The sequence below is a fragment of the Podarcis erhardii genome (assembly GCF_964252035.2).
Source record: "Podarcis erhardii genome assembly, chromosome: 7".
Taxonomy (NCBI): Eukaryota; Metazoa; Chordata; class Lepidosauria; order Squamata; family Lacertidae; genus Podarcis; species Podarcis erhardii.
In genome coordinates this window covers 5,727,393-5,871,571 of record NC_138511.1, presented here as the reverse complement: position 1 = coordinate 5,871,571, position 144,179 = coordinate 5,727,393, and the positions used below count along the sequence as shown (strand labels likewise).

General features: G+C 45.0%; 2 protein-coding genes across 6 annotated transcripts in view; both read right to left on the bottom strand.

The window, feature by feature from the left end:
• SLC4A5 (solute carrier family 4 member 5) overlaps positions 1-28,051 on the bottom strand; it is an 88,154-nt gene extending 60,103 nt beyond the window's left edge. The window contains exons 1-4 of one of the 3 annotated variants that reach the window (XM_081868427.1): positions 27,981-28,051; positions 24,672-24,760; positions 22,548-22,742; positions 2,201-2,330 (exon numbers count right to left, since the gene is read on the bottom strand). In XM_081868427.1, the coding sequence (XP_081724553.1) occupies positions 2,201-2,330; positions 22,548-22,742; positions 24,672-24,744 (398 nt within the window). In that variant the 5' untranslated portion in view covers positions 24,745-24,760; positions 27,981-28,051. Of the gene's footprint in view, positions 1-2,200; positions 2,331-16,842; positions 16,991-17,079; positions 17,115-22,547; positions 22,743-24,671; positions 24,761-27,980 lie in introns of those variants that run through there. The other 2 variants (XM_081868429.1, XM_081868428.1) reach the window with 2 other exon arrangements.
• Positions 28,052-51,672: 23,621 nt separating this feature from the next.
• Positions 51,673-141,221, bottom strand: LOC309345454 (tetraspanin-15-like). 3 transcript variants are annotated; one of them, XM_081868532.1, is made up of 8 exons: positions 141,027-141,219; positions 118,574-118,759; positions 101,500-101,574; positions 96,702-96,797; positions 85,229-85,342; positions 68,762-68,815; positions 66,821-66,937; positions 51,673-52,203 (listed from the first exon to the last, which is right to left on the bottom strand). In XM_081868532.1, the coding sequence occupies exons 1-8, from the start codon at positions 141,108-141,110 to the stop codon at positions 51,973-51,975; spliced, it is 957 nt and encodes a 318-aa protein (XP_081724658.1). In that variant the 5' UTR covers positions 141,111-141,219; the 3' UTR covers positions 51,673-51,972. The 3 variants fall into 3 exon arrangements, with proteins under 3 accessions (XP_081724658.1, XP_081724660.1, XP_081724659.1); XM_081868534.1 differs by lacking the exon at positions 85,229-85,342 and having other exon boundaries at positions 141,027-141,221; XM_081868533.1 differs by lacking the exon at positions 101,500-101,574 and having other exon boundaries at positions 141,027-141,221.
• Between the last annotated feature and the right edge of the window lie 2,958 nt (positions 141,222-144,179).

Here is a 144,179-nt window from a genome sequence, read left to right as displayed (position 1 = left end):
AAGAGCCCATCTGGTCCAGCACTCTGTTCTCAAAGCGGCCACCCAAGTGTCTATATAGGAAAGCCCACAAGAAGCACAACAATGTTCTCTTGCCTTTTGCCTAACTCAGCGAATTTTCTTGGACGGGCTCTGCTTAGAAACCAGGGATTAAGACGTTTCTGTTATGTAGGGCTCACTCAAGCTGTGCTTATCGAGAGCATGGCTGTTGCCTTTTCTGGGGGCTTTTCAGTATTGCCCAGCAGAGTCTCTACATTGTTAACCCATGTGCTAGGAAGAAAACTCCATGCTTTTGAAAATCTCCTCCTCCTCCTCCTTGATAACCATACAAGACATTCTTCTTAAACAATCATTATCACAGCTACCTAGAATGCGGATGGTCACCCATCCTAGAATGTGGACGGTCAGGGACCACCCCTCTTCTTGGTTCTCTGGAGCAGCCTTTTCCCCCTCCAATATTTTGAATTATTGGCTGCATTCATATGGCAGTTTGTTCTGTTTTCCTGACATTTCCCTAGTTTTAATTTCTGCATTATATTTGTGCTTTCACACAACAGGAAAATGGCTTTTGGCAGCTACAGGAGCTATTCTGAATACAAAACCCAAGTATGAAGGTTCTGCCTGCCCCGTCCCTCCTGGCACTGAGGGAGCACATTAGACAAGGTCATTATGTGGTGCAAGCTTGGAGCCACTGCGGGGCATGTGGGGCAGAGGGAGACAGAGTTAATCAAAATCTATCTTATTAACTGCCTGACCTCACGGCATTGATCCCATTTAAACATGGCATAAACACCCACAAATCCCTTTGTTCTTCACCATTGAGAGGCTCAGCTAGGCTCAAACCTGCTATTCGAGTCCCAGACTCTTCCCCTCCCTGCTGTTCAAACTCAGGATGTGAAATTTAGTAAATAATAATAATAATAATGAAAAAACGACTGGTTATAAAGCCTCAGCTGGAAAGGAAATTCCATGTGGATTTCGTTTGTGTGAAAAACGTTAGTAAGCTGGTAATTCAATAAAGTAAGGACATCTTGCATTCTCTCTAATACTTTGATAAAAGTTATGGGGCTTTTAAAAGGTTTACTTTATTGGTTTGCAATAAAAGAGCAAAGTTAACTCTTTAACTGCTGGCTGCAAATAGGGCTCACAGCAAGGTGGCTTTTTCTTGTGACTTATTCACATAGTTCAGATTTATGCTACCAGTTCAGCATGGGGCTGGCCTAAGGGAAGTGACTTGCACACTACCAAGATAATGTTTAATTCAGACTCAACAGCCTATTTCCTTGAAAGCAAACCCCACTGTGGCTTACTTCTTAGTAAATGTGCTTAGGATCTCACTCTGAGAGCTCTAAGTTTGCGGGAGATGTCCAGAGGAGATTGGGTGCCAACTGGGGAAACTGGAGGAAACAGTGTGTGTGTGTAGTGGCAGGGGAAAGTCACTGAAGTTGGCTGCAGCCTCCATGCAGGAAGGAAATGGTAAAGGAAACTCTTAAATGGGGTTGGCCAATTTGCAGCCCTCAAAATCAGCTCCAAGCCTGAGCCCAGTAGCAGCAGAATGGATTTCAGAACATAAGAAGAGCCTTCTAGATCAGGCCAATGGCCCATCGAGTTCAGTAGCATGATCTTACAGGGGATGACCAGATGCCTTTGGGAAACCAGCAAGCAGGACCGCCCCCCTTCCTTTGGTCTCCAGCAGTTGGTCTTCAGAAGCATTGCTGCCTCCAACTGTGAAGGCAGAGCAGGACCGCCCTGGCTGGTAGCCTTCAATAGCCCTCCCCTCCATGAAGGATCCATGCTGGTCCAACAAAATCTGACCATGGTTTCCTGTTATGTGTGAACCAGCTTTCGGGGTATTAATTTCTGTTCTGGTTGCAAAACAGAAAGCAATGAGCATATGAAACAGGCTAGGACTGAAGGCTTTCAATAGCTTTCTCCACACACCCACACTTTGGATCACTGGACAAGGTAATAATCCTTTTACCCCGATAAATAATATTTTGCAGCTTTTAGTTTGCCCAGAAGTGACAGCGTGGCAAAGAAGACTGTGAATCAAGGCATCTCGAAAACCAGGTTCTACTCTCTTAAAAATTATGGCCTGCCTCCAGCAAAGGCCTTCTTCCTTCAAGAGCGCATACCTCAGGAGGAAAATGTGTGAGTCACCCAAAAGAAGCAGCTGCGTACAGCCCTCCAGCTTTCTCCATACCTGGCTGATTCCTTCCACTCCATTTCTTCTCCATCATGCTGGAGCGTGTCCATCTCAGTGAACAGGGTGGGGTTGGGGGGATCGTCATCTTCACCCAGGATATATCGGAGGCGTTCAGCAGCTGGAGACACTGAGCCAAGATTGGAAAAGATAATCAGTGACAGGCAGGTGCTATTCACATGTTCCAAATTTTCCGTTCAATTGCTCTAGAAAGCCATCTAGAAGAGATGATGATGATATTTTATTTATACCCTGCCCATCTGGCTGGGTTGCCCCAGTCACTCTGGACAGCTTCCAACACACATAAAAATAATAAAAATAAAACAAAACATTAATAGTAACAATCTGATCCAATATAAAAAGTCACAATAACTTTAAAATAAACAACTTATATGAAATAAAGCAATATTCAGTATTATTATTATTATTATTATTATTATTATTATTATTATTATTATTTCAACTTATACACTGCCCTATACCCAGAGGTCTCAGGGCGGTTCCAACAAGACTACAACATATAATGTTGCATATGAAAACAAATTTTTAACAATTAAAAACACTAGCAGGATTGACATAAACATGAACAATAAGAAATAACTTAAAGGGAGCAAAAATGTTACATTTGTAAATAGATTTCAATTGGTTATGCAATAAGATTACAATATAAAATGAGGAACCACACAGAGGGGAGGAGGGAAGTAAAAGAAAAAGCAGGTTGAATTTGTTTATATTTATGGTTTGTTGTTAAAATATTGTAAAATGAAAAAATAAAATATTATAAAAAAGCAATATTCAATAATCCATTGGAATCCAATAGAAAACAGTAAAATTAAACATAAGCAAATAATAATTAAAGGGTTTACACTTATCAATTACAATAAATAATTACTAATCAATAAAACAACAGCAAATCACAATGCATAAAATACCACAAAACATATAAAACCATTTAAAATGATCAAAATGAGAAACAAGGACACAAAACTTATAATTTCTTTATTTTCAACTATCCCTGAGCCACTCTCTTTCCAGCTGCTTCTGCTATTCTCAAAGTCATGGTCTGGGAAAGGCTCCTAGGGCTGAAGGGTGGGACAAGGCAGGGGCCTGATGACCAGCAGAAAGTCTGTCTCCCTTCAGTTCTTCACTTAAAGATCAAGTAAAAGAGTAGGGTTTGTTGCAAGGAATGTAGCTATGGTGAAATGCTAATATACTCTTCAGAGGTCCCACCTTGAACCTTGTCAGTGGGGCTGAGCTAACACAAACCTAATCTGCTTTTGGTGGTAGTGAGAGCCTTTCCTAGCTTGGTGCCTCCAGCTGTTTTTTACTACAACTCCCATCAGTATATTTAAGGCACGATTGACTGCAATACCTTTCCTCCAATTACAGTACAGTCATACCTTGGGTTACAGACGCTTCGGTTTGTGCAGTTTGGGGTTGTGCACCGTGCCAAACCTGAAAGTACTGGAATGGGTTACTTCTGGGTTTCGGCACTTGCGCAGAAGTGCTGAATCGCAACCTGTGCGTGCACAGATGCGGCGCTGCAGGTTGCGGATGCTGTGGGTTGCAAACGTACTTCCCGCACAGATCACGTTCGCAACCCGAGCGTCCATTGTAATCTTTGGAAATTGTGGTGTAGGTTTAACTGTTATACTGTCCTTCCAACAATAGGTGGCACTGTATCCAGCCGAGACCATGAGCCATGCTGTTGTTCTGGACCAGAGCTTTCCAAACTGTGTGTCACAATACATTAGTGTGTCGGCTGCGGTGTGTAGGTGTGCCACACAAATGCTCTCCATGCCCCGCCCAGGGCTGGAAAGGGAGTGGGCAGCCTGCTGGTTTACTAGTAAAACTGAATTAGTGTGTCACAAAATGATGCATAAAAGGTGTGTCACCAACATGAAAAGTTTGGAAAGTTCTGTTCTAGACTGTTCTTTCTGCAATAAGGCTGTTCCTTAGCTACATGACCAACAAAGTGCATCACATAATCCCATACATCCTGGAAGACGAAATGAAACAATGGGTGCACATGAAGATAGATAAAACCGGAAACACCCACCCTCTACAGTGAATCCATTCCTCCAAAACAAACTAAGGAAATTCCCACAACACTAAACAGATCCACACAATGCCTTCTTAAAGCATGGGAGGAAAAAGCAAGAAAACTGGTCCCATTCCCATCGCCACTAATTCCCCTGGCCCAACACCCGCTATTCCACCAAGAATCCCAAAGCACCCAAATAAAAACCTGGCAAACTAAAGGCTATACCGCCTACCGACTTTTACAAAAATTACAACCCCATATCAACATGGGAAATATAAGATAAACTAGGGGACACTTGAATACTCTGGCTGACCCTAGCACCAACTACAAGCCTTCCTAAACAACCCAGCTACAAAAACAGCAGCCACCAGGCCACTGATGAGCTTTGAGAAACTCCTCCTAACAACAGAGGGACAGAATAAAGGGGTGGCCTCTACAATATATAAAATCCAAGACTCTACAAACCCTCTTACCACAATTAAAAACCAAGGAAGCATGACATAGGATATGAATTAAACCCTACCCAATGGTCTAGACTATAGACCACCATTTAAATCCATCTCAGCCAATAATAGTAGTAGTAGTAGAATAGAATCATAGAATCATAGAGTTGGAAGAGACCACAAGGGCCATCGAGTCCAACCCCCTACTATTAGTAGTAATAGTAATAATAATAATAATAATAATAATAATAATTTATTACTTATATTACTTAGGGAGAGAACTCACCCTAAAACTTATACATAGATGGTACATAGCAACATGGAAGCTGGCACTCATACACACAGGAATCTCATCTAAATGTCGGAGAGACTGCACTTCCATAGACACACACGTCTACATGTAGTGGAAATGCCCCAAAGTTCAATCTTTCTGGATATCAGGGCTGCAGGTAATGGAAGCAACTCCAGTACAGCACACACACACACACACGACAAGGAATTCATAAGTTATTTGCAGCAGCTAGAAATATCATAACTAGACACTGGAAGGAGCTATGAGGAGTGAACATAGACCACTGGTACCAAAATGTATGGAAAACAGCCCTATTAGAGAAGTTAACCAACAAACTCAAAATACCATGAGGATAAGCAAAGGAGGACACCTTCATCTCAGTATGGCTTCCCTTTATCACATACACCGCACAAAAAGACAGCACAACCTCTCCTCCCCAACAGCATATGAATCAGTATGGCTAACTTCATCCAACAACCCCCCCCCCCCGCACACACAAACAAGCCACACTGCAATCAACAGAGCACAACCAAACAAATCTGGGACTTCCAACCTCTTGCAGTATCAATAAAAAGAAATAAAGACAGCCATACCTCAGGTTGCGAATGTGATCCTTGCGGGAGGCATGTTTGCAACCTGCAGTGCCGTGCATGCGCGTGACATCATTTTGCACTTCTGCACATGTGAGAGCACCAAAACCCGGAAGTAACCCGTTCCAGTACTTCTGGGTTTGGCGCGGTCCGCAACCCAAAGACGCGCAACCCACAGCATTCTCAACCCAAGGTATGACTGGACATAAACAAAGGACTACCCGTGTGATGCTGACACAAACCCCTACACTAGCAACAGACAATAGAACAATACTCTCTCTTTCCTCCTCCCTTTTCCCTCATGCAAGATGTAGATGACAAAATAGATAAATGTAAATCACTAAATGCAATCAAACTCTGAAAAAGCATACAAACTGAAAGTAGAGACAACAAATGTATCTTTCCATGTTTATCTATTTTTATTGTAACAAAACAAAACTTTAATAAAAACTAAAAAAAAGAAGCTGTTCCTTGGCTAAGCAATCAATTTAGCCTGGCATCGTCTCTGAAATAACCTGACAGAGCCTTGTGTGACTGCTGAAAGGCAGGTTCCCAGCACCCCAGATTTCCTTGAGAGTTTGGTGGATTAAACCACTTGTAAACTGCCCTGAGATCTTTTTATGAAGGGCGGTATATAAATTTTAACAACAACAACTTGCTTTAATATTTTACTGTTGATGGGCCCTCAGTTTTTCCCCTCCTCGCCCCCCCCCCAATCTCCCTCCGCTTTCTCTGACAAAGGGAAATGAGTACCTGACAAGTTTTTAATACTTGGGCTGTTTGTACACCATGCCTTTAAAGCTCATTCAAAACACATTCCTTTCCCTCCAAGAATTTCTCTGGCATGATAGTTTAGCCCACATATAGTTACAGTTCCCCCAAACCCTTAACAAACCATCGGGCTCAGAACTCTCTGAGGGAAAGAATGTGCTTTAAAGGTATATTGCAGGTGTGGAGAAACTTTGGCCCTCTGGATGTTGCTAAATTACAATTTCAAACTAGAATCACAGAATTGCAGAGTTGGAAGGGACCCCAAGAGTCACCTAGTCCAACCCCCAGCCTCCATTCCAGCTTGTCAATATCCTTCTTAAACTGTGGCACCTAGAACTGGACACAGTATTCCAGGTGGGCTCTGATGAAGGCGGAAGAGAGCAGGACTATTATTTCCATTGATCAGAACACTACTTCTGTTGATGCAACCTAGAATTGCATTAGCCTTTTTTGCTGCTGTCTCATGTTGTAGACTCACATTAAGTCATAGCATATCCCGCAACATTTTGGAAGAACAAATGAGGGTACACACCCACCACCAACCCGCTGTCCCCGTTGCTCACCCCCTCATCACCCCCCTCCCTCCCGGCTCATAGCTTTTTCCACAGCCTCCACCTCCTCCTTCTTCGCAGCCTGAGCCTGCGCAAGCCAGTGCAGCCTCGGGAGAAGCTGCACCGAGCAATACAGCCTTGCAAGAAGCCATGTCAATCAGCCCATTTTTTGGTCCTGCGCTCTGGTGTGAGCCAACTGACTTGCAGCACAGGGCAGGATGGGAAAATGCTTGCCTTTTGGTCCTGCATTCTGGCGCAGTCAGAGCATGGGAGGCAAAACGGAACATGCAGGATTGGGATCAGAAGTCGGACCGGCTTCTATGAATCCAAATGTCCCATTTTAAATGAGACAGTTGGGTGGTATGTCTTAGTTCAGCAACATCTGGAGGGACAATGGTTCCCCACATCATGTATAGTCCAAGCAGCAAACAGAGCCAAGCACTGGGGGTGGTTTAAAGGCCTTCCAGCCCAGCCCCTCTCCTCCATGCTCTGGTGCAAGGCAGACTATCAGCCCCCACAGATCACCGTACTGCAATCCAGGCCAGAGGCTGCCACAAGCAGGGAGCAAACTTGAAGTCCCTTGGGCAGATTCCCTGCAGAGAGCCAAGTAAATCATACGGCAAAAAGAAGCCTGGAACCAGAGGCGCCAGCTTGTGAGGGCGACATTGTGCGCAGGACATTAGGAGGTGCCACGGCAGAACCAAATGCAGCAGCAGCGCGGCTTCAATGGCCGGTGGCTCCTCCTGCTGCTGCATTTTGGCCAAAAGGGCTGGGCCCCTGCCCTGAACTGCACACAGTTACAGTGGTACCTCAGGTTACAATCGCTTTGGGTTACAAACGCTTCAGGTTACAGACTCCGCTAAACCAGAAGTAGTACCTCAGGTTAAGAACTTTACCTCAGGATGAGAACAGAAATCGTGCGCCAGTATCACTGTCCTAACTAATGTGGAGATTGGCCGGATGTAGGCAGAAACCACCTGCCAAAGCACTTGTACTTAAGTGAATCTCCCCACTCATTAATGGCAGAAAAAGTGACTTCGGAATCTTCAAATATCAAACGGCTGTCAAATGGAAGATGGAGGCAGTTTGTTTTCTGCTGCTCTGGAGGGTAGGATTCACATAACAAGAAAAGACATTCTGACTAAACATTAGGAAGAACTTTCTGACAGTAAGAACTGTTTGACAGCAGAATGGACTCCCTCAGAAGGTTGTGGACTCTCCTTCATTGGAGTTTTTTTTTTTAAAAAAACAGGTTGGATGACCATCTGCCATGGATTCTTTAGTTTTGTCCTGGATCTTAGACAAGTCAACCAAAGAACTGCAACCCTAGACTAGATAATTATTCTATGAAGCCAGAAAACCCTTTGGCACAACAAAATCTTTGCGCATTTTTCAGTGGCCCAGGCCCGTCAGATTCACAATTTCAGAATGTGGCAAATAGCCGCCAGTTGTCCCAGCACCTCAGATGAAAAGACCCTTTGAATAATAATAATAAGCTGTTTGAGGTAACAACTCATTAAAAAACAATATGCCCATTCAGGACCCATCAGTATGAAGATAATTAGCAATTCATGCCTAACTCCTTTCACAAAGAGGGCTTGAAATATGGAACGACTGGCAAAATAGAAAATAATGGCGAAAGGGATTACTGTTGGCTTGCAGAGACTGTTTTTATTTGGAGCTTGATGAGATTGGGACCTGATAGTCCAAGCAAACTGTGAAGCTGAGTTGGCTCTTGGGGTTCTGTGCTGCCGTCCTAAACGTTGGGATGGGAGAGGGGTTTGTTTGGTCTGTGCTTAAAACTGAATTGACCCCGGGTTGTCTCCAACTAAGCTCTACTCAGAGTAGACCCAACTGAAATTAATGAACCTTAGTCATGTCCATTAACTTCAGTGGGTCTACTCTGAGTAGGGCTATGCATTGGCTACAAGCATTTATTAACACTTATCGGATTAATAAAATGATTGGAAAGTAATAACCTTTCAGATTTCACACTTCTCCAAATTATTCAATATGATTCTTAATTTAGAAACTGTACCAAAATGCATAAAAATTATATATTTAAGGGTAAAGTAAAATTCCACACATTATGATAAAATACATATGTAAACACATAATTATGATGAAAAGTGTTTTAAAGTATATATCTAAGTATGAATATTTTGTACAGATATTCTAAAATTGAAGACAAAAATGCAAAAATGGGACAGAAAAGACATATATTTACATTATATTTCCCATTAATTGATATGTTTCAATGTTTAGTTTGTTTTACAATGACTTTAAAATGTTATAAAGTTCACATATTCTAACTGATCTATTTCTCTTGTGACTGGGCAGTAGTTGTTACAAACCCCAGGGTCCGGGGGGGGGGGGTTGGGGCTTTTTCAGGAGTGGATGTGTTACTGCCTTTTTTAAGGGAAGGAGATGCTGTTCCATTGCAGTGGGTGCCGATCACCACGCCCTGGACCCACCGGGTCAACCTGCTCAGACTGGGTTTCACCAGGCAGGATGGACAAGGATCAAGTGAGAAAGCTGGTTACATCATTGCAGGTGTCTTCTTGGCACCATCAGGCTATATATACTGAAACAGACCCCATAAAATATGGGAAGGCACAGTACTGGAACCTTGACTGAATTTGCAAGATTTGCACAGCACTATGGAGCCAAGCAACTTTTTAATCCACTGAGTGCCATGCAAACTGGTGCTGAGTGCTCCAGAAGGTCACCCATCACTTCTGCCTTTGGACCACCTGGGACAACTCTACTGGATTGCTCATCAAGGATGCAAGACAGGTGGACTCTCAGGAGAGAGTGGGTCAATAGTTCTCCTCCCCTCCCCTCCCCTCCCGTCCCCTCCCCTCCCCACAGCGAAACAGAGTCTCAACAGGATCACTGGCTTCATTCTCTGGTCTCCAGGGGCAGACCAACTGACTCAGTTCCCCATCACAGCAAGGTGGGTCTGCTGCACACAGTCCAAACTTCACCAGGAAGTGGCCTGATCATGCCTCAATGCCGTGGTGCCATGTGGTGGATCTCAGCTGAGCACTATCTGCTTAAAATAAAGTTAGCTTTAACGTGTTAGAAGTTAATCTGATTATAAAAATGTCTGTGCTCAAAATCCTCCAGCTTGTTCTTTCACACTGGGTACAAGCAGTGAGCATTTTTGTGTTTCAATGTGTATATATGTATATATATGTGTGTGTGGTCATAAGATGAAATCCTTATGCGGCAAATGTGTGCTAAGTGCCACTTGCTTTCCCTCCTGGAGAATGTTCCTGTTTTCTGCCAAAAGAATCACAATGGCCCCAAAAGAATAGGATGTTCGCTATTACTCTAGATTAGCCTGATTTACTTGCTAAGAACCTTGAAGCCAAACTACTGGAATGAAGGTGATATCGTCAGGTGCTTAGTGGACTTCAAAGCCTTGGCAAATTTATTTCTGGTTTAGGGTTTCCATCACAAAAGCACCCAAGGTGGGACAAAGGGTCTTTGGGGTTAAGATGTTGGTGTTAACAAAACAACCCAAAGCTCAGTGTTAGGAGAAGAGTTGCTTGTGGCACCCGCCTGGCATGCAAAGGTCGCAGGTTCAGTCAGCAGTGTCTCTCAGTAGAGCTGGGAGAGGTCATTAGAAGCAATGTTGATAAAGCCAAGCTAGGTGAATCCAAGGTTTGCCTTATAAGGCAGCTTCCTTCCTATGGAGCAAGAATTCTGGGTCTGAGATTGCTCAGCTCACAGCTTGCCAATGATCTGGAAGTGTCACTACAAATGTTATCACTGTAAGAACATGAAAAGGTCCCACATAGTTTTTAAAGTTGGAGAGCCTGTCTGCTTCACATGGGCGGTGGTGCCCACGGCAGTCTCAAGTGGCTGCCCCAGATTATGCAAGCAATTCTGCAATAATGCAGAGTCTGGTGGGGCAAAACTCTGGGAGTGCAAGCAGTTGAGGAGTTATACCTTGGCATCTCCAGCGATATGGCAAGGGGTCCTGAATGGAAACCTCTTGCGATGTGCACTTTCCCAATAGTACCTGATATTGCCTGTGGAACTCACTCCCACAGGAGGCAGTGATGGCCACTAACTTGGATGGCTATAGAAGAAGATTAGCCAAATACATGGAGAAGAGGGGTATTGATAGCTACTAGCCATAAGAGTTATGCTGTGCCTCCACAGTCGGAGGCATCAATTGCTGGAAACCACAGGAAGGGAGAATGCATTTGAGCACAGATCCTGTTTACTGGCTCCCCATAAGAGGCATCTGGTTGGCCACATCTGGTTAGTCCAGAAAAGGATGCTGGACAAGATGGGCCATGGGCCTGATCCAGGAGGCTCTTCTTATGCTCTTACGAGCTATGAGCAGGGTTGCCAATCCGGGGGGGGGGGGGAGAGACTATAGTCATTAATCATAAATGTTTTGATAAATTAAACCTGTATAATATAAGTGTGAATATGAATCAAACCATAGTTTGGGAGAAAAACACTGGCATCCGATTCTGTATGCCAGTATTACACTGCAAGAAAAGGGAATGTCTGCAACTTTTTTTAGCTTTTGTGAGTTCTTGTAGTAGAACTGACGACTTAAAAAAAAAAGAAGTGCTGGAAATATATTTAAGGAAAAAGCAATTGATTCATCAAACTGATTATCATAGAATCACAGAGCCGGAAGCAACTTCAAAGTTCATCTGGTTCAGGGGTTTACAAACTCGGGGCCCTAATTTTTTTTGCGACCACCGATTTTGATGAAGGTGGCAAAACAGGGGTGGGGGGATCGTTTGAAGAAGACACATGTTGCTGTGGGTAACAAATCATCTCCTAGTCACTCATCAGATTGAACATGTGATGAGCGGAAAGAGGGGGTGATACAGAAGCAATGTTAATAAAGCCAAGCTAGGTGAATCCTCATTCAATCTGCATGGATCATCAGAGGAGGGGGTGCCTGGGTGTGTGGTAGTGTTTGGGGGGGACTGTGGGGTGACCACACCCACTTGTTACCTCTGTACAGTCGACTAGTTTGCACACACACTTGCAAGTGCTTCTTTATTCAGGAAACAAAGAGGCATTATTAGAGTTCTAGCCAGGCAAAAACACTCAAGAAGGATGTGAAGCAGGGCAGGTGAGGGGCGTGGCCTGAGGAGCGGGGATAAGGTTGTGGAGGGCGAATGGTTTGGGGATAGTCCAATGAGCTGGACAGAGAGGCTTGGAAGGCTGCATTTGGCTCCTGGACCCCCCGGCCTATAGCAGCATCACAGGGCTTGCCCACACTTCCACTTGTACTGCTGCTTTCCCACTTCATCCTCAAATCGGAGCAAATGTCCATTGTGTTTTCCACAGACTGATGTTTGCTCCAAGTCAGCAGTAAAGAGCAGGTTTTCCCGGGGAAAGGAGTGGAGCAAACAGAAAACCATTCAAATCCATGACTAGAAAGCATGAGACAAGTGAAAAACCTCTCTAGGCATGGGAAAGCAGAAATGTGGATGAGCCCACAGTGAATAAAAACAGTGAAAAAATTACCTTCTGTTCCACAGGCATGCTGGCAAGAGGTTTTGGTGAAGGACTTAAAGTTCCCAATAGCAGAAAATGTGTGGAACGCTATATGGAGTGAAGCTCCTTTAAGAAACATATATTCCCAAACTAGAGAAGTTGTGCTGAAATTAACCTACCAATGGCACTTTAACCAACTAAGGGCTCACCCACAATTCCGTTTGTCTTATGTCTAGAAAGCACGGGGCTGAGTCGTTTTCCCTTGATGCTGCCCCTTTCGCAGGGAAAACCTGCTCTTTCTCTCTAAATCAGAGCAAACACCAGTCCTGCCCAAACTCGAATGGCTGTTTGTTCTGACTGAGCGCTAAAGAGCAGTTTCCCCTGGGAGAAAGGAGTGGGACTACCAGGGCACCGTCATAGAGGAGCCCCATCCCACATGAGAAGGATCTCTCCTGCAGAATGTGAGGCCCAAGCCGGCATATATAGGTGGAGGGGCTCCTTCAAGAATCTGGCTCCTAAACTGTTCAGGGCTTTCAATGGGGGAAAAAACCCATTGAATTGACTTCAGTATTGAATTGGCAGCCAGAACAGTTCATACCAGATACGGATTATATGATCTGTCTATAGTATACTGTTCCCCTCAAATCTCTTGCAGCTGCATTCTGCACAATTTTAAAAAGTGTATCCCTTTTTAGAGTATGTGATGATAATCACTTATGGAGAATTGCAATTCTGATTCTTTGCTTCCAAGACTTCCTCCAAACCTTCCTGTGCAGAATTTTACTCATCAGATTCCCTTCCAAAGGGGCCACATGACTGGCTCATGGAGAACAGCCATGCAAATGTTCACATTCATTTGGAGGCACATTCATTTTTGATTAAGGTGTTCTGATTTAAAGTGATGCTTTCTTGAGGTGAGAGAAAGAGAAAAAGGAAGAGAGAGAAAAGGCTGGATATAAAAGTGATCAGTCAATCAATCTGAATGTTTCTGGTACAGCACAAGCAAATTTTAAAAAAAGAAGTTTTCCCTTTTTAATGGTTCATTACGATATCCCAGGAGACCAGCAGATCTTTCCTGGGAATGAGAGATTCTTGGATTTGCATTTATTCATTTCCTTATTCATTATTTATTCACTTTCCTTATTCATTTATTTAAAATTTAGAAATCATGTTTCCATGGTGCCAAAGGGTGCACAATAAGCAGCCATTATTAAATACTAAAACAACGAGGCTGTGGGGACGGGGGGTGGGGATTAAGATCCTAAGGACAACTCTGTTCCCCCATCTGGCTTTCCACAGCGGCCCCTGGGTGCCACAGAGCAGGTGCGCATGAGGGCAGCAGCAATTTCCTCCTAATGTCCTCCAGCAAATGGCATTCAAAGGGTTACTGTTTCTGACTCTGGAGGAAGCACAGAGTCACCAGGACTCTACAATTCTATGTGTCTGCTTTAAAAAAAGTAAAAAAGTAAGGGTCCCCCCCCCCACTTTGCATCCGCTCCAGAAGCTTAACCAGTTAACTGGCATATTAGCTGCTTGTTCATTTCAACTGTGTGCTACTGCATTAGAAAAACAAAACCCAAAATAATAATTAAAAAACATCACAGCAAAACTACCAGTCACTGAAACAAACAGAAAACAAAGGAGGACATTTAAATAGAAAATAAGGGTTTTTTTTCTTTCCTTTCCCATTTCCCCAGCTTAAGGCCTAAGCCGATCTGTCTATGGGCAACACGTAACCTCGGCTGCATTCAGCTTTTAGCTGGGAAACTTCATAATTCAATATTGTGTGAATGGATGATCTTAGGGTCGTTTTACAGGTCTTTCCTCTCTCTAAACCTGCTTGTGTTGGGTTTCTGATTGGGGTCACTGGTGCAGACAAAGAGTCATTTGCGAAAGCGGAGAGAGCGGCTGTGGAGGGCAGGAAACAGAACAGCCAGGGCAAATTCTTAGTGCTCATTCACCTACGAGACCTTTCTTTCTTTGCAGTCAAACCAACAAAGGCACTGAAGCCTAGCTGTGTTTGCCAAGTATAAAACACACCTGGAAGGTGGTGGTGGTGGTGGGGGGGAGCTTTAAACTCTATCACTGAAGGAACCAGAAGGTCTGCAAAACGCAATCCATTTTTGATTGCTCCTGTTGGGCGATGGGGGTATCTTCCATCTTACAAAGAGGATTCCGAAAGAAGCAGGTTAAATCTTTTGGAGCTCTGATTCAATAGAACAACTATGGATTGGTGGGTTGAAAAAAAACTTAAACATTGATTATGTTTATATCTAAAGACATTATATTTCAAAAGTGCCTCAGATGCTCACGTATTTAAGGCAACGGGGGCTAGTATTTTGGGGCCTAAGGGCCACATTCTTTTCTGGGGGCCACAGTCTCTCATGTGCACTCTCACGTGTACATGGGACATGTATGCACAGAGGCAGATACCCACACACAGACCCCCTCTCACTCCTCTGCTGGAGGTCCCCCCTTTCTGCTCATCAGGTGCTCAATCTGAGGAATGAGGAGGGGGTGATTTGCCCACCTCAGCACTGTGGTGTCTTTAAATATTTCTCCTCATATTGCCATTGCCAGAAAAATTGGTGGGGGCTCTGTGGGCCAGTGAAATGGGCCCAGAGGGCTAGGAGCTAGTAGTCACCCCTGCTTTACAGCTACAGTGGTACCTCGGGTTACATACGATTCAGGTTAAATACGCTTCAGGTTACAGACTCCGCTAAGCCAGAAATATTACCGGGACCTTGGGTTAAGAACTTTGCTTCAGGATGAGAACAGAAATCGTGCAGCGGCGGTGCAGCGGCAGCGCGGCGGCAGCAGGAAGCCCCATTAGCTAAAGTGGTGCTTCAGGTTAAGAACAGTTTCAGGTTAAGAACGGACCCCCAGAACGAATCAGTTTCTTAACCCGAGGTACCACTGTACTCTCTTGCAGAGAGAGATGATTAAGAAGATATATTTGTTGGAGTGGCACATGGGTACTCACGCCCCGAGACTGCCTGTCACTGGTATGAGCAGCAAGCAGTACCTCAGTCTCAGATACAGACCCCACAGTGATTTGGATGCATATTTTGGGGAGGATGGAAGTTATAGGAAGGTTGTATATTTGCTTCTGCAAATGGAGATCTTGTAACTGCTATGTTTATTTAGACTTTATGTTGGGGAAGGCTGGTTGAAACAGAGAGCATACAGAAAGCAGTCTGGTCTACTGGGATACTCTGAGGGCCTTTGATACTTCAACACAAAAGATGCAAGGGGAATTTGGGAAGGAGATGCTTTGGTCCTGGAATTCAGTAACACTGTATTTCATGGTGCAAATGTACAAGGCTCACACTACAACCCCCCCCCCCCAGTTGTCCTTCATTTGATGTTATCAGAACTGCTTCTTAGGTACTTTGAAGTTCCACCACACATGCATGGCTTACATGTCTCATACCTGCAGTATCAGATCACAGTTTATTTATTTTTTACTTGCTTTTCCTTACCCTGTATCTCAGCTCATGCATTTATATAGCCACTACCTTTTCTGCCAGCTTCATGCATCTGATAAAACAGGCTTCTGCCTACTAAATCTCAGACCCAAATGTATTAGCTACCCCTCAGGACTAGCTAATTATATCACATAAATATTTGCATAGGAAGAAATAGATATGTATGGCAGATGAAGGCTGCACAGCAAATTGTACCATAGAATCAAAAATTTTCAGCACTAGCTAATCCACAGAGAGGATGTAGACACAAAATACCTCAATCTCCCTCTTCATTAACAGCTGATGACATGTTCTAGCGGCATAACTGCTTTCCATCACTCATAAAGACAGACATCTGGTTTCCTTTGCTTCAAATCAAACTAGACACGGAATTTTTGCACTTCTTTTTTTTAAAAAAGATTCCTAGACTCTTTTGAAGAAGAACATATGGGGGCTATCAGATAGAGAGGAAGAAAAGACAGCAGCAAATCCCAATGCCAAAGGCAAGAGATGCATACCTGAAATTACAGTATGAATAGAAATGCGGATTTAAAACCCCAGTCCTTTTACCTCTGACCTTTATGCACAACACTTGCTTAGGCATCCATGTAGCTTTACATGGAGCAGTTGTCTATCACATTCTTTTCGGTGCCTCTCATCTGAGTGGAAAGTGCACCATTTCAGCCACCACAGTTTCCAAAATGCTCTTTCGTCTTACATTTAGACACCTGTCTAAGGGGAAAGAATTTGGTTGCGCCACAGCCCCTGGGGGTTGCCATCCGCAGTCCAAATTTGTTCCTTTGGGAGTGTCAGATACAGTACCCATCCTCCCCTTGGGCTGTAAAGAGATGAAAAGGCAAATCAAGACTCCTAAGCAGGTGTCCCTTAGATCGTAACAAAACCTTCAACAAGACCACAAGGCAGACTACAAAAAACTCTCAGGTGAAAGCCAAAGGGCTTTCCAGACCCCAAGATATTGAAAATATGTGAAATGATTTCCTACCTGGAAATGTTTGGAATCTGTCCCCCATTTTTTTCCTGGCTGAAGAAATATTCACAGCACTACACACACATACACCCCACCCAAAAAAAACCCAACCAAAATGCAGCAGCAGCAAAAAACAAGACCCTCAGACTTATTTTATCCACCCTGTGTAGTTAAACTCCACAGCTTACTGAGCAGATTATAGGGCATATGAAGCCCTTTCCTTTGCCCTCAGCTCTCATGACGTGAACTTACCAAATAAACGCGATGCCTCAGAAGAGGTGGGCCTGTTGGTGACCGGGGGGGGGGGGCGGGTAGTGAGAGGAGTGAGGTAGACAGAGAAGATGGAAAACAACAGGACCTTTTAAAAGTATATGTAATCCCTTCACAGCCAGAAATGTTAAACATGACAACGCCTGCTGCAAACTATTCTGAGGAAGTGCCTTTGACAATGCCACAAGAAAAACAGGTGCTTTGATAAAATAATTTTATTCTGATATGCCCGTCAATCTGGGAAATTTAAAATTGGCTGGATCAACTAGCCTGTTTGTTTCACATATGTGAGAAAATGCTTCAGTTCAGCATGGCTTGTGCCAGCCTTCACTAACTTGGTGTCCTCCCAGCCAACAAGCTGATGGGAGCTGTAGTCTATAGCATCTGGGGGGCACCAGGTTGGGGAAGGAGGGATTGGTTACTACCTTACCAGAGGCAGAGAGGGTGGAAAGCTCCAATGCCTTGTGCTTCTCCATCTCTGTGCTGCTCTGCAACATCTTCAGTGAGATGTGCAAGCTCTCTCTGTGCTCCACTTCAGGCATTGTGGAGAAAACAGGAAGAACACAAGAAGAGAGGCAAAGGGGGGCCATCTAGTCCAGCATCCTATTCTCAATGGCCAACCAGGTGACTCAGCGGGAAGCCTAAAAGTAGGGTTTGAGCACAACAGCACTCCCCCCCCCCCGTGGTTTCCAGCCGGTTGTATTCAAAGGTGTTAGGGGACACATCATGCTCCTTCTAGGGTTGTTTGTCCACCTTTGGTCCCCACCGTGCACTCAGTTTTCACCTGTGGCTCTAGAAGCTGTCTGCATGCGACAGCAGCCACACCCGGGAACAGCCTCGACTGGCCAGCTAACCAGGTGAGGGGAGCAGATTGGTCTGAAACCCAGCGGTGTAGTGTGGGTCCGGGGCAAGGCAAGTAATTTGCGCCCCCTAACCCGGGGCAAGGCAAGTAATTTGCGCTCCTACCCCCTAACCTGCCGCCGCTGCCAGCTTCTTCTTGCTGCTGCCTGGGCTGGGGTATTTACGGTAAGGTAGCCACGGCAGCGGCAGTGGGTCCATGTCAGGTGATCTGAGGCGAGTTGCCGCTGGCGCTGGCGCCCAAACGACGCCGCTTGCCCGGAGGAGGAGGGCAGAGAGGCGAGGAAAATGCAACATGGCCCAGCAGCTGCAGCAGCAGCGGCGGCGGCGGGGCTGTGAGGAGGGGCTGCCTGGCGCGCCCTCCGCGGCCCTGACGCGCGGGGACCGTGGCGAGCGCTGAGAGCCGCTGCCTGCCGGACGCCTTCAGCCCGGACGCGCGCACAGCTCGTCGGTTCCGCGAGACATGGGGCTCTGCTACAGCCTGCGCCCGAGGCTCTTCGGCGACTCCGGAGGCGGCGAGCGCCCCCCCCCGATGTTGTGCCAGGTGCGGCCGCCCCCCCTGCACCCCCCACGCTACACCACTGCTGAAACCCTCAGTGAGTTAGGGACTTGCCCTGCATGTGGAGACAGACTCCGGCGGACTGACTGGACGAGACCAAGAGTGGGTCCAACAGTCAAGAAGGCAGTTTCTGCATGTGCTGCAGAGGGAAGGGAGGGGCAAATGGGGCTCATCCACCTGGGAAGGGAGCCCATCTAAGGAAAAGGAAAACTCTGGATATCTTCAGGAAAAGAAAAGGGTAAGGAGTAAACTCTACACAAATGTGGAATGGAGTCACAAAGGCCTTCTTCTGGCAACTCCTGCAGCCAAGCTGGTGCCAAATGTACTGCTCTGCTTTCCTTTGGACCATATTAGTGAGACTGAGAAGGGGTCCTGTCATTTGGGCAGCCCAGGACCTCTATCTATACACACCGCCCAGGTTTGTGGTCACTTTGATGCGGCTAACACAGCCGTTTTTCACCCCTGGAAGTGTACTCCATTGTCTCTTGAGACCAGGGGTGCCAACTTGGATAAAATATTGTGGGGGCCCAGGCAAACCCAGCCCTGCATAACTGATCGCAAGACGCAGTGCACACGCACCATTTGAATGGCAATGCCCATCAACTTTGTGCGGGGCCGGTCCCCTCAAATATTTTATTGTGGGGGCCAAAGCCCCCATGGCCCCTAGGAGTTGGCTGCTATGCTTGAGACAGACGGATGCCAACAAGAACTTTCTCCAACAGTGCAGGGAAACACAGCCATCAATACCCCTCTCCTGCATGAATTTGTCTAATCCTCTATTACAGCCATCTCTGTTGGTGGCCATCCCACTGAGCCTAGAAGGAGCCATTTCCACAGTTTAACTATGTGTTGTGTCAAGAAACACTTCCTTTTATCAGTCCTGAATCTTCCGGCATTCATTTTCACTGGATACCCACAAATTCTAATATAATTGTAGAGGAAGAAAAATACCTCTCTGTCCACTTTCCACATGGAATCCATATCTTAATGCCCTTCTATTGTGTCCCCTTATTCTCTCCTCCCTCAATCAAACACCCCAAATACTGTAATGTTGCTCCTTCCTCTTGATCATTTTGACTGGACTTTTCTGAACCTATTCCAGCTCCACCATGTTCTTTTGAGGTGAGGCAACCAGAAATGTACACAGTATTCCAAGTGTGATCACACCATAGATTATGATATCAACAATTTCAATCCAATTCTAACCACTATGGAGGGAGCTGTACCCGAAATTACAGGAACTTAAGATTTGGATCTCAATCCTTAGTAGAAACAAATAGCTTGTCCTTTCGTTAATTCCGACAAACAAAATAGGTAAAGCATCAGTCTCAGGGAATCAGAAGCTGCTGGATGAGGCCAATTGTCCATCTAGTCCAACACTCTGTTCTCACAGTGGCCAACCAGAAAACCCAAAGGAAAACCCACAAACAGTATCGAAGGTCAAGAGCGCTCTTCCCTCCTGTGGGTTCCAGTAACTGGTATACAGAAGCATCGCCGCCTCCAATTGTGGATATTGGATTTACAACAGTAAAAAGCAGTTGTCTAACACAAGAGGACAACAAGAGCAGATGACTGGTTTAACCTTTGCCTCTTAATGAATATCCATCATTACTTCACTCCTATGAAAACATCATGCAGTGTTCTATTGGGGATTTCACAGTGCGAGATGGGGGCAAATATTGGCCTTTGCCCCAAACACTGAGTGGCTGAGCTAGCCATGGAGAAGGGCCTCACCAGAGAGTTGAGATGGGTAGTGCCGTGTGTCTCTGTGTGCAGAACAAAGAGGCACACTGCTCTCCCCCTCCCAGGATCCTTGCAACTTCTTGGCCTCTGGCCGCCCCTGCCCACCCTAATGACGGACATTGTGCTAATGATTTTGTAAAACCCAAGCAAAGTTCCTTACTGAGTGCACCATGGAAAGCAGACAACTATTTTGGTATGCAAAATGCTAAGCTTTCCTAAGGAGCTTACAGACTAGGCTGCATGGAATAGACGGGAGTGAACAATTCCATGTTGGCCTCCAAAGCAAAGTCTGCAGACTCTGCCATTCGCAATGGAGGATATTAAAATGGTAAACCGTGTGTGTGTTCTCTTCACTTCTGGGTTTCCTACAGCAAACAGATACTTTATCCCAAACATCTCTCTCTCCGTTTTAATTTTAAGCTTTCAAGCAACAATGGAGTTCTGGCTCCCAGGGCCATAGCGAGAGGGTGGCCAGGTGGGCCCCTGCCAGGGGCACAGGTGAGAGGGGGGCACAAAATTGGCTTAAAATATGTCCGTATAAAAATATGTCCCAATTAGGGATGCGGGTGGCACTGTGGGTAAAACCTCAGTGCCTAGGACTTGCTGATCGTATGGTCGGTGGTTCGAATCCCCGCGGCAGGGTGAGCTCCTGTCTTTCGGTCCCAGCTCCTGCCCACCTAGCAGTTCGAAAGCACCCTTAAGTGCAAGTAGATAAATAGGTACTGCTTTATAGTGGGAAGGTAAACGGCGTTTCCGTGTGCTGCGCTGGTGCTGGCTCGCCAGAGCAGCTTCGTCATGCTGGCCATGTGACCTGGAAGTGTCTCCGGACAGCGCTGGCCCCCGGCCTCTTAAGTGAAATGGGCGCACAACCCTAGAGTCGGACACGACTGGCCCATACGGGGAGGGGTACCTTTACCTTTACCTTTATGTCCGTAAATAAAAATATTGATTATTGCCTCATAAGAAAAAGTTTTAAACAGAGGGTGAATTGAGGCGGAAAGAAGAGCTACCTTAATTTGTCAGTGGCCAGGGGGCGCAATCTGGACAGTTCTGCTAGGGGCACAAGATCACGTAGCTATGGTTCTGCTGGCTCCTTAGTTAAAGAGAGAGCATGCAACCTTCCTTTTTTTGGTAGCATAATGTGATCTGTCTTGCAAAAAACAATTAATCTGCAAAAAACAAACCAACCCCACCCTCAAGTGCAGGTAGGGAGTGGGACTGGATGATCTTGGCAAGAGAGATCTGATTGCATATGCAGAGCCACCAACTTATTTCTTGTAGAGATGTGTTTTCAACTTCTTCCTGATTCTGCAGCGTCTACCTCACTCCCCAAATAATGCATGATGAGCTGTGTGGAAATCAGGTGTTGTTCCTTTTTCCTTTTTCATGCAGACTGCAAGGAATTGTGATCACTTGCCCTCCCTCTCCGCTGTCAAAATTTAGCTTGTGGGCTCCCCGAGGCAGCGACTTGTCTTTCACTTAGGCAGGGTTTGTGGGATGTAAACACAGGAGCAGTCAATGACAACATTCCTAGAGTGTACATGTTAGAACATGGGGAGGGATGTCTGTCTAGCAAGCAGGTAAACTTCCTGGGGACAGACTTCCTCCGCATGTGACCAGAGGTGGGTGTGGCCTCACCTGTGCAGGTAAATGATAAAAGCACAGGGCAGGCAGCCATATCTCTCTCTCATCTTCATCTTCTGAAGGAGCAACATGCCCTCTTGGCTCTCAGCCAAGAGAGGACAGTACTATCTTCCTATAAGATAGATTCTAAGTGTATGTAACCTTTTTTAAGCTGTCTGCCTTCTGGGATCATATTGTGAACAGAACGTGAGTAAACTCTTTTATACTTTTATGAAGACTGTGTCGTGTCTTGTATTTTAAGAGGGAACAAAGGGGAAATTACCAGAGTAATTATTATAGAGGTTCTAGCGAACCTGTGCAGACGTTACCGTTGCGAACTTAAAAGGGGAATGTCATAAACTCTGCTGATATTTTGGGAACTTCTTAGCACAAGTTGGATAAGGATATAATTAGTCAATATATCCTCTCCTGCACCCCAGAACATTCCCACAGGGTTGGCAGCAAGGGTTGGCATGGTTGGGCATTTGCTAGGGACCCAGTGACAAGAGCCCCCGGGACCTGCTGCAGGACAGGCGCACCTCCTCCGAAACCTGGAGCCAATACTGTGTTTACATGGGTTTCATGTATACTGATAGCAGTGATGCAGAGATAATCATGATGATCCTAAGGAATTCTGAGCCTTATGTCTCCCCCTTTTCCTACTCACTAGTCCTGCTGGCATTGTCGTTTCCATTCTCATAGCTGATCCTGCCCCCGTCGTCTGTGTCTGAGCGGTCCTGGCGCTCATAATGCCTCTCACTGTCGCCGTTCTTGTCCCGACTGGACGACGATCTCCTCCTGCGCCTCTTTCTCCTGTAGCCCCGTGGCACTGGCACCCCAATGTAGATGGAATGGTAATCTGCTAGGAAGAGGAAGAAGACAGAGGCGAAGAGAGAGTGCAAGGGAGGGAGGATGAGAGGGGGAAGAAAGAGAAAAGCCCACAAGGCAAAGCTCCAAAATCATTCCCAACAAATCTCTTGGGCTCTCTTTCATTCTGTCCCTGGCTCTGTTGGAGGGTATGGAGTTATGTGACCCCCGAAATGCCACCATTAGAAAAAATCTGAAGGCAGCCCTGTTTTTTTTTAAAAAAAATGTTTAAAGTTTTATTACAGTGGTACCTTGGTTTTAGAACAGTTTAGTTTATGAACAACTTGGAAATAGAATGCTGCAAACCCAGAAGTGGGTGTTCCGGTTTGTGAACTTTGCCTTGGAAGATGAACATGTTCCGCGACCTGTTGTGTTCCATTTGTCGTTTGTTTTTTGTTTTTAAAAAAGAGCCTTCCTGTTGAGTCTGTTGGCTGTTGAGTCCTGAGAACCCACGCAACGCAGAGGTGATATTTGGAGCTTTTGTTTTTGCTAATTTTTTTGCATTTTTGTTTGTGTGGCTTTTTCATTTTTCTGACTGTGACTTGTTCTTTGTTTTATGGGACTGAATTGTGACTGTGGCTTGTGACTTTATTTTTTGTGACTTGTTTTTGTGACTGTGTGGAACCCAGTTCAGCTACTGATTGATTGATTGTGTGATTGCAGAAATGGATACAAGCCCCCCCATCCAAACAATGACTATCATCAGTGCACCTAAGAAAAAACAATAATTTTAATTTTTATCATCTACAATACTGTCTTATTTATTTTATAGTACAATACATTGATTATTGCTTTCAGTGGTCTCATTTGATAGTAAAATTCATTTTAAATTGCTGTTTTAGGGGTTGTTTTTAAAAGTCTGGAATGGATTAATCCGTTTTGCATTACTTTCTATGGGAAAGCGTGCCTTGGTTTTAGAACGCTTTGGTTTTGGAACAGACTTCCGGAACGGATTAAGTTTGGGAACCAAGGTACTACTGTATGTCATTTCAACAAGTTAATTAATTAATTAATTAATAATTAATAATAATAATAATAATAGAAGCTGAACAGGGAAAGCATGCAAGGGCGATATTTTCTTCATGCTGATGTTCAGATGCCCCATAAAATGGGATGCTTGGAAGGTCTGCAATTGTACCCTGCCCATCTGGCTAGGTTGCCCCAGCCACTCTGATGGTTCTGCTTTGCCTCTGCAGTTAGAGGAAGCAACGTTTCTGAATCCCACTTGCGGGAAACCATTGGAGGGGAGAGTGCTGTTGTACTTCAGTCCTGCTTGTAGGTTTCCCACAGGTGTATTGTTGGCCAATTTGAGAACAGGATGCTGGACTGGTTATGCCAATGACCCTGCAGGCTCTTCTGATGCTCAGATTTTCCGAGTTTTGTGGCCATAAAGGTTTTTGTTGATTGTGTTTATTACGATTAGTTTAGTATTTCTGGTGTGTTTGTAAGTCACTTTGGGTCATTTTAACAAGCGAAATAATAATAATAATAATAATAATAATAATAATAATAATAATAATAATAATAATAATAATAGAAGCTGAACAGGGAAAACATGTGAGGACAATACAGTTGTACCTTGGTTTTTGAACATCTTAATTCTCGAACATTTTGGCTCCTGAATGCCATAAACGTGGAAGTGAGTGTTCTGGTGTGTGAACAATTTTTGGAATCCAAACAGGGCTTCTGCGACTTCTGATTGGCTGCAGGAGCTTCCTGAAGCTAATCAAAAGCCGTGCTTTGGTTTTGGAAGTCAAAGGGATTTCCAGAATGGATTCTGTTTGACTTCCAAGGTATGACTGTCTTTTCTTCATGCTGATGTTCAGTTGCCCCATAAAAAGGGAGTGTACAAGGGTGCATGCCTTCGCTAGTGGCCACAATGGAAGGCAGACAGATCAAACTGTGACACATGGAGTCAACTTACCATCTTCATCATCATATCGCATCCTGGAGGTGCTGAGGCCTCTCTCGCTCAGGGCATCTTCATCATCCATCATGGCCAATCAGGGGATGCTTAGAGTACAAAGAGTAGGAGGAACAATTAAAGTCTTCTGGGTTTGGTTTTGTAAGAAAATCATTTTTATTGTTATTTCTCATCAGGACCTACACAACATAAGAGAGAGCTCCTCCACACCCCTGTCTTAGCCATCTATGAAAACAATGGCAGTGTCATCAACACAATGTAGTCAAGCTGGCACATTTTCACCCCATCCTTCTTCCTCTCTCTCCTGTAAGGAACTTCCCAACAGAGCAATCCTGTCTCTTTAAAAAATTGGACGTCCTTTTATCCAGATCTCTAGATCAGATTTTGGTAAGCCTCAATGCAGTAGGCAAATTAGAGTCTTGTATGACATTAGCGCCATCATACACTACCACCTCCATTTTATTTGTATGCTTCCTTTCTACAAAAAAAATGATGCCCAAAGTGGCTTACAATAACAATGAGAACAATAAATCACAAAACAAGGGTTGCCATGTTTCAAAAAGTGAAAATCCAGATACAAAAGTTGTTGCAAAATTGCTAAGCTGCTGGGGGGGGGGGCAATATATATATAAAAAAGAGTTTTTTACCTATTTTTTTAAGGACATTCTCCAAAAAATCAACACTTCCAATATGCCAATATGGGCTGCCATACACCTGGGTTTCCCCGGACATTTTAACCGAGTTCCAAAAAATTCCACCCAAAAATTCCACAATTTTTGACAGACGAATCCCAGCTATGTCCAGGAAATTCCAGATGTATGGCAGCCCAAATAAAATCCACTGTCTCAATAGCAATTCAGCAATAACAAAACTGGAACGTATATCAATATCAACATAATTTTATAACACAAAGCTTATAAACTATGGTGTTATGGGCAGCAGAAGTTGTTGAAATAAATAAATCAAAAATATTATTTGTTGGGGAGGGGCGACAGGGACAAAGCCACCCCGCTTACAGCAATTCTGGATTCTGGGACTACTCAACTAGTTCTCCATAGTTGTTGCAGGGTGAGTTGGTAAGGTTGCTTCGCAGTTAAGTTTTCCACAATAGTTTAACTGTTTAAATTGTTATGCTTTTTAACTAGCTTTTGGGGGGGTTTTTTTGTATATTTTAATTACAATTTTTAAAAATTGTCTTATTGTGTGTGCCTTTTAATAACTGATGGATTTTGTAATTGATTTTACACTTTCAAACCGCTCAGAAGCCATTTGGGCATGTGAGCAGTAAATAGTAGTAAATAGCAGTAAATTCATAAATAGTAAATAGGTAATCAAATCTCCTCCATGTAGCATTAGCTGTTAACCTTTTACCTGTGAATCCCAGCGGGGGAGAAGAAAACAGAAATTTCCGATTCAGCGGGTAACTGGCCAAGAAATCAGAGAAGATGGCAAATTGAGTGATTGCTGATGTGCTAGTCTCTGTGATGGTGTTTTGCACTTCTAAAAATGGCATCAGCCTGATCATGCAAGCCAGTGATTAGTCACAACCAGTGTAAGTGTCAGCAAGGGGCTTTTCCTCACCATCATTTTAAGGCTTACCCTAACAGCTTCTTCATGCTAGTGAACTCCATTTTGCCAGGGAAGGCGAACTAAGCAGAGGCTTAGGGAACTGGCACAAGAGCATCCTTTACCCATTAGCATTTGTCACGTATAGGAAGCTGCCTTTTACTGCCCCAGACCACCTAGCTTAGCATTGTCTACAATGGTCATAGGCACCAGCTCTCCAAGGTTTCAGGTAGCAGTCTCTCCCAGCCCTACCTGGAGATGCCATGGCTTGGGACCAGGATAACCAGAAAGATCACCTCGCTCCTTATATACCCAGCTGAGGTGAGGGCCTCTGGCAGGTGCTTTCTTATCAGGAGGCCTGTTCCACACAGTGTAGGAACCGGGCCTTTTGTGTAGCGGCCCCTGCCCTTTCAAATTTGCTCTCCTGGAATGTTAGGCAGGCACAACCTCCTAGGCTGCCTTTTAATTGCCTGCTGAAGACCTTCCTTCAACACGTTTCAAAGTTGAGGTCTGCTTCTGTACTGGAATTGTTTTAAAGATGTTTTTATAGTGTTTTTGCTTGTTGTTTGCCACCCTGGGCTCCTTTTGGAGGAAGGGCAAGATATAAATAAAATGATTAAATAATCGAACAAGGAGGCAAATAGAGGTGGGGACTCATGTGACTGAATGACACTCCCCCCATACTTCTTTTTTGAATGCCCTGAACCTAGAAAACATGAATGGCACTGGGAAATCTAAGCTAGCACCCTTCCCCTTTGTGTCTAGTTTTACCGGGGGGGGGGGAGTTATGGAGGATCATTCAACCAGCTGCCACCTGCAATCTAAAGTGGCCCAGGCACACACAAGTTTATCACCTCATCTGCTGCTTGTGAGATGTAGGTCACACAGTCTACTTATTAAGGCAGAATTATTGAACAGCAGCATATTCATTCACAAAGAGTGTTTCTTCCAAGGCTCAGCTTAAGCCATAGGGTCAAATTTCTATTCTGTGGCATCTTTCCCTGTATAGCACCTGCAGAGTATCTGAGTCTTTTTTATAAAAAAAAAATCAAAAAAAATCACGAATGCATATTAGTTTGCTAATTATTTCATGTGCCCTGATTGCCCTTCATGGGTGTCTGAAAATGAAAGGGTGATTGCTCATGGCAGGAAAATCAATCCCCTCCAAAGTCACTTTGAGACTGAACCAGCAGCCAACACCCGTTCAGGGCTTCCACCCGCTGCAAATTAAGAGCTGGAATCCATTCATTTCATTACTGCAACACCCTGACCAATAATTAAGAGAAAATATTGTTGCATTGCAGCTGATTAAGGAATATAAATACTAATTTAAATATTTATTATGACTGCTGCCAGCCAACTGGCAAAATTTTAGTTGATTAATCATCTGAGTTTTTTAATCAGCCTATTACAGTGACTTTACAAGTGGCCCCACCACACTGCAAGACTTAAAAGATAAGTTGCAATACCCCAAATAGGCTTACTATGGAGTAAGTATCACTGAAGTCAATAGGCCTTTTCTTTGGTTAAACACGCACAAGGTCAAGCTGTTAGTTGATTAAAGCACCCAGGAGAGCTTTTTGCCTCTTTGATATCCCACTGTCCTTTTTTGTCGAATGAAAATCCTAAGCTAGGAGAAACCACCGTGCTCAGTGTTAATACAGGCTGCCCACCTCTCCCTTTTCTGAACAGTTCCAGCACCTGACAGGACTACAAAAGTTGAATAAGTATTGCACTACTCACGCTTGAAACGTCCCAGGAAATACTCCAAACTGAGTTCAGGGGATCTGCAGCCAGTCTGGGGCTCTATCAGGTCTCGGGTGGCTGAAGAATGAGCATAGAAGTCACGGACGCAAGGGCACTATTGACTCCCAGTGCCCAAGGCTGGACAGCCTCCCAAATGAGGCCACCAGGATTGATTCTTTCAGAGCACAGTGACATCACATCATGGGACACAGATAGATCCCCACAGACGCTGCACCAACAAATACTGCTTCGCTCAGATAAACGCAATCAGCTTAAAGTAGCCAGTCTTCAGGTGGTCCACAAGCCAAGATCGATTTTCGTTTAGGGCTCTGATCTGTTGGAACTCACAGGTGGAGGGACTGAAAGGTCACAGTGGATAAAGTTTAGGTGAATTGTTTGGATGGTGCAAAAGTGATGGAGTTTCTGAATGATACAGAGGGCATGGACTCTGCCACTGAGTAGCAGATAGGAACAGCAACATATCCTATTGGGAGGGGCAAATCTGCCAATTTCACTTTCTCTCTTAAAATCAGTTCTCTCCTTTTTAGCACCAATGTCTCTTTTTAAAAAAACAAAACAACAAAACAATAAAACAAAACAAAACAAAAAGTCCTCATGAAAATTCATCAGCATTTTAAATGCAATTTTGTCTTAATGCATTCTTGCCTAATATACACCTTTTTGCAAAGCAATTCTCCCTAATATAATACATTTTTATGCTAGTGAATACATTTTTGTATGCATTTCTAAGCACACCTAACCCCACTGTATGGCATTTTGTAGACATTACTTGGCAGGAGAAGAAACGACTTTCCAAATTCAGAGAGCAGTAAATTTTGGAGGCTTTGGGGTTTTTCCGCTTGCTTATTGTTCTTGAAGGTGCAGAAGGAGGTAGCTTCACTTTTAAATGTGTGCTGAATCAAATTTATGCCCCATGCCTCCTACCAGCTATGATAAAAGCATCTGGAAAGGCCGGTTCTCAAAATTTGAGCCTCAAATGCAAGTTGCACCATTTCAGTAACCTCTCACATTTGCTTTAACCCACTATGCTGATTGCCATAACCTACATTGCAAAAAATAAAAGGTACACTTATTTGAATAACCCTAGAAATTGTTCTTTGTTTGACAAGTGTTGTTCTATGACATCCCATATAAGAAGTTCAAGGGATCAGAGGCAACCTGTACCCTGAGCTGATGCAGAAGTCATGCACTGAATTCTTTAATAAAAGCTCTGGGATTTCCTGAGAGGAGGGAGAAAGGTTGTTTTCTGCTGCTCCAGAGAAGCGGACACGGAGCAATGGATCCAAACTACAAGAAAGAAGATTCCACCTAAACCTTAGGAAGAACTTCCTGACAGTAAGAGCTGTTTGACAGTGGAATTTGCTGCCAAGGAGTGTGGTGGAGTCTCCTTCTTTGGAGGTCTTTAAGCAGAGGCTTGACAACCATATGTCAGGAGTGCTCTGATGGTGTTTCCTGCTTGGCAGGGGGTTGGACTCGATGGCCCTTGTGGTCTCTTCCAACTCTATGATTCTATGATTCTATGATTCTATGAGTTTGAGGCTTTCATCCAAGGGTGGGAATGAGGATAGCTGTATGCGTCATGTATGTATCATGTGCTCTGACCTGTGCCCCCTGTGCTAGCTTAACCATCTCAGAGATGCCTCACTGGAGCCTCTAGAGACCCCATCCTGAGCCCTGCCTTGATCCCCAATTCTCCCCCATCACCCCCTGCACCTCAGGTACAATGGCAACGGTGGACCAGGCAGAAAGCCCAACATCATTAGGCTGGCATACAGTTTTAGTAGCAGGGTTCTTCAGGGCAGAAGGATCAACTTGTGTGGAGCAAGCAGGCCCAGCTGATGCCATTGCTCATCAGAGGACCAGGAAGAAACAGGGACTATTTCAGTCTGTCTCCTCTGAACCTCTACTGGATTAGCAGCAGCTCCCTTTGGAGCACAGTAACCCCCCAGCACCTGCTATGACTAGGTTGCTGAATTTGGCAAATGCAAGCCCATAGTGCTCCCGGCCCCAAGGATTAGGCTGTCGATGGCTACTAGCCACATGGCTATGCTCTGCCTCCATAGTTCGAGGCAGCAATGTTTTTAAATACCAGTTGCTGAAAACCACAGGAGGAGAGAGTGATCTTGTCCTTGAGTCCCACTTGCTAGTTTCCCACAAACATCTGGTCAGCCACTGTGAGAACAGGATGCTGGACTAGATGGGTCATTGGCCTGATCCAGCAGGCTCTTCCTATGTTCTTAAGTTCTCATTGTGCAAGGGAGAAAAGGGCACCAGGAACAGATACGTGCCATGATTAGCTCCAGATCTCTCTTCTGAGAGGAGTGTGACCCCTCTGGCAGCTCATACAAGAACGGCAGCAAGAACTGCAGACAAGGCTCTATTTGCCAGGCAAACAAACAGGACCAGACACAAAAGGCCTGCCATTCCTATCACACCTGGCAACTCACTCCCGGTTGTGTAGCCATTGATAGGATGACCCAAAAACTGGGTTTAAGTCTCTACCGGACATATGCTAATCAGAATCCAATATAGTTATGGTTTGAAATGGACAATTGATTCAAATTGTGGGACGCAGGTGGTGCTGTGGGTTAAACCACAGAGCCTAGGACTTGCCAATTGGAAGGTCGGCGGTTCGAATCCCCGCGACGGGGTGAGCTCCCGTTGCTCGGTCCCTGCTCCTGCCAACCTAGCAGTTCGAAAGCACGTCAAAGTGCAAGTAGATAAATAGGTAACGCTCCAGCGGGAAGGTTAACGGCGTTTCCGTGTGCTGCTCTGGTTTGCCAGAAGTGGCTTAGTCATGCTGGCCACATGACCCGGAAGCTGTACGCCGGCTCCCTTGGCCTGTAAAGCGAGATGAGCGCCGCAACCCCAGAGTCAGTCACGAAATGGACAATTGATTCAAATTACAATTAGCGGTGAATTAGGTGAGGTGCATACATCTCCAACTGCGATTAACAACCAGTTCCTAAAATTCTATTCAAACCTGTATAGTAAACCAGAAGAGGTACCGGAAGAGGTTATGGAATTTTTAATTTTTTTTTAACTACCGGTGCTAGAAAACACATGAAAACAACTAATGATGTCTCCAATATCAGAAGTTGAGATTAGGGAAACAATCTGAAATATGGCAGTTGGTAAAGCACCTGGGCTAGACGGTTTTCCAGTGCAATGGTATAAAAAATATATTGATCTCCTGTCACCTAGATTATATCAGATATTTAGAGAAGGAATCGGCTTAACACTATTCAACCAGGCTTATATTACTGTTATTCCAAAGCCCAGCAAGGACCTCAGACAATCTGCTAACTAGCGCCCAATTCGTTTGATAAACATTGATGCAAAAATATTAACAGTGATACTGACAAATAGACTCCAAGGAGTAATACCAACCAATATTAAAAATTACCAAACAGGGTTTATAAAAATGAGACAAGCTGCAGATAACATCAGGCTGGTAGTGGATTTGATAAATTTAAACAAAAATAGTGAAGATTTAGCTATACTGTCTCTAGATGTGGAAAAAGCTTTTGATAAGGTCCACAGACAATATATGGAAAAAGTACTACAAAAATTTGGTTTTCTATTTGACTTTATAAAATGGATAAACATATTATATTGCTCCCCTGGACTTAGAGTTAAGACAAACATCATAATGTCTGCACCTTTCACATTATCTGGAGGTACTAGGCAAGGCTGCCCACTTTTGCCTTTGCTTGGAGCCCCTGGCATGTATTATTATTAGACGGCATAAGGAAATCTTTGGTGTAATTCCTCTTAAGATGTAAACTAGTCTAGGTATTATGTTCATTTTAAGAGCGTTGACTTTTCTTCACACGGTCAGGTTCAATGACTCTCATCTGTCGATGTCTATTGATACCTCATGATATATTCTGTTGATGTTTAATGATGCTAATTTAGATAAGTCTTGTTGTATTAATATGCCTAGATATGCCAATATGAAATTGGTATTGTTTAAACAGTTGAAGCAAAAAGTTATTTCCTATTAACATCAACTCTGATTTGGACCAGTTTATAGTATATCCATAGATATTGCCAAAACATCTATATTTTGCATTGATATTGGAACAGTACTGTGAGATTTCGTGATAAACAGAAGAATATCATCTTCAAACATTACCAATTTGTACTCAAGTGAGTTTTGAATTACACCAAAGATTTCCTTATGCTGTCTAATAATAATACATGCTAGGGGCTCCGAGACAGGAGTGCCTGGTGTGCTCTGGTCCCGGGGGGTCACGAAGAGTCGGACACGACTAAACGACTAAACAACAACATATTGAAAGATTTTTGGCAGGAGGTAACTGAAACTATCAACAGAACTGTACGGAACAACCTTACATTTACAGAGCAAAATATCCTTTTGAATTATATGCCCAGCACATGGAACCTTAGAAAAGGGCAATACAAATGGACTCTCCGTGCCCTTACCATGGCAAAAAGACTGATACTGATAAATTGGAAAAATAAAAATGTGGCTCCCTTCTATGACTGGATCGAAGCCTTATACAAACTTGCAACATGTGAACAACTTGCATATAAATGCAGACTTGCCATGGACAAATTCAATGATATTTGGAATCCATTCTTACAAATACTGTGATAGTTTAAGATCTGGTGAAGTACAATAACAGCTTTGTAAAGTATACAATTTTGGGTTTTTCTCCCTCCTCCCTTTACTTTCCCTTCTACATGGGTGCTGTTTCTCTGTTTCTATTTCTTTTATTTATGTCTCACCATGTTTAGTGCACATATAATGTGCTTTTTAACTTTCAATAAAGATGTCTGGTAAAAAATAAAATAAGTTACAAGAAAGGAGATTTGAAGTAAACATCAGGAAGAACTTTCTTGTACAAAACTGGGTCAAATATATGTTGGAAATGTAAAGAAGGGACTTTTTATCATATGTGGTGGGAATGCAAAGAAGTTAAAAAAAATTGGGAAATGATATATAATAAGTTGAAGAAAATGTTTTTGTTAGGGATTGTAGGACAAGACCTGCCAAGGAAAATAAAGAATTTATTTATGTATGCAACAACAGCGGCAAGAGTATTGATAGCACAAGGTGGAAGAATGAGGAAATCCCAACAAAAGAACAGTGGCAAGAGAAATTGATGAATTATGCAGAACAGACTAAATTGACATACAAACTGCGAGATAAAGACAACTGTGACTTTAAAGAAGAATGGGAACATTTCACAAATTATTTTAAAGACAACAAAATGAACTGGACTCCTTGGCAGGTTTTGGATAAACATACACAAATTTACTGATTGATAACATGGTAGACAGATAATGTAAGGATTCGTTTAATTTTATAACATGCAGAGAATAATATGTGTTGAGAAATCAGAGAGAGCAGCTGAGGGAAGCCTTTGAGGGAGGAGAGGGTGGGTTTGGGGGGGGGGAGAAAAAAAGGGGGAAATAATGAAAATGATATGTTTTGATATGCTGTTGTGTGGAAATTGTTAATAATTTATTGTTTTTAAAAGAAGAACTTTCTGATGGGGGAGGCTGTGGACACTCCTTCCTTGGAGGTTTTTAAGCAGAGCATGGATTGCCATCCGCCATGGATGCTTTAGCTGGGATTCCTGCATTGGAGGGGGTTGGACTAGATGACCCTTGAAGCCCCTTCCAACTCCACAATGATTATATGATTCTACACGACCCCAAAGGGAAGCATGCAAACAGGATCTGAGCACAGGAGCCTTCTGGTTTACAGCAACTGGTGTTGCTGCCTCTGACAGTGGAGGGAGAGCAGAGCCAGATTGAGAGGTTTTGCTGCTATAGGCCAACCCCCCAATGCCCCACCTGCCCCTGTGATGATGCCCCACTGAAGATCTGTGCCCTTGCCCCTCCCCCACTGCCACCCGCACCACCACTGTCCCCGCACTGCCACCCGCACCACCACTGTCCCCGCACTGCCACCCGCACCACCACTGTCCCCTTGCCAGGGGCTGTGGTGAGGGTACAGCGGCAGCAGTGATAGTAACAGCATTGTGGTGGGGCTGGCAATGGAGCAACGGCAGGGGCGGGAGTCAGATCTGCTGCCTGAGGCAAGTGGCTTCACCTTGCCTCATTGACAGACCACCCCTGAGGCAGAGCAAAGCCTTCTCCTTCTCCATGAATTTGTCCAATCCTCTTTTAAAACCATCCAAGCTGGTCATTCTGCTCTCTCCCTTCTCCAACAGCTACATGTGTGGCAGTAGATGAGCTGGACTGGTATCCAGCTTCAGTAATGGACTGGATGGGAGCAAATAAACTGAAGCTCAGTCCAGATGATTGATTGAAGCAGCTGAGTAGAGACAAAAAGGTCAGGCCATCCAGTGATAGTCTGAATCCATTTTACAGTCCTGGCAAAGTTGTCAGCCACCTTTCTATGGCTACCAAAACCATGAAACATGTATTCCAAGAAAGTCTCTGGCACATGGCTGGGAGAAATCTAATGATCAGCTGGAAGTCCCAACCACACCCCCTCAATGGACACTGAAGAAATAGTCTCTTGGGACTCGCAGAAGGGACTTGGAAAAGAGTTAAGAGCATCGGACAGAAGATCACCAGGTTGATGGACTATAGGGAATTGGCGGAGTTGACTGGCAGAATCCGGGACCAGGGAGAAGAGTCGGTGGAAGAAGATTGGAAAAAGTTTAAAGACTATTTATAAAAATATTGTAAAATTAATGAGTGTTAGAAAAATGTTGGAAAGGAGTTATATGGCTTTAGTAGAAATGTTACAAGGAATTAAGTACAAATAGATTATTAGAGTATTAAAGGGAAAATAAGGTTAAAATATGTTAAGACAATTATATATTAAAGGGAAAAATAAGGTTAGAATATGTTAAGATAAATTACAGGACAGAAAACAGAGGAAGATGGAAAAGAATTGCTGAAACAGTTAATTAAAGTGGAATACAAAAAGGGAGGTGTGAGGAGGTCGTTGAAACAAGTAAATGAAAGTTAAGATACTGAACTTATTAGATGTGTTTTAAATTGTGTTTGTTTTTGTTAATTTAATGTTTTGGGGTTGGTGTTGTGTGGTGTTTTTTGTTTAATTCTTTTTCTTTCTTTTGTAGTCTTCAAAATGTTAATAAATATTATTTTTTTAAAAAAGAGAGAAATAGTCTCTTGGCAGGAAATAAATGGCACTACAGCAACCTCAGTTCAAGAGAGAGACAAATAGATCCATCTGGGCTTCTATCAGCCTCTCATTTTCCAATCTTAATTTCAGTTTGCCTCATTTCTGGCACACCCCAGGGATGTGTGCTAAGTCCCTACCTGTATTCATTGTACACATACGATTGTGTATCATCTGACCCATCTACTGCAATTATTAAGTTTGCACATGACACACCATAATGGGTTTAATAACAGGTGGAGAAGAATCAGCGTATAGAGGGGAGGTCCCAAAAATATCTACATGGTGCCTAGGGAACAACTTGCATCTTAATATCAGCAAGACAAAGGAGATGGTGTTGGACTTTCGGAGGAAGAGAGGAGAACTAGCCCCGCTGTACATCGGGGAGGGCTGTGTGGAGAGAGTCTCTTCCTTTAAATTCCTAGGAGTTTATCTCAGCGAAGACCTTACTTGGAAAATCAATGCAACACAGGTGGTTAAGAAGGCCCAACAGAGACTCCATCTCCTCAGAGCATTGCGGAAGAACAATCAACATTTGATGATCTCCTTCTACCAGCCCACAATAGAAAGTGTCCTTTCATACTGCATCACGGTGTGGTACGCTGGTTTGACATCAACTGATAGGAAGTGCCTACAGAGGGTGGTGAATACAGCACAAGATATTATGAGCTGTCCCGTGAATCCGCTAGATGAACGGTGCCTCAGGAGAGTGAGGAAAATTCTCAGGGATGATTCACACCCTGGCCGGCACTTTCTTGATCTCCTGCCCTCGGGCAGAAGATATAGAAGCATGATTAGTTGCACCAACAGGGTAAAGAACAGCTTCTCTCTGTGGGCTGTTAGGCTGCTGAATGAAAAGAGAACAACAGGGCAACTGACTTTCGGGTTTCGTGGGTGTGCGTTAGTAAACGAGGGGAATTAAGACTAAGAGAGCTGAGCAGGGGGTGCTCATGTAATCTCACTGTATACAAGTTGTACAATAAAGTATTTCAATATTTCAATATTTCCACTCCAGAGTGGATTTTTTAAAATTTAAATAAAATCTGAGTGAACATTTGTATGCATTTTCCTGCACATTCCCCTAACAGACATATTTTTCTCTGATACTCGGCCCAATATACTCTTTTTTTGCAAGGAGATGTCCCCAGTACAATGCATTTTTCTTTGTATGTTTACTATATAACTATATATAACTTGGAGCACACTTTCCCCTTTTGGTTTTTCTTTTTTGGTATGCATTTTTTTGTCGAGGAACCACACTGCAATGTTTGAGGAAGTGTGAATCTTGAAAGACAGCTGTGTCTTAGTCTTTGTACTGGCTCCATCAGGACAAATCAGAAAATGCAGAATCTGAACAAATTACTCCCTTGTGAATTTCAAAGCACACACACACACAGACGCCAAACAACGAAAAAGAAGCCCAATCAACTCTTTCCCAAACCTATAATAGTGCCTTTTGGTCCACAAGGTGGTGCTGCACAACCACACTCTTTACTCTGCCGGAGGCAAGTGGGCAAAGGGAGAGTCAAGCCATTTCTTACTGCTGGATTTTTAGGCATTTTATTTGTCAACACCTAAAATGCCTGATGTGGAGGGAAAGCCAAGAACCTTCTCTGTTGTTATCCAGGCCTATCCATGCAGCCTCCCTCCCTCCTCAAGTGTGCTCCAAAGGGGCTGAGCAAAACAAAAGTGAAATACAGAACAAGGCAGAAGTGTTGATGGCTGGCAGTCCATTCATTATGGAGGGGGGAGCATCACTTTTTCAACATGGGATCATACCCTTCCCAGACTAATCCTGAACCCTGTGTTGGGGAAGGGACATAGCTCAGTGGCAGGACACCTGCTTTGCATGTAGAAGGCCCCAGGTTCAATCCCCAGTACAGTGGTGCCCCGCAAGACGAACGCCTCGCAAGACGGAAAACCCGCTAGACGAAAGGGTTTTCCGTTTTGGAGGCGCTTCGCAAAACGAATTTCCCTATGGGCTTGCTTCGCAAGATGAAAATGTCTTGCGAGTTCCTGCGGGTTTTTCCCCCCTTTCCCCCCCTTTTTCTAAGCCGCTAAGCCGCTTATCAGCTGATCCGCTAAAAGCCACTAAACCGCTAATAGCGCTAATCCGCTAAGCTGTCAGTGGGCTTGCTTCGCAAGACAAAAAAACCGCTACACGAAGAGCCTCACGGAACGGATTAATTTCGTCTTGCGAGGCACCACTGTACTTCCAGGTGGGGCTGGGAGAGCCCCTTGCCTGAGACCCCAGAGAGCCACTGCCAGTCAGTGTAGACGACTGTGAGATAGATGGGCCAGTGGTCCGAGTCAGAAAAAGGCAGCTTCCTGTGTTCCTCCATGGATGCAAGTGCAAAATCAGCTGCATCTGACCCACTGAGTGACAGGAAGTTGCCCATTGTCGTACAATTATGGTTTAGCTCTACCCTGAATGACTGTAATGGACTTTGCATGGATCTGTCCTTGATGGTGGTGTGGAACGTTCAGCTTGATGGCTGGGTGTGATGGACATTTTCCGCTGCTAAGTCACATCAAAAAAAGATAAGAGGGGAGGGTTTCTAGGTCAGAGGGGGTCTTCCCAGAGAAAACTGAGCCATGGCATCTGTTTCTAGAACTCCCGCTCTGGGGTTGCCCCACATTCTCCCAGAATCCCATTTGGCTGGGGAAGCTCTGATCTGGGTTTAATGCACTTCTCAGAGCAGGGTTCCTTCATGAGTGAGTTGACCAGCACCATCTTTTGATTCAGTCCTTGAAAGAGAAATTATCAAGCCAAAGAATGCAGGAAGAAAAGCTGAAGAATGAAGAGGCAGCACCAGCAGCAACGGAAACAAAAGCTTGCATGGAATGGAATGTTCTCCATTGTTGGTAGGACACAAATATAGAGGAATGCCATTCATTCATTCATTTCCCACCCTTCGCCCTAAGGTCCCAGGGCAGCTTGTAACATTAAAATAGATTAAGAACCATTTAAAACAACTTACATACATAAAATGAAGCCAAGTCCTAAACACAGGCATCTCAAGTGTCAAAAAGCCAAAATGAAGAGATGTACCACCACATCATAATTATTATTATTTAAATTTGCATACTGCCCGATATTCGCAGGTCTCAGGGAAGTTCACAAGATAAAACCACAGTATAAAAATACAAAATACTTAATCAAAATAGAAACAAAACCAACCCAATAACCCCCCAGCAGTACATTTTCAAAGGGCATTGGATGTGAATGAGCCAAATGCCTGGTTAAAGAGGAACGTTTTTTCCTGGCACCTAAAGGTGTAAATGAAGGCACCAGCTGAATCTCCTATTCCAAATGGATGGCTGAAAACTTTTTATTCAGACAAGCATTTGTTGTTTGTGTTTATTGTGTTTACTGAGATTGTGTGTTCTTCACTGCTATTACTTGTTGTTCTTACCAAGATTTGGCATTATTACATGGTTTGTATCACTGCAAACACAACAGCAGCTTTTCCTGCACAGTCCCAAGGGCAACACTAGAGATTCAGCAGGCACTTTCTGCGCCAACTTTTAAGTGCTTTCTGAAAACTATGCTATTCCATCAGTCTTATGCTGGCGATTAACAAGAAATCATTCCACAGTAGTTCTCCAGTTTCCAATTTTAACTTTTGCATATGGTTTTCATTGTTTGGTTTTACATACAGTTGTTGTGAACCACTTTGGATGGTTTCTTTATGAATTTATGGTATTTAAATACTCTTATTATGCATTTATTGGAGTTATATCCCACCTTTTCCTTCAGTGAGTTCTAGGCGGCATACAAAGTAATCCCACAGCAGCCCTGAGAGGTAGGTTAGGCTGGGAGCAAGTGGCTGGCCCAAGGTCACCCAGTAAGCTTTGTGGCTGCGTAGGGATTTTTAAAATTAATAGCAAACAAACAAAACTATCCACCAAATAGAGGGAAGAGGAGCTTTCATTAGGGTGCATTTACCTGGTTGTGGCAGTTCCAAATACCCAACAAAAAGTAAAGAGTCCAAACCAGCCCCCGCTTAGAAACTGTGCACTACTCAAAAGCAATGCATCTAACCCTTCCTGTTTAAGGAGTTCATTCCCTCTGCAGCGCTAGACCTGCTCCTTGACCTCCTTGCTGCCCCAGCCAGGCTAAATGCAGCAGAAAGAAGCCACACCAAGAGGAGTGCAGTGGGGGATCTTGCAGTCTGCGGCGCACTGCACAACACCAAAATCCAGTGCCCCTCTGCCTCTAGCGCTCCACTATAAATCATAGTTGCAGTGTTCCCAGCAACATCCCCAAGGCTCTGCGCCCAGTGCTACTGAACCGGTTGGGCTCCCTGAAATCCGCCTCTCTGCACAAGCAGCACTCCTGGCCAGCTCACTTCATTTTGGTGACTGGAGTTACAGTTATTTTGGGTACTTATTTCTCTGTTAGAAGCGGGCTCTCCAGAAATCCACTGCCTTTATTAGTCATCATTCAGCTGTCATGCCCAGTCCACAGTGGGCTAATTTGTGAAAGGCCCAGTGATGTATAATCTAACCTTTTACGAACTTTTCCAACCAAAATTCTATTATTATTTCCCCAAGGCACTTTCATGCTTGCTGGGGTGCATTTGTGTTTACTGTTTTTCCTTCTTCATTCACTCTCCCTGTTTCTGAAGCTATTTCTTATTGTGGCGATTGTGTAAGGACATCTTGACCATCATGTAGGCAAATCAGCATCTTATACCCATTCCTGCCCATGTTCCAACCCCAAATCCTGTCTTAAAGACCTGATTCATGCAAGAACATAAGAAGATCCTGCTGGATCAGGCCCATGACTTGCCTAGTCCAGCATCCTGTTCTCACAGTGGCCAGTGAGATGCCCCCATGGGAAACCTGCAAGCAGGAACTGAGCACAAGGAATGCTTTCCGTCACACTTGGGGGGCATTTCCAAGTGTGCAGAGTCTTGACTTGCCATCAGGATGGGTTATGCAAATGAAGTTCAGTCTGCCCCCCAGGTGGAAATTAGTCTCCTGGCATGCCCCCTCCACGCACCACCATAGTCCTATGCATGTCCACAAATTCCAAACTACAGCGTTTGTACAGTTAAACCTGGGTGGGTGGGTGGGCCTGTTTCAGCATTTGGCCTCATTTCATGTGGCCCTAAGCACCACCCAGCTTTCTGGGCCCACTTCTGCTCCTCTGGGCATCGCTTCCCCTGTGTGGGGTGCTTGGAATGCTGTAGACGTCGACCCAACATGGGCTCTACTGTCCCTCAGCTCTGGACTCTGCCCCATCTATTATGCTACCACCACTTGATTGTGGGTCAATGGCTCTTCATAGGGAAAACATTCCCCACTCCTGAATTAAATAAAGATCTGACTTCTAATCGGGTAATCAGCTACAGAAAGAAAACACTAGAGACTGAGAATCTATTAACCCTGATTATAGAACAACCTTAGGTTGCAGTCCTATATCGGCTGGGTGAGGACTGCAGGGCCTGCTCCCTTCCAGGGCCTTTTCCAACTGGCCCAGGGGGCGTGGCCCAGGCCCTCTCTCCTGGCTATGGGGGGACTCCTGCTGCAGTGAGGCCTCGGACCATCGGCTGGGTGAGAACTGCAGGGCCTGCTCCCTCCCAGGGCCTTTTCCAACTGGCCCAGGGGGCGAGGCCCAGGCCCTCTCTCCTGGCTATAAAGGGACTCCTGCTGCAGTGAGGCCTCGGACCATCGGCTGGGTGAGAACTGCAGGGCCTGCTCCCTCCCAGGGCCTTTTCCAACTGGCCCAGGGGGCGAGGCCCAGGCCCTCTCTCCTGGCTATAAAGGGACTCCTGCTGCAGTGAGGCCTCGGACCATCGGCTGGGTGAGGACTGCAGGGCCTGCTCCCTTCCAGGGCCTTTCCAACTGGCCCAGGGGGCGTGGCCCAGGCCCTCTCTCCTGGCGATAAAGGGACTCCTGCTGCAGTGAGGCCTCGGACCATCGGCTGGGTGAGGACTGCAGGGCCTGCTCCCTTCCAGGGCCTTTTCCAACTGGCCCAGGGGGCGTGGCCCAGGCCCTCTCTCCTGGCTATGGGGGGACTCCTGCTGCAGTGAGGCCTCGGACCATCGGCTGGGTGGGGACTGCAGGGCCTGCTCCCTCCCAGGGCCTTTTCCAACTGGCCCAGGGGGCGTGGCCCAGGCCCTCTCTCCTGGCTATGGGGGGACTCCTGCTGCAGTGAGGCCTCGGACCATCGGCTGGGTGAGGACTGCAGGGCCTGCTCCCTTCCAGGGCCTTTTCCAACTGGCCCAGGGGGCGTGGCCCAGGAACAAACTTTTGGAACAAACTCTTAGGAAGGGTGGGAAGTGTTCTGCCATTGCTTCCCGTTCCAGGGGCTTAATGTGCTTTAAAATGTCCTCAAGCAGTCGGTGGCAATTTAAATTTTTATTTCTTTTTTTCTATTGCTGGGGGTGGGTGGGATGGATATTTGGTTGGGGATTAATTTTATTATAATTGTTCTGTTCTTTTTTGTTGTTGTTGTTGTTTTATTGGTTCTGTATAGTTTATGTTTTGTTTTGAAGGGGCTAGATCAGGGCTGCCTGGGAGTGGGGCCCCAGTCATCACGATGGCTTGGACAAGTTCCACAGGGGGGGAAGCACTGGGACATCCGATCTCGGTGATCATGGGCAGGAGGCGGAGTTACGCTAAGACCAGACCATGTCATTACCGAGGAGGCAGGTTTAGTCGTTGTTTGAAGACTATCCCTGCCTCCGGGTCTGGCCTTGACCGGATGGATACTGGAATCAACAGGGGAAACCTACATGACCTGAAGGTGTTGCTGTGTAATGCCAGGTCAATGAGGAATAAAACCACTGCCATCCACGACCTGATTGTGGATGGAGGACTTGACCTGGCATGTGTGACAGAGACCTGGTTGGAGGAAGCAGATGGGCCTGTCCTTGCCGCTGCTTGCCCACCAGGTTTCTCTTACGCACAGCAACCCAGGTCATGTGGGCGGGGAGGGGGGGTTGCAGTGATTTTTAGGAAGTCACTAGCTTGCACCAGGCGTCCTACTGGGAAGATCTAGTTTTCTGAGTGCATGTTCTGGAAGTTGGGCAATAGGGGCAGTACAGGATTCCTTTTGGTGTACCGACCTCCCCGCTGCACCAAGGATTCCCTGTCTGAGCTGCTTCAGGTCGTGGCGGATTTTCTCCTGGAGACACCTAGTTTGGTTGTCCTAGGGGATTTTAACATCCATGCCGACACGACCTTACAAGGGGCTGCTCTGGACTTCGTGGAAAGCATGGCCTCCATGGGGCTGTCCCTGAATAAGTTTGGCCCAACTCATAGTCATGGACATGCCTTAGACCTGGTGTTCACCTCTAGTGACGTGGGTGATCTGACACTAAGTAAAAGTGAAACAAAAGAAGTGCCATGGTCAGATCACTTCCTGGTGCAACTGGACTTCTCCGCGACCCTTCCCCTCTGCAGGGAGGTGGGACCAATTCGGATGGTCCGCCCCCGCCACTTAATGGATCCAAATGGTTTCCAGAGAGTGGTAGGGGATGCCTTATCCCATGTTGATGGCCTTTCAGCTGATTCCCTGGTGGCCCGCTGGAATGCGGAGTTAACCAGGGCTATCGACTGTCTGGCTCCGAAGCGCCCTCTCCGATTGCATGGAGCCCGGACAGCTCCGTGGTTTTCTTCGGAGCTGAGGGCGATGAAACAATCGCTGAGACGGCTAGAGCGTCGGTGGCAAAAAACTCACTCCGAATCTGACCGGACACAGGTTAGAGCTCAACGTCGAGCCTACCAAGTGGCGATAGCGACGGCGAAGAAGACTTTCTTCACCGCCTCTATTGCATCTGCAGAAAATAGTAGCAGGAGACTTTTTCAGGTGGTTCGTAATTTAACGGAACCACCTTTACCACCGGGGCTTTGTAAAGACCCCAAGATCTCCTGCAACGATTTTGCAAAGTTTTTTGCAGATAAAATCACTCATATTCGGAAGGAGCTAGACACCACCGTGGGAGCAGGGCTGGGGCGGGAGAGTGCTAGAGCTCTGTCTGGTCAAGTTGCATGGAATCGATTTCAATCCATTACCCCCGAGGATGTGGACAGGCTGCTTGGACGCGTGAAACCAACCACCTGTCTCCTGGATCCTTGCCCATCCTGGCTAATAAAAGCAAGCCGGGAAGGGCTGGGCGATGGGCTCTGCGGGGTGGTGAATGCTTCCCTCTGTGAGGGAGCATTCCCAGATCCGCTGAAAGAGGCGGTCATCAAACCGCTTCTTAAAAAACCATCTTTAGACCCGGCCAGTATGGCCAACTATCGCCCAGTCTCAAATCTTCCATTCTTGGGCAAGGTGATTGAGCGCGTGGTTGCTGAACAACTCCGGGCACGCCTGGAGGATGCGGACCATTTGGATCCCTTCCAATCGGGATTCAGGCCTCATCATGGGACTGAAACTGCCTTGGTCGCGCTGGTTGATGATCTCCGGCGAGCTAGGGACAAAGGTGAGAGCTGTTTCCTAGTTCTGCTGGATCTCTCAGCGGCCTTTGATACAATCGACCATAACATCCTTCTGGACCGTCTAGAGGGGCTGGGAGCTGGGGGCACTGTTATACAGTGGTTTCGCTCCTTCCTCCTGGGCCGTGTTCAGAAAGTGGTGGTGGGGGATGAGTGTTCAGACCCCTGGGCCCTCACTTGTGGGGTGCCTCAGGGTTCCGTCCTCTCCCCCATGCTTTTTAACATCTATATGAAGCCGCTGGGAGAGATCATCAGGGGGTTTGGACTGGGTGTCCATCAATATGCAGATGATACCCAGCTCTACCTCTCTTTCAAATCAGAACCAGTGAAGGCGGTGAAGGTCCTGTGTGAGTGCCTGGAGGCGGTTGGAGGATGGATGGCGGCTAATGGATTGAGGTTGAATCCTGACAAGACAGAAGTACTGTTTTTGGGGGACAGGGGGCGGGCTGGTGTGGAGGACTCCCTGGTCCTGAATGGGGTAACTGTGCCCCTGAAGGACCAGGTGCGCAGCCTGGGAGTCATTTTGGACTCACAGCTGTCCATGGAGGCGCAGGTCAATTCTGTATCCAGGGCAGCTGTCTACCAACTCCACCTGGTACGCAGGCTGAGATCCTACCTGCCCGCGGACTGTCTCGCCAGAGTGGTGCATGCTCTAGTTATCTCCCGCTTGGACTACTGCAATGCGCTCTACGTGGGGCTACCTTTGAAGGTGACTCGGAAACTACAACTAATCCAGAATGCGGCAGCTAGACTGGTGACTGGGGGCAGCCGCCGAGACCACATAACACCGGTCTTGAAAGACCTACATTGGCTCCCAGTACGTTTCCGAGCACAATTCAAAGTGCTGGTGTTGACCTTTAAAGCCCTAAACGGCCTCGGCCCAGTATACCTGAAGGAGCGTCTCCACCCCCATCGTTCTGCCCGGACGCTGAGGTCCAGCGCCGAGGGCCTTCTGGCGGTTCCCTCATTACGAGAAGCAAAGCTACAGGGAACCAGGCAGAGGGCCTTCTCGGTAGTGGCACCCGCCTTGTGGAACGCCCTCCCATCAGATGTCAAAGCGATAAATAACTACCTGACATTCAGAAGACATCTTAAGGCAGCCCTGTTCAGGGAAGTTTTTAATCTGTGATATTTTAGTGTATTTCTGGTTTTTATGGAAGCCGCCCAGAGTGGCTGGGGAAACCCAGCCAGATGGGCGGGGTACAAATAATAAATTATTATTATTATTATTATTATATATAGTTACTCATGAAAGTCTGCCCCACTGAATTCCTTGGGGCTTACTTCTGATTATTTGGACATGCAAGGTATTTTATTCCATGTAACTGGATCGGAGTCAGGAGCTGTTTAGTCTCTAGTCAACCACCATCTGCCACCCCACCATCTCTTCATCCAACCAGTCCTTGAAAATACCTCAAGGGCTGCCTCACCCCATAGGAACTGACCCAGACCCTATGACAAGCATCTGAGGCCCTTCTTCGTGGGTTTCCTCTGCCAGAGGCCCAGAGGGTGGCAAGACAAGAATGGGCCTTTTCTGCAGTGCCTCCCCACTTGTGGAATGCTCTCCTCAGGGAGACCTGCCTGGCTCCTTCATTACATATCTTTAGGCACCAGGAAAACACATTTCTCTTCTCCCAGGCCTTTGGCTAATTAAGCAACCTATCTGTTATGAACTGGCAGGACTTTGGCGAGGAGGAAGAGGATCCTGGTGAGGGGTGCAGCTGGGAGTGGGTCACACGGGAGCCAGCTGGGGATGGGGAAGGAGAGGTTGTTGTAGACAATACTCTCGGGGTGACAGAGGATGACGAGGAGCCAGGGGCCAGTGCACAGGGAGCCGAGTAGCGGGACCCTTTGCCAGAGCCAGAGAGGCCCCCACCCCCACAAACACGGCAGGTGGGGCACTCTGGGAAGCAGAGGCAGGGCCTGCAGCCTAGTTCACTAGCTGGCCAGGTGGGGAAGAAGGCATGTGATTCCCTTAGCTGGGGCAAGCTGAGAGCAGGTGAGGGTCAGAGACCTCATCAAGCCCAGATGCTGCAATCAGCAGGCACAGGGTCAGAAGGCAGCAGAGCTGAGGTGCTGTGTCTGCTCAACTGCCCATGTCGAGGGACCTGGTCTTGGATACTCCTGGACCTCCACGGGTTTCTACTTCAGGCCTGATGCTGGACTGCATCCTGACTTCGGACTTGGATTGACCCTGAACCTTCAGCTTTGGATCTTGGACTGTGGAATTTGCAGGTGCCGATTGAGTCTTGGCTTTCGGACTTGGTCTTGGCCCACTGTCTGTCTGGCCACAGGATCAGCAGACTATGGCCTTCGAAACCGTGTGTGTGTTGAGGGGGATTGCTGTTTTTGATTGTTACTATCAGTGCTCTCTCTCTCTTTTTTTATAGAAAAAAAGGTGCCGGTACTCACCATAAAGTTGTTACAGTAAGTGCCACACTATTAACATTTGAAAATAGGTGCCAGTACTGCGTACCCTTGAGTAAACCCAGAAAAAAGCACTGGTTACTATTATATGTATTTTTGGGTTTTTATATTGTAAACTCCCCGGTGATCCTTGAAGGGTATTACAGAAATTTAATAACCTAATTTGATTCTCAATCAAAGGTTCCCCCCCCACCCTTGCACCTTATCTGGAGCTGTTTTTTTACTCTTACAGTCTGCATTAGGCATCTCCTAAACTGTTTCTTACCAGTTTTTGGTTAGGCTGCACCCTTGCAAAGTGAAACGGGTCTTACTGATAATAGGTTTTGCAGAATTCTGCCTTATCTGCCATTGGCTCTGATTTGAAGTATTATTGGCCTCCTAATTTTCTGCCCTTCCAGTCCCAGTGGACCCCAGCCAAGACGCTCAGAGGGAATATGCAACTGTGTTCCACCCTGCTGTTCTTGTGCATTGACTGGTGTTGCATGTGTATGGCTAACATGGTAGCAATACCAGGGCTGTCATGATTGGCAGCTGCAAGAGAGAGTTGCTGGGGAGATTGTGGGCATGTCATCTGTTGCCCTGTTGCTTCTGCTAGTATTCTGCTGTTCTGCCTGGTCGTGGTGATGGCCACCTTAGCTGGTCCCTAGCCTTGTCCCTCCCACTGCTTCAGCACAGCATTTACCGTAGATGAATGGCTCCAGCCTCACGTGTCAGAATCACTCCTGACAAGCTACCAGCATTGTATTGCAGCAAGCAAAAGGGTGCCTTTATGCAGTTTGTCCTTGGATCATTGCTGAAATTCTGCCCTTTGCATTAATGGTTAGACATTTCCATGCTTAGTATTAACCCAGAAATGGAAATACTCATTCAGCCATCTGCCTTCATCTCTCTAGCATTAGTGAAACCTGGCAGCTTAGCGGACAAAATACAAAACACTGTACTATAATTATCCTGTGCCATTTACAGAGTGGTATTTTTGCCTGGGGATGACAAATGCCTGCCATTTCTCAGCCAAACATGACACACAAATTAAAAGTGAAGGAGCAGTTTCCAACCCCAAAGACTGTAGAGTTTTCTCCTTGTGAAAAGAAGCCCACTTGTTCCGGAATGCAGAGGTTTGTGGAAGACAAAAGGGATTTTATTTCAGAGCCATCTGAATTTCTAGTCCCAGATCATAGCTCGTTTGCAAATGCAGTTTGTCCACCCTTGCTCATTGCTATTATTTTAAAGATAAGGCAAGGGTTGTTAAGGACAAACTGGTGAATCCACACAGGAACTAAGAAGAGTAGGATTCAGTTCCACGGTCTAAGAACAGACCTGGGTTGAATGTGCTATTTGGGAATTAATATTTTCTCTGAAGATATTCCAGAGGAGTAGCTGTGCTAGGCTATGTTGCAGAAGAAGAAAAAACCCCAAAGAATTTTGTTGAATTGACTGGTGAATTTATTATGGCATGATCTGCAAAAGCTGATGCCATACTAAATTTGTTAAATATTTAAAGTGCCACAAGACTTTTTTTGTTTTCTCTGAAAAGCTTCACCTTGGGATCCTACAAGCTGAATTCATTCCTGAGCAGATTCATGTCCAGCTAGGTATGAAACGAGTGCTAAATGATTTATGCTGCTCTGCAGCCATGCATTATACATCAAGGGGCCTGGCAATGGAGGAAATCAAAGCTCCATGAACGCTGCTGTTTCAGCCTGACAAGGCAAAGCACCCACAGATGAGCCTTCATGCAAAACAAGGCGGAAACGACCAGTGGGAAATGGCCTCTGGAAATATCAGATGGAGGCAGGATCGTGAATAAAAACGAGGGCATTTTAAGAGCCCCATTTATTTATTTATTTATTTATTTAAAAAATAAAGTCTACTAAGGTGGAAGGAAGAGGATAGGACTTAATAATTTACATGTAAGTCCATACACACCTCTGCTTTAACATGTCGTCTGCTTTACAGCCTTGTATATTACATCTCAGAAAACCTGCAATGCAGCTTAGTGGCTTGGTCCAAGACCCAGGACTGTAGCTCAGTTGTAATATGAAAAAAAAGTAAAAAACATGGGATGCGGGTGGCGCTGTGGTCTAAACCAATGAGCCTCTTGGGCTTGCTGATTGGAAGGTCAGGGGTTCGAATCCCCACGCCGGGTGAGCTCCCGTTGCTCTGTCCCAGCTTCTGCCAACCTAGCAGTTCGAATCCATACCAACACAAGTAGATAAATGGGTACCGCTGTGGCAGGGAGGTGAACGGCATTTCTGTACCGTCTTGTTTTCTGTCACGGTGTTCTGTTGCGCCAGAAGCGGTTTATTCATGCTGGCCACATGAACTGGAAAGCTGTCTGTGGACAAACGCCAGTTCCCTCAGCCTGAAGTGAGATGAGCACCACACCCCATAGTCACCTTTGACTGGACTTAACTGTCCAGGGGTCCTTTACCTTTTTTTACTACTACTATTATTAATAATACGTTGTTTTTGTTTTTGTTTGTTTGTTTCCCACCCATCTGGCTCATATAATTACACCCATTACAGCACATATAAAAGCATAGTAAAATGACAAACATTAAAAAATTCCTGATACAGGACTGCTTTCAGATGTCTGTTGTTGTTGTTTGAATTTATATACTGTCCTATACCCAGAGGTCTCAGGGTGATTCACAGAACAAAATCAAAATATAAAAGAAGATATATAATCAAAATAAAAACAACCCAATAAGACTCCCCCTTATATCCTTGGCATCTGATGGTGGGTGGGTGCCACTGCCAAGAAGGCCCTCTGCCTGGTTCTCTGGAACCTCACATCTTTCAGTGAGGGAACCACCAGGAGGCCCTTGGAGCTGGACCTCAGTGTCTGGGCTGAATGATGGGGCTGGAAACACTCCTTCAGGTATACTGGGCCTCTGTTGTAGAGCATCTGTTGTACATGCACAGGATCCCATGTTTAGTTGCTGGCACCTGTAGGTTAAGGGGTGGCCTTACCCCTCTGAAACAATGGAGAGCTGTTGCCAGTCTTAATATAATAATAATTTATTATTTATAACCAACCCATCTGGCTGGGTTTCCCCAGTCACTCTGGGCTGCTCCCAACAGAATATTAAAAATGTGATAAAACATCAAACATTAAAAAATACCCTAAGCAGGGCTGCCTTCAGATGTCTTCTAAAAGTCAGACAGTTGTTTATTTCCTTGACATCTGATGGGAGGGCATTCCACAGGGAGGGCACCACTACCAATAAGGCCCTCTGCCTGGTTCCCTGTAACCTCACTTCTCGCAGTAAGTGAACTGCCAGAAGGCCCTCAGTGCTGGACCTCAGTGTGTAGACTATGCTGAGCTAAATGGACCAATGGCCTGATTTAATATGACCAGTGAGTGCCACTGCAGAGGTAGGATGAATCCAGAATTCCCCAGTCTGTGTTCAACTACTTACTCACTTGACCAGCATATAGCATCTGTTTAAAAGGGCCTATTTGCTTTATTGGGCGCTGATCAAATAACACCAGAGTGTTTGTTTAGCAGTGCTATGTATGTTAGAACGTACCAGATGTTTTCCATAACTACAATAATTTGTTACTACAACTCACTGGGAAAGCCCAAGGCAAAGCACTTAGATCTGGGCAGGGATCCAAGATCTGGATCAAAGTGCAATTTAAATTAGCATTCCTGGTCTATTTAGACCCAGGGTTGTACCAGCCACCACTGCCCAGCCACTCAGGGACCTCCTGCTGCAACAAGCGAAGCTCCTTTCTGTTCAGTCCCATAGCCTGGTGGTGCTGAGGACTTCTAAGAATGTCAGGAGAACCCTGCTAGATTAGACCAAAGGTCTAATCCTCCAGCCATTTCCACAGGTAATGGCCAACTAGACGCCTCAATGGGGAGCCCACAGGCAGGGTGTGAGTGCAACTCTTGTGATTTCTTGGTATTCAGAGGCATACAGTTTCAAAATATGGCTGTAGAACATAGACCTATTTTCCAGGGTTACTCCCAGATTTATATAAGCCATCCCATTTCTGATTTGATCCCAGAATGTCCCACTTGTCTTTAGGATGTCCCTATTTTCATCAGAGAAATGTTGGAGGGTGTGGAATTATGCGAACCCTGAACTAAGGAGATAAGTAACTATACAACCAGGGCTTTTTCAGCTGGAACTCACTGGTACTCAGTTCTGACATCTCTCAGGTGGGCTCCATTGTCATTATAAGAGGATGAAGGAAGTGTTCATGGTGAGTTCCGGTACCTCTTTTTCTAGAAAAATAGCACTGAAGGTGGTCCTGTAAAGGGAGGTGTTTTGTTTTGTTAATGTTTAGTGTTTTTATATATGTTGGAAGCCAGAATGGCTGGGGCAACATTTTATCAGATAAATATTGTAGGGTGTGCTGGTAGTCATTGCAGACCTGATCCTCTTGTAAAGCCATCAAAGTCTGTGACCATCACTACACCTTATGGGAGCAAACTCCATCATTTAACTATGTGCTATGTGAAGAAGTAGCTCCTTTATGTCTGTTCTGAAGGTCCAACCATGAAGGCAAACTCTTCCATTGCCTCCCAAGACAGATGGATGCCAACCAATGTGAATGTTCCAATAGTCAGCATCATTAGATAGCTCCGAATTCTAGTAATATGAGAGAATGAGAAAAACTGATTTCTACCCACTCCCCCCAGACCATGCATATATTATGTGTCAAAGATGTTACAGTTAGAGCTCCACAGCAGCCCACATCAATGCTAAGCACAGATACACATTTGCTAACAACATTGCTGGTGGATGGCGATATCCCTAGAAGGTGTACATCAGTGGTGGACTGGTTGTGGGTGAACAAATTTCAACTTGGTGCAGATGAGATGGAGCTGCTGGTGCAAGGGGTCTCCCCACTCCACCGGTAAGCTGGAGAAATTCCTGCTCTGAATGAGGTCACAGTCTCCTGTAAGGATGAGGTTTATAGTTCTGTTAGGTCTTGCCTTATATTATTATCAGGATATCTCTCTCTCTCATAAAATGGTAGAGTTGGAAGAGACCCCAAGGATCACCATGTCCAACCCCTTCTGAGGTAGCTCATTCCACTGTCAAACAGCTCCTATCCTTGGAAAGTTCTTGTAATTTGAACCCATTGGTTTGGGTCCTGCCTATATATATAATATTCAATACACACAAAGACCAGGTCAGATCTGTGCTTAATAGATAACTACTTTGCACCTATTTGGTGGTTTGGGAGTGTGCAGCGTGTGATTATTGCTGAGCTGAAACAGGGTCTTCGTTGCCAAGGCAGACACCCACTTTTTGCAACACTTTGGTGTAGTAAACTTGCCAGAGTGCCAAGAGGAAATCCCCTCGATGTTTTTTGGCAGCACAGTGACACCAGTCTACATGAAGACATGCTTGTTCCTCAGTGATGCCCACAAAGGCAGATCTGATGACTATACAGCTATGACACCATCATTATCCCTGGTTGACTGGGTTTATGTAGCCTTTAAAATGGTGTGAAGTCAGAGCTGCAGATAAATATAGTGGATTTCAGGGGACCAGATGCATCTGGGTGAGAAAAGAGGAGCATTTTGGAATTTTACACGGGATGCAAACATGTGCGACTTTCATGTTGTACCTGCTCCTACATTCCAGGATGCTTTCAGTGGAAGATATTGGATAAAGGCAAGAACATATTTTATTTCCAAAAAAGACATACAAAAAAAGTGTGGAATCATAAAATAATAAAAAATGCTATCTCAGGACACTCACCAAACCCAAATTAACCCACATTAACACCAACCAACCACACCCTTCTTGAAGACTGTGTGGGATTTTAAAGACATAGCACCCTTTGTCATACCTACTTCTCGCTTTGCTAAATGAAACAAATCACAATGCTACCCTGCATCTACGGATTCACTAAGCCTTGACCAGACTCTCTCAGAAAGCCGGTCTTGCAGACAGTCCCAAAATACAATCAAACTTTACTCTGGAAGATGTCATCATTTACTGTGTCATCCTCTTTGTCAAGGACTGGTAAGTAGCCACCTTCACGGGGCAAACACCAGCACCAACCAGCACCAGTGAGGTCCAGAGAGGCAAAGTCGAAGTCAGCCATGTCTAGTGCCTTGAAATCCACAGTGTCCAGCCTGTAATGAATCTCGTTGAGCTTTTGCCAGTATAACCAGGCCATCACCAAACCTACTGCCTGCAAGAAAAGATGGAGACAAAATTACTTGTTAACATGTGTGCTTTAAAATGCAATTATGACAGGGTATGTATGTGTACAGCCAGGGTTTCCCTAATACAACAGTGTGAGTATGCGTAACCCAAGCAAAGCTGCTTTAATAGAAGAACCTGCAGGGAAAGTTCACAGCAAGTAAGAACAGCTGTGTTTACCTTCCATGGTGCAGCACAGCAGCCACCGTGCAAAAGGCAATGGGTCCATTTGGGCACTCTTGGAAGCTAACCTTATTAGCAGCAGAGGTACCTTTAGTTGGTCCTTGCAAAAAAGCTAATGCAATTCTAAGGCTGCATCAGCAGAAGTCAAGTGTCCAGGTCAAGGGAAGTCATAAAGGTAAAGGTAAAGGGCCCCTGACAGTTAAGTCTAGTCGCGAACAACTCTGGGGTTGTGGCACTCATCTTGCTTTATTGGCTGAGGGAGCCAACGTTTGTCCACAGACAGTTTTTCCGGGTCACATGGCCAGCATGATTACACTGCTTCATGTGAAACCAGAGCAGCGCACAGAAATACCGTTTACCTTCCTGCCAGAGCAGTACCTATTTATCTACTTGCACTTTGACGTGCTTTCGAACTGCTAGGTTGGCAGGAGCAGGGACCGAGCAACAGGAGCTCACCCCGTCGCGGGGATTCGAACTGCTGATCTTCCGATCAGCAAGCCCTAGGCTCAGTGGTTTAGACCACAGCGCCACCCGTGTCCCAAGGGAAGTCACAGTCCCACTCTTTTCTGCCTTGGTCAGACCACACCTGGAATTCTGTGTCCAATTCTGGGCACCACAATCTAAGAAGGATGTTGACAAGCAGAGGAGGGCAACCAAGATGAGGAGAAACAGTTAAGGACTTTAAAAGTACAAACTTGAAGGCCTGATACAAGGAGTGTGGTGTGTTGAAACTTGAAGGCCTGATACAAGGAGTGTGGTGTGTTGCCCTTACAGAAAAAACGACTCCCAAATTAAGAATGGCAAGAAGAACAAAGCATGAAGATACCTTTGTGGGAGAATTGTGGATCTTCATTTCGTTCACAAATTCTCCAGAAAACCAGAGATCAGTTTTGTTTATACTAGCTTGTAGATCCCTTAATACCATGTTTTATAGATGCATAGTTTTATTAGTTGTGATGTATGTGTGGGAATGTAGGTTTTCATAATGTATTTTTTGGGGGGTATTTGTTTTATTTTATTTAAATAAGGATCCTGCGCAGTGGAAGCTCATTTTCAAAAAGATTGCTCATATTGCTTAATCACTCTAAAACTTACAGAAGCCCAATATATAATATTAGATTGAAAAAGAACTCCCTTTATTGCCTCTGCCAAGAACAGCCCCGTTTATGATTCAGTCTGTTAACCGTCCCTCTGACGTGGTAGCGCACACATCCCAGCTCCCTGAGCAGTGAGAGGTCCAAAGGCAGCGCCATGAAGGCTGTGCAGCACAAGCCTGCTTATATTTACTCAGCAGTAAGTCCCAATGCATTTAATGTAAAACTAGGGGTTTAGCAACTAGCACAAGCTGGAATGAGCCTGGTGGGTGGGATTCTGGCTCACACGTCAACTTTAAACCATTGGGTTATGAAGCTGGTTTGTTCAACTAACTGCAGCTTGTAATAAATGACAATCTCTGGTTTGTATGAAGTAACAAGCCCGATTCCATGAAAGCAAAACTAACCTCTGTCTTTTTTTTTGCTTTGGGTGATGTTTGCCTTTTTCTTTGGTATGTGTGGGCTATTTTTTGTTTTTATTTTCCCTTTATGTTGTTGTTTGATTACAGAAAATGAATAAAAAGAAGTTAAAAAAAAGAGAAACTTGCTTGGGTTTGTAACAGCTAACGGACGTAGTAATTAACCATGGTTTACTATTACAGTGGTACCTCGGGATGTGAACAGGATCCGTTCCGGAGCCCCGTTCGCATCCTGAAGCGAACGCAACCCGCATCCGCATGTCGCCGTTTCCGCGTGATGTCATTTTGACTGTATGCGCATGCGCGCACAGCGAAACCCGGAAGTAACGCTCTCCATTACTTCTGGGTCTCTGTAGAGCACAACCTGAAAATACTTAACTTGAAGCACATTTATCCCGAGGTATGACTGTACATGCGAATGCAACTACTTGCTTCACTGGGATTTATTTCTATGACATCACATGAATGGACTGCTGAAATCCCGTTGATGGACAGTTCTGCGGGCACAGTGGATCCCTGCACTCAGCAGAATTCAACACCCGCGCTTCCCACCAGCTAATGAGCAGGGAGAGCACAAGTTCTACTTGCTTCAGATGTGCACAGAGTCAATCCTGTGGGGAACTGGTGCATGCAGTCTGTTCCTGCAGAAAGCTGTTCAAATCTGCTTGGTTTGGCTGTGTGCATCTGGCTGGACTGATCCCAGCCGCCCATCCGCTGATCGACGAGGAGTTCAATCCTGCTTGGTCACTAGCTCCCTTCACCCCCGCTAGCCAACTTTGACAGGTAGGTGGACTCGCCCACCTCTCAAATCTTGCCCGCCTGTCAAAGTTGGCCTAGGTGCAGGGGGCAGGTAATTAAATATCTGGCCCATGGGGCCAAGAAGGTTTCCCATCCCTGTACTCCAGTATACTGTCAGGATAACTGTAATAACTACACAAGGTATAATCCTGCCCACCCTTCACCATGTGATCCCAGGTTGAGTTGCAACAATTTAAATATAAAATATTAAAATTAGGTAAAACTAAATGAGTAATGGGACGCAGGTGGCGCTGTGGGTAAAACCGCAGCGCCTAGGACTTGCCGATTGTATGGTTGGCGGTTCGAATCCCCGCGGCGGGGTGAGCTCCCATCGTTCGGTCCCAGCTCCTGCCCACCTAGCAGTTCGAAAGCACCCTTAAGTGCAAGTAGATAAATAGGTACTGCTTTATAGCGGGAAGGTAAACAGCGTTTCCGTGTGTTGCGCTGGTGCTGGCTCGCCAGAGCAGCGTCATCACACTGGCCACGTGACCCGGAAGTGTCCTCGGATGGTGCCGGCTCCCGGCCTCTAGAGTGAGATGAGCACGCAACCCTAGAGTTGGACACGACTGGCCTTTGGGCAGGGGTACCTTTACCTTTACCTTTACCTTTAAATAAGTAATAGTGCATAGGAGCCAACTCCTAGAGGCCCAGGAGTCTTGCTCTCTCCCCAATAAAATATTTGAGGGGGTCACTCCCCCCCCCCAAGTTGATGGGCATTGCCATTCAAATGGTGTGCATGCACTGCGTCATGTGATTGATTACACAGGGCGGGGCTTACTCCTTATGCTATGCATGTATACTCTGAAGTAAACCTCCTTGTGTTCAGCAGGGCTTACTCACTGGTGTGCTTAGGACTGCAGTCTGTGGTGTAATGCTTGGGGTTGGATCATGGCCTGCTCAGCCATGAAGCTCACTTCACAGGGTTGTTGTGAGGATAAAATGGGGAGGAGAACCATGTGACCACCTTGAGGAAAAGGTGGTATATAAACGTAATATTTATTTTTTAAGAATGTAACAAAAGCTCTGCTTCAGTGTATAATATGCCAAACATAAAGAGCTGAGGCAATGTTGGGTACCAGCACCTAACTTATGACAGTAAAGAAGGATTAGACAGATTCATGGAGGATATATTATATATATTTGTGTGTATACACATGAAAGCTCATACTTAGCTTATACTTAGTTGGTCTTTAAGGTGCTACTGGAAACACCCACACACACCCACACACTCACAGTGGTACCTTGGGTTAAGTACTTAATTTGTTCTGGAGGTCCGTTCTTAACCTGAAACTGTTCTTAACCTGAAGAACTACTTTAGCTAATGGGGCCTACTGCTGCCACCACGCCACCAGAGCATGATTTCTGTTCTCATCCTGAAGCAAAGTTCTTAACCGAAGGTAGTTTCTGGGTTAGCAGAGTCTGTAACCTGAAGCGTATGTAACCTGAAGCGTATGTAACCTGAGGTACCACTGTATGTATATGGAAAGATTCTTCTAAAGACTGTCTTAAGACAAAAAGACTTGATTCTTTTAAGGGAGTTCTTTTTGGATCATCTTTTAATATAATTTTTTTTAAGAAACCTTTCTTCTTGTTATTTATTACAGTGGTACCTCGGGTTAAGTACTTAATTGTTCCGGAGGTCCGTTCTTAACCTGAAACTGTTCTTAACCTGAAGCACTACTTTAGCTAATGGGGCCTCCCGCTGCCGCTGCGCTGCCAGAGCACGATTTCTGTTCTCATCCTGAAGCAAAGTTCTTAACCTGAAGCACTATTTCTGGGTTAGCGGAGTCTGTAACCTGAAGCGTATGTAACCTGAAGTGTATGTAACCCGAGGTACTACTGTATTACTATGACAAACCAACACGGCTACCTACCTGAATCATGGAGGATAAGTTTGCTAGCAACTACTAGCCATGATAGCTATGCTCCAGTTCTACTGCTGGAGGCATTACATCTTCAAAGACAGTATCTGTTTCTAGGGATTACAAGTGGGGAAAGCACGGTTGCAGGCAGGTCTTGCCGGTGGGCTTCCCATGGGCATGTGAGCACAGGATGTTGCGTGAAATGGACCTTTGCCCAGATCCATCAGCCAGTCTCTTCTCGTGTTCCTGCGTTCCAAGCATAATAGGAGGACACAGACTCCTGAAAACAGGTAGCTTCCTATTATGTGGGCCACTATTCATAACGTAGACAACCATCTGGAGAAGTGCTGACAGAGGCTGAGATTCCAGCAACTGCCAGATCAGCCTAAAAATCTATAAACTGGGCCTTTGTTATTTCAGATCAAGAGAGAGAGCTCAATATGGTATATTGTGAGCAGGAAAATGTATTCATTAGTGACAAGCGCTATTTCTTCATTCGCAAAGTGGGCTTATTTATAACTTTCCACCTGATATCTCCCTTGATAACGGTCCCAATGCAGCAATTGCAAGCAATATACTATAACAGAGAATGTGTTCTGTTCTTCAAAAAATAATCAGGTAGAAGCTGTTAGCTAGGAAACAGATGCTGATGATAAATAATGATTGTAAGAGCATTAATCAGCACCATCCTGTGTGCACTAGGAACAGCAGGCATTCAGGAAAAATCAGAGAAGTTGCTTGATTTGCATTAACTTCTTGATCACTCTAATGACAGCTTATTTGCAGGAAAACAGCTTGAACCAAATTCAATGAAACTATGGCCTACAGCAGACACGTCTCTTCTCCCTCCCCCAGATATATTGTTTAAGAGTCACTGCCACCCATTATATGTGCACTCATAATTTTAGCCCATAAAATTTTAGCTCATAATTTTATGGTTCTGAGATCAGACAGGTTGTGTGCATGTCTGCATGTGTGTGCTTTAAAAATCTGCAGTGCCTCTTTGATTAGACAATCTTAGCCAGGGAAAAAATCAGTAAGTGTTCGCATCAGTCTATCATACTGCGCTCAAGTCTCTTAAAAGTCTCCTGTATCTCCAGGTAATGATGTTTTTTTGATGCCACCAGCTGTGATGAAGTTGTTTGGCTCAACTTCATTCAGCTTTTCAACCTAGTGAGGTTGACATAAAAGGCACCAACTATTTCTACTTACAAAGGGTAGTTGGGGATTTTCTGGTAATTGTCCCTGGAAAATCACCCTGCCTGGTTTTCTTTTTCTTTTTGCCTTAAAAACCTTTGAAAATTGCACTAAGTTGCACTGCTGCCATAATAAACACACCCCAAACTAAAACCAATCCCTGCAGCCTCTCATTCTTATAAAATACTGCTATACTTATAAGCTATTCCAACTCTAAACCTCCGTGGGTAGCACCAGCAATCTGGATATTATGGTTGGTTGTGCTCTCTGTATGTTGCCTTGGCAGGATCTTTGTTTTGAAAGATGGGATATAAAGAAACAAGCATCTGCATGAAAACCTCTACTTGCAACATAATTTTGCAGTCATAGATGATGACATTGTATTGCTAGCACGTCTATTTGCATGCCTGCTGTTCTCCTAAGAAATTATTTCTGGTGTGGTAGGTCTTTGGAATCAGTAAGTTTGGTGCTGTGCTGAATTATCCAACAGGCAGACCACACATATACTTAGGGATCCAGCAAAGCAAAAAAAATGAGAAAATTTTGAAAGAATTTGACATATTACAAATAAAGCAGCTAAGTATGTTACGATATGGATGCAATGCAGCTGCAAAGTGCTAGCTTGAAAAGTAAACATGATGGGAATGTTGGGACTGCCCGTGGGAATCAGAGGGACAGTCAATTCACAGTGCGAAACACCGGAATTAGCTCAGAGTGTAATATGAGCTCTTCCGTTTGTTCCTGTCCAGGAAGTGTTTGTCACTAGACTGCTGGAGTTTGAAGAGAGCAGTCATGTTTTTTGTAATGCTGCAAAGACAGAAATAAAGGCATGTAAATACGTTTCTGTCTAACTCTTTCCCCTGCCAGGGGGCAGGAAAGAGGGGTGTGTTCTTCTCACGCTGAGAAGGATCGCCTATCAAGACCTAGCCTGGATCTTGCTGGGGAATGCAGCCAGGGAGGTCAACAGGGAATCATGCCGGGTGCCTGGGAGAGTTGCCAGTTTCTCCTGATAAAGGCTTGATTTCCGACAGTAATCACCATGGGGAAAATCAGAACTCTGATTTCCTTATACTCCACACTCCTCCCACATTTTTGGTCCTCTTTTTATTACTAATATCCACCTAAACCAGGGAGACATTAACAAAATAATGCAAGAAAAATGGATCCCGGCATGTGCTGCACATGACATACATGCATGCACATTTCAGCACACATGCAAACTTTGTCATTTCAAAAAATATTTTTTTTTTGGTTTAGTATTGGTTTTATTTTGAATTACATACAGGGGTTGGGCACCACAATCTTTTCTGTGCTTAGGACCTCTAAAGGTCTTTATAGAGATTCAGGGCAGATAAAACAAAGTCTTCATGAAGTGCATAGCTAAATGATGGAACTTGTTCCCACAGAGGGCCGTGATGGCCACCAACCTCGATGTCTTTAAAAGATGATTAGGCAAATTCATGGAGGAGGAGAGAATGCTCTCGATGGCTAATGGCAATGATGGCTATGCTCTGCCTTCATAGCTGGAGGCAGCAATGCTTCTGAATATCAGCTGATTGAAACCACAGGTGGGGAGAAAGAGAGAGTGCTCTTGCCTTCCAATCCTCCTTGCAGGTTTCTCACTGGGGCATCTGGTTGGCTACTCTTGAGAACAGGATGTTGGGCTAGGTGGGCCTGATCCAGCAGGCCCTTCTTAAGTTCTTATTTCTCAATTTGGCCCTGGCTTGGTAAGATGCTTTCACGCAACAGTCAGTTTTCAGATTAATACCAGAGACGGCTCCCAGACAGGATGGTCACTGGTGAAGATAGATTTGTGCAATGCATACAAGTTCAATTTGCTAGCTCAGAAGTACAGTGGTAGTTTGAGTTACAGACGCTTCAGGTTACAGACTCCGCTAACCCAGAAATAGTACCTTGGGTTAAGAACTTTGCTTCAGGATGAGAACAGAAATCACGTGGCCGCAGCGAGAGGCCCCATTAGCTAAAGTGGTACTTCAGGCTAAGAACAGTTTCAGGTTAAGAACGGACCTCCAGAATGAATTAAGTTCTTAACCCAAGTTCTTAACCCACTCTATCTGCGTGTAACAGTGTTGGTTGTGGTTTTTTTTAGCATAGCAATTCTCAAGGGTTTGAGTTGCCTAACTTTAGATTGAATAAAATAATTTGAATTAAATTGAATGAAGCTGTGACTGATGGACACACACCGACTGCTACGGTAATTTGCTCCAGGTACTGTAAGTACAGCTAGAAATTAGCATTTGACTAAAAAACACAACTGTGCCTATAATGTGACCACCCATCTACGTGGAGATGTCACAGCAGAGAAGAAACACCCACAGGTCTAAACAGGTGCATGCAAAATTGTAGTTTCTGCTTGAGGCATGTTATGTGCTCTCCATGAACAGCGAGAAAATGCAGTTTCCCTACTCAGGCTCTTCTTAAGTCTTAATCTGGCCCTGGGCTGGTGGGATACTTTCAAGCAACAGCCTGTTGGCAGATTAATGCCATTGACTCTCATGGCTCAGTTTAGCTACATTTGATTTCTAAAGGGCTCTCACAGCTGTTTCTTCAGAGCTTCTGAACTGTCACTTTCTTGAAAATTAGATTTATACCAATGGCGATTAGTGTCAATATGAAGAGAACTAAGTGACAAGAGCAATATTTATTAAGTTAAGCTGAACAATTTCTGTTTCGTGTTGGCTTTGTTGTGTATAAACAATACTAATGACTTTCTTTAGTGCTAATCGATCTGGTAAACAGCCTTGTAAACTGAAATGGGTGAAGAGAAGAGTTTATATGAAGTGCTCTATCAATTAGACAACACTGTCTCTGTTAATTGCAAGGGAACATACAGAAGTCAGGAGATGGGCTGAACAATTAGCTGCTGACAGCCATATCCACTTAACTATGAATTAACAGGTGAATGTTTTCACTGACAAATCCATTTACACCCGGGAGAAGCTGGGACGCACTCTTAGGATAGTCACTGAATTCTCTGTGATGTTTGTTTGTTTGTTTAGTCGTGTCCGACTCTTCGTGACCCCATGGACCAGAGCACACCAGGCACTCCTGTCTTCCACTGCCTCCCGCAGTTTGGTCAGACTCATGTTTGTAGCTTCGAGAACACTGTCCAACCATCTCGTCCTCTGCCGTCCCCTTCTCCTTGTGCCCTCCATCTTTCCCAACATCAGGGTCTTTTCCAGGGAGTCTTCTCTTCTCATGAGGTGGCCAAAGTATTGGAGCCTCAGCTTCACGATCTGTCCTTCCAGTGAGCACTCAGGGCTGATTTCCTTAAGAATGGATACGTTTGATCTTCTTGCAGTCCATGGGACTCTCAAGAGTCTCCTCCAGCACCATAATTCAAAAGCATCAATTCTTCGGCGATCAGCCTTCTTTATGGTCCAGCTCTCACTTCCATACATCACTACAGGGAAAACCATGGCTTTAACTATACGGACCTTTGTTGGCAAGGTGATGTCTCTGCTTTTTAAGACGCTGTCTAGGTTTGCCATCGCCCTTCTCCCAAGGAGCAGGCGTCTTTTAATTTCGTGACTGCTGTCACCACCTGCAGTGATCATGGAGCCCAAGAAAGTAAAATCTCTCACTGCCTCCATTTCTTCCCCTTCTACTTGCCAGGAGGTGATGGGCCGAGTTTGAACTCTCTGTGATAGTTCAAGTAAAAAAAATGGCATCTGGTTTTACATTACCCAGTTAAAAATAAACAATGGTGTGTCGAGATGAGAGCTCTTAAAGGTACCATGTGCTCCTCTGGTCTCATTTTGTAAAGTATATGTGTGAGACAACTGCAGCAGTGCTGTGAACTGGGCTTGTGTATTGCAGGACATAGCCATAAGGACAGAAGAGCCTGCAGGATCAGGCCAAGGGCCCATCTAGTCCAGCATCCTGTTCTCACAGGGGCCAACCAGATGCCTGTGAAAGACCAGGGAGCAGAACATGAGCAGAAGACCACTCTCCTCTCCTGCGGTTTCCAGCCACTGGCATTTGGAATCATTGCTGCCTCCAACTGTGAAGGCAGAGCAGAGCCATTGTGGCTGAATTTAAGCCATCCAAGTTGGTGGCCATCCCTGTGTCCTTGGGGAGCAAGTTTCATAGTTTGACTATGTGCTGCATGAAGAAGTCCTTTTTTTATATGTCCCAAATCTTCCAATTGTCCTAAATCTTCCAACATTCAGCTACACTGAATGTCCATGAGTTCGAGTGTTATGAGAGGGAGAAACAACTTTTCTCTGTCTACTTTCTCCATGCCAGGCACCATTTTTTAAACTTCTAGCCTGTTGTATCCCTTCTATCAAAGTGATACAAGGGAGCCATTATTGCCTGTGGTGTGCAATACACCACACTGCTGTCTCAGGTCAAACACTGGTGACAATGGTGAGAAAAAAGGTGGTTTGGTGGGTCTAATCCAGCCCATTGGCTGTAGGTTCACCACCACTATTTTAAGCTGTATGTAGTTGTGGTGTAGTGGTTAAGAGCGGTAGTCTCGTAATCTGGTGAACCGGGTTCGCGACTCCGCTCCTCCACCTGCAGCTGCTGGGTGACCTTGGGCCAGTCACACTTCTCTGAAGTCTCTCAGCCCCACTCACCTCACAGAGTGTTTGTTGTGGGGGAGGAAGAGAAAGGAGATTGTGAGCCACTTTGAGACTCCTGAATAAGAGTGAAAGCTGGGATATCAAATCCAAACTCTTCTTCTTCTTCTTCTTGTGCACAGCATTTACCAAAGACATAAAACTGAAAATAAGGCAAGTTGCTGGGTTTGTTTGTTTGTTTGTTTTTAATATAACTACCTCCCCTTCATCCCTCTGCCCTACTGGTGGTAGCACCATGGGAAGTGCAGGGACTGGGGAAGGTTAGGGGGAAACTCGTAGGCAAGTTGTTTCTCTTCTCTTCTCTCTCCTACACTGTCCCCCACGATGGGGAAGCTCCAGGGGCCATCATAAGGCTCAAATACTGGCTTGTAGCTGTGGATTCTTACCAAAAGAGAACCATCTCCCTTGCAAAAAATTATGAAGGATGCCAGCATAATGGATGGGATCAGTTTGAGAGCAACCAATAGAGTAACACTTGCAATTCAACAGACCGCTGTGGGGAACAGACACTGTCCCCCTGGTTTTCACCTCCCTAACCACCTACCCAGTCTGCCCAGTTTGCATGAGTGTTACCCAGCAAGACGAACACTCTCCTTCACTTCCTCTAATTTTAGGATGGATATTGATGACTTGGAGAGAACACAGAGAAAAGCTTTTAAAACATTTTCTTCTTTTTTTTTGGTTTTGTTAACAGTTATACAGTCAAAGTGCACCGAGTCTTGTGATGTGTGAAGACCAAAAGGCCAGAAATTGTTTTTACTGTTCTACAATATTAATAAAGCATCCAGAATATGCTTTTCTCTAAAGCCATGCAGATTCTGGCTAATACAGTGCAAGTTATTATTACTGCATCTGAATCATCTACTTAACAAAACTATATTGACATTTGAAAGAAGAGAGCTCAAGTTTGTTTATCTTGGCAAAACCATCACTAACAATTTTTTTGCTTAATGTGAATAATGTGTTTATTGAAGCAATGGACAGTTTTCGGTTTTATGGGGTGCTAAAGAGCATTTATTTCCTTCTTTTAAAACACTTTGTTTTTGTAAATGATATGCTAAATGCCTTCCTGTCACTTAGCAACCTTCCCTGATTTTCAGAAAGTCTTCTTTGAGGATTATAAATGGATGTTAATCAGCTGGGGGGTTGGAGGGTTGCTATGGCTGGAGAGGACTTTGTGTGCTTTGAGGAAGAGAGACATTTCACCTGCTTACTTTAAAGGGAACAGAAGCAGTGAATGGGAGGAGGATAGCATTCCCTTGCTTGATCACAGCAGGCATTGCAAAGGGAGAGGGCAGCGCCACAGGGGCTCCCTGCCAGCTCTGCCGAAAGACCCCCAACTCCTCCTCTCATTGAAACCTTTCTGCTCCAGCTGGTCTTCGAAAGAATTCTGTTACTATGAATCAGTGCCTGGGTTTTCTTTTTTCCTCTGCTCGCGCAGTCCCTTTTCCTTTCGTGGAATTCCGAGCAGGGACTGTCCAGCACTGGAATATATGTACCCTGTCCTGGAGACTCTTTCTGGCTGAAGAGTGGGATAGAAATAATTCAAAAAGTTGTGATTAAGGGGCTTGTGTGGTACTGCCATGCACTCCACCAACTAGGTTATGCGATCCAATGCGGCCAGGGAGTGGCCTCACTGATTAGCTTCCAGAAAAATGCCAGCTAGCATTATGGCTTCCGTTTCAAACCAGAGCTCAACGTCAGTGCAGTCCATGGCTCTGTTCCTGAACTGCTCAGTGCTTGGAGTTCCCCAGCTAGGCTGGAGTCCTGGCTTCCCTCAGCACTCTAGTTAGCCAACCTGCAAGCGCCAATCCTGGTGCACCCAGCTGTGCCTTTTACCAGCTGCAACTGGTTTGACAGCTATGGCCATTCCTGGACTGGGAAAGTCTGGCCACAGTAGTTCACTGGTTATTTCAAGCTTGGATTACTGCAATGCACTCTGTGGGGCTTCCCTTGTGCTTGGTTCGGAAGTTGCAGTTAGTGCAAAATGCTACAGCATGATTGCAGCCCTGTTTAGGGAAGCTTTTAATGTTTAATAGGTTAATGTTTAATAGGAAGCCACCCAGAGTGGCTGGAGAAACCCAGCCAGTTGGGCAGAGTATAAACAATAAATTATTATTATTATTATTAGTATTATTATTATTATTATTATTATTATTATTACTACTACTACTACTACTACTGACAGGAGTGAGGACTTGTCAGCATAGAACAACTGTGCTCAGAAATCTCGGCTGGTTTCTGATTTGCTACTGGGTCAAGTTCAGGTTGTTACTATTAGTATAGGGCCTTTAACAACTTGGGACCAGTTTACCTGCAAGATCGCCTTACTTCATATGCACCCATTCACTGCTTTGATCAGCATAAATGGCTCTGTTTCTGGTGTCAGTTTGTAAGAACTCCCTTCCTGCTTATGTCAGCCAGGCACTTCACTGTAGTGCCAAAAATATTTTTGCTTAGACAAGCCTACCCAGAAGCTTAGAAAGTTCATGCGAGTGTTAGTCAGTAATTTTAACTTTTTGAAAAATTTTAAATTATTTTTGTTAATTTTTCTTATTGATAATTTTATTGTTTTGGCGTTTTTTGTCAACAGCTTTGTGGTTGTGGTTGTTTTTAGTCATCAAGCGGCGTATAAATGGAGACCACTCCCCATGCTTGCTCTTCAACTTTTGCATGTGGAAACAGCCTAAGCTTCCACTCCCCTCTAATCCAACGATCTGCCTTGGATCCTGATCGCTGCCTGGCTTGGATTGTGCATCCCTGATGTGAGCTTCTGAATCTTCTCTCCTGCTTTTGGCTCTGTTAGCATGAGGTTGACTCTGGCTATTCAGCCTAAGTCTCCAACCAGACTACCTGAAGACAAGGCTGGCATCCAATGAATTCACAACTGTAGATGCTCAAAAACAGCCTGCCACAAGATGGTGCCCTCCAGATTAGGCTGCATCTCCCATCAGATCTACTCAGCATGGCGTGGACTGATGAGAGTTGCCATCCAAGACAACTGAAGAGGTTGGAGAAAGCTGCTCAACAAACTTGTGGAGTATTTGCAACCCTCCGAAACACAATACAAACCTCTGCTCAACTGGCTTAATATTTATTCATCACACTTATACCCCACTTTTCCCATCAAGGAGCTCAAGATGGTGCACACACTTCCCCCCTTTCAATTTTATCCTCATAACAACCCTGTGAGGTAGGTCAGGCTGAGAGACAGTGACTAGCACAAGGTCATCCGGTGAGCTTCATGGCTGAGCAGGGATTTGAACCCTGGTCTCCCAGGCTCTATTCTGACACTCTAACCACTATGCCACAACTGGCTCTTTAGGATAGCTAACGACACACATGATGTGCGTGCTTGTCACCAACACCATCTTTCTTCATCAGTGTGAAGAGCCTGCAGCCTCTGACTCTCGTGTCCCAGTCCCTGTTGGATACAAAGGTCATGGCACTAGCTGACTGGAAGGAGTCTGTGGACACATTTAAAAAGGCTGTTGGGCTCCAACCACATACAGGATTTCCCAAGGCAGAATAAAGCAATATTATGACTTCCCTTGTGTTAGTTTCCTAGAGATGAAGAGACAGAGCGGTTTTCTGATATGTGTAACAGATTGGAAACACAACTGAAAGCTAATGAAATATGATTAATTCTCCATTTGTAACAGCCATGGAATAAGTGGCTGTTAAACAGTAACAAGAGCATTTTTGGGTACATGACTGAATAATGTTATGATATATGAACCGGAAGTATGATAAATTATCTGCACTGATCAATTATCTATGTATCTGAATATGCATTTAAAAGAGGTTTTACAGGACATGAAGGTTAGAATCTAGGAAACTTGAGGTCCATGAGCAATGAAACAGAAAGCAACAGCAGGAAGCTTTTGATAAAAGGTACAGGAGACCTGCAAAACTTCAGCTGTGTTTTGCCTACCCACTCTGGATAGATTGGAGTGTAATTGGGGTTTATTGCAACCCATTTTCAGTGCCACAAATCAAGTTGAAAAAACATGGAAGGAAACTCTGGCAATTTTTCCATGTTGCTATCTGGAGTCTCTGAAAAAACGAGGTAAGGATCAGAATTCCAGAGGAAGAAACCAGGGGCTGTCAGTTAATGCAAATAGCCATACTGAATAATTTGGTGAGGGGCTGAGAGATTAGATATAGTTATAATGATTTTTTAAAAATAAAATAAAATCAGAAGTGGTTGTCCTGCATTTAATAATAATAATAATAATAATAATAATAATAATAATAATAATAATAATTATTTTATCAATACCCCAACCATCTGGCTTAATTAATGCAGAATTCTGTCTCTAAAAAAAGTATTTGGAATGTAGTTTCATGGTGATATATAGTAAATAAGTAATGTCTTCACCTCTGTTTTGGGGGAAAACACACACCTCTGAATAGCCATCCAGGAGCAACACATTGTTTACATACCTGTGGAAACAGTAGAGAGCAAACAATTCCAAAAGTGGCTTCAAAATTGTCTTTAAGCCACAAGCCGACCGCATGGATGCAGCCGCGTACGTGAATAGTGGCCACCAGCTCCAGGCGCTACAAAGAGAACAAATCACATTAAAGGCAATATTTTGAGTCTGAGTAAGTCCCTCAGCTCTCCTTGTAAATTACATGAAACTAACAGGGATCTCATGGGTCTACCAAAAACCAACTGGAATTATAAGATTTGATTCCAACATAGCGAGTCAAAAACAGCGTGCCTTGGAATCCCAGTTGCTGGGAATTGCAGGATGAGAGAGAGCTGCGGTTGAGCTCCGTTCCTGTTTGTGGGCTTCCCCTGGGGGCACCTGGTTGGTCACCATGAGAAGAAGAGGCTAGACCAGAAGGGACTTGGGCCTGTCAGATATTAGAACACCCGACTGATCGACAGGATATAATGGTGCAAGGACTGTCATTATCCGAAACCAGGAAGAAGGGAAGTTGGATAAAATCAGAATGAGAACTTTTCTTTTATAAATTATTTTATTTCTGGAATTAGTGTAATACTAATGAAACACTAAAATGTGCTGGAAAGAAATTAATTGGCTTTAGCAGAAAGGTTTGAAAGAGTTAAGTTTAAATATGGTCAAAATTTTGAAATTTTAATGTTTTGAAGGTAAGATAAGGTCAACGAAATTAAGGGTAAAATGAACTGTAAAATTTTTTTTTAAATGTTAATGATGTTGAAATGAAATGAAATGAAGCGGTTCTAATAATAAGGTAAAATAAGAATTTGTAAGAATGGATTGATATTAGATGAAAATTTGAAGTTATAATATATGAGGATAAATAACCAAGGGTAAATTAAGAGGGTATGAATTTGCTGAACTAAATTTTTAAATGGAATACAAAAAAGGAAGGTGAGAGGAAGTCAGGAAAATAAGTAAATGAATGGCAAGAAATGGAAAAAATGGATTTTTAATTTTTCTTTCTATTTTTTCTTTGTTTTATATTAAATTTTGGTTTTTGTATTTTTCTGGTGTTTTTTTTCTTTTTGTTCTTCTTAATTGTTCTATAACTTTTTTCTTGTTAAAATCTAATAAAATATTATTTAAAAAAAAACACAGAAGGGACTTTGGCCTGATCCAGCAGGGCTCTTGTGACATTTTATTTTATTATAATTTTTAAACAATCCAACAACATTTCAAATTTAGCAATCAATCATTCTACCTACGACTTCCCCTCCCTCCATCCATGGTTCCCTAAAAATTTCAATTTATGCTGCATATTATAGTTACTCTATACCTTCACCTTATCTCACAATAAAAACAAAAAGTTCGCTCCCACTGCTCTTCTTACTCAAATCCTATTTGTGTTCTACCTTTTTTTACACTGAGTTTTTAAGTATTCTGCAAACATTTTCCACGGCTCTTCTTACACTCTTATTCCAGAAGCCAGCCAGATGCCGCAATGGGAAGCTCACAAGTGAGACATGAGTTTCAGCTTATGATCCCTGGCACCTGGTACTCAGGACCTCCCACTGGAGGTAGCCCACAGGTGTTGGCAGCCTTGTTCCCCATGAATTTGTTTAGCTTGCATTTAATGCCAACCAAGATAGCTGCCCATCTTGTGGAACCAAATTCCATACCTGAACTATGTGCTGTGTGAGGAAGCCTTGCCTGTCACCTGTCCTTAAGCTCTCACTATTCGGCTTCATTGGGTGAGGACCTCAGTTGGTTTTACTATTACACAAGCAAGGAACAAAATGCCTCTTTATCTGCTTTGCTCCATGTGTATGTTTATAGCCTCCATGATGTCCCCTTCCCTTACTATCCCTTACTCCCCCCTCGTCTGCCTCACAAAGCACAACCTCCTCCCTCCACAAATGTCTGCTACCTAATGCCTGGCTCAGCCCTCAGGTACCTTAAAAATGTTTGTTACCTCTTTATTTAGTGTCTTGTATCCACACAGTGTGTTAATGACTTCTCCTGGGGCCTATTAAGAGAGGAAGAAGAAGATCCAAGCTCAATAACAGTGCAGGTGGATGGTGGGAATTTGTTGTTTTTAAAAGTCACAAGAAAGGTAAAAGAGGGTAGGGTTCTCTCTCTTTCTCTTAAGACTTTTCACCAGACCACAAAAACTGTTGACAAACCAAGCCACAAAGGAGTTTAATAAAGGCCACTCTCTGACCTTTTGAACACTTGCATTTGGAGAGTCAAAACTTTGCACTGAAAGCATCTCAGACTCTGCAGCAGCTTTTAAGATGGCTGGAAGTCTCCTTTAGATACTGTATTTTTCACTCTATATGACGCACCAGACCACAAGACGCACCTAGTTTTTGGAGGAGGAAAACAAGGAAAAAAATATTCTGAATCTCAGAAGCCAGAACAACAAGAGGGATTGCTGCGCAGCGAAAGCAGTGATCCCTCTTGCTGTTCTGGCTTCTGGGATAGCTGCGCAGCCTGCATTCGCTCCATAAGACGCACACACATTTCCCCTTACTTTTTAGGAGGGAAAAAGTGAGTCTTATACAGCAAAAAATACGGTATATTTGGGTCTTCCCTCTGGCACGTCAATCCTCTGACCCCCAGTTGTCACAGCGGTGGGGAAATAGGTATAATGCCAAACATTTTGCAAAATTCCAAGCAGTGATGAGGGTGATGGAAGGGGGGGGGGACAGCCTCAAGGCACATCAAGAGTACATGTGGAAAGGTGTCTTTTTTCAGCCTTTGCTCCATTTGCTAAGATAGATATATTCACTTCCTGTATGCCACCTCCATTCACAGAATCATCAAACTCCATCTACTCCAAACTCCTCCTATTCATTCAAGGAGAAGGCTGTCCTATGGCCCCGTCTGCATTAGAAATTTGAACTATTATAACATAGAATCCTGGGAGCTGTAGTTTGTTAAGAGGGCTAGGAGCAGTTATTAGAGGTCTCCTAACAACTAATGGACACGGGTGGTGCTGTGGGTTAAACCACAGAGCCTAGGACTTGCTGATCAGAAGGTCAGCAGTTCAAATCCCTGTGACGGGGTGAGCTCCCGTTGCTCAGTCCCTGCTCCTGCCAACCTAGCAGTTCAAAAGCACATCAAAGTGCAAGTAGATAAATAGGTACCACTCTGGCGGGAAGGTAAACGGTGTTTCCGTGCGCTGTTCTGGTTCGCCAGAGCGGCTTAGTCATGCTGGCCACATGACCCGGAAGCTGTCTGCGGACAAACGCCGGCTCCCTCGGCCAATAAAGCGAGATGAGCGCCGCAACCCCAGAGTCGGTCACGACTGGACCTTTACTTTTACTTTTACCAACTATTAGCATCCTTGACAAACAACAGCTCCCAGGATTCTCTGGGGGATGCCCTTTAAATGTGTAGTGTGGGCCTAAGTAGCTGGGTAGGTGGTGAGTTGTGATTATCTCTTTTTTATTTAAACAATTTATATACCACTTAACTACAATAGTATCTAAGCAGGTTGCAAAGATACTATACAAAAATATAAAGATCAGTTAAAAATACAAATTCCAACTGCAATTAAAATGCCTGCTGGAATAAAAACAGTCTCCAGCAGGTGTCAGAACTTCTGTAGGGAGGGTCCTGCTCAACCTCAGCTCAAAAGGAGAGCCATAAAATAGGGCCCACAATGCTAAACACACAGCTACTAGCGGATATGAGCCACACATCTGATCATCTAATTCCTTATATCCCAGCCCAAAGAAATGCAAATTGCATCTTTTGATCATTTTCTTTCTCCTCCATGCCTTCAAGGCAGACTTAATTTTCATTTTCAGACATTGTCTTTCTGACAGAAAAGGTTTTCCATAAATAATGATGTGTGACGTCTTTGCATAATCCTGTATTCCTTTTGACTCTTGCGGAACACAAGGTCCAGGAACTGAACATGCAAGTCAAGACAGGGCCTCCAGAAAGCCAAGGAATCCCTTTCCATTGATTTCCTTTGTCAGCCAAACACATTTGTAGTAGAGCCAAACAGAGAAGTAATATCAGTCCTCCTCATAGTAAAACCGAGGAGTTCTGAAGAACAAAGAAATCTAGAAGTGATTTTTTCCCTTTTCCTTTTTACTAACCACCATAGAACATGATTGAAATGCTCTTGGGCCTAATGCATAAACGTGAAGTGACTGCGAATTCCTATCTGGGTTACATTTCAGGCAGTTGTCCCTTGTCAATGGCATTTAAGCTAGAGGCAAAGAAGGGAGGTTTGGATCCCAAGGCCAAAATGAAAGCAATTCCATTAAGGTTGTATCCTAGCAGGGGAAAGTTCAGGCATTGGTTCAGGGTAATTGTTACCCTGGCAGTTGCAGTAACTGAAATGCTTTATTTACCACAGGCCACGGGTGATATTAAATATGAAAGGTAGCAATTGGTTGACTAAGAAGGTGGGAGACAGCAACACAACAGAGGTTTATAAAATTATGAAATGTGTGGAGAGATAAATAAATTATTTCCTCATGCTACAATTTGCCACAGATGAGAAGTGAGCGATGGGGGGCAGCCAGAGGGGCATAAGGAGGAGCTGAGCAAGCATTTAGGGCAGCCTTTCTCAACCTGTGGGTCCCCAGATGTTGTTGGACTACAACTCCCATCATCCCTGAGCTCTGGCCTTGCTAGCTAGGGGTGATGGGAGTTGTAGTTCAACAACATCTGGGGACCCACAGGTTGAGAAAGGCTGATTTTGGGTTTAAGAGCTGTATAATGAGTATGGTGTCCCACACAGCTGGCTGTGCTGTCATGATGTTGCCCTCGTGGCAAGATGGTGAGGGAGGCACTCAAAACCAATGACTCGTCTGGTGGGAAGCTTGGAGAAGCAGACTGAAACCTTACAAACCACAATGGCTTCTCCTCTGCAACCCCCGAGTCTACGTCGGTGCCATACGAGATACCCTGTGAGAAAACAACTCTGGGTTCATCACCATCCAGAGTTAATGCTGACCAGCTCAGACTCCCTCACTCATAATCAAATTGTGGATGACTTGATTTCTGAGGCAAAGGACAAAATTCTCCACCCCCATTCAATGTACAAAAGCTGAGTAGACAGGCAAATGAACCTTGGTGACAGGCACAAGGCAGGGCCTCCAAAACAGGCCACATGCAGCTCTCTTCTCCAACATCTTGCTGTTCTCCACACACCCTGCCAGCATCTGGCAACTGAGGTTTCCCCCGACTAGTGGTAGGTCCTGAAAACTGATGCCTTGGTATATACTGACCAGCACCAAGTATGGTGTAGTGGTTAGAGTGTTGGGCCAGGACCAGGGAGCCTGACGGTCAAATTCCTACTTGGCCAGTCTAAGATACCCTGCAGGGATGTTGTGAGGATAAAATGGAGGGGGAGGAGAACCATACACTCCACTGTATGTTCCTTGGAGGAAAGGTGGGATATAAATGTAAAACAATATTAATATAGCACCTTAAGACCTGAGGGTAGGTTGGCGTGACTGTGGTTGAGCAAGGGACTGGAAGGTGGCACAGGCCACCACATCCAGATGCTTATAGCCACTATAGGGGTGGCCCTCCATGCTCCCTGCTGCATTTTCCACATAGGATCTCAGGCACATAGTGCAAAACTAATCAAGCAGTTTAATTATTTTACACAGAGAGAAATATATAATCAATGTGGTCTCCTCCCTAGGTCTCATATGTCAACATGGTGACTTGCTGTCTCCTTCGGCCTCCACACTCCACTCTCAAATATGTTGCAGTGCATGCAATGAATTGTTCAGAAAGTGCTCTAAGGAGCTGGTTTCTTGTCTGACATGACCAGCACATATACTTCTCCAACAATACACCCGCCCCAGGCTTTTCTGGTTTCATGCCAGATGACAGACCTTCCAACTCCATTATTTTAAGTATAGTCAAGATGGAGTGACAATCAAACTTGCTTTTCAATTCTATAGAAACCAGATGTCGCACCTCAACCCAGCTCAGAATAGCATGAATGGACCAAATGGTCTTTCTGCCAGACTTTTAACCACTGCTGTTTTTCTAGAAAAAGAAGTGCTGGAACTCACAATGAACACCTTCCTCATTCTCTTAGAATGGCAATGGTGTCCAAATGAAAGATGTCAGAACTGAGTTTTGGCAAGTTCCAGCTGAAAAAAAGCTCTGATTTGAACAATAGAGTCCTTGGGCCTTAGCACTGCCAGGTAGCAATAGGGAGACCAGCAAGCCTGTACTGTTCCCTCATAATGCATATCACCAGATATCATTTCCTTGGACACCAGATGCATAGGAAACTAAGATTAGTTCCATTCTATCAGCAGAAATGATGCTTCTTTGTTCTTTGGATTCCAAATGAGCATGTCCTTTTTCTTAATGAATCTCATTGCTCCAGAAAATTCAATAGTTCCAAACCTTTAGGCGAGCCAGTTATAACCTCTGAAAACAAAAACCAAATAAAACTGCTTGTATATGCATCACATAAGGAGTTGTATACCAAATTTGCATATCATGTTTTCTTTTGCAGAAGCCAACCACCATCAGTCATGTATATGCATGAATGCAGGCTGTGCTTAATGGTTATTGGATCAGTAATCTTCTAAATTGCATCTTCTAATGATGCTTTGCTCACCTGGTGAAACACTTGGACTGGAACAAAGCTAGGCAACTAACTCATAAGCCACAATTTATTTGATCTCTGTGTGGGCATTCATTGCTAGTGATCACTGCCAAGTTCTGGAACAGATCTTGGACAACATGTACTTCCTTGCCATCAATTTTCACTGCTTTCTCTGATCTCAGAGTCACAGCTCTATTCTTCTTTAAAAAGACACAAATATAGGCTAATTTCCCAGTCATGTTCCTCAGTATCCTAGCTATATTCACACCCATGCCACCCAGCACTTACTCTCACTCAAGTTACAACGTTGTTCTGGTTTTAGCATTGCAAGGATGGTCTGATACATCTTTGTCCATGCACAAACATGAGGTCTCAACCTGCAGTTCCCTTGTGGAAGCAATTTCATCTACAAGGGGGCTTGCCAGGAGCCACACCACACCCAAAGCAGGGCTGGCCCAAGATCAGAGTCCAAGCAAGTGGAGCACATAATAATAATAATAATAATAATAATAATAATAATAATAATAATAATTTATTTGTACCCAGCCCATCTGGCTGGGTTTCCCCAGCCACTCTGGGCGGCTTCCATAAAAACCAAAAATACACTAAAATATCACAGATTAAAAACTTCCCTGAACAGGGCTGCCTTAAGATGTCTTCTGAATGTCAGGTAGTTATTTATCGCTTTGACATCTGATGGGAGGGCGTTCCACAGGGCAGGCGCCACTACCGAGAAGGCCCTCTGCCTGGTTCCCTGTAGCTTTGCTTCTCGCAATGAGGGAACCGCCAGAAGGCCCTCAGCGCTGGACCTCAAAGAGTCAGGTGAGAGGCAAAGTCAGGGCAGTTCCGTGGTCATTTTTTACACAGGCAGGAGATTCAAAAGCAGGCAGAAGCACAGAGCCGGTAAATATACATTGTTCCAGAAGTTCTTCAAGCTCAGCACTGGGGGTTTTTAAGCTGGAGCTGGTGGACTGAGTCATGACAGTAGGGGAGGCCACTAAGATTTTGCATGGACTCACTTAGGCACTGTCAATGACTAGATCAACCATAGAACCTTCTTCATACCACATCCTTATGCTAAGGCCCAGCTGTTCATCTCATGTTCCTCATGAAAGCCTGTTCTGGACTCCCAAGATTCTTCCCAAAGTGATAATTCATTCTGTCTACAAAGGGCCCTCCTGAAACATTGAGTAGAGTTCAGGTTTCCTTTTTGGAGGTCAGTCATATTCCGGAGATGAACACATAACTGCTTTGGTGAATAGAGTTTCATTTGCTACTGCTGTGTGTAAATATAGTTTAAGACCTTTAGGTGTGTTTTTCTGCCCTGGAATGCAGAATTTGCAAAATTCAGCACTGTAAAGGACATCTTTCTCTTTCTCTTAGCCTCTTTCCTATCCAGGGGATCCACTGGTCACCAATGGAGGTGGAGGCCAGACCAAAGTTGGGGAGCAGCTGCAGTTGCATATATCACCACATGGGGCAACAGTCAGCAATTTCTGATATCTGCTTCTTAATGGTACCACTTGCAAAGCAGTAAATTGATGCAGTGGTACCTCTAGTTACAAACTTCATTCGTTCTGGAGGTCCATTCTTGTATATGATACACTTCAGTTAATAACTGAATTATTTGCATCCCCCATTTTAAAATGGAACAACAAAAACCAAATTAACCAGAAGTGTACTTTTAGATTTTATTCCCCCCCCCAAACATAGTTGTAGTCATATTCCAAAACTAGCACCTTGGTATAATAATAATAATAATAATAATAATAATAATAATAATAATAATAATATTTACACCCTGCCCATCTGGCTGGGTTTCCCCAGCCACTCTGGGCGGCTTCCAACAAAAGATTAAAAATACATTAAAACACCAGTCATCAGTATTAAAAAATAAAACCACAATATTATTTTAAAAATATATATAAACCGAGGTTAGAATTTCTCATTTGATATTACCCAAGTATCTATATTTCAGAAAACAAATGAGGCATAACATGCAGGAATAACAAATTAACCCCCAAAGCCTCATTTGAACCCATAACTTGGCGTTCAGGAGGTCAATGTTGAACAGCTTATTTTTCTGAACATTTTTGTATAGACACATTTGCACTGTCATTTTGTCTTTTCTGCCCTGGACTATTGTGTTAAGGGCTAGTTCTGCTGTTGGGGTCTGATCTAGAGACAACACACTTCCCAGCCAGCTGTTACTGCAAGCCCATCAATTTGTTGGAGATCTCAGAAGACAAACGCAAAAATGTTTGAATGCACTACTGGTCTCAGGTGTTCTGTTTCCTCCAAAAAGATATTGCCTCTTATCGGCATTGTTAGAATGATGCCTTTAGGTGTGAGAGTCACATTAAGCAATGAAGTCCTTTACCAATAATTCTCCCTCCCTAAGTGCTTAGAGAAGAACAAGACTGAGCAGAACTAACACGGTTACAAATTCCCTCAGTGGTACTCTGCTGTCATTCAGAACATCAATGGGCACAGCTGAAAAACTCAGATTTCCCTTCCATGAACAGTTCCAATGCCTTTAAATATATAATGTATCAATGAGTTTTAGATGTTTTAATCTATGTGTTTAATTAATTAATACGAATACTATTAATGTGCAATGCAAAAAATTCTTAAAGGCCTGGCAGCAAGGTGGCAGGCAGAATATTTTTATTCACTGATTTTCCAAGCGTGTGTTTCCAGACAGCTAGCCTTGGAGAAAGGCATATTTCATGTCAGGGGGTGGGGGTTGGTAGAAAGAATACTGGATTGTCAAACTGATTGTATTGGATACCTAAGACTTGTGGACAAATTATTCATTTAAAAAACCCCAGTTAGTTGAGGTCCTCCAGATTACAGTGGTGCCCCACAAGACGAATGCCTCGCAAGACGGAAAACTCGCTAAACAAAAGAGTTTTCCGTTTTGGAGGGCTTCGCAAAACGAATTTCCTTTGCAAGACGAAAATGTCTTGCGAGTTCCTGCAGGTTCCCCCCCTTCCCCCCTTTTTCTAAGCCGCTAAGCCGCTTATCCGCTAAGCCGCTAAAAGCCGCTAAAAGCGCTAATCCGCTAAGCCGCCAATGGGCTTGCTTCGCAAGACGAAAAAACCGCTAGACGAAGAGACTCGCGGAACGGATTAATTTTGTCTTGCGAGGCACCACTGTATATATTTCCCATGTGACCAATGGCTTTGAACGTAATCCATCCCAGATCTCGTGAATACATTTCTGTTCCTAGGAAGTGACTATTGAATGTCCTTGAAATATATCATACTTCCTCACCTGACTAAAGCCAGATATCATAATTGTCTCCTCATTCTTTTGGGTGATTATTTATTCATGCATACCTCTGATGTTTTATGCACATTGATCTGCATGCAAAGGAGTTAGAAGGACTTGAATTCTAGCACCTCCATTAAGAAATACTCAAGGATGGTTTGGAGCGGAGGGGGTGGGGAGCCTTCCGCCATGTAAGCAACATTTACTTGTATGCCAAACACAGGCTGAACATCATTTCAGGGAGAGAGAACTAGGGCAGGCAGTCCGTTGATGGAGGAGCACACTCTGTGCCAACACGGAATGCTTAAACTCTCTCCCCCCCGCCCTCTGCAAAGAGGAATCTGGGTACCTTCTGGCTGCAAAGTAGATAGTGGCACACACACACACACACACACACACACACGCACCCAAGAGAAATCCCAGCTGTTTTGTGATTACTTCTGAGGCAAGAGAATGGGATCGAGCCGCCGTAAACAATCCAGCAGAAGCAAGGCACTTCTAGAACTGGAGAACTGAAGCAAATCATGCTGGCATTATTCTCCTCACTTGCTCTTCCTTGGTGGAGAAGGGATCCATGTTGTCGCACAGAAAACAATTCAGGTGTCCCAGGATTTTAGTGCACTGTGACTATGGATTAGTGGGACATCCCAGGAACAAGAAAACTAGCTGCAAAGACTGGCGTTTATGAACTCTATAGATGAAGTTACAGATAGGTAGCCGTGTTGGTCTGCCATGGTCAAAATGCCAAAATGCCAACAGTGTCCTTCAGCTCTCTATATTGGACAAACAGGCCAAACCTTACGCCAAAGAATAAACGGACATAAATCCGACATCAGGAACCACAAGACAGAGAAACCAGTAGGAGAACACTTCAATCTCCCAGGACATTCTATACAAGATCTCAAAGTAGCTGTTCTATTACAAAGGAATTTCAGAAATAGACTGGAAAGAGAAGCTGCTGAATTGCAACTTATCACCAAACTTAAAACTATGGAGAGACCTGGTTTGAACAAAGACATTGGATTCTTATCTCATTATACATGACAAAGCCATTTTTCACCTTCTCACCCCTTGCTTTTTCCTGTTAGACCTATTGCAGTCGTTAAGAGTCGTCAACAGGCTCATCGCAGCTATCTGCCAATCACCCATTCCCACCACCCTTCTGAGTAATACCCCTCCCCACCTTCTCACTATATAGAAGGGTCCGGTGACTTCTGTTTCAGTGTATCTGAAGAAGTGTGCATGCACACGAAAGCTCATACCTAGAACTAACTCTATAGATGAAGTCATGTTTTAGCTAAAAAATGTGACCTCCCCTTTATTAGTTTGGAAGCTTCCTGAAATTTGTTCTGCCTGTGCCATTGCAGATATAGGTAATAATTACCATACCCCTATTTCAGGGAGCAGGGCGGGTGTTTGTTTTATTTCTTTATTAGATTTATATACCACCTTTACCTTCCAGGTTGCTCACTGTGGAGCATGTAGTCCTCCTCCTCCTCCCAATTTCACCCTCACAACTGTTCTGTGAGTTAGGTCAGGCTAAGAGATCACACTGACTGGCCCAAGGTCACCCAGTGAGTGCCATGGCTAAGTGGGCATTCAAACCCTGGTCTCTCAGATCATGGTCCAACACCCTAACCATTATGCAACACTGTGTCTCTGGATTTGAGAGGGTGTGGGTAATGCCAGCCTCCCTAATGTAGCCCAGTGCTGTTACACCAGATGGATGAGAACTTAGAGTAGAATGGGAGGGGGGGGGCAAAGACTGTGAAGCTGAGTTGTCCTCCATATTCTGCCCCCTTCCAATATTGGGATAGACTAAATCACTGCACAAAACACAGAGAACACCAGAGGCAGTTAAAGATGGTACTGAATCCTGCATTGCAGGGGCTTGGGCTAAAACTCTCAGCGTCCCTCCCAACTTTAGTTCTATGATTCTGTTTTTCTTTTTTAAAATGGCTATATTTATCTGGAAGCATTGGAAAGAAAACCATCCAGGCCAGGTGAAGAATGTAGCTTCAGAAATCAATTTCTAGCCCAATTCGCAAGCCATTTAAACTAACGTGATTCAGTTTAAGTGCTATTTTTTGAATCAAATAAAAATAAGCACTCATTGCGCTTGCCATCTTGCAAGTTTCCAAGAATGAGGAGGCAGAAGCTCTGCCCCTGGTGATAATGACATGTTAAATATGACCCTGGTGGGATGCAATGCTTGTCATAACGAAAAAGCTTGTTCAATTCTTTCTGGCACATCTAGTGGATCTCAGTGTGGAAATTAGTTCACTCACCTTTGCAGTAAAGGCCAAGGCAGGTTGCAGTGTAAAAGGTCATAGAATCATAGAATCATAGAGTTGGAAAAGACCACAAGGGCCATCGAGTCCAACCCCCTGCCAAGCAGGAAACACCATCAGAGCACTCCTGACATATGGTTGTCAAGCCTCTGCTTAAAGACCTCCAAAGAAGGAGACTCCACCACACTCCTTGGCAGCAAATTCCACTGTCAAACAGCTCTTACTGTCAGGAAGTTCTTCCTAATGTTTAGGTGGAATCTTCTTTCTTGTAGTTTGGAACCATTGCTCCGTGTCCGCTTCTCTGGAGCAGCAGAAAACAACCTTTCTCCCTCCTCTATGTGACATCCTTTTATATATTTGAACATGGCTATCATATCACCCCTTAACCTCCTCTTCTCCAGGCTAAACATGCCCAGCTCCCTTAGCCGTTCCTCATAAGGCATCGTTTCCAGGCCTTTGACCATTTTGGTTGCCCTCCTCTGGACACGTTCCAGTTTGTGTCCTTCTTGAACTGTGGTGCCCAGAACTGGACACAGTACTCCAGGTGAGGTCTGACCAGAGCAGAATACAGTGGCACTATTACTTCCCTTGATCTAGATGCAATACTCCTATTGATGCAGCCCAGAATTGCATTGGCTTTTTTAGCTGCCGCGTCACACTGTTGGCTCATGTCAACTCTCCTCTCCTGCTCTGACAAGCCGCTGGCTTTGAAAAGTCGTGTTCTGAGAACGGTCGCACAAATTATCTTTGGGATGTGAATTAATTGCTTCTATTTCAAGGGAGATAGAATCCCATGCAGAATTTAGTTCACAGTGTCAATGGAGCATGTTATTTTGATTGCCCCATTTCTTTTATGGATGCCATGAAGCTTGGCCATCAGTCCTGAGCTGAATCGGGAGCCGCTCTTAAATCTGTAAGAAAACTGCAAGTCTGGCTCAGCTGCCCCTTCCTGAAACACAGAATGGAGTGAAAATGCAACATAGGAATGCTAGGTGTTCCAGGAAGGGGCAGCTTTTGCAATTTCCCATCTAGCACAATACAGTGGTTACAGATGGTTCAGGTTACATACGCTTCAGGTTACAGACTCTGCTAACCCAGAAATACCATTTTTTTGCTCTATAAGACTGACTTTTTCCCTCCTAAAAAGTAAGGGGAAATGTGTGTGCGTCTTATGGAGTGAATGCAGGCTGTGCAGCTATCCCAGAAGCCAGAACAGCAAGAGAGATTGCTGCTTTCACTGCGCAGCAATCCCTCTTGCTGTTCTGGCTTCTGAGATTCAGAATATTTTTTTCTTGTTTTCCTCCTCCAAAAACTAGGTGCGTCTTGTGGTTTGGTGTGTCTTATAGAGCGAAAAATACGGTAGTACCTCGGGTTAAGAACTTTGCTTCAGGATGAGAACAGAAATCGTGCTCCGGCAGCATGGCAGCAGCGTGAGGCCCCATTAGCTAAAGTGGTGCTTCAGGTTAAGAACAGTTTCAGGTTATGAACGGACCTCTGGAACGAATTAAATACTTAACCTGAGATACCACTGTATGGTAGTATTGTCAACACTGGCTGGCAATAGCTTCCCAGGATTTCAGACCCAAAAATCTTTTCCCAGCCCTACCTTGAGATGCCAGGGATTGAATCCAATATCTTCTGCAAGCAAAGCGCTTGGTCTATTTTATTCATTTTTTATATTTATTCTTGCATATACACCCCACCTTTTCCTTCAAGGATCTCAAGGTGACATCATCATCAGTTATTATTATTGGTACCCCATCCATCTCATTGGGCTGCACCAGCCACTCTGGGCAGCTTTCAGCATATGTAAAAACATAGTAAAACATTAAATCTTAAAAAGATTCCCTGCCTTCAGATGCCTCCTAAATGTGATATAATTACTTTTCTCCTTGACATTTGATGGGACATCATTCTACAAGGTGGGTGCCACTACTGAGAAGGTCCTCTGTCTGGTTCCCTGTAGCTTCACATCTCGCCAGGTGGGAACCACCAAAAAGCCCTCAGTGCTGGTTCTCAGTGTCCAGGCTGGAGACATGGTTTGCCCCCTCTTCCGTTAATCCCCAGAACAACCCTATGAGGTAGGCTGAGGCTAGGCTGAGAGGCAGCAACAGTCCCAAGGTCACCCAGGGAGCTTCATGGCTGAGTGGGAGATATGAACCCTGGTCTCCCAGGTCTGGGTTTGACACTCTAACCATCACAGCAGGCAGGCTCTTGGAAGGGAGCTTCCAAGTTCTTCTGAGGCACATCTAAAAAAATCCACTCCCCACCCGGATGAATGGAGAAAGCGGCCTTTGCTCTACCTTAGTATTGCCTGCACTGACTGGCAGCAGCTCTCCAGGGTATCAGACAGGGAATCTCTTCCAGGCATATCTGAAGGTGCCAGGGATTGAACTTGAGGCCTTCTGTGTGCAAAGCAGATGGCTTGCCACTGAGCTACAGTCCCTCTTCTTTAATGAACGGGAACAAGAGTGCCATTCACTGCCCACAAGGGTGGTCCAGTCCTGCAACTGTGATGAAGCTCAGTTTGGAAGCAGGATCCCACCCCCCCAAACCGAGAAGGAAGAGGCTCCCTCTGTCTTCCACTCTGTTACACCTCTCCCACCACTAGACTGCCTAATGTTTGCAAAGCACGTGGATCCTTGGACAAAAGGTCTCACTGAACGGTACACAGCAATTGTGTAGCAGGGATCACGTGCAGCCAGAGAACTGCACATGGAGGGGACTGACAATGGGATTTAAAACCCCAGGAATACCTCCCCTCGTGTGCCTTTCATGTACCAGCTTGGCACCCTGCAGCACTCTGAATCACAGAAGCTAAAACCCAAGGAAACTCAAAAGCAATGGCAGAGCTGTGCCGGCTCCCACAGAGAGGTGACAAACACAGCACTTTTTCAGTCAGCCACATACTCAGAGCTCTTGCTACTGCTAACCTCCATGGGACTTGATCTTCATTAATGTTGTTAGCCGCTCTGAGCCCGGCTTTGGCTGGGGAGGGCGGGATATAAATAATAATAATAATAATAATAATAATAATAATAATACCCATGGCGTTCTAGCCTGTACCAAAAATAACTTTATCTTGGAGGCAGAGTGACCAAGTGATTTACCTCACTTCAACTAGGCTGCACTGGGTCACAGAATCATAGGCTTGGAGGATACCCCAAAGGTCATCTAGTCCAACCCCCTGCAATGCTCAAGAATCCCTGACAGGTGGCCATCCAACCTCTGGTTAAAATCTTCCAATGAAGGGGAGTCCACCACCTTCCCAGATAATCCATTCCACCGTCTAACAGCTCTTGCCCTCAAAAAGTTCTTCCTAATGCTTAGGTGGAATCTCCTTTCTTGTCATTTAAATCCATTGTTTCACTTCAAGCTTGCTCCATCTTTCATGTGGCAGCCTTCCAGTATTTGAAGATGGCTCTCAGTCTTCTCTTCTCTGGGTTAAACATACCCAACTCTCTCCAGCACTCCATGTAAGACATGGTTCTCAGACCCTTTATCATCTTGGTTGCCCACCTCTGAACACATTGCAGCTCATCATTGGACGCAATGAAGTTTACGTATTTTGGAGCATGGGGGTGGGGGGGGGCATATTTGCAGCCACATAGAAGTGCCAAAAATAAATAAGCAGTTTTCCTAATATGTACAAAGAATTAAGGAATAGAAAAAAACCCACCAATAGAACATTATAGGGAGGGAAGTACAATGGTCCTGTGCTTTGAAAAACAACTTAAATCTATTTATGATGGGACTATAAACAGTCATTGACAAGTTTCCCCCGTGTAGTTCTGGGCTGCTTCATCACCATTCTCCTGGTCATTGCAACTCCACAAGATGAGATCTTGCATGGAGCCCCAGACTGAGGGAGGTTGACAGTTATTTTGTGTTTCCTCCATTTGCGAATTATTGCACCAACTGTTGTCACCTTCTCACCAAGCTGCTTGGCAATAGTCTTGTAACCCAGTCCAGCCTTGGGCAGGTCTACAATCTTGTCCCTGACATCCTTGGACAGCTCTTTGGTCTTGGTCATGGTGGCTACTTTGGTGAACTGATCTGCTGGATTGATTGCTTCTGTCGACAGGTGTCTTTTGTACAGGTACTGTAACGAGCTGGGATTACAGGTAAGGCCTCTCCCTTACAGCAGGCGCTTCTAATCTCAGCTCCTTACATACAGTGAAGATACCAGGTAGCCTGACATCTGGCTGGTTGACAGGGGATCAAATACTTATTTCACTCATTATAATGCACATCACTATGTGACGTTTGTCTTCTGGGTTTCTGGGGGTTTTCCTGTTGTTATTCTGTCTCTCAGAGCTATAATAAACCTACCATTAAAATTACGGACTGGTCATTTCTTCGTCAGAGGGCAAACGGGCAAATTTAACAGGGGATCAAATACTCCCCCCCCCTCACTGTACAATACTGAGTGGATTTCAGAAAGTCAGTGGGGACCGAGTACCACATGGTCCAGAGGGCGCAATCTTAACTGATTAATTTTGAAGGCATTTCTTGAAACAAAAACAAACCACTGAACTCTCTGTGGCTGGAAGTTTTGTTTTGTTTTGTTTTTTAAGACCCAACCATTTCATGAAAGGTAACGATATCTGCAGATATCTGGCAGGGTGGTCTGAACTCCAATAACCCCTTTGGTAGTAACTGCAGCAACCCTCCCCTCCTCCAAGTATATCTTGCCTTGCCCTCAGGCGCCTAAGATCAATCATTATATTAAAAGCACAGTCTTATAAACAGCAGATAAAAGCAGCCAAGAATCAATAGTCATTCAAGGGGAAAGACTAAAACTATTAAAACAATGAAATGTCATTAAAAGCTTATGTGGATCACATCAAGTTCATATATATCAGCTTAATGTGCTTTGTCCCCGCTTTGTCCCCAAAAGCCATCAGATGAAGGATTTGGAATTGTTTTCAGGAGGGTTTGGTGGCATGGTGTGACACAGAAGAAGGAAGCAATTTTGAATACTGGATATAAAGGGACAAAGTGGCAGGAATCAGGCGGCTGCAGAGGAAGGGAAATGCCTCAGACAATGTGAGCTAGGCTGAGAATGTGGGGATCTTGGAGTTACTGGTTTCAGCATTCAGAGCTGGGCAATACTAGGAACAGCAGGACCCATCCCTTGTAAAAAACTATTTCATTCTGGAAGATCGATGTCACAGTTCATGGGGACAAATAAGTTATAAATACAGGTGAAGAGGGAAGAGAGGGGGAAGAAAATACACCTGAACTGTAAAAATCTATCTAGATGCTAGTCTTTTGGGGACAACTCACATTCACCAAACATGCTAAAACTTGACAAAGTTGAAGCATGTGATAATCACAGTCACTATGCCTGTTTAACTTCTCTCTCTCATGCATATATATTCTATGTACTGTATATGCATTCTATATACATAGAAATAAGGCTATTGTCATGCTGCAGTTCACATGGCTGCCAACAGGTGGCCACACCAACTGCAGCATGACAAATGGCAAGCAGACAAGCAAGGAAGCAGCATGGGGGGGGGGCAGGAGGCTCAGGTGAGCTGTTTAACGGAGGAGGGGGTGCCCTTTGCACAGTGGTTTAGCAAGCTGCTATGTGAAGCCCATCTTCCCTCCATTAAATGCAGGTGCAGCAAGGTTTAATGAAGAAGGTGGAGGCACCACATAAGGGCTAAGCAATTATGTGAAATGCCTCCTCTCTCCTTTAAAAGAATTGGGGTGAGCTGTGAGGAGAGGAGCAGGGAATAGGCAAGAAGGTGGCTGGGGTGTAAAGGGAAAAGGGTTCGGCCGGTTGTGTGGGAAGGGCAAATGCCAAAGCTGCAGGCAGAGTTGGACACTGTAGTGCATCTGTAGTACAATAATATACAGGCAACTCCCCATCTGTGTGCGATCAACATGTGTGCACCATTTTTGGCACTGCAAGGGGGTGGAACAGGTTGGCACACATGGTGCCTTGGAATGCAACCTCTGAAAATGGGGAGTTGCCTGTATTTATTAATCAACTGCCTCTCTCTTCACCCCTATCAGATTGGTGATGCTTCAGGGGGCCCTGTGGTTAGATGTGTATTGCTGGGGCTGTAACAGTACCTAGGGCTTCTGCCTGAAGTGAAGCAATGCAAGAAAGCCACCAGGAGTCTTCAGCAGGAGTGCTGGGTGCTTGCCAGAGACCCACAAAAAACTGTACCACTGCAGGAAGCCCATGACGTTGGAGAGAGGCCCACCTAACAACTTCCTTTTTCTTTTAGAAACTCAGTTTGCACTTCTTTCATCTCACCTTCTTGATACAGCATGTGTAGGGCACCCCACAGGAGAGAGGACCGCTGCTGTTGCAGGAATGGTATGGATTCACATGCCAGTCTCTGAATTCATCGCCTCCGCAGCAGGAAAACTGGGGGGGGGGGAGAAAGGAGATAATTGATAAGTACATGTGAAGAGCTCTGGGTGGATCAGACCAAAGGCCCATCCTGCCCTTACAGTGGCCAACCAGGTGCCCACTTTCAGAAGCCCACAAGCAGGGTATGAACACAATGCTCTCCTGACTCACAGAATTTTAGAAATGTGGAGTTGGAAGGGACACCAAGGGTCATCTAGTCCAACCCCCTGCAATGCAGGAACAAAAGCTAAAGAATCCCTGACAGGTCGCTATCCAACCTTTGTTTAAAAACCTCCAATGAAGGAGAGCCCACCACCTCCTGAGCCAGCCTGTTCCACTGTCAAACAGCTCATGCTGTTAGAAAGTTATTTCTAATGTTTAATTGGAACTCCCTTCTTGCAATTTGAATCCATTGGTTTGGGTCCTACCCTCCAGAGCAGCAGAAAACTAGCTGGCTCTCCCCCCCCCCAAGTAACAGCCCTTTAGATATTTGAAGAAGGCTATCAAATATTACCTCTCAGCCTCCTCTTTTCCTCAAATCCCTCAACCTTGTAAGGTCTGGTTTGTTTGTGTGCTTGTTTTACATCTCAGGAACAAGAGGACCCAACAAGAAGCTTGGAGCCAGTGCTATTCCCTTGTATTCTGCACCCATGTTCAGAGGCAGCTGGGGATTATGAGAGCTTTGTTGCCCTCACCCCTTGTTTGTGGGCTTCCCACCTGCATCTGGTGAGCAACTGTGGGAATCAGGATGGTGCACTAGGTAAGCCTTTTCATCCTCAAGCATCCCATCTCAGCTAACCTTTGCCACTGCTTATTTTATCATCATGGAGACCATAGTGGAACGGAGGCGGCTTTCTTTCTCTTTAGCAAATAGCTGCAGAAATGTGCAGAACTGAATTTAAAATGGGGGGAAATGAGTAACAGAGAGAACTAAAACTACAAAATTCTTCTATCCTTGGTCTCCAGTGAGCTCTTCTCCAAAAGAAGTCTTCTCACCTGCCAAAAGAAGTGGGGAGCACGTAACAGTATAATATATTTCAAGTACCATGGGCATGAATGGTGTTCCCAAGAAGAAATCCACAGCAATTACTTGGCTTGGCACTTTATCTGCGCTTCAGTGAGCATGGTTTAGATCAATTATATTCTGTACTGATTGTTTTTCCCTCCCTCCAGTCTTCATATGGCCTATCCCTTGACCTGGTACCCAGTTAATGCCATTATGTCCTTGCCATATTCAAAAACTTTGCAATGAGGTACAAGGGATCCAGAACGAGGGTTGCCACCCTTGTTCTGGCAAAATATAGGGCTGGGCAGGACGGGGGTTGGGGGCGATTTTTTAAAAAAATCTGATGCTGAAATTACTTCAAAGCAATCTGTTACAATCTATTGCTGCCTAACAGGATGGCCTCTCTAGAATTTGTCACATGAACACACAAATTTTTAAATCTCTTTGTGCTTCGCCACCCAGAGCTTAAATGCACAATCTTTCACACACATACAGTGGTACCTCTGGTTACGAACGCTTCAGGTTACAAGCTCCACTAACCCAGAAGTAGCTGTTCCTGGTTGCAAACTTTGCCCCAGGATGCAAATGGTAATCGCACAGCGGGAGACCCCATTAGCGAAAGCGCGCCTCATGTTAAGAACGGTTTCAGCTTAAAAACAGACCTCCGGAACGAATTAAGTTCGTAACCAGAGGTACCACTGTACATTTGGAGAAGATCCCTAACTTGGCCTAGAAAGTGGTGTGTGTGTGTGTGTGTGTGTGTGAGAGAGAGAGAGAGAGAGAGAGAGAGAAGAAGAAGAAGAAATACAGGACAAACTACATCCTTTATTGAATCAATACAGGATGTAGCGTTTTACATTGAAACACGGACGATTGATCCTCTATTATACAGGACAGGTGGCAAGCCTAAATGGGTGAACATCATTTGAGGCCGTTCTCCGTGTGCCTGCTCCACATCAGGTTCAGAGGGTGGCAACACAGGAAGAGGCCTTTTCTGTGGTGCTTTAGACTGATTAAACAAACAATCTATGGCCTTTCAAATGTGTTTGTGGGAGAGAGCTTATTGGTTTGTTTTTGTATTTTGCAATGTATTTTGTGTTCTCATTTTGTATTTGTAAACTGCCTTGTGATCTTTAGATGAAGGGTGGTATACGAATAATAACCCCAACTTGGTCCCCCCCCCCCCCAGACGGCTTGGACTACAACCTCCTTCAGTCTCAAGATCATATAGCTGTGCTGCTGCTTGGGGCTGATGGGAGTCACAGTCCAAAGTAATCTGGAGGGCACCAGGTTGGGGAAGGTTGCCTTGCGTCCTAATTTCCTCTTGCCACTCATCATTATGTCTTCACATCTGCAAAAAGAGGGAAATGTTTGCCTTCTCTCCTTTCCCCTCTCACCCCATGAAAATCCACACAAGCTATTAGCATGCAAAATCATTCATACTATATTGGTTCTCCGATTCACAGGGCTGAAATTCAATCTGCTTCATTTGCTTTGAGAATACATTATTTCTGCAGGCAATCAAGATATTTCAATGCTGGATGCAGAGACTTATCGCCTTCCACCTGTCTCTGTTCTCATTGGCCGGCGCTTGGGTACATCCATCCTCCTTGTAACTCACCTGCTGGGCTGCATTTAAACACCAGTTGTTTTATGGAGCTGGTGTAGTTGGGAAATTAGACTGAACCAGAGGCCTCTAGGGAGTATGTGGGAAATCAGCCACAGCGGTCACAGCAAATGAACAAAATGAGCACCCCTTTCTCCAGAAATGGTTTGTGGCAGGTAGATCCAGTTACCTGTTTCAATTCTGAAAGATAAACAGCTCACAACAGGCAGCAGACATTGGTGGAGACCAGCCAGTCTCCAAGGCATGTTTCCATGAGTGTATGAAGAAGTGAACCTATGGGACTCTGTTTGCAGGTGGTGAATTGGGGCAGCTGCTTCAGCTCCATTTGGGGGGACATGGTTCAACAGCTCTTGGGAAAGGACTGGCAGCTGTGGGCAGGTCTTCTCTATCCTCTTAAAAAAACAACAACAGCTGTGAAAGCTGCTACCTTCAGTGGTGGCAACAGCATGAACAGTGCTATGGCCACAGCCTGCCTGCCTACCTTCCTTCCTGAGCAGCTAAAGCTTTGCTGCCACCGCCACCCTATCTCTGTGGCCAGTAAGCCCTGTCCTGTCTCCACTGACATTGTTCCAAGGATGGAATTGCAACCCCTGAAACTGTCACCCCAATAGGAAAAATAGGGCAGCAAATTGGGAAATGGCTTTCTCAGTCCACTCCATCCTTGGACTTAATTCAAGGTGCCAGTACTGACCATTTCAAGCCCTTCACAGCTTGGGTCCCACTTAGAGGCTGCCTTTCCCTTTGCTCCGATGCTCTTCTAACTTTGTGCAAGGTGGAAATTGTCCCAGGGAGAAGCTGGACCTTCATGCCAATTGCCCCAAGGCAGTGAACTGCTTCCTGGAGCACATAATTCTACTCTTTCTCATTGGGCTTCCACAATTGTGTGTGTGCAAAGCACATCTCTTCTGCTTGGTTTTTGGTTTGACTGGATGGTTTGCTTAGGTTTTTGTTGGCAGTGCTGCTGCTGCTGTTTTTTTTGCTCCTTTTCACTAGTCTGTTGAATTTATTAAAAAAAAAACATTTTTATTTATTATGGTACCCCAGCATCAGTGCTGAAAAAGTGGTTGATAAATGTTTTAAATAAATAAAATGGCTGCAGGCTGGTCACCAGGGGGTCTGTTATACTGTCCTCTCCCTCAGACCGCACAGCCAAGGAGACATCCCCACAGTGCTCTGAAGGGGAGAATTATACAGCACAAACCAGAAAAGTGTCACAAGATGGATTTGGGAGTGGAATGAGGAGGGATGCGTTTGACACCCCAATCCTTGCCTCTCAATAAGAAAAGACATTTCAAATTCAGCCTGCTATGGACATGCACTGTGGAGTCTGCTTGATATGCAGATAAGAAGTCAGTCATCAAGGGAGACATCTCCCAAAATTGTAGCCATTAAGCTGTCTGGATAAAATAAGCAGAAATCAAGAAGATTTATGGACTCAAGACAACCACTCTCTCATTGGACTATAATTTGTACTATTTATTGCTTTTGAAATTGGTCTTTTCCTTTCATACTTGGCTCCTCAGTCAAAGGAACTGGAGATGGCCAAGATCCTTAGCAAAAGAATGATCTTAGAACTGCAAGAACCTGAGAATTTTGGTTTCAGATCTGCACTTTATCTTCTTGGTTTTTCAAACACCCAAATAAACTTTGATCCCTGACCAGTTTTTCTCAATATTAAGTCTCAACAGGAAAGCAAATATCATTTTGTTCACATAAATCTGCTCACCCCAACCTGTAGCCTTTCAGATATTTTCAGCTATAACTCTCATCTTGGTATATTATTTGCACAAAGTCCTGCAAAAATTGATTGTATACCTATGAGACTTAGCTCCTGCATCTTGTGTTTCAAATCAGGGTATGTTTTCCCATTGATATAAGAAGAATAATAATCTTGATTTATCTTACAAGTAAGCTTGTAAAATGATCTCTCTTCCATAGATGAAAGGGTCTATTTAAGCAGAGTAAGCTGAAATGAATAGCAATTGTAAAGGTATTAGCCTTTTAACAGAAAACTAATCAAAGGCTTAAGCTGTTCCATATGCAATAAGCACAATTAAAAAGTCCCCAAATCTCCAGTTCTCCCAAATGTTCATTTTCTAAGCTTGAATTAGGAAGCCTGCTCTGCCCCAGAGTTTCTGCAGTACTCCTGTGAGCCACACATATCTGGTACCAAAACCAATCTGGTGCCCTGTGATTAATTCCCAGTGTGATTAATTCCCGGATGTGCTGAGTGAGTGCTGCTAAACAACAGGAGGCCATCTTTTAAAAAGCATATCACCCAGACCCAACTTGCAGCATTTCTAGCCAACAGCAACTTACACACCTCTGAGAAGTAGCTGCCACCATGGAACTTTCTCACAATCTCCAAAAGATAAGAAGTGGTCTGACAATATCCCAGAAAAACCAGCTAGATGGTAGACCAAGAACATAAGAGCTATCCTGCTGGATAAGACTGGGTGGGTATCCTTCATGTCCAACAAGGGCCTGCCAGATTCCTCTAGGGAACTTATAATATGGACATAAAGGCAAGTACCCTTCCTGTTAGTTCTCTACAGCATCTAATGCTCACTGCCTTTGAATGTGGAAGGCTGCTTTGAGTTATCAGTCCATACTATGAAACCTATGAATTGTGGGGGCCAAGAGAGAAAGATGCCCAAAGTAAATGAGACAGCCCGAGGCAACTTCTAGTCCAGTTCTCCAAGTCATCTCTCAGCAAGGAGATTCCCATGATGAACAATGCTATTCCAATTTCTGGTGCAGTCTTGGGGCAACAGCAGGGGCTTCTCCAGCCAGGAGCAGCCGGGATTCATGGCAGTGGCATTGCCGCTGCTTCTTACCTGGATGGGGCAGGGCTGGGGTTGGGCGCCTCTGTGGGAGCACCAGATTGTCTCCACCATTGCTCCCACACAGTGTCCTGTCTCCCAGTTGCCGAAGAACAAAGACTGGACAAAAAGTTCTTTCCAAAAGCCTAAATGCTTATATTACTGTGGTACATGGGAACGGTTGGTTTAAGGCCCTTCAGAGGTAATCCTAAATACAGCTACAACAAAGGCAGGTTCTCTAGCTGGCAAGCTCTGAAAGTTGATATGACACTATCACAATCCTTGGCTTTCCTATAGATAGGAACAAGGAGGACTTTTCTTAAGGCTGTAAGCATTTCTGCAATCTCCTGCTACATTTGTGTTCCCTTCTCTTTTGACTCCTTCTCGACCTAGGTAACAGGACAGGTGTCTCCCACCCCCCAAGAGGTGGCTGGGACCATTGAAACATCCCCCTCTGGGCAGGCAGAGCTACTCCCAGGATAGGATGGTGCTGGACTGGGCATGCCAGAGAGCGGCTCTGCCAAGTTTGGAGAGGGTGGCAGGAACACAGAGGGAGGTGACACTCATGGCTCCCATTGTGGGGATGGTGGAGGCAAGAGAGTAGTTGAGGAAGGCTGCTCTCTGCCGCAGAATCCTAGCAGATTCCTCTACATCCCTACTCTTGGCCAAACCTCCCTCCGGAGTGTTCTGACTTGGCCAGCCCGTCGCGACTGCCAAGGTAAATACTGATGGTGCTGCTGTCACCAGCCCATCCGCCACTCCAGCCTGCCTCCAGCTCCTGTCTCCATTTACATGTGCATGTCCTGTTAAAATATCAAACTCTGCTCACTTCTGGATTCTGTCTCTTGGACATGCCAGAGTATGACGGGATGCTGGAGTTGGCTTTTATAAATAGGTTGTCACTGTCAAATTCCTGCATTGAGTTTTTAATGGCTGCCATGGCCGTGACCAGCTGTTTGGAAGATGGAGATGAAACAGAACGAGCCACAAAAGGAGACAGAGGGAGCCATGCATCCTGCTAGCTGGACTGTAAGAGAATCGTCTGGGATGTGTGTTAAGGATGCATTTCAATTATATTCCCGAGGAAAATTCTCCTGTAAGATGCAGAGCTCCAGAGGTGAACCTATTGACAAAGCAGTTTATATTTATGAGATACAGCAAAATAGTTTACTCAATTCAAAGGGTGAAACTGAATGCCGTTCTATTACTATTGTTCCATTACTGAAAGAATGTCAGTTTGCCAGACTGAATCATCTCATTGCACTGGTTCATGCTAGCACAACAGTTTACTTGAATCTGACCCAAAGTTTTTAAAATAATGGGTGGTATTCAATAGGTTTTACTCCAGGCAGACCCACTGAAATGAATATGACTAAAGTAGGTCCATTCATTTCAATGAGTCTACTCTGAGTAAATCTTAGTTGACTACCACTCATTATTTATTTATTTTTTTGCAATGAGGCATTCCCACTCCTTTGATTTGTTAAGAAATGAGTTTTGGAATGCAAAGTAATGAATAAGCATCATAAAGGGAAAATGTGTGTGTGAAATAAAATTTATTTCATTTTATTTATGAATCTCTTCCCATTAAATATCCTGAACTGATTTAACAGTAACAACCACCAAAACAAAAATGATTTCAAATCCAATACAGATACAAACAGGAATAATAAAATCTCCCCTTAAAAAAAACACACAACAAAAGTCTTCAAGAGAGTCTGAAAAGAAAACAGAGACAGCACGCTAAGGAAGTTTCAAGATGGTGTATACATCCATTCAAGGAGCAACCTGGCATGGCTCCACACCAAGACAAAACTGTGGCAGATCCTTATCTAAGAGATGTCATTTGCAGATGACGCAGCCATAACAGCGCACTCCGAGGAAGCTGTACAGAGACTCATCAACCATTTTGCCCAAGCCTGCATGGAGTTCAGCCTTACAATCTGCCTTACGTAGAGCAACATCCTGGGTCAGAACAGCGCCAGCACTCCATGCATCAGCACTGATGACCACATGCTTGAGGTGGTAGCTCCACCATAACCAGCAACTCCTCCATTGATACTGAGCTGGACAAGCATATTAGCAAGGCTGTTATGGCAATGGCTTGCCTCTCCAAAAGGGAGACTCTGATGCTAATATCCCATACCAAGATGAAGGTCTTGCAGGCTTACCTGATGAGCATATTGCTTTATGGAAGCGAGTCTTGGGCAACTTCCAACCCTCAGGAGTGACACCTCAATGCCTTCTACATGCGCTGTGTCAGGAAGAATTTGGGTAGCACATGGCAGGACAGAGTTTCAAACAAAGATGTGCTCTCCCAAGCCCACATTCCCAACACGTTCACACTCTTGTCTCAGTGAGGTCTACTCTGGCTTGGTCATGTCTACAGAAAGGAAGATGGCAGGATCCCCAAAAATGTGCTTTACAGGGAGATAGTTTCAGGCACGGACCAACTGTGACATGAAGGTTGGCAGCATTAACCCCTTGCAGACAACTACAGCACCTGGAGACAATCAGGTTGTGTATCCACAGCAGTGACCAGAGAAGGAATAACTGTTGGGAGGGGTGCGGAAAGAAGAAATGCCGTGGTGCATCTGTAACAGCAAAACTGGATCCCTTCACCTACCCCAGGTGCGACAAAACACGTCTCTCTCATATCAGTCTTTACAGCCAGAGCAGGCGCTGTTAACTCTCCAATGGTTTGACTTCACTCCCTAAGGCACAGTCCATAATATAACATGATGGACTTCTTGACGAGATGTTATTTGCAGGACCTTTTCTTCTGCAGAGTACAGTGACCAGTTGGGTATATAAGGGGTTATTCCTACATTGCAGGGGTCAGCAAACTTTTCCAGCAGGGTGCCAGTCCACTGTCCCTCAGATCTTGTAGGGGGCCAGACTATATTTTGGAGAGCAAAAATGAACGAATGCCTAGGCCCCACAATTTAGAAGGTGATTGGGCCGGATCCTGCCCCCAGGCCTTAGTTTGCCTACCCATGCACTAGACGACCCTTTGGGTCTCTTCCAACTCTGCAATCCTATTATTCCATGAGAATCTTCTAGGTATCCAGGTAACAAGCTGGTAACAAGCTTTGTACACCAGCACCTTGAACCTAAGCCCAGTAGCTAACAGGTAGCCTGTGCGAGTCTTTCAGTAGTGGTGTGACACTTAAAGGATTACTGAGAAGCAAATTGAGACTTCTAGTAACCGGCCTTGTTTTAGGAAGGCAGATTACCTCATCATCATCATCACTTTTAATTTGTATACCATCTTTCTATTTTACAATACCCAAGGCGGTTTACATGTGAAAAGGATCTAGGAGTCTTGGTTGACCACAAACTTGACATGAGCCAACAGTGTGACGTGGCAGCTAAAAACGCCAATGCAATTCTGGGCTGCATCAATAGAAGTATTGCATCTAGATCAAGGGAAGTAATAGTGCCACTGTATTCTGCTCTGGTCAGACCTCACCTGGAGTACTGTGTCCAGTTCTGGGCACCACAGTTCAAGAAGGACACTGACAAACTGGAACGTGTCCAGAGGAGGGCAACCAAAATGGTCAAAGGCCTGGAAACAATGCCTTATGAGGAACGGCTAAGGGAGCTGGGCATGTTTAGCCTGGAGAAGAGGAGGTTAAGGGGTGATATGATAGCCATGTTCAAATATATAAAAGGATGTCACATAGAGGAGGGAGAAAGGTTGTTTTCTGCTGCTCCAGAGAAGCGGACACGGAGCAATGGTTCCAAACTACAAGAAAGAAGATTCCACCTAAACATTAGGAAGAACTTCCTGACAGTAAGAGCTGTTTGACAGTGGAATTTGCTGCCAAGGAGTGTGGTGGAGTCTCCTTCTTTGGAGATCTTTAAGCAGAGGCTTGACAACCATATGTCAGGAGTGCTCTGATGGTGTTTCCTGCTTGGCAGGGGGTTGGACTCGATGGCCCTTGTGGTCTCTTCCAACTCTATGATTCTATGATTCTAAGCTGAAGAAATGAAGAATGTACACCTTATAACAATCTAATCCAATACAAAAAGGTGATAATAAAACATACCTTTAAAATAAGCAACTTATATCAAATAAAGAAATATTCAACAATCCATTAGAATAGTATAGAATAATATTAAATATCAGCATATAAAAAATTAAACAGAAATCCACTCTTAACAATTATAATAAATAATTTCTAAACTATAATCAATAAAACAACGGCAAATCACAGTGCATAAAATATACAATACAAATTGAGAAGCAGAGACTGGAGGGTGGCGCAAGGCAGGTGGAATAATTCAAATTCTGCTCATTTGAAAAGAAGAAACTCACACTGCAGAAAGATCAAACCTCTCCATTCTGAAGGAAATCGGCCCTGAGTGCTCACTGGAAGGACAGATCGTGAAGCTGAGGCTCCAAGACTTTGGCCACCTCATGAGAAGAGAAGACTCCCTGGAAAAGACCCTGATGCTGGGAAAGATGGAGGGCACAAGGAGAAGGGGACGACAGAGGACGAGATGGTGGGACAGTGTTCTCGAGGCTGCCAGCATGAGTCTGACCAAACTGCGGGAGGCAGTGGAAGACAGGAGTGCCTGGCGTGCTCTGGTCCAGGGGGTCACGAAGAGTTGGACACGACTAAATGACTAAACAACAACAACAACAACAACAACAACACCACACACACTTGCATTGGCAATCACAGGACTTTGTTTTTCCACAATATTTGCTCTACTGATGAAAGATGAAGATGTCAAACTTTATCATGTACTCAAGTGGTAATTAATGATATACACAAGAGCAAAACAAAGCATAATGTTTGCCTAGTTTTGTTGGCCAGTTTTGAACACAGCAGCAATTTGCAGCTGCAAAAAACATTGTTGGAGTAATCTGGAACATTTCCTCCCAAAATGCTTGATTGGCTTATCTCTTTGTAAAAGAGTGAAGGAATAGTCACTGGGAGTTGGGATGGAGAAATCGGACAATTTCAGTTTCTCTTGGTTTCTACTTTCCCCAGTTTTTAAGTCTGTTCCCTGAATTTCCATGTCAGCTTCCAATTTATGCTTTTGAAAATACCTGTCAGCATTCTAGTGCGCATCTTTCCTACTGTATACATTTCTGTGGATAATCTTGCAAGCAATTCCCCCAACAATGTTTTTGTATGTTATTTGGATGTGGAGTGTAAGGCAAGGCTTAGAAGTCCCCAGTTCACCTAATACACCCCTGGTGTGTGCACAGTTGACTACAACAACCTGGCACTGGGCTTAGAGGCCTCTAAGCATCAGTGGAAAACTGTGCACATCCCTGCCTCACCACACAACATTTGACGCCGCCTCTGTTATACCTGTGCTGGATACTCTACATGTGCAGAAAACATTTCAGAGCCCAGAATGGACCTCAGAATCCTTCCTAGATTGTACAGTCGACTCTAGAGGAACCGGCAGGCCCATCTCCATTTGTTCTGAGGTCAGTCAAAACACCTTGTACACAGCCTGCTAATAACAGAATTGTTATTAGTTATCTATTGTAACCTCATGTGATGACGGAAACATAGCTAAGGTTGGTAGATGGCCTTCCAATCTCTGTTTAAAAACTTCTAATGAAGGACAGTCCACCACCTTCCCAGGTCATCTGTTCCACTGTTGAACAGTTATTGCCGTCAGAAAGTTTCTCCTAATGTTTATTTGGAATCTCCTTTCTTGCAACTTAAATCCAGTTGTTCAGGTCCTACCCTCTGGGGAGCAGCAGAAAACAAGCTTGCTCCTTCAATGTGACAGCCCTTTAGAAATCAGAGGATGGCTCTCCTATCACCTCCCAGTCTCCTCTTTCCCAGCTAAACATACCCAACTCCCTCACCAGCCTTGGTTCCCAGACCCCACGCTACCCAGACCCACCAATACTTGATGCTCATACTGTGAAAAACAAAAACTTACCTTTTGCTGGACAAAGTCCAAAATATTCTTGAAGTCCAAATCATCATAGTAGTGTCTTATTCCATCCTGCACAGTGGAATGGAAAACTGCATTCATCTGGAAAGAAGCAGAGTCCCAAATGTGAGAAATGCTCTCCAACAACAGATAGGAGGTTAGCAAGGAAAGGCCTTCACATAACACTGCAAGGCTTGGTGCAATCTCCCTTGCAGCGACACCAAATGATGTGCTGCCAGAGCATCAGTTGCTAAACAACTCCCACCCTCAGAAAGGAGTAGTGCAGTGGTACCTTGGTTTAAGAACAGCCCCGTTTACGAACTATTCGGTATATGAACTCTGCAAAACCGGAAGTAGTGTTCTGGTTAGCAAACTCTATCTTGTCTATGAACGGAATCCAAACGGTGGAAGGGCCCTGGCGGTGGGAGGCCTCATTAGGGAAAGCGCACCTTAGTTTAAGAATGGCTTTGGTTTAAGAGCGGACTTCTGGAACGGATTAAGTTTGTAAACCATGGTACCACTGTACTGGCTATAGAAAGGCAGTGCTTCGAAATAATCACGGTCCATTTCTCTTTGACCTTTCAGACAACAAGCATTTTCATAAACACGACAGGAAGAGATTTGGCACTTTCTACAGAGATGGGACATGGGCGGCGCTGTGGGTTAAACCACAGAGCCTAGGGCTTGCCAATCAGAAGGTCAGCGGTTCGAATCCCCGCGACGGGGTGAGCTCCCGTTGCTCGGTCCCAGCTCCTGCCAACCTAGCAGTTTGAAAGCACGTCAAAGTGCAAGTAGATAAATAGGTACCGCTCCGGTGGAAAGGTAAACGGCGTTTCCATGCACTGCTCTGGTTCGCCAAAAAGTGGCTTAGTCATGCTGGTCACATGACCCGGAAGCTGAACGCCGGCTCCCTCGGCCAATAAAGCGAGATGAGAGCACAACCCCAGAGTCGGCCACGACTGGACCTAATGGTCAGGGGTCCCTTTACTTTTACCTTTACAGAGATGGTGCCCCGAAGCCATCAGGGTGTATTCTTGGACAATGTATTCTTGGCAATGGACAAGTGCTGGAGTTGCAAGTGCTCAGCACAGCTCCTCTTCTGACCAGGCAGAGACTTTGTTATGTGCCCAGTGAGATTTGTGGGGAACAGAGCCTGGAACCGAGGACAGACAACTAGAGGCAGATAGGCTGCTGCCCTTCTGCCACTGACCAGGGCCAGCATCAGAGGACCTGGGAAAGGTCTCAGTACAGAGAGCTGGACTTCTTCCCATGAAGCCCAAAGCCCAGCTGCGCTCTTATATTCCCAAGCATGCCAGAGCCCCACCCAAAGAACTTAAAGCAGGGAAAGCTCTTTGGCCTGGAGCAATATATTTGTGGTGCTGTTCCCTCCAAAAACAGAAAGCTTTTCCTTTGTGAAGGGGTCTCCTTTGTGTTTGAAAAATGGGTCACAGGACACAGTGCCTCTGAAGAAAGCAGAGGGTCTCTCCTGTAACTGGGCACAACTAAGCAACTAAAACTCAGTCCCTCAAAGTTCTCATGTGAAGGACACCATCTTTTTTTTTTAAAAAAGACACCCCTATTCTGTCAACAGCCTTGATTCTGCAAAAGAGCCTCCTCTTTCCATGACATCCATGAACACATTTGTAAGAATCCACACAGTGTAGATCCTGTGCTGCATTTTGTGTCCTGAATCCAACCATGAAAATTAAGAAAAATATGCAAATGAATAAGCAAAATGATGGTTGGGCTGCTCTGCATGGGGCACTGACATTGCTTTTCAATTTTTAAGCAGTTGCTTTTGATAAATTTAATTATGCACATAGCAAGGTTTACTAGAAAAAAGATACATATATAGAGAAAAACCCAAGATGGGTGCAATCAAAGATTCTTCCCATATATTCCTAGAGAACATACCCTTGGGGTTATTTTGACACGGCAGATGCTTCAAATTAAGCAGTAATTGAATCTAAAATGCATTTCACAAATACTTCAGAAGGTTCCTGCATCCCTCAAAGCTGAGCCCCTCATGCCTGAGGAGTTACCTTCTGAAGGAACATTTGCCATCTGACTTCTGACAAAGCCCCACCAGACACAAACCCGAGAAATATTAATGAAAAGAAGCTGTTTGGGTTTTTTTTTTGCTTAAACACACAAACTCACCAACTTACTTGGCCTAATTAATTCTGACATGAAAATTACAGAGGTTGGGTGAGCAGGAGAATAAATGTGAATACAAAGAAGAGGAATCTGACAGAGCAAAGAAGGCAGAGCCAGGGAGAAGTGAAGGCATGTCAAGGTGGAAAACACAAAGAATATTTTTTTATGAACCCCCCCCCCAAAAAAAAACCCCTGTATCCCAAACACAAAACACAAAATGTCAGTTTCAACACTTCCATACTTCAGATGAGGCTGACAGGTATTCCCCCCCTTAAATCCCCAACATTAACTTAAAGGAAAACCACATACAAAAAAATTCAGTTGTCTCATAGCTGACAACCTTGCCAACCTTCTAAAAAGACAGTCAATCTCCTGCCCAAGCAGTTGACTCCCCCAGGGCAGTTCTTACATTCATCTGGAGAACAGAGCCATCACACATTTTGTTTCCTAGTCAGGCATGAACAGTGGGCAGCACAAAAGCTCAGTTGCAAATACAGGTTAGAAATCTGGATGGATGAGATTTAAAAAACACAAGAACCTAAGTTGAGTCTGCTGAATCAGGACAGTGGCCAGTCTAGTCCAGCATCTTTTTCTCACAGCAGCCAACCAGATCTGAGCACATGAGCCCTCTCACTTGCTGTGGCTTCCAGCAATTGGTATTCAGAAGCATTGCTGCCTCCGGCCACAGAGGCAGATCACAGCCATTGTGGCCAGTAGCCATCTGCAAGGGGAAAACCATGAAACCCTCCTTGCTGCCTTTCTAGATGTGTATTCCCAACATGCTGGGGCTTCTGAACATGGGAAGAGGAGCTGGCACCCTCCCACACTGCTTGCCTCACCTGAAGCAGAGCAGCTAGACTCTGGACTCCTGGACCTGTTTGCCACAAAATATGTCAGCTACCTAGAGCTATGTGGGGCTGGCTCTTAGTGCTGCTGCTTCCCCTCTCTAAGACTGTGTTTGTCATTAAAAATAAATAAATGCTGGTTAGGTAAAGGTAAAGGGACCCCTGACCATTAGGTCCAGTCGTGGCCGACTCTGGGGTTGTGGCGCTCATCTCGCTGCTGGCGTACAGCTTCCAGGTCATGTGGCCAGCATGACTAAGCTGCTTCTGGCGAACCAGAGCAGTGCACGGAAACGCCGCTTACCTTCTCGCCAGAGCGGTACCTATTTATCTACTTGCACTTTGACGTGCTTTCGAACTGCTAGGTGGGCAGGAGCAGGGACCGAGCAATGGGAGCTCACCCCGTCCCGGGGATTCGAACCGCTGACCTTCTGATTGGCAAGTCCTAGGCTCTGTGGTTTAACCCACAGTGCCACCGACGTCCCAAATGCTGGTTAGATTTACATTATTTAATTCAGTTAGAAAGCTAGGGTCTGAAAAGTAAATTAAAAGGTGGGGGGAGAAGTAACACCTTTAAATAAATGTTATTAATTGGAAAGAAAGCGTCAATGGGATGCTAAGCAGCAAGACTGGTCTGCCTGGCAAAATAGTATGTGCCTTGCACCTCTGTTTCTACAAAGGCAAGATGCTTCTAAAAACAACGAAAACCATCTAATGCCCTAAATAGGCACCAGGGAGCATGTCCAGAATCTGACCAAATTAATCTAACAACCCTAACCTGCAGATTCTGCTGTTCAGTGCTCACCTCTGCTCTGGGCAAATAGATATAAAACAAGCCATGTAATTTGCAGAATTATTAAGGACTTGAGAGTGAAAAGTAGCCTGTGATTGTTGCGGTCTCAGTATTTGTTACACATCCATGAGAAGCTGAAGCTCCTTGAGAAGAACATAAGCAGAGTCTGGTGGATCAGGCCAGTGGCTCATCTAGTCAAGCATCTGCTTCTCACAGTGGCTGACCAGATGCCTGGGGGAAACCAGCAAGAAGGATTTGAGCGCAAGAGCCCTCTCCCCTCCTGGGGTTTCCGGCAACTGGGGTTCAGAAGCATCGCTGCCTCTGAATGTGGAGTGCAGAGCGTAGCCATCATGGCTAGTAGCTACCAGTAGCCCTCTCCTCCGTGAATTTGTTTTATCCTCTTTTAAAGTCATTCAGATTGATGGCTCTCACTGTCTCCTGGGGAAGCCAGTTCCATGGTCTAACTCTGCATTGCGTGAAGATGGAAAACAATAAGTGCAACTTATGGAGTCATTTTGAGCTTGGGAGTGATTTTGGGAGTCACGGCATTTGTGACACACTTTGCACCCATGAGGACTTGGGGCTCCTTGTTCTTTTTGTTGCTTTTAAGAAGGAAGATGGGTTTCCATGGGCAGGGCAGGTGCTGTGCTATGGGAGCAGGATCTGTGCACCCCTGGTTGTGCAACACCTGCTGCTCCTGTCCATATCCTGGTGTCAGCCTGAAACAATGCAGAAATGATTTCTCCAAGTTCTGCAGTTTCATTGGGCAGAGATAAATTTCAGTCTGAAAGAAGAGGAGAACAAAGTGTGGAGAAAAGAGCTCGGCACTCAATCATACACCTAATTGCTCTGGCATGGCTGTTAAGTTATGCACACACAGAAAAATTACTTGGGTAAAAAAAACAAACCTGCCAGTCCTTCTGAACATTCACAGTCCACTGAACAAGATGATCTCCAGTCTCTCCCAAAGGGGTCAAAACACACATTGTAATAACTCATGTGGGAGGCTCACCTGCTTTTCAAAGATTATTTCGATACACAGCAGCAGCAGCTCAGTAATAAAGATGGCCAGCAGGACCCAGAAGAACTAGGCAGAAAAGAGAGAAGGGAGGGGAAGAGAAGGGGATTTTGTATTTCTTTAAAGGTAAAAGTAAGGGTACCCCTGACCGTTAGTCCAGTCGTGGATGCTTTAAGAGGTCACAAAAAACCATGAATAATTCCCCACTCCTGATGCTATAAGTCAGGCCAACACCAAACTGGATGTCCATCAGTCCTAGCTGGCATGGCTGTGCTCTCCCACCTGGCATCCTGTGGCCGTGCTGAAATATGAACTAGACACAGAACATTCTCCCCATCCCCCATCCCCCCTGGGGGGCAGTTCAGCTCCACACATTTCCCCTCCTACCCACCCTTGGCTTTTAAATCAGGTGACAGCAGAATAAGATAATTCAGCACGCAGTGTCAAGCCTTCATCAATGTGAAATAGGAGAGAGAGGGACTCAGGCAGTCATGCCTGGTATGAAAACTGGGGTAAAGGTAGGTCCACTTTCACCTGTGCAATGTTGGAGGACAGGGTTGTATCATCATTGTCACCCACCCAACCTGTACCAGCAGGTACAAGGGCATCTTACAACGATTTAAAATTCAGGATTAAAAACTGTTAAAACAGATTACAGTCATGGGAATATGATGGGCTGAGAAAGCTCTCATCATGGGAGTCAAAGGCCAGGGAAAAGAGGTTCAGCACCCCTAAACTCCTCAAGAAGGAACTGGTTCCCCCTTCTTATTTCATCCTTGTCAACCCATCCCAAACATGTTGCTTCCCTGCCCCCCCCCCCCAATCCTTCCTGGGCACAGGCAGGGACATCATTTTATTTGTGTCTTGGGCAAAGCTTGGGGCTTCTATCCTCCCACCAGCAGAGGAGGATTTAGGAGAACACAACCATTTTGGTCCACTGGGCACAGAGCCTCAGGGGCACTGCAATTATGATGCAGATTGAAAGGCAAGAGGTGGAGGGGGCGAATTTTGGCACTGCACAGGGTGCCCCTGAAATTTAAGACCCCCAAGGTCTGCCACTGCCATCAGCCCCAGCATTCTATGGTCATGCTGGTTGAGGCTTCTGGGAGTTGCACTGCAAAGGATCCACTAGGGATCCAGGTTGGGTATAAACTGGATATAAACAGATTAAGACAAACCAAATTGGTCACATTTTTCTTCTGCTTACATCAGACTAACATTCCTAAGACAATGCAAACATTAGCACAAGCCAAGACACATAAATTAGGGCACTCCCAAGTTACCTTCCCATTACTGCAAATTCAGCATGCTGTGGAATGAAAAGAAACCTCCTACATAAAACCCAAAATGAGATGTTGAAGCACCAAATTTCCAGATGACACCAAACTGGGAGGGGCGGCTAATGCTGCTTAAGGCAGAATCAGGATTCAAAATCACACTAACTGGAGAACTGGACCAAAACTAACAACAACAACTGGAGAACTGGACCAAAACTAACAACTGCCTTAAGCGGCTAATGCTGCTTAAGGCAGAATCAGGATTCAAAATCACACTAACTGGAGAACTGGACCAAAACTAACAACATAGGGGAAATGTAAGGTTCTTAGGAAGGAAGAAACAGCTGCACAAATATAAAATGGGGGACACCTGTATTGCCAGTAGTACATGTGAAAAGGATCTAAGGGTCTTGGTAGATTACAAGCTTAACATGAATCAACAGTGTGATGCAGCAGCAAAAACAGACAGACAGACAAACAAACAAACAAAAAAACATAGGCTATGACAAGGTTAAATCCCACAAAGGATTTTTAAATCATATTGTGAGAAGGGCATTATATGAAGTATGGGAGAGGAGTAAAAAATCAGTAGTAACCAAAACACCATGGTGGCTGTCACCAATGGAATCTATGTCGGTTCACAGGATGAATATGAACAGCAATTGGCTAACATATAAGGATTTAGTAGAGGAAACAAGTAGTGATCCGAAAATAAAGGACCTAAGTGAATTGAAACAGAAGGGAATAACCTGGCTGGGGTATTATCAATTAAAAGCTGCCCTTGAAAAGGATAAAAGAACCAAAGGATTTGACAAAAAAATATCCTATCTGGAGAAGGATATTTTATATAATAATCAAAAGACACTTTCTAAAATGTACAAACTACTTTTGAATTGGCAAAGAAAGGAGGAAGATATCAAAGAAATTACAGTAAAATGGGAGAGGGACCTGGGACATACGATCAAACCCAATATTTGGAACGAATTATGGACTAAAAATATAAAATTCACGGCTTCTTTCCTTATAAGGGAAAATCTTATGAAAATGTACTATAGGTGGTACCTGACCCCTGTAAAACTTGCAAAAATAAATAAATCAAAAAAATAACAAGTGCCGGCGATGTAAGGAACAGATAGGAACATATTACCATATGTGGTGGTCCTGTCTAGAGATACAAAGATTTTGGAATATGATTTATGAAGGGATAAAGAGATTGATAAAAACTACATTTAGCAAGAAACCGGAAGAATTTTTACTAGGAATGGTTTCAGATAATATTCCCCAAAACAAAACTAAGCTATTTATGTATGCAACGTCAGCAGCAAGGGTTATAGTGGCAAAACACTGGAAAGATAAAAATACACCCACTAAAGAGGAATGGGTAGTCAAATTGTGTGAGTACTTGGAGCTCGCAAAGCTGACAGATGCAATAAGAGATAAATCCAAAAAGTTTGTGAAAGAAGAATGGGAATGTTTAAATAATTATTTAGGGGACAAGGGCTCAGCAAGAAAGATCTGGCTATGTTTAGAATGATACCGCATAGAGAAATGCTCCCTGATACCAAGATGAGGGATTCCTTTGGAATGCAGATAGAGTTAATTGATAAGAATCTGTTTGTTGTCTGTTTGTTGTTTTTATTGGTGTGTTTTCTTTTTGTGTTATATTTGAAAATATAATAAATATCTTTTTAAAAAAAGAATAATGATCTGTTGTGAGCTTGACGGAAGTGTACAATTGATGAGCTTTCCTGCTTTGGCTCATCTTCCTCCCCCCCCCTTTCTTTTTTTCTTTCCTTTTTTTCCTTTTCTTTAATATTTCCCATAGTTGCTTATGTTCTGTGTCATGTACTTCAATATTTTTTGTAGTTTTTTTTTTCATTACTATTAAGGAATTTTCCTTTGTAATTTTTGGTTGTTTATATTTATATGTACCTGTTTAAGCAAAATAAAAGCTATTTAAAAAGAAGAAGAAGAAAAAGAAAAAGAAACCAAGCCTCATGAGGAATAGATAAGGGAAATGGGTGTATAAGAGGAGAATGAGAGGAGTTATGGTAGCCATCTTCAAATATCTTAAAGGCTGTCACATCAAAGGTGGAGCAAGCTTGTTTTCTCCTGCTCTGGAGGGTAGGACCCAAACCAACGCATTCAAGTTACAAGAAAGGAGATTCTGACTAAGCACCAGGAAATACTTTCTGACAGTGAGAGCTGATCAACAGTGGAACAGTTTCCCGCAGAAGGTGGTGGACTCTCCTTTGGAGGTTTTTAAGCAGAGATTGGATGGCTATCTGTCATGGATGCTTTAGTTGAGATTCCTCCCTTGCAGGGGGTTAAACTAGATCATGGGTAGGCAAACTAAGGCCCGGGGGGTGGATCCGGCCCAATCACCTTCTAAATCCGGCCCACGGATGGTCCGGGAATCAGCGTGTTTTTACATGATGTGTCCTTTTATTTTAAATGCATCTCTGGGTTATTTGTGGGGCACAGGAATTCATTCCCCCCCCCCAACAAAATATAGTCCAGCTCCCACAAGGTCTGAGGGACAGTGGACCGGCCCCCGGCTGAAAAAGTTTGCTGACCCCTGGACCAGATGATCATCAGGGTTCCTTCCAACTCTACAATTCTATGGTTCAAATGTTGTTTTAAACTGCATTGACTTTGCCTGAGGAAACCTTTTACTCTTCACTAGCTGAATTCTAGCATTATCATGGTCGGAACAGGGAGAGCTGAAAACATTCTTGCCTTCATAAGGCCATAGCTATAACTTGGGCTCCAGCTTCTTCCTGGACTTGACATAGTTTACAAACTGAGAGCTAGTTTTGAAAGCAGACTCCCTCATCCTTTTCCTTCCCCTCCTCCGGCACTGAGTCACATTACATGATGTGCACCAATCACAAATCACAGCTCCCCTCAAAGCCACAGATCCGAACCATGTTTTGAAGAGAGTTTGCAAACTATGGTTATGAGGAAACAAGGTATCTGTAACAAAATAGCTTGTTAACATGTACAGTTATACCTTGGTTTTTGAACAGCTTAGTTCTCGAACATTTTGACTCCTGAACGCCACAAGCCCGGAAGTGACTGTTCTGGTTTGCGAACTATTTTGGGAAGCTGAATGTCCGACAGGGCTTCAGCGGCTTCCAATTGGCTGCAGGAGCTTCTTGCAGCCAATCAGCAGCTGTGCTCTGGTTTCCAAATGTTTTGGAAGTCAAACAGACTTCCGGAACAGATTCCATTCAACTTCCGACTGTACTGGAAAGCTGTACTTAACGTTGGACCAAGAAAGAGGGTAAAGAGAGTACATGTTCATTAGGCTGATTCTTAATTGTTTGCTTCAACCCCACTTGACAGTGATTCTGCGTGACCTTCATATTTGGCTGGAACCCTCTAATCTTTGCATTCTTTTGGGACAAGAGACATCATCTTCTATTTGCTAAGGGCGCCAAATTCAACAGAGCTTCTTGGAGGATTAATTTGGCTCAAGTGCCTGGCAATAACGTCACCTGCTAAGTAAGGAAAAGAAATTTGGCTCAAGTTCAAAACAGACGAGATAGTTAATAAAGGGTTCAGCTACCAATTTATCACATTCTCAATGAGACAGGAGAACAAATCCCTCATTCCATTAAACACAAACTGCCATCCATCAGCCATCCTTAAGAAGCCCATCAGTTCCAGAGTCGACAATAAATTACTGTTCCAGCACTGAGTTCGGGGCCAAAATTAATCACTTTGTGGTGCCTGCTTCCACAATAACCCAGAGAGTATTTAACTGCTTACTTTTAATTTCATTTAACTTGGATGGGTTTACCACAGGAGAAAAGAATTCAGCAACGGGGAGAGAAGCTTGTTGTCAGACAGAGATGCAACTGAACATGGCTCAAGTAACATTTTGATATGAGAGTAAAAGCTTTTGCTTAGCCTTGGAAACGCATTTGTGTAAAGAACAGCAGGGGGTGGTCCCTTTACAGAACCTTCAGCTAGAAACAAACTGGATGAAGGGCCTTGGAAGTCCCCAGTTCACCTCCAGCCTCCATTGGAGCAAGTTGCTCACTGTGGAGATGCAAGCACCAGCTTGTCTTGCTGTGTAAAGGTAAAGGTAAAGGGACCCCTGATCATTAGGTCCAGTCGTGGCCGACTCTGGGGTTGCAGCGCTCATCTCGCTTTATTGGCCGAGGGAGCCAGCGTACAGCTTCCGGGTCATGTGGCCAGCATGACTAAGCCGCTTCTGGCGAACCAGAGCAGCGCACGGAAACACCGTTTACCTTCCCGCCGGAGAGGTACCTATTTATCTACTTGCACTTTGACGTGCTTTCGAACTGCTAGGTTGGCATGAGCAGGGACCGAGCAATGGGAGCTCACCCCGTCACAGGGATTAGAACCGCCGACCTTCTGATCGGCAAGCCAAAGAAGCTCAGTGGTTTAGACCACAGCGCCACCCGTGTCTTGCTGTGTAGGCACATGCAGAAGCCAAATCAGAACAGCACATTCCTTTGTGGGTGAAGTTTGATATCATGGAAGCAAAGGTGGGTGGGGACTGATTCTGACACAGAGACATACAGGGGGCTTCAAAGTCTTTCTGAAGATACATTTTATTAAAACAAGGAATACAGATGCAAGTCTGGAGGAGGGTTTAGCTGTTGGCAACTCAATGCCTTTAGTGGTGTTGCATTCAAGGTGCTCTACATCCAGCAGACACAACGTTACACTGTGTTGCAGCTGCTGGTGTTTGATTAGACTGGTGTTCTTTTAAAGTAAATATTGTACGTTTTCTAGTTCAGTTTGTCCCAGTAAATAGGCTGTGCTATTTTGTTCTTTTTGGATCTTCATGAAGGCTTCTGACACTATCATTTAAAGTGGTCTTTTCAACTTATTAAATGGATTCTGTAATTTTTTTACAGTGTCCCTGCAGAGTCTTCGACTCAGAATGTGTGCATCTGGGACCATTAAAAGCATCTTCAGAATCAAGACCAAACTCCTCTCCCTATTTAAAACCCATTGCACCCTTGTACTTTTTCCTTGCACCCATTCCACAGCCTTCCCCAAACCTGAAGCCCTTCGGCTGTTTTGTGCTAGGACTGCCATTATCAGCACCAGCCAGCTAGAGTTCTGCAGAGCAAACAGAAGGCAGTAAGGGGAGGACAGCCAATGCAATGCTTTGGGATGCCTTTTCTAGCCCTCTCAAGTCAAGTCACAGGCAACAAAGGCTCTGTGCCAGCAAGGCAGACCCACAGCCACGGATTGCCCTCTTCAGTTCCACCCACTGTTTTCAAGAGGAGAGCTGGACTGCTCAGTCTTCATTCAGCTGGAGGGAATCAGACATGCTGCTGCCACATGCTGCTGTGGGAATTCACATACGAAGCTGCCATTGGTCCATCTTGTCGAGCACGGCCTCCACTGATGGAAAGGAATTCTCCAGGGTCTCAGGAAGGGATCACAGATACATCAACAAAGGGCAGCCTAACTCATGGGTCACCCACGTGGCCCCTGCACGCACAAATGCGCCCTCAGAGACCTGCACTGGTGTAATTGATATACAGCTTTTTTTCAAGTCTGATTTGGTGGGACAGGTGTGTGAGAGATTGAGAGTGTGTGTGTGTGTGTGTGTGCGTGTGTGTGTGTGTGTGTGAGAGAGAGAGAGGGGGGGGGGGGTTGGGGGTGGGAGAGAGAGAGACTCTCTGTGCTTGTTGGTTGTACCTGTGTGCATGGCACCCATAACAGCTCCTTCAGTTTGCAAATGTGCCCCAGAAGGCTGACCTCTGAGATTGCAAGCCTCACTCTGTACTGACTTCAGGCCCTTAACCTTGGTACTTCTCACTTATTATTTGCCCCCTGCAACCACTTGTATGTTACATGATTATATGTGTACTCAATTTGCATCTAGCTTCTTTGCTAAACAGATACAGATCCCATCTTTTTTCAAAAGTGGTGGAGTACTTGTTTTCTACACAAAGGTGCCAATCCCCAAAATCTCCAGATATGGGTCAAATTCAAGGGCAGGCTGTTTCACCTTGCTGAAAATTGGGGCATAATTTCAGGAGGGTTGACTCCATGGACTATTTCATGATGCCTCCTTGGAAAGAAGTGCTTACGGCAGTGACAGGGGCCAGTCTTTCCCCACCTGGCATGTTCTCTGGCCTCAGAAGTGGTGGTGGGGGGGAGGTTTTGCCTGGTGAGCCACCATCCCTCATCCCTGGACCACCCAGGTCAGAAGTTGGGCCTGGGAGATACCTGGTTTTCAACATAATGATTTTTCACCAGCTAACCATCATGATATACGAGCAGTATATCTTGATGTCTGAAATAAGGAGGGGTCGCTGGGCTGTCCTTCCCAGCAATGTGCAGGATTGTGGTGCCTCAGCTGAGGAGGGAGGGAGGGAAGGAGCAACCAGGAGAAGAAAGGAAGGAAGGAAGGAAGGAAGGAAGGAAGGAAGGAAGGAAGGAAGGAAGGAAGGCACAGACACAGGGGCAGCACTCTTTCTTAAAGCACCAATATTGTGGTTTAGGGGAGGTGCTGAGGCTGGCACTGTTCTGCCATAGGAGGGATTGGGGAGGGGAAATGCAGCTGAAAGGGAATGCAGCCAGCTAGCCAGAGGGAGCCAGCTGTGACAGAGCATGGTCCATCTCAGCACTTCCCGCTCTCCTTTCCTTCCTGCCGCTTGGAAGGAAGCAGCCAGCCAATCACACTTTGGGGGAGGCAAAATGGTTTTTGGAAGGTGGCAGCCAGCAATCAGCACACACAGGGACAGGACTTCTCAAATTGCTTGCAATTATACCACCCTGTGGCGTTTTGAAGGCTGTTCACAATTCATTGCCGGTTAAATATAATGAAACGGTTATCATGATGTGGGCTTCAAACTGGTTTTGAATGATGCCTGCACAGGCCTAGCTGGGGCTTTGCTCTAGTCCTCTGACCATGCACTCCTCACTGCCCCCCTGCCACAAGAATGAATGGCTGCAGACCTGAGCAATGTCCCTTGAAAAAACAGGCAGTTTCTCCCCAGGGGCAGGTGGAACAACAGGTCCAGACCAGCCAGCCTTCAGAAGGCCTCAGGATGCTTCACGGTGCCCCTTGGGTGAGTACCAGCAGCATCTGCCAGAGTGCCCAATGCCTGCTGTTATCTGGCATGACCTACACTGACTTAACGTATTAGGCTCAAGCTGAATTAAGGCCACATTCACACAGTACATATATGGTGCCACTTTAAATAGTCATGGCTTCACCCAGAGAATTATGGGAGTTGTAGTTTAAAGGTGCTGAGAGTCATCAGGAGACCCCTAGTTCCCTCCCAGAGCTATGGTTCCTAGAGTTTCCTTTGATGTACGGTTAGTTGTCAGACGCTGGGAACTGTAGCTCGGGGAGCAGAATTAGGAGTTTCCTAATAACTCTCAGCATTCTTAACACACTACAGCTCCCAGAATTCTTTGAGGGAAGCCATGACTGTTTAAAGCGGTATCATAGCAGGAGTGCTGGAATGGCTCCGCTGGTTTGTTTGCACAGAGCCAGCCTCACCCTGCCTTAAGCAGGAGTTGCATTTCTTGTGGGAGACTATTGATGTGGCTCCATCACACCATTTCTGCCATTTCCACCAGTAACATGGTAAGCACATCCTTAGTTTGGGGCCCAAACAGTGTCTGACTTGAAACACACTTTCTCAATTCACCACTGAAGAACTGGGTAGCAATTTGGGCAGGTTCTTCTCTCAAACACACATCCCTTTCATGCCTTCCGTAGAAGCACATGGCAGCACTCACTTCATGAGAAAACAACTTCAATCCAAGGAAACTGAAGCTGAGTAAATTTCTGTAACCCCTGGAGTCTCTCACCGCTTGGAGGCTGGGGTGCTGTGTAACAACACTAATATAAGAAGCCCAAGAGACATCATCTGAGACTGATGACAATAAGGTACAAATTCAAATGTGGATGTGGAAAGGGCAGTGAGATCTTTCCACAACCAAGCAGAGAACGATGGGTGTTTATACTTTCAGCTGTCTTGAAGGATCAGAATCCTGTCTCCAAGATGTGCTTTAGGTTTGAAAAGGTGCCTATCACTAGCTCATTTCTGTCAGGCTTGTCTGTTGCTACACTTGACTTGGCTGTTGCAGCCTTTAGAAGGAATATTTGAGAGCGAAGGCAGGCAGGCAGGCAGGCTGCTGCCCATTTGCATATCACAGATCTCCACATTGAAATAACGAGTGAGGAACACTTTTCTCCTTCATTACACATTTGCAGCTGGAGGCCAGCTAGAATGAAGGAGGCGGGCCACATCAGACTGACAGCAAGGACAAGCAATGGAACTCTAAAATCCATTATTTATGAACAAGACACCGTGCTGCTTGCAGAAGCCAGATTCTCACAAGGTAGGAGCAATCCCATGACTTTACAAAGATCAACCACCTCTGAGATTTAACAACAAGATCAACTAAAAAAAAACCAACTAGGTTTGTTCTTGGTATAAGCTTTTGGGTACATGCACACTTCTTCAGATACACTGAAACTGATTGGCTGCATGAAGAAGTACTTTATTTTATCTGTCCAGAATCTTCCAGCATTCAGTTTCATTGCATGTCCATGAGTTCTAGCGTTATGAGAGAGGCAGAACAACTATCCACTTTTCTCATGTCATTGATAATTATCTAAACTTCTATCATGTCACCTCTTGCTCACCTTTCCTCTAAACTAAAAAGTCTCGAACGCTGCACCCTTTCTTCATAGGGAAGTTGCTCCACCTCCTTTATCATTTTGGTTGCCCTTTTCTGAACACTTCCCCAACTCTACAATAGTGAGGTGACCAGAAGTGTCATCCAAATGCAGCTACGGCACGGATTTGTATAATGGCATTATGATACTGGCAGTACCTTTCCTAATGATCCCTAGCACAGAATTTGCTCCCCTCACTTCTTCTCACTGACAAAATTTCCACCCAACCCCAAACTGTCATCCTTTGTTACATTAAACTGACCCTCCTGCTTGGCACACACCTCCTTCCTCCCAAATGTGGTTCACTCCAACTGGACGGCAAGGGGCACAAGAGAAAGCTCACCTGGAGGCAAGCAAGGCAAACACAAGGCAGCTCCTGAAGCCTGCCAGCTGCTAAACAGCAAGAGCATCTTCCATCTCATCAGTTCTCCAGAAGAACACAGTGACAAAACATGTCACACACAGCTCTCCTGCGGCTGCCGGGAGATGCAGTCACATCATCTCCACAGCATGTCAACAAAACCAACTCAAGGAACCCAGTCCCCCCACCCAACACAACTGAAAGCAGAGATTTGCAGTGTATACAAACACAGCTCAGCTTGCAGTGGAGCAGGGATGCTAGGAGACAGGAGGTGAAACAACCTCTTAGTATTGCTTACAAAAAAAAAAAAAAAAAGGAAAAGCAACAGCACAGAAATTGCAAAGCACAAAACACATTTTCAACATTTTTTAAGCCTGGGTTCTGGTGCTGGTCACTTTTCACTAGCATTGCTGAAAATTTCTCCTGTGTTTCCTCCTCCCACCCCTGACCATTCTCCATCACTTAATGAGAACATAAATTTAATTCAAAAATAATCAAAGGGGAGAGAGATAATTAATTCATGTTCTGGGTAGGTTGCAGTGTTTTTGTTTTGAGGTGGCCAAGAACTGTAGAGTTGGAAGGGACCCCAAGGGTCATCTAGTCCAACCCCCTGCAATGCAGAAATCACAGCTAGGTGTTTTTCTAGAAGTGAAGCAAGTCCCCAAGATGTTATGTCTCCAATATTCTCCCCCCCCCCCCGGCCTTCTCAAATCAGTCCATTTCAATGCTGCAGCTTTTAATTATTGTTGGCTTCACGTTTTTAACACTGTTTATTATTTGTAGTATTATTTATATCCAATTTTTGTACACTCAGTAGGTATTCTTTAAATGCAAAGTGATTCAAACATTCTGAAATAAACAGACTCTCTCACACACTGGCTTTTTTTGCTGCTGCAGAGACTGGTCAGTCTGGAGGACTTCCTAAGGCAGAGCAAGGATGTTGCAAGCGGGGACAGACAGCAGCTGTTTCCCAAATAATGCAAAATACTTCACCTAATTACAAGTAGGTGGTGCTGCTGGGGTTGGCGGGGGTGGGGAACTGCTGGTTATCACCATAGGTTGTTAATGATGTTTGTCTTAGACATGACAAAAACTCCATGAGCTGGTCCTTATTCAGCTGCTCAGCAGTGTTAGTCATATTCAACTGCTCAGCAGCCTGGGTACCAAACAAGACCGACTCCAGTCATACACTGGCTGTGGAGGTGAGTGTGGTGATCTAGGGAGCAGGGCTATCTGGAAGCGTTCTAGAGAGCCCACTCATGCATTTGGTATCCATGGTACTGAGTGGCCAAACAAGGCAATCATGTTCTCTGGATCCTAACATTAAATGGAATGGACAACCTCAGCAGGTGGTGGACTCTCTTTCACTGGAGGTTTTAAAAAAGAGACCGGATAGCCATTTGTCAGGGCTTCTTTAGCTGTGATTTCTGCACTGCAGGGGGTTGGATTAGATGACCCTTGAGGTACCTTCCAAGTCTACAATTCTATGAAACTATCAGCATCAATATGTCACAAGGACTGGTGTGGCTACTGGCATTTCGTTCCTCACCATATGCATATGTTTGCCTTCTATAATATTGCAATAAGAAAACCCCAAGCTGAGTAGTCCAAAAATTGAAATACCAGACACGGTAATCTTAAAGAGTTTTGTCAGATAGGCACAGAATATAATATTAAAGAGAACATGACAAATGCCAGTGTCATTCATAGAATCGCTCAGGCTGTTCCAGCAGCGCTGACAAAAGGAGAAACCCTAAAAAAAAATCAGTTTGGAAGTTCAATCTTATTTTGTAATGTCAGAACAGATCTTGTAAAAACACTGGACAAAATGGAAAGCCTCCCCTGGGAGACTGCATTCCAGCATTTCATTTGCAAGGATTAGAACGGAGAGTGGATTTAGCCTAATCCAAAAACAGCCCACGTTTGAGCTGTGGCAGGTGTGGATCTAGCCTTAACCAAACACAACCTAGGTGTGAGGGATGCCAGGTGTAACTTGTAACTCACCACTAATGGATCACTTGCCTCTCTCACGCAGCCACAGTATGGCTCACCAGTTTCTAAACTGCTGGAGGTGTGTGTGGACACAAGCAAGAGGATATCACACATTTGTCATTGAACTGACAAAAACTTTCAAGTCTTTCTGACATGTTAGAAGATGTGACTTGGAACAGCCAAGAAAGATCACCATAAGAACATAAGGTGAGCCATCTGGATGAGGCCGGCGGCCCATCTAGTTCAGCACCGTGTTCTCAATGGCCAACCAGCTGCCTGTGTGAAACCCTCAGGCAGGACCCAAGCCCAAGAGCGCTCTCCCTTCCTGTGGTTTCCAGCAACTGGAATCCAGAAGCGCTGCTACCTCTGACACTGGTGGCAGAGTACACTTGTAATGGCTAGTAGCCCTCAATAGCCCTCTCCTCCATGAATTTGCCCCATCGCCTTTTTAAGTCACCCAAGTTGGCGTCCATCACTACCTCCCTGTTGGAGCGAGTTCCATATTTTAACGACCTGCTGAGTGACAAGGGAAGCTCTCCAACTATTTTCCACACCAGGGTTTTACACTCCCTTCTTGCACCCTATTTACTAAGTAGCACCCAGACTGTGCTCTGAATGCTGGAAACCCCAGAAGAGAAGAGAGCTGTTGCACTCAGGTCCTGCTTTCAGGCTTCCCATGGGCATCCGGTTGGCCGTCATGACAACTGGATGCTGGACCTGACGGGCCACTGACCTGACCCAGCAGATACTTGTGGAGTAACTCTACGTTATACCAGGAGTGGTGGGTATTAGACCCAGGGGCTGAAATCAGGGCAGGGTTTCAGAACTAGCCTGCTCCTCCTCCGGTCAAATGGTCAAAAGAGGGGACATGGAAGAAGTTTATAAAATTATGCATGGCATGGAGAAAGTGGACATAGAAAAGCTTTTCTCCTTTTCTTGTAACACTAGAATTCGTGAACATGAAGCTGAAGGTTGGAAGATTCAGGAGACAGAGCTAATTTATGGAACTCACTCTCACAGGAGGCAGTAATGGCCACTAGCTTAGATGGGTTTAAAAGAGGATTAGTCAAATTGATGGAGGAGGAGAGGGCTATTGATGGGTATTAGCCAGGATGGCTCTACCTCCTCGGCTGGTGGAAGCACTGCTTCTGAATCCCAGTTGCTGGAAACCACAGAGGGAAGAGGGCTCATGGGGTCAAATCCTGCTTGCTGGTTTCTCCCAGGCATCTGGTCGTCCAAGGTGAGAGAAGGATGCTAGACTAGATGGACCACTGGCCTGATCCAGCAGGCTCTTCTTTTGTTCTTATGAGAAAGATACTGGGAAGAGAAGGACTCTGTTGTCCACAGGAAGTTGTTCTAACTGGTGGAATCCACACCGACCACAGTAGCCAGAGCAAACAACTGGGGAAAGCCACCTCCCACTTGAGAAAGCCTTTAACCCCACAATTCCTATGCGGCAAAACAAAGGCCACCTGTGGAGTCCCGAAGGATTTGCTGTCCCTGAATGAGTTCTGGACCTTGCCTCCTCCCAATAAACCTAAAATACAGAGATGCTGAATATCCATTGGAGAGTGCCCTTTGCCTCTCTGCTCCGGGTTCACCTTCTTCCAGTCATAACATATGGGAGGGCAAGAGCTGAGGTCTCCATGACATGGCAAAAGAATCCTGCTCAGCAGAAGAACAATCAGACTTGTGTAATGAAGACAATAAATTGAGAACAGAAGGAATTTGAGAGGAGCACATCAAGGGTTGAGCATCATCTACTGATGCCCCCATCAGATTTTGTTTTTGAAAATACAAGGCCTTGCTATTCCCTAAACATATCCATTTCATAACCTGGAACTATGAATACCCTGGTTCCCTACCTGCACCTAACCAAAGCATCCTGGAATTATAATTTGCCAGAGAGCCCCCAGAACTGCAGAGTAACAGTTTCAAGGGTTGGGAGGAGAATGGCTATTAAAGTTTTCATTCAGGCTTATAGGAAATGACAGAAACGAAGCACTTCCTTTTCTCACTATTGTAACATGGGGGGGGGGGATCTGCACCTGCCCACAAAAGAACATCAGGCTGCATCTATCTGTCTGATTTCGCTCACCAGTTCCCAAACTGTGTCAAAACAGCCCTGAGTTCTGCCACTTAGCCCTGGAGCGGTATTTGTCATCACCCGCTATCTTGGTTATGAAACAGTTTTATTAAACCTAAGACTTCCCGCAAAGGCCACTGAGAAATGCTACCCTTCCATCCTCAGCCAGAAAAATGCTTTTGTCCCTGTTGTTTAACTACGAAGCATCTGCCAGCTGTTTCATTCAACATCCTACTGCACAGAGCAGACAGGAGCCAAACCAAAGGGTGTGTGTGTGTGTGCCAGTTGTTCTGAAATGCCTGAATGCAGAAGAAAGACACCATAAGAATGGGAAGAGAGGGAAAGCATCTTTCTCCAGCTGCAATCTGAAGAAAGGCCAGCAAGAAGACTCCATTGCCTGGGCTTGTACTTCTAGGGCTGAGGAAATAAGGCCCTCTCACCTCGTCTGCTGGTGGCAAAATGGAAGGAATTTGGGGGCACCTTTCTCACTGGTGGTGATGGAGTGGGGGGACAGGAAGAAGTCAACGTTTGGGGGTTGGGTGCTTCCTGGTGAACGTGGGGGCACCCTCCCACTTCTCACTTTGAAGCAAAATTCCCGCCCCCGCCCCCAGCTCAAGTGGGCAGGAGCCACCAAGTTCCCTCACAATGTCTCACCTGGACAGCACTGCAACATGGAACAGCCATGCTCCAGCCAAGACTTTGCAGGGGGAATATGGCAGCCTGCCTGGTTTCCAGTTGCAGCAGCCCCCAGCCCATTGAAGGGGGGGGGGGGACTTTGTTGCAAAGCAAACAGGGGCCAGAAAAAAGTTTGTAGGATGAGAAGGGAGAAGATGGAACCACTACAGACTGGGGTTTTGTGTGTGGGGGAGTATTCTGCAACATTTTATTGATGTAGTTATTGATGCAGTGAAATAGAGCTGGATGTATCCTGAACAGTTCAGAAATTATTCCACTGACTAATTGTTTTGTCCCTAATGCATTATTATTGCATCAACAAGAAGTTGCAGAATATACCCGCAAAAAACCTCCCAATACTCTGGAGGGGGTTCTTGTTCTTCCTGAAAAATCATAAGAATAGAATAGTTGGAAGGGACTATGAGAGTCATCTAGTCTAACTCCATGCAATGCAGGAATTGTTTTGCCCAAAGTGGGGCTTGAACCCACATCCTGAGATTGAGTTTCTTGTTTTATCAACTTCAGTCTCTCTCTCTTCTCCAGACCCCCCCTATCTTCCCGAGGAGTCAGAAAAAGGTTCTGAAGGACGAGAAGGGAGAAGATGGAGAAAGAAGCCCTCATTCTGTCCAATTCTTAAAATTAAATTTCTTTAAAATTAAAATATTTTCCTCTGCACTTCATATGCAAAAATCATTTAAGAAACCCCACAGATGTTTATCCAAGAGTCATCCCCTGCACCCAAAAAGCAATTTGGAGTGAAAATAAATTAAGATTCACATCAAATGATGTTTACGTGGGCAATGAAGCAAACCCCTGTAGATGCTTCCCATCTTTTAGAGGTGCTCCTGTTGTGAGGCAATTTAGCAGCATATTTGGGGCTCTCAAAATAACTATCTGAAGCAAACAGAATAGGGTGGCATGCATATTCCACAGCAACTGGGGCTGCTTAGAGGTCCGCCATATTGAATCAATCACACAAGTTACTTAAATCCACCCATTTCAGTGGATCTACTTGGAGTATGACATGTCACCCCAAATCTCCCCATGTATAAAACCATATAAAGTATCAACCAACACAATAATAATAAAATAGCAACAGTAAAACATTTCACTTCCAAACCCAGTTCTGTCTTTTCCCACACCTTTGCTAAAAGCAGTAATGAATAGAAACATTGTTAGAGCCCACCTAGGCAAGGAGCTCCACAGCCATGGGGCCACCACGGAAAAGGCTGAATCTCTCGTGCCCAACAGCCTGACTTCTCCCTCCCCTCCTCACATCACCCATCTTGGCAGGTTTAACATGGGTGAAGGTGGTCCTTCAAGTAACTTGACTCCAAACTGTTAGGGGCCATAAATGTAACCAGCAGAACTATGAATTGAACCTGGAAGGATACAGATAGCCTCTTATACAAACAGAATTGGTGCAACATTGTCTGAGCATTTGGCGCCTGTCGACACCTGGCCCATGCAGACCCTCTCTGTGCCCACTGAACTGTCATATATCAGAGGGAAGTAGCAGCAGTAAATTCTCAAGACCTCGAGAACTACTAGCTGTTGAGGGAGTTGGATATGTTTAGTCTGGAGAAGACTGAGATGACAGCCACCATGAAATATCTGAAGGGCTGTTACTTGGGAGAGAGCGCCAGCTAGTTTTCTGCTGCTCCAGAGGGGAGGACCCAAACCAATGGATTCAAATGACAGAGGGGAGATTCTGACTGAACCTTAGGAAGAAGTTTCTGATGGCAAGAGCTGTTTGGTAGTGGAACAGAATCCCATGGAAAGTGGTGGACGGACTCCCCTTCATTGGAGGTTTTTAAGCAGAGGTTGGATGGCCATCAGGAATTATTTAGCTGTGACTCCTGCACTGCCGTGGGTTGGGCTGGATGACCCTTGGGGTCCTTCCACCTCTGCAATTCTATGATTCTATGAATTTTGGAGCTGGAAGAGTTCCAGGAGTGGAGGAAGGGGGGAAGCAGCCTTACTGTTTTCAGCAGCGTCCGGTTGTCTCGGAGGGAGCCCACCATCCCAATGAAGGAAACAGCAAACATTGTTATGCCGAGGAGGAGAAGAATCAGTGCTGGTGCAAGGAAGATCCCTTCCAGGGTCCGGTGCTTCTGCCTTTCCACTTCGGCATAGATGCCAATGCACAGTATCACGAGGCCAATGATCTGCAAAGAGGAAGGAAGGGGAAACATCTGTCACAAGGTTGCAGGGCTTTGGGAGTGAATGCCATTAAGAACATCAGAAGAGTCTGCAGGATCAGGCTATTGCTGCGTCTGACTGTGGAGGCAGAACAGAGCCACTGTGGCCAGTAGCCATCGATAGCTTTGCCCTCCATAGGTTTGTCTAATCCTCTTTTAAAGTCATCTAAGTTGGTGGTCATCACTGCCTCCTGTGGGAGTGAGTTCCATAGTTCAATAAGGTCTATTTTATCTGTCCCAAATCTTCCAACATTCACCTTCATTGGATTTCTAGCATTATGAGAGAGGAAGAAGAACTTTGCTCTATCTGCATCATTTTATAAGCTTCTATCATGCTGCTTTATTCACCTTGTCTTTAAACCTAAAAACCAAAAATGCTGCAACCCTTCCTCATAGGGGAGACTTTCCACCCTCTTGATCATTTGGTTGCTCTTTTCCGAACCTTTTCCAACTCAGTGGCAGACCTTGGGGTCTCAGGTTTCAGCGCCCCCTGTGTGATGCCATAATTAGGTATCCCTGCATCTCACGCTCCATTCTAAATCATTGTTGTAACATCCCCTGTGGTGTCACTGTGACCAAACCAGTCTTGGTCCCCTAAATCTGCCTCTGTCCAACTCTACAATATCCATTTTGAGGTGAGGAACCCATAACTGTACATGTTCTGGAGCCAAGACAAAATCGCCAAGTTCGCTGTTCTTGCTGCCCAGCGCAGTTCCATTTCCTCTTACATTATGCCTAAACCGAGCAAGAGAGGGAGGCAGAGAAAGGGTTCAGAACAGGGTGGATTTGATTTAAATCACTAGTCAGTAAGACTTGATTTAAATCTTTTTCTTTTCTTTTTTTACAGAAAGACTCGTTCTTGTTGGTATAATCTTAATATTTACAACCAGATCAAGATTTCATTTTTGGAATAATATATTTTCAGAGTAGTTTTTACAGTTATATCAAAAATTACTGATTTGGTTATACTATTAGAAATACAGACAGATAATTATGAAATTACTGTGAGGTTTAATAAGTTAACTGTTTGTATTTGGACAACTTTTCTGCTGTACTTTATTGAAGGAGAAAAATAATTATTTCCTTAATAACAATTTAAACAATTTATTTAACTAAAACAACAACATTATAGCATATGCATCCATGTTTGTTAACTGATGTGGTTAAACAGTTTAAAAAAAACAAAAAACTTTGAGTTTTAGCACACATGAAAAACATAAAACAAATCCTTATTTCCCGATGAATAGCCTTTGGACTATAATGTAACTTAAATAGAAAACTATCTTTAGAAAGATTTTCCCTCCAAAAGCATTTTATTTTAAAAATCCAATTTAAATAAAAGAAATCTGATTTAAATTAAAAAATCTGATTTTTTAATATACTTTTTAAAATCATTGGTTTTTTTCCACCCTGGTTCAGAAACATCATGAAGGGAGGAGGAAGCAGGTGCCCATGTGACCCACTAGGCATGCTGAGCCCTGGTCCCACTGCGGAGACGATGCAGGTTCCCTTGTACCCACCTGCCAGCATGGCTGCTACAGGGGTACAAGATGGCAGCTGCTTTGCCCTTTGCCTCAGCACCACAAGCAGCTGGTGTTGCAGAAAGGGCCTGAAGTGCCACTGAGTTGCCTCGGCGCTCTCAGTCTGTTTGGGAATCTCGGGGAGATGTTGGAAAGCTCTCCCTCCCCTTAGGTTGCATGAATTAATATTTTAAATGCTAGAGACTGTGTGGCTGAAACTCGAAGCTACAGGGGCTGACAATGGAGATTTAGCTGCGATGGGCTACCGGGAACTATCTGGAATCAAAGTCATTTTTAGCTTGGCCACCTGGAAAAAAAATAGAGGGGCACAGGAGGAGGAAAATGCCTCACTTGGGAATTTCTAGGTACCAAAGCGTCTTTTGGGTCAAGCTGGATGCACAGTTCCATTAAATGCCTCTAGGATTTGCCCCACTTCTAAACGGGGATACCCAGTTAGGGCTGATGCCATTATGCATGGGAAAGGGGGTGTCAATCCTTTTCCCCACAGTACTGATGAAGCCCCCTTCGCTGTGGTATTGGCCCTGCAAGGTAGGCTCCAGAAAGCGGCTGTTTAAGGCAAGCAGCTGCAGGAGTAGAGGAGGCAGCAGAGAGGGAGAGACCTCATTCAATGCAATTTGCACTGGGACTTTCTCCTGTAAAACCTGAGTCACACTGAACAGCAAGAACCTGCCCCCCCCAACCCTGCAGCCTTAATGTGCATCCGTGCTAGCTATTTGTTCAAAACTTTGCGTGACCTATTGGAGCTGCAACATTGAGCATGGAAGAGTTCCAGCAAGGTTGGAAACAAAATATTTTAAAAGGATGAACCAGAAGGTTAATGAAGTAATTGTTTTAATAAAAAAATTGAGATGAACAAAGAACAGTTAATTAGCTTCCAAAAGGCTACAGACATTACTCTTATTCATGGCACATTCACAGCTCACCTGCTGCCCAGTTCTCAAAAGCAAAGCAAAAATTATTGCCCAGTTTAAAATATGGCAGGACATCCCCAGCTCCTGGATACCTGCAACTGGCACTCAGGACAGACATCTGTTTCATCAGCAATGTGTGACACATTTTTCATTCCGTCCCTTTTTCTGGCTTATTCTGTCTCCCTTGCCGAAACCCTCAAATTTGTAATGGCTTGAAGCCTGGAGTGCCAGACTTGCAAAGGCAGTGCTGGGACACCCTCAGTCACTTACAGCAATGAGAGAACTTTTTGAATTTGGGAAATATTAAGTGGAGTGCAAACAATTTGAGGTGCTTGCAAAACACTCACACAGCCTGCTTGGGGATGGGCACCTTGGAGAGAGCTCTATGATAAGCCCTGCATTGGGAGCACCAACATTATCCCATTTCAGTTAAAGGCATGGAACTACAATTGTTCATTAGCAAGAATACAAAAGGAAGATTGTCTGAAAACTTGGAATGGATGGAACTGACTCCTCTGAGATCATACACATCAAGCTGGTCTTTGAGAAAATGTTCTTTACAAGAATAATTCTACCATAGCCACCATTATTGGAATAACAGGCCTCTCTTGACTTGAATACGGCATATTTTGAAGCAATTTGTTACAATCTGATGTGTTGCCTGCACATCTGTCAAGTCTGCTTAAATCTACCCCTGTATGTTGGCACCAACTGAAGCTGAATTTTTTTTCTCACACATGCCTTACCCATTTGTCCTAGCCTGAATTATCAGGAAGATGCTCTAAACAGCCTTCCCTGGTGCCCTCCAGATGCTGGCTGGGGCAGATGGGAAGAGAGAGTCCAAAACCTCTGGAGGGCACCAGGTTGGGGAAGGCTATTCTAAAGCCTGGCACGGTCACCCTCAAGGATGCATTTGATCCAACACTCTGCTTCCCACAGCAGTGAATCAGATGCATACTCAGGAAGTAGATGGTGGCTTGCCTGGTTTGTAACCATCACCTGGCTCCCAGATATTAGAAGTTGCATTGTCATAGCTGCCAAGACGATTTTTTTTACTTGTTCATATCCCATGTTGAGTAGGATCTGCAAGGTGAAGCCTAGAGTTGTCATTGTGTTTATCACTGTGCATTTACGTGTCGCTTGGAAACCATCTTTAATAGTTAAGAGAGCAAGGCCACACGGGATGAAGCATAGTCTTAGCCAGTAATTTAGTGTGGCGATCCATACTCTGGCCTCAATTCTTACAAATCCAGTTTTGAGATGTATGGTAGCATTGGAGACGTGTTTGGGAACTTCCGATATTTGCCCACTTTTCTCAAAAGCATAGTAGATGGAAAGAATGCAAGTTCCACAAATTTCTGTTCAAGAATTAGTTCTCAAAGCAGTTCACATAGGAAAATTGAGCAACAATTAAAACCTCCTTAACAATCACAGTTCTAAGTTTCCACCTCAGTGACCTCTGAACTCTTCCTTGAGTGTTTAGCACTGGAACTAGCAACTGCTCCACAGAACTTGGCTTTTGGATCTTTTTGTGGCTGGCTGTTGAAGCCCTGGGAGGAATGCTGGGATGCGCAATACCCCCCCCCCCCCGTTGCCCTGCTGGGCTCATAGTGCTCACAGGGGAGTAGCTCTGTAGGTACACTGGTGAGCATCAAGCCCACATAAGAAGACTATGGTGCCATAAGAGGGCAAAGGGCTTTTCTTCCGGTGGGCAGATACTATCAATTGATTTTGGCTCTCAGAAGGCAACATGTGGGGTGTTCTTGAAATGGCCAGGAAGCTAGAAGAGCAACTGGGCTGGGGGTGTCTGGGGTGAATACCAGACCTTCATGGATAAGCTAGAACTCTCTTCCCAGTGCACCTGGATTGCACCACCTCTCTCTCGCTTCCTCATTGTACCTTCTGAAATGTCACTACTTCCTTGCTTTCTTTAGCTCAACCTTAACTACACTTTTCTTCTCATCTTCAATTGAAATGAAGCTCAAGTAGGTACAAATTGATTAATTCATCACATCCACACACACACGCGCGCACACACACACACAGAGAGAGAGAGAGAGAGAGAGAGAGAGAGAAGTCTGGATAAAAAGATTCTCAAGGCAGGAACATTGGAGGAAGACTTTTCTCCATTTGCTCCATCTACAGCATTTGCTCTCGACTCTCATCCCAACAGCGATTAAGTTGATGGACGACAATTGGCCTCCTTCACTTGCATACATCTGACTGAAACTGGCAATTTGCTCTGAAGTGCCGTGCACTGTCAAAAAACCATGTACTTTATGTCTATCATCTCTGAACTGTGGTAATGAAGAAGGGCAAATGGCTTGCCTTTCAGCCATCTTAATCCAGCAAAGAAACAAACAAAGCAATGGAGCTTTGGACAAACAGCTTTCTAAGACTTCCACAAGGACTGCAAGAAAGAACCTCAAAGTAAATTCCAACACTCCCTCAGCATCTTGTATACAATTGGGCTAGTATTTCTAACAAACCTGTTCAATTTCACAAGGCCTGGAACATCATCTGCTCCTGGAAGGTCAACACCAATAAAGTCTTTGTGAACATGTGTCTGTCACCAGATTAGCTCTCAGAGGCTCACAGGACACTTGTAGGCTGTCAGTATTTGCAGAGGGGACCCACAAATGCACATTGTGCCATTGAAGTGGATTTGATCTTGCACCACAAACCTGCTTCCAAAAGCAAATGAAACAAAACATTTTGCAGGAAGGAGAGTGACAGAAAAGTGTGGGGTGATAATGGCTGGACATGAAGCTCACCATAAAACAAACCAGAATGTATACCGTATTTTTTGCTCTATAACACGCACCTGACCATAACACGCACATCGTTTTTAGAGGAGGAAAACAAGGGAAAAAACATTCTGAATGAAACAGTGGATGTATCATTTTTGGGCTTCATGCTGTGGCCACAGACATGTGATCTGATGGTGAATTTGGGGTGACCCAATGCAAAAATCCTGAGAATCCCTGTGGATCCATGCTTTGTAACCACATTTTTGCACCATTGCAGCCCCAGGCAACAGTGGGTGCGTGATTTTTTGGGGGCAGGCTGTAGCCATGGACATGCTATGTGATCTGATGGTGAATTTGGGCTGACCCAATGCAAAGATCCTGAGGATCCCTGTGGATCCCTGCTTTGTAACCACGTTTTTGCACCATTGCAGCCCCAGGCAACAGTGGGTGCGTGATTTTTTGGGGGCAGGCTGTAGCCATGGACATGCTATGTGATCTGATGGTGAATTTGGGCTGACCCAATGCAAAGATCCTGAGGATCCATGTGGATCCATGTTTTGTAACCACGTTTTTGCACCATTGCAGCCCCAGGCAACAGTGGGTGCGTGATTTTTGGGGGGCAGGCTGTAGCCATGGACATGCTATGTGATCTGATGGTGAATTTGGGCTGACCCAACGCAAAGATCCTGAGGATCCATGTGGATCCATGTTTTGTAACCACATTTTTGCACCACTGCAGCCCCAGGCAACAGTGGGTGCATGATTTTTTGGGGGCAGGCTGTAGCCATGGACATGCTATGTGATCTGATGGTGAATTTGGGGTGACCGAATGCAAAGATCCTGAGGATCCATGTAGATCCATGCTTTTTAACGACGTTTTTGCACCATTGCAGCCCCAGGCAACAGTGGGTGCGTGATTTTTTGGGGGCAGGCTGTAGCCATGGACATGTAATGTGATCTGATGGTGAATTTGGGCTGACCCAATGCAAAGATCCTGAGGATCCATGTGGATCCATGCTTTTTAACCACATTTTAAGTGGGGAGGGAAGGAAAAATACAGAACAGACAAGGAGCACGAGAGGGGTGTGCAGAGAAGCAGCTGGCTAAGAATGCAGGAGAGGGGTATAACGGGAGGGAGGAAAGGAAGGCAAAAGTTTTCCCTCACCTACCCACTCAAGCCAGCCAGCGCTCTCTCTCTCCCCCTCCTGCATGTTTTCAGCAGCACGGAGCACAGAGACGACACTCTGCTTTCCCCTCTGCTTGCCTGGAGGGGAGGGGCTTTCCCTGCTCTTTGTTCCATTTGAGCAAGCACAGCAAGGAAACAGAGGTGGGTGGGCAGTAAGACCCTGAGGCAGAATGCAGGAAAGCAGCCGCTTCCTCTTTTCAGGTTTCCCTTCTCCGAGACGCGCGATTTGATTTTTGCCTGATTTTTTTTTTGCCTACCCGCGCGCCATTTGGCTCCAGGGACCACACATTCGCTCAATAACACGCACAGACATTTCCCCTTCCTTTTTAGGAGAAAAAATCTGCGTGTTATAGAAGGAAAAATATGGTACTCAATAATTAACAGTGGATGTCCTTTAACATCTTCAGACATTTTGTGCAAACAAAAGTGGATGTATCAGTTGTCTGGATGCAACCACAGAGGCAAGTAGCCAAGTAGGACTAGTTCCACCTCACTATCAGTTCAGCCTCTCAAGAAGAAACAGTTTGACAATGGAATTCTGGCCAGTGAAGAAATAAGAGGGTGTTTTTTTACAAGCTGTGTCTGCAGTGAGAGAGAATCTGTTCTGTCTACGAAAGGCCCTAGATTTATCCCCCAGCATCTTCAGGTGGGGCTGGGAGAAACCAGGAGAACTCCAGCTAGCCAGTACAGACCCTCCAGGTGTCCCTAACTTCCAGGAACAGTCCCAGATTTACAGAAGCCACCACGGAATGTCCTGCTTTTCCTTCGGAGACGTCCCTATTTCCATTGGAGAAATGTTGGAAGCTTTGTGCTGTGTAGACAATACTGAGATTGACTAAGGCAGCTTCCTGTATTCCTGAGAATAAGGGTGGGAGGCTCCTGATGGCAGGCTTACTCAACAAGTCTGCTGGTAAATGAAAACACCACAAATCTCTGGTATTCTCTGCTCACAAGAAACTGAACCAGCACAGCAGCCTCTGCCAATGTGGTGCCCTCTAGACGTTGTTGGACTACAACTTCCATCAGGCCCAGCCAGCACATAGCCCAGGCCTACTCCTAGCACCCCCCCCCCAGGCAATCCCAATGCTCCCCAGAGGGTGCTACAGCCCACTTTCAGAACCACTGCAATAAATGCAAACAGGATAGAGGAGGGAGAAAGGTTGTTTTCTGCTGCTCCAGAGAAGCGGACACGGAGCAATGGTTCCAAACTACAAGAAAAAAGATTCCACCTAAACATTAGGAAGAACTTCCTGAACTTCCAGTAAGAGCTGTTCGACAGTGGAATTTGCTGCCAAGGTGTGTGGTGGAGTCTCCTTCTTTGGAGGTCTTTAAGCAGAGGCTTGACAACCATATGTCAGGAGTGCTCTGATGGTGTTTCCTGCTTGGCAGGGGGTTGGACTCGATGGCCCTTGTGGTCTCTTCCAACTCTATGATTCTATGATTCTATGATTCTAGGATGTTTACCATAGGCGTAGCCAGGATTTTTGTTGCGGGGGGGGGGACAGAACCTCAGTTTTGTATTGATTTGTATTGATTTTGATTTATTTAGGGCGGCAACTGCTCCTTGCCCCCCCCCCCCCCGGCTACATCCATGACGTTTACCCGCCTGGCTAGAAATGGCTTGCAAGGGGTGTAGAAAGACAGATAAGCTGGAATTCTGCAGAAGAAGCTTTCAGAGACATTAGGTGCCAGAAAAGGACAGCATTCCCTGCCATGATTGTACTCTAAGTCAGCCTTGCCAAGGCTAATACAGGAGCACAAGAACATCCCTTCGTTGCCCATTCTGAAGAGAGATGTGCCTTGCTCTGCTGCACTGCACACGTCTGCTGCGTTTTAATTCAAGTACAAGCCAGCTAAGTAAATCATAGTTAGCAATTAGCGACATAACATACCACAGGGAAGGATGAAATGGTCTTCTGCCCAGCAGATGCCAGATTAATTCCATTTTTAAAAGGTCAGTTATTTTGACCAAGCAGCAGCAATTAACTGGCCATGCCTAATTAAATGGGCAGCTTTCGCTTTCTCTCTCTCTCATTTTGGCTACCAGACACCATGCTCTGCATCTCTCAGAATGTTTTCTCTAGACTAAAACACCTTGGGATGTGGTATGTGACTCTTGTCTCTGCAATGACTGTGGCTGCACAGAAACTCCATCCCATTTCAGCCTTGCTGGTGCTCTGCCTTACATCTGTCCTGTGCAAGTTTTATTTTAAAGGACAAGAAAGAAAGAAAGAAAGAAAGAAAGAAAGAAAGAAAGAAAGAAAGAAAGAAAGAAAGTCTACATCTAACTTGCATGCATTTTGAATACACCCCCCCCCAGCCCATTTCACATTTCACATACAAGTGTATGTGAAATATACATTTGTGTGCACCCTTTTTGCTCACCAAAGGTGCACGGCAAATCCAGGTAAGTGCACAATCTGGCTGGGAGCTGCATTCTAATCTGCAAGCAAGTTCAGAAGCATTGGATCGGCCTGGTCTGCTGAAAGAAGTAGGCCCAAAAATGTCTCCTTCAGAACTCTGAGCCCTCATCTATATAAACTGCAGCACAATATGCTCTAAAAAGTTGCACCAATTAAATCTGAAGGTGGAAGATGGGCAAAGTTACGTTTTTTTTACATTCCCCTTAAGAAGAACAAGATATGAACTACCTGCAAGTGGAGATCTAACACAGAATGGAAGAGGCTGGGTTAAAAACTACCTTTCTACCTGCAAGGCTTAACCCCCCCCCCAAAAAAAAACCATGTATGGCAAAAGTTTATTCTCCCTTCTCATCTGACACAGACCATCCTAGCACCCTAGTCTGCTGCATGTGTAAACCAATTCTAAGCTCCTACAGAAGTTTTAGTTAGACCCATAGCAGTTGCCAGGGCATTACCACATTCACCTCTACATAGTTCCAGCCTTATTTCAAACATCGTGATATATCGAAATATTGTGACGTTTATCTGGTGATATATCGTGATATGGAAAACCAGGTATCGCCCAGCCCTATAACGTGGCCATGTTGATGAAGGGTCTGGAAACCAAGCCTCATGAGGAGCGACTGAGGGAGTTAGGGATGTTTAGCCTGGAGAAGATGGAGTATGATAGCCCTCTTCAAATATCTAAAGTGCTGTCCCCTGGAAGATGGAGCAAGCTTGTTCTCTGCTGCTGCAGATGGTAGGACCCAAACCAATGGATTCAAATTACAAGAAAGGAAATTCCTACCAGACATTAGGAAGAACTTTCTGACCCTAAAAGCTCTTTGACAGTGGAACAGGCTCCCTTGGAAGGTGGTGGATTTTCCTTCATTGGACGTTTTTAAGCAGAAATTGGATGGCTATCTGCCTGCAGGAGGTGGGACTAAATGCCCCTTGTGGTCTCCACAATTCTATGATTCAGATTCCCTTGTGCATGGAAATATCTCTTTACCTGTTCGGCACAAAATGAACCATGAAGCCTCCTCAACGTCAGGAACCACAGGGAAGCTTCCACATGCCAAATGTGCCTAGAAGCCCCTGCAGACTTCTGTGCTAAATATGCAAAGGTCTGAAGATGACTCTTGACATGCAGACGTGTTGGGGAGACATGGCCCCAAACCGTCACCCCACTTTAAGCTGCTGGGTGTTCAGGCAAACACCTGAACAAGGCCACAATGGCTGTAACTCAGACCCATGCTAGGCTTGAGGGTGGGTGCTGCTGCCAGGATGGAGAGGCCACCTATCTGCCACATCTCCACTAGGCGTCCAATCTGGTGGCTGCTTTGGGTTGGAGGAGGAAATTACTAGGAGTTTAGCTCAGTGAAGACCTTACTTGGAAAATAAATACAACCCAGGTAGTTAAGAAAGCCCAACAGAGATTCCATCTCCTCAGAGTATTGCGGAAGAATGATGTCAATCAACATTTGATGATCTCCTTCTACCGGTCCACAATAGAAGGTGTCCTTTCATACTGCATCACAGTGTGGTACGCTGGTTTGACATCAACTGATAGGAAGTGCTTACAGAGGGTATGAATACTGCACAGGATATTATGGGCTGTCCCGTGAATCCGCTGGATGAAATAGCGGAAGAATGTTGCCTCAGGAGAGTGAGGAAAATTCTCAGGGATGATTCACACCCTGGCCGGCACTTTCTTCATCTCCTGCCCTCGGGCAGAAGATATAGAAGCATGATTAGTCGCACCAACAGGGTAAAGAACAGCTTCTCTCTGTGGGCTGTTAGGCTGCTGAATGAAAAGAGAACAACAGGGCAACTGACTTTCGGGTTTGGTGTGTCAGTAAACGAGGGGAATTAAGACTAAGAGAGCTGAGTGGGGGGGAGCTCGTGTAATCTCACTGTATACAAGTTGTACAAGTGACAATAAAGTATTTCAGTTTCAATTTCAATCTCCACTAAGCGTTCAATCTGGTGGCTGCTTTGGGTTGGACGAGGAAAAGCAAATGGAAAGACTTAATGGCTCAGTCCAGACAAAATGGCATGGGGCTCTGGTGACCTTGGGGCAAGGCAGCCTCCACTTCTGATTGTGGATATCTAGGCGGGGGTATTCAACGAGGGCCAGGGGGTCCAAGGATCACCTCAGCCACGAAGCTCACTATGTGGCCTTGGGACAGACAGGGCTCCTCAGCCATGTTTCCTGCACAGGCAAGACTGTGAAGGCAAGACTGACTGGGAGCTCCAACCCATCCACTCTGAAGCACCTTGGAGGGAGGGCCAAATGAAAACACAATGAGAAGAAAATGACTCTGAAGCTCATAGCTGGGGCTGGCTTGCTTCGTTTCCCACAAGCCTCCTCCCTGCCTTAGATTTTCTACAGCGGAACTTTTCTACGATGTGAATTTAATTAGTGCTCGGCTGTCAGAAGAACGATTTGGAAGATGTTGCTTCTCCCGGCACACACTCCATTATACTACTCCTCATAAAAGTTTGCCAGTAAACCCTCCATAATTGCACAGCAGTTGCACAGAGATCTTCTTTTATGTATTGCGAACAGAAGTTGCAGCAGCCTTTCAAGGCAGGAGATATATCACATTCATGACAAGATGCAGGCCTGCAGCAGGTTTCAATTTCCCTTGTCGCAAAATGGCAACGTCTGTGGAATTAACCAATCAACATTTACCTGGTTCTGGAAAGCCATCCTGTTTAGCAACCAGAGCTGTTCATGTTGCAGCTTGCCGTTCTCAAGTTTTGATTGCATCTGTTGTGTTTCTATGATATTGACAGCCATCTTTGGAGGCCTATGCCCACCCAACGGTGGCACATAAATAATTTTATAAATAAAAATAAAACACAACTGTAAGGCTTATCCAAAAGCCCAGAATTCAGAATCATATGAACATCTTTTAAAAAACACTGCTAAAGCCACTAAAAAGTTGACTAACCCAAACTTCACAGTTGCTATTGAAAATCACTCAAGTAAAATTAAACTGTACATACAATTTTAAATGCATGATAACCAAGCATTGTGTGCCAGGGATGGAGAAGAGGAGTAAAGAGAAGATAAGATGGATTTTTTTGCTGTCGGGGTCCTTGCTCTTAGCTAGCTGCATGGCAGGCAGCTGATTCAGCAGGTGAAGCTTTTCTGCCTCAAGGTCAGAAAAAAGAGCTGTATCTGCTGAATTTCTGCCTGCCTCATAGGCCAGTGGGGAAACAACAGCTTGATGGCTTCCGACCATTAATATCAACAGAGCTAACATAATGCAGTAGCTCATATGTAGCTGATACAGCTGTTAAGAGTAGAATTATGTTCAAATGCCTTTTGCTCCAGTTACCTTCCATTCCAAGCAACTTCCTGGTTCACAGTTCAGTCTCTAGGCCACAACACAACACATATGCAGCCACAACAGATACTTTGCTGCATTCCTGAAGGAAATGCAAACCAACCTTGCAGAGCTCTGTACAGATGAGACCAGGGCTGGGGGTAGTGAAGTGAACTTTCCACGTTCTCAGCTTCCCAGTTTGATGGCTTGCCTATATTTCTTTCTGAATACACATGTGCACACATGCATTCTCCCTCACCCTCAGTATTTAACTCTGGCAATCTCAAATGGTTTTTTAAAAGCCTTTCCCGACAACCACTCACAAGCTCTTTAGCCACCTTCCTTGCTTTCAAGCAGCAGCAATTAAGACCCAGGGCAGGAGGATTTGCTCTCCAGGCACCTCCACTCATTGGAAATGCTGCAGCTGAAAGTTGCCAGCAAGCACAAGTGGACCCACTGCCTCACAGGAAATTCCTCTTCTTGAATGCTACAGGCCTGCCCAAAGTTTTCCTAACCCTAACGCAAGAATTAAGCAGCATTATATTATAATCCCATCCTCGTCGGTGCATGTTGGCAGTTAGGGTGTCTTTTTGGGATGCGGGTGGCGCTGTGGGTAAAACCTCAGTGCCTAGGACTTGCCGATCGTATGGTCGGCGATTCAAATCCCTGTGGTGGGGTGAGCTCCCGTCTTTCGATCCCAGCTCCTGCCAACCTAGCAGTTCGAAAGCACCTCTAAGTGCAAGTAGATAAATAGGTACCACTTTATAGCGGGAAGGTAAACGGCATTTCCGTGTGCGGCGCTGGTGCTGGCTCGCCAGAGCAGCTTCGTCACGCTGGCCACGTGACCCGGAAGTGTCTGCGGACAGCGCTGGCCCCTGGCCTCTTAAGTGAGATGGACGCGCAACCCCAGAGTCGGACACGACTGGCCCGTACGGGCAGGGGTACCTTTACCTTTACCTTTACCTTTACTTTATATTATAATCAGCAACAGTCATCTGTGAAGAGGAGAAAGCAAGCAAATTCCTTCCCACAGCACCTGCATGGGGTCATTCCTCTCCTCCTTAATAATAATAATAAAACCAGGGTGGATTTGATTTAAATCAAATCGATTTAAATCACAATTTAAATCACTAGTCAGTAAAACTTGATTTAAATCTTTGTCTTTCTTTTTTTACAGAAAGACTCATTCTTGTTGGTATAATCTTAATATTTACAACCAGATCAAGGTTTCATTTTTGGAATAATGAATTTTCAGAGCAGTTTCTACAGTTATATCAAAAATTACTGATTTGGCTATACTGTTAGAAATACATAGACAGATAATTATGAAATTATTGTCAGGTTTAATAAGTTAACTGTTTGTATTTGGACAACTTTTCTGCTGTACTTTGTTGGCAGGAGAAAAATAATTATTTCCTTAATAACAATATAAACAATTTATTTAACAAAAACAAAAACATTATAGCATATGTATCCATATTTGTTAACTGATGTGGTTAAACGGTTTTTTTTTAAAAAACAAACAAACCTTAGACTGAGTTTTAGCACACATGAAAAACGTAAAAGAAATCCTTATTTCCTGATGAATAGCCTTTGGGGTATAATGTACCTTTAATAGAAAACTATCTTTAGAAAGATTTTCCCTCCAAAAGCATTTTATTTTAAAAATCCAAATTAAATTTTAAAAAATCTGATTTAAATAAAAAAATCCAATTTTTTTTCATTCCCCCCCCCCTAAAAAATCATTGATTTTTATCCACCCTGAATAAAACCTTACCCCTTCCTAGGGATGAGCAAACATGTCATTTTCAATTTCTCATTCTTCCAGTCTTAAGTTCAGCCTTCCACATTGCCACACCAGTTAGCAATCGTACAGCACAGTCACATCTTAGGCAACGGTTCTGTCCAAGAACCATATATGCCATATATGCAGAAACACATATACATATACACAAACTGCCCCTTTGGAACTGCCCCTGCATGAGCATCCCCAGCCTTACAGGGCTAGCGTGCTTAGTGGGACACACACACACACCCAGCAAGGCAGACAGCTTTAAAGCATTTTTCACACTGGGTTTGCTGGGATAGAGAATCAATATGAATCTGCTTGGGTACTAGCCAGCGTTGCCTCTGGCACCTCTGAACAGACATCAGCTGTAGTAGATAGCGGAACATTGACTGCTGGCTTCTTCACAGGTGCACCTCCATGAACAAGCTGTGTGGGTTTTAGGTAATATTGCAGCTACAGAGACTTGTTTGTTAAATATGGTGCACTTGACCAACTTTTGACTCTGCTTGATGTTCCCGATCCCTCGCTGTGGCTCCTGGTTACCTCCACAATGTAACCTGGACCCTGACAAACCACTTGTTGTAACCAGAATCCTGCACCACCCACAGAAGCTGCTGAGCAGATCTTGCCCACCTTGGTTTGCCCATTGCACAACCATGGCCGTGAAGTTTTGGCTAACACACACTTGGCTATTTCTTGACTGGTGGTTTGAATGACAAAAGTGAAACAGGGGTAAAAACAGAGCTGGTGCCACAGCTAGGAAAGCTCCTGAGCCAGCGTGGTGTAGCCAGTGTGGAGAGCCAGTGTGGTGTAGTGGTTAAGAGCGGTAGTCTCGCAATCTGGGGAACCGGGTTCGTGTCTCCGCTCCTCCACATGCAGCTGCTGGGTGACCTCAGGCCGGTCACACTTCTCTGAAGTCTCTCAGCCCCACTCACCTCACAGAGTGTTTGTTGTGGGGGAGGAAGGGAAAGGAGAATGTTAGCTGCTTTGAGACTCCTTAAAGGGAGTGAAAGGGGGGATTATCAAATCCAAACTCCTCTTCTTCTTCTGAGCTGTTGGGAAATTCCAATGGGAGTTATAGGAAACAAATGGACTTACACACAAGTCCATTCACTGGTGGCCTCAAGCACTGCAAACCATCTCAGCCTCAACTCTACAGAGGGTGATGATGAAGCTGACCTACAGGTTTGCTGGATGGATAAGCATCTTAAGTACATAGAGCTTTTAGGGAAAAAAGCCATTACTGAAAGTACCTATGATAATTAGGGTGATTCTATGAGATGTAAACAATGTTAATGTCCATTGGGATCGCTGGTCCACTTATAGGCATTATGGATTTAAAGTTTCAGAATGCTAAATTATATTTTGCCCAATATTCACACCATAGGTGCTTACTAATTGATTAAATTTATATAGCGTAGAATTTCACTTTCTGCTGGTTGTGTTTATTATATTCAAACAGAAGAGGGAAGCAAAAAACCCATTGCATCCTCCGAAAAGATCCTTTTCACTGTCCTGTCAACTGCACACACACACACACACACACACACACACACACACAACAATCACCAGGAAAATGAAATTCCAAGGTAACAGAATGCAAATGAAGTTCTCTGTGCAACAGTGCCCCACTGACCATGCTGAACTGCTCAAAACCACTGTGCAAACCACCTGCAGAACAGAGAGCATGTTTACATGATCAGAGGCTTATGTGGAACTTTCTTCCCTTAACGCTATTCCATGCCAGTGTTTGATAATCTGCAGTAAAACAGATGTTTGTTCAATTGGCATCTCTGTTTTCTGTGAGAGCTAATACAGCATTCTGCCATTATGTGGTGAGCATGTGTGCATACACGTGTGGGGTTTGTGCCTACATGTGTGGATGCTAGAGACAGTGGACACAGGGTGGACAAAGACGCTTTGGTGATGCCCACTTTTAGATTGTTGCTTTTTGAACACTGGTCAGCAGCAGTATGGAACAACTGATTGGTTCAAAATTGGGAAAGGAGTACGACAAGGTTGTATATTGTCTCCCTGCTTATTTAACTTATATGCAGAACTCATCATGCGAAAGGCTGGGCTGGATGAATCCCTAGCCAGAATTAAGATTGCTGGAAGAAATATCAACAACCTCAGATATGCAGATGACACAACCTTGATGGCAGAAAGTGAGGAGGAATTAAAGAATCTTTTAATGAGGGTGAAAGAGGAGAGCGCAAAATATGGTCTGAAGCTCAACATCAAAAAAACGAAGATCATGGCCACTGGGCCCATCACCTCCTGGCAAACAGAAGGGGAAGAAATGGAGGCAGTGAGAGATTTTACTTTCTTGGGCTCCACGATCACTGCAGATGGTGACAGCAGTCACGAAATTAAAAGACGCCTGCTTCTTGGGAGAAAAGCAATGACAAACCTAGACAGCATCTTAAAAAGCAGAGACATCACCTTGCCGACAAAGGTCCATATAGTTAAAGCTATGGTTTTCCCAGTAGTGATGTATGGAAGTGAGAGCTGGACCATAAAGAAGGCCGATCGCCGAAGAATTGATGCCTTTGAATTATGGTGCTGGAGGAGACTCTTGAGAGTCCCATGGACGGCAAGAAGATCAAACCTCTCCATTCTTAGGGAAACCAGCCCTGAGTTCTCACTGGAAGGACAGATCCTGAAGCTGAGGCTCCAATACTTTGGCTACCTCATGAGAAGAGAAGACTCCCTGGAAAAGACCCTGATGTTGGGAAAGATGGAGGGCACAAGGAGAAGGGGACAACAGAGGACGAGATGGTGGGACAGTGTTCTCGAAGCTACCAGCATGAGTTTGACCAAACTGCGGGAGGCAGTGGAAGACAGGAGTGCCTGGCGTGCTCTGGTCCAGGGGGGTCATGAAGAGTCAGACACAGCTAAACGACTAAACAGCAGCAGCAGTAGTTAGCCACCTAGGTTCTAAATACTTCTCTGTTGCAGTTTCTCACCACATTGAATCCTCAGAATCACTTTGTCCAATAAAGCAGATTCATGCCATTATTCACGAAGTCACAGAATGTGAATGTTACAAAGCCAGCTGAGAGAGAAAAGGCACCTTGACACGTTCCGAAGTACAGATAGCTTCTGCAGGTAACCAATCAGGCAGTGAAACAGGCCCATGTATCCATGGTACAACATCATTCTCATTTACTTCTACTAAAGGATTCAATAAGATTGAATGGGACCTGACTAGAATTTTCTCTTGAGAAAATTCCTCATGGAGCAGATTTCAACATTCAACTACAGCTCAAGGTACAAGTAGAATTATTAGGAGCGATCACAAAGAAGTACAGCATTTACTCAAAGGCTTCTGTTCCACTCCTTACCCGCATCCTTTCATGAAGTTCATGCAGACAAGCCTGTCATACTATTAAGCTTTGTACTATTAACAAAAGCTTCTTTGTCACCCATCCATATCAAGCAGTGACATGAATAACGGCATACAGCTGGTTTTACTGAACAGCGAGCTTCCGAAGAATACCTCACTCTTGCAAGAAACAAGAGACTTGCAATTTTCAGAGAAATGTTCAGAGGCGGCCTTCTTGACAAGGAGGGCATGACACCAGTTACTCTACATACCACTACCAGCTCACCTCCAAAGTTTTTACAGTCTCAACCAGCAGTGGACTGATTTATAACTGAAGTTTGTGATCAGCTGGCAGGCATGAAGCCGCCTCTGGACTGAACCACTTCAGTTTGCAGGGGAACAAATGCGTGTTTGGGTACATTCTGTTTGTGGGCATCCCATGGGCATCTGGTTGACTGTGGGAACAGAGCACTGGCCTGAGTGGGCTCTTCTAGTGCTCTTATGCTCATCTGCATGAGACAAGCAGGTCAGGGAGAAAGACTAGCCTATCCGCCTTCCAAAATGCTCGCTTCCTCAATTTGTACCCATAGTGGCTGGAGTTAATGGGAATCATAATCCAAAGCATCTGGGGGGCACCAGGCTGCCTGAATTACACCAACCTTGCAAAGGTGGGGCAGTTAAACTAGCAGGAAAAAAGCAGGGAGGGCAGGTCCACCTTCCAGTCCAGAAGCCAAGGAGGTGATAAGCCTCAACAGCTTCTGAAGGAAACAAGCTTGCTCAGCACCTCTTGACAGATTCACCTCCCTGCCTCTTCAGCCCTACCAGACCCATCAGACAAAGGAAGAGGTGATGTCCCCACTGTGGAAGGACATGTGGATCCAGAATTGGCCTCCACAGTCACTTACAGACTCATTGTTAAAACCGTGTTTATGGAAGACAACTTACTAGGCTATGAGGGATCACCAAAGGAGGAGGAGGAGGAGGAAAGGGGCTCAAACCTATGAAGAGCCATGACCCTTCTCCATCTGTAATCCCTGATGTGCAGCCCTCATCCGTAGGGCCATCAGCAAAGGGCAACCAAAAGGAGGAAAAGGATGGAAAGAGTCCTCTATGATGAAAGATTTAAGCATTTGGGACATTTTAGAGAAAAGCTGAGTAAGAGGTGACATGAAATAAGTTTTTAAAATTATGCATGGCATGGAGAAAGTGGAGAGAGCAAAGTTCTGCTCCCACTCTTGCAACACTAGAAATTGGGGACATCCAATGAAGCTGAATGTTGGGAATTTCAGGGCAGATATAACCAAGTTATATCACGCAGCACAGAGTTCAGCTATAGAGCTCACTCCCCCGGATGGCCACCAACTTAAATGGCTTTAAGGGCTATCCGTGGCTGAAGCCGGGATGACTATGCTCTGTTCCCACAGATGGAGGAAGTAATGCTTCCAAAACCACAAGAGGGGACAGTGCTTGGGTCCTGCTTGTGGGTTTCCCACAGGTACCTGGTTAGCCACCACGAGAACAGGGTGCTGAACTAGATGGGCTCTTGGCTTGATTACGTTCTTATGTTCAGTGAGGAGAAAAATGCACTCCACACCTGATCAGAGGCCATTTATCCTTTGCCCTGGCATTGAAACTGACACCAGGGGCAGAGGCAGAGGCAGAGAAAGGTGGGTGTGGTCCACCCCAGGTGCCATCCCTGAGGTGGGGGGACATCGCCCCCCCGCCCCAACACTTGCCGCTGTTGGCGCACCCCCAGGAGGCTCGCAGCGGTTGGCGCACCCCCAAGACGCACCCCCTGCATCCCTGGGACGCTTGCCCCGCTCCACGGGCAGCTAGTCCTGCCCCCAGAGTGCATGTCACTCTGGGCGCCGGAGCAGCTAGTTCCACCTCTGACCGGGGGCAAACCTTGGTAAAATTCGAGTGCAAATTAGATCCTGGACTTTCTTTACCAAAATCTTTGGCAAAGAAAATTCCCTTCCTTTGATAGCTCCAGTTGCCAGAAGGAGGTGTACAAGACACTATCCAACCACCTTAGGGACTCCACTCTGATTTGCATTACGTGAAGCAAACCTCAAATGTTGCAGTATGGTCTGAACATACACAAAGTTAGGCATGATTTTCTCAGCCAGTCTGTCGTTCTTCCCCAACAACTGGTACTCAGGATACTGCCCCTGTACACAGTTCCTTTTAGCAAAAAGCCCCATGAATTTTAAAACTTTTTCAAGCTCTCTAAGCCAGTGGCCATCAACACAGCTTAAGGCGGCAAATTCCACAAGTTGTTTATGTATTGTCTGAAGAGGAGCTGGTAGTTACACCATTGTTTTAATTACAGTTCCCTAGGCAAGGTGGGGCTGTTCTCCTACAAGTGCACACATGTTCAGTCAGAGGCTCAACTGCCTAAGAATCAGTCTAAGCTTTTTCCTGCCAGCCTTGACTGGGGTTTTTTGTTTACCTGGAGATCTGAGTCATGACCCAACTGCATTTTTACTGGAGATTACATTGGTGCATTTTATTATGGTACCCTCTCTGATATCACATGGCGATGAAAGGCGAAATAGAAAATACATTAAATAAATAAAAATAAAAATGAGCAGCTTTCCTTATAATGAGCTGGGGAAATGTGTTAGTGGAGGGGGTGAAACTGTGGCCAGCAGACCAAAGAGTAACTCATTTATTACAAAATACATTTTTTTGTGGACGTGCAGGGTTATCCTGAGTTGCAGGAATATATGCACACACCAGTACAGTGGTACCTCTGGATGTGAATGGGATCCATTCCGGAGCCCCGTTTGCATCCTGAAGCGAACGTAACACACGACTGTGAGTCTGCGTGTGTGGCATTTCGCCGCTTCCGCGCATGACATCACTTTGAGCGTCTGTGCATGCACAAGCAGAGAAACCCGGAAGTAACGCACTCCGTTACTTCCGGGTCACCGCGGAGCACAACCCGAAAATGCTTAACTTGAAGCGTATTCATCCTGAGGTATGACTGTATATGTGTAGAATAAAGGGTGGGTCAGAATGCAGAGGTAGAGCATGCAGAAGGTGCTTACACTTCACAGGGAGGGATGGAATAGAAGTAGCGCCACTTCCAGCGAGTGTGGGCAGTGCTGTGCTAAACACACCCAGTGGTGTTCACATCAGCATCTTGAAATGCAGGGAGGTTCTTTCCTCCTGCTGTGCTTCAAGCCACATCTGCATGGCACTGTTCACATCAGAGAAGGGGTGGGCAAGTATTCACTGGGTGCTCATGAGCTTTTTGGTTCCCCTGCCCTTGCAACATGCCCACCCCCCCAATCCTATTCAATAAACTATCATCTGCATAAGCAGGACGGCTGTTAGGGTATGTTCAGATTACAGTGGTACCTCGGGTTACATACACTTCAGGTTACAGACTCCGCTAACCCAGAAATATTACTTCGGGTTAAGAACTTTGCTTCAGGATGAGAACAGAAATCGTGTTCTGGCAGCGCAGCGGCAGCTGGAGGCCCCATTAGCTAAAGTGGTGCTTCAGGTTAAGAACAGTTTCAGGTTAAGAACGGACCTCCGGAACGAATTAAGTACTTAACCTGAGGTACCACTGTACTGCTTATTCCACATAGAGTTTTCTAGTTAGATTGCACCCGGGGGGTTTTTTGGTGGAGGGGGTTGAGGAGAAACCACACCAGGCAGCAGTATTTTCCAAAAAGCAACAGGATCCTTCTGGATTGTGGCTAATGCCGTGTAAATGCAGCCGCCCAAAAGATTCCTGTTTATATCTTTCTCATAAAGAGCTCAAACTGGTGATACTTAATTCTCCTCCTCCCCATTTTATCCTCACAACAACCCTGTGAAGCAGTGGCGTAGCGTGGGGGTGCAGGGGGGCTGGCCGCACCGGGCGCAACATCTGGGGGGGGCGCTCACCGCCTCCGGAGTTGCCGAAGAGCCTCGGGCGCAGGCTGTAGCAGAGCCCCATGTCTCGCGGAACCGACGAGCTGTGCGCGCGTCCGGGCTGAAGGCGTCCGGCAGGCAGCGGCTCTCAGCGCTGGCCGCGGAGGGCGCGCCAGGCAGCCCCTCCTCACAGCCCCGCCGCCGCCACTGCTGCTGCAGCTGTTGGGCCATGTTGCATTTTCCTCGCCTCTCTGCCCTCCTCCTCCTCCGGGCAAGCGGCGTCGTTTGGGCAGCAGCGCCAGCGGCAACTCGCCTCAGATCACCTGACACAGACCCGCCGCCGCCACCGTGGCTACCTTACCGTAAATACCCCAGCCCAGGCAGCAGCAAGAAGAAGCTGGCAGCGGCGGCAGGTTAGGGGTTAGGGGCACAAATTACTTGCCTTGCCCTGGGTTAGGGGGCGCAAATTACTTGCCTTGTCCCGGGTGCTGACAACCCACACTACGCCGCTGCTGTGAAGTAGGCGAGGTAGGCAGGGAGTGACTGGCCCAAAGGGAGCTTCATGGCAGGAGAGGATTTCGCCAACAACACAGAACGTGGACATATTTCTGCTTCAGTTTATTGCTGATTTGGATCTTTTATAAATGTTTCCAATGGCTGTTAACTGTTTCTACCAATAATGTCATCGTTTTATTCTTGTCTGCAAAACAATCCAACAGTATATAATTCTAAAGAACAGAGAAAATCAGCGCGGCTTCCAAGCCAGCCGTGGGAACGCACTGGCTGCCAGCGGTCGAAGGCCGCTTCTTTTCTTCTGCCCCCATGCAGAGGGGGCCGAGGGGGGGCGGCAGCGGCGCCAGAGGCCCACAAAGGCGATGCTGGAAGATGCAGAGACCAGAAACCCAACCCCCGGGGGCTGAGAGGCGGCGGCGGCGCGGGGGGGGGCGCATATACAGCAAAGCCCCCCCCCCCCCCGCGCGCGCTGCAGGCTGCAATGGAGGAGCGGCCTGCCCGAGACAAAGGGCTGGGTTTGGTCCCCGCCCTGGGGAGCCACGAGGCGGCGGCGGAGGAGGAGGAGGAGGGCGAGAGCCGCCCGGAGCCCGGCGCCGAGTCACCTACCGAGAAGAGGGTGGCGTACGCCGAGAGCGCGAACTTGAGGCAGTAGTAGTAGAGCAGCGAGTCTCGCCAGCCCTCGCCGCCCATGGCTCCGCCGGCGCGCCTTTCCGCGGGAGGCCGGCCAGCGGCGCGCCTCCATCCAGCCGGGAAAGGGACCTGGGTCGCCGCCGCCGCCCCCTCGCCCCCTCCCGCCCCGGCCGCTCCACTTTCTCTTTCGCCTCGGCCGCCGCGCGCCCCGCCCACTTCCGCCCCGCAAAAGTGAAAGCAATTAAAGGGCCCGGCGCGGCGGGTCCCTGGGCTCCCTTGCGCCCTTGGCCCTTAAGGCGCTGTGTCGGCGCTACCCGCCCAAATAGGCGCAGAGGGAGAAGGACCGGAAGCTTCTCTCCCCATGAAGCACACACAAAAATCAAGTTGTGTGTTGTTGTTGTTTTTTTAAAAAAAAATTATTGAAATTTCCAAGAAAAAAGAAAAGAGAAAAAAAGAAAATTACATAGTCCAAAAAAGGAAAAAAGTACAAAATACAGAAAAAAAAAGAAAAATAAGAACAAGTTAAAAACAAATCCCCTTTTCTCTGTCTTATAATTCATTTACTTATTTACATGACTTCCTCACACCTCCCTCCTTTGTATTCCAATTCAAATAATTAGTTCAGCAAATTTTTCCCTCTTTGTTTTATCTTAGTTCTTTATCTTAAACATATTATATCATTCTATTTTTCATCTATCAAGCCATTTTTTGCATATTCCTTTTTAACCCTATTGTTAGAAATTACTTCATTTCATTCCTACTTCATTTTAACATCCATTGATTTTACACTGATTCTGCAAATAGTCCTTAAATTCCTTCCCATAAAGTTTCAAAATTTAAACCATATTTATGCCTAACTTCTTCAAACCTTTCTACTAATGCCAATTATTTCCTTTCCAACAAATTCCCTGTAATTTCATTAATATCAAACTAATTCCAAAAATAAATAGAAATTCTCAAATTTTTATCCAACGTCCCTTCTTCCTGGTTTCGGGATATGTCAGTCCTTTCAAGTCTCACGTCCAGTCCAAAAAAAATCAAGTTGTGTTTTGTGCCCTCTGGAACTTTTACGGGTTGCCTGCGTTTAGCATTTCAATTTTGACACCACCACAACAGTGTTTCAGCTACACTTTTATGCAGGTTCTGCTGGCAGGCGCAAACTTCTGACGCGCTCCGCACTACACGTGTAGATGTCCAGAGAAAAATGTCTGAATGTGAATGGCTCCATAGAGCAAAGGGCCTTTCCATGGAGGCTGTCAGGGATGGTATTAGCTATGTTCCTTCCTGATGGGAAAATTCCCACTAGAAGGCCACAGAATTATCTTCCAGCAGCAGGTGAATACAATGTATCAGTTGAAGATGGTTGCAAAAAGTCTGTGCTAGAACAGCCGCATCTTCCTATTTGCACTTTTGTCTCTCCGTTTTGCATCCACTCTGGAATGAGGTTAGTCTTCCAATAAATTGAATCAGATGTCTTTCATTTACTTCTATCCGTGCAACGTTTTTCTTTGCCTTGCTCAAACTGTTTCAAAGACCAGCACATATTTCCTGGGTTCATAGTTTCTTTTCTCTCCCCCCCCCTCTTTTTCTTGTTTTCTTCATTCTTCTTCTTTTTTTGAGTGACTGAAAGCACATGGCACCTGTCCGAGCTCCCATGTCTACATTGAGATTAAAAGAATCTCCTGGACTGAACAGTGAACCCTGAAGGAACTTTGATGCAAGACAGGACCAGTTCCAATTCTGAAAGCATTTCCCCTTTTTTGCCAAAACAAAACAAATTCCTTCCAGTAGCACCTTAAAGACCAACTAAGTCAGTTCTTGGTATGAGCTTTCGTGTGCATGCACACTTCTTCAGATACCACGAAAGCTCATACCAAGAACTGACTTAGTTGGTCTTTAAGGTGCTACTGGAAGGAATTTGTTTTGTTTTGACTATGGCAGACCAACACGGCTACCTATCTGTAACCCCTTTTTTGCGTTTGGCTTTCTTTGTAAGATATGTGAATGAAGTGCTGGGAATCCTCTTGAGGATAGAGGTAGCAGCTTAAGGGGTTCCTCACAGGAAATTAAATGTATAGACCCTTGTGTACAGACCAATGTATAAACATCTTTTTGTATATATATATATTCTCCACCAGATAGCTTTTTTTGAAACCTTATGCAGCTGTACATAAGAGTAGCTAGTAAAAAGTTACGCTTTAGTTTGTGTGCCTATGATTTGGGATCTTTTCACTGTACATGTGGGACTTGTTTAAGATTAAAGGTGCTGCATAGTTACATAAGAAACTGCCTTCTAGCAAGTCAGACCATGTTCCTTAAAGCTCAGTGTCATTTGCTGAGTGGCTAAATCTGCAAAATGCTAAAGCCCTAAGCTATGTCAGCCTTAAGGGGCCCCATAGCACTGCCCTCCCTAAAATGTGCAAGAAAGGTCAATGCAAATAGCAACTGAATGGCAAGAATGATCTAGCTGTGGGAAATAGATAGATAGATAGATAGATAGATAGATAGATAGAGGGAGAGACTTAAAAATGCAATATGACAAATGATTGTGAAGCCATTAGATATTTATTTCTCCTATCAGAGCAATAATGTCTGTTTTAGAGCCTATTTTCCCTGTTTTTTACTTTTCATTTTTTAAATGAATCATGGTAAGGCTTTCAGGGAGGAGGTGTATTTACGTAGATGCCTTTCATACTCTGATGGCCTAAACAATAGATTATTTAGCTTTCCCATAAATCTAGCACTACTGGCAGTAACTCTAGAGGGTCCTGGGACAGAGGTCCTTCCGAGCCCAACTTGGAGATTCTACAGCTTGAACCTGGCAGCTTCTGCATGCAAAGCAAGGCACCCTCCACCAAGATTTGCCCCCTGGACTTTTCCCCTGCAGGAAAAAAGGCATTGGTAGTACTGAGTATGCTGCAAAGGCATGAGAAACTCAGATTCCATTTTTTATGTATATGTCAGGTTCTCTAACAAATCAGAACTGGTTAAAGAACACGAAGCAGAAAGCAGTAATAAACAAACATTTCTCATAATGCAGGTGTGTACCTTCAGCAGTCAGTATTGCAACCTGGGCTTTTCAACATAGAATCATAGAATCACAGAGTTGGAAGGGACTCCAAGGGTCAT

Bases quoted from the DNA above. Each gene is read 5' to 3' on its own strand.
- LOC309345454 (XM_081868532.1), bottom strand. From the start codon at position 141,110: ATGGGCGGCGAGGGCTGGCGAGACTCGCTGCTCTACTACTACTGCCTC. The intron at 66,938-68,761 runs GTAACAAACATT...TTCTCTTTGTAG, and splicing joins ACAAGACACTAAATAAAGAG to CGCCTGGAGCTGGTGGCCAC. The intron at 52,204-66,820 runs GTATGTAAACAA...CTTTTCTTGCAG, and splicing joins GCTCTCTACTGTTTCCACAG to GCAGTAGGTTTGGTGATGGC.